General features: G+C 43.5%; 6 protein-coding genes and 1 pseudogene across 17 annotated transcripts in view; 2 read left to right on the plus strand and 5 right to left on the minus strand.

Annotated features, from left to right (window-relative positions):
* Positions 1-3,361: 3,361 nt before the first annotated feature.
* DIXDC1 (DIX domain containing 1) lies at positions 3,362-82,693 on the minus strand. 9 transcript variants are annotated; one of them, XM_044929756.2, is made up of 21 exons: positions 82,443-82,693; positions 80,766-80,857; positions 50,049-50,178; positions 44,755-44,880; positions 42,059-42,290; positions 41,201-41,308; positions 35,304-35,416; positions 33,804-33,952; positions 30,905-30,994; positions 28,779-28,832; positions 27,360-27,410; positions 24,912-25,016; positions 24,497-24,550; positions 23,800-23,892; positions 23,645-23,716; positions 22,862-22,951; positions 22,347-22,508; positions 21,773-21,839; positions 8,490-8,595; positions 7,272-7,380; positions 3,362-5,612 (listed from the first exon to the last, which is right to left on the minus strand). In XM_044929756.2, exons 2-21 carry the CDS (start codon positions 80,820-80,822, stop codon positions 5,532-5,534), a joined length of 2,049 nt encoding a protein of 682 aa, XP_044785691.1. In that variant the 5' UTR covers positions 80,823-80,857; positions 82,443-82,693; the 3' UTR covers positions 3,362-5,531. The 9 variants fall into 9 exon arrangements, with proteins under 9 accessions (XP_044785691.1, XP_044785689.1, XP_044785687.1 ...); XM_044929754.2 differs by lacking the exon at positions 82,443-82,693 and adding an exon at positions 74,230-74,295 and having other exon boundaries at positions 50,053-50,178; XM_044929752.2 differs by lacking the exon at positions 82,443-82,693 and adding an exon at positions 74,230-74,295.
* On the minus strand, positions 59,638-60,450 carry LOC102409877 (annotated as a pseudogene).
* Positions 82,694-83,023: 330 nt separating the features above from the next.
* C16H11orf52 (chromosome 16 C11orf52 homolog) lies at positions 83,024-90,403 on the minus strand. 3 transcript variants are annotated; one of them, XM_025266899.3, is made up of 4 exons: positions 90,245-90,403; positions 85,338-85,375; positions 84,091-84,170; positions 83,024-83,953 (listed from the first exon to the last, which is right to left on the minus strand). In XM_025266899.3, the coding sequence occupies exons 1-4, from the start codon at positions 90,274-90,276 to the stop codon at positions 83,702-83,704; spliced, it is 402 nt and encodes a 133-aa protein (XP_025122684.2). In that variant the 5' UTR covers positions 90,277-90,403; the 3' UTR covers positions 83,024-83,701. The 3 variants fall into 3 exon arrangements, with proteins under 3 accessions (XP_025122684.2, XP_045018934.1, XP_025122683.2); XM_045162999.1 differs by lacking the exon at positions 90,245-90,403 and adding an exon at positions 90,022-90,214; XM_025266898.3 differs by lacking the exon at positions 85,338-85,375 and having other exon boundaries at positions 90,245-90,390.
* A 3,310-nt stretch (positions 90,404-93,713) lies between these two features.
* HSPB2 (heat shock protein family B (small) member 2) lies at positions 93,714-95,310 on the minus strand. The gene is made up of 2 exons (XM_025266901.3): positions 94,880-95,310; positions 93,714-94,385 (listed from the first exon to the last, which is right to left on the minus strand). Exons 1-2 carry the CDS (start codon positions 94,971-94,973, stop codon positions 93,931-93,933), a joined length of 549 nt encoding a protein of 182 aa, XP_025122686.1. The 5' UTR covers positions 94,974-95,310; the 3' UTR covers positions 93,714-93,930.
* A 544-nt stretch (positions 95,311-95,854) lies between these two features.
* On the plus strand, positions 95,855-99,351 carry CRYAB (crystallin alpha B). The gene is made up of 3 exons (XM_006065260.4): positions 95,855-96,266; positions 97,394-97,516; positions 99,008-99,351. Exons 1-3 carry the CDS (start codon positions 96,066-96,068, stop codon positions 99,209-99,211), a joined length of 528 nt encoding a protein of 175 aa, XP_006065322.1. The 5' UTR covers positions 95,855-96,065; the 3' UTR covers positions 99,212-99,351.
* An 8,066-nt stretch (positions 99,352-107,417) lies between these two features.
* C16H11orf1 (chromosome 16 C11orf1 homolog) lies at positions 107,418-113,372 on the minus strand. Of its 2 annotated transcripts, none has more exons than XM_044929758.2 (4): positions 113,185-113,372; positions 110,214-110,438; positions 109,404-109,470; positions 107,418-109,236 (listed from the first exon to the last, which is right to left on the minus strand). In XM_044929758.2, the coding sequence occupies exons 1-4, from the start codon at positions 113,224-113,226 to the stop codon at positions 109,067-109,069; spliced, it is 504 nt and encodes a 167-aa protein (XP_044785693.1). In that variant the 5' UTR covers positions 113,227-113,372; the 3' UTR covers positions 107,418-109,066. The 2 variants fall into 2 exon arrangements, with proteins under 2 accessions (XP_044785693.1, XP_006065323.2); XM_006065261.4 differs by having other exon boundaries at positions 110,214-110,444; positions 113,185-113,371.
* Positions 113,373-113,636: 264 nt separating this feature from the next.
* The window catches only part of FDXACB1 (ferredoxin-fold anticodon binding domain containing 1), a 5,028-nt gene continuing 2,619 nt past the window's right edge, over positions 113,637-116,045 (plus strand). Inside the window, exons 1-4 of the mRNA XM_006065263.4 lie at positions 113,637-113,871; positions 114,345-114,501; positions 115,359-115,562; positions 115,713-115,871. Coding sequence (XP_006065325.2) covers positions 113,700-113,871; positions 114,345-114,501; positions 115,359-115,562; positions 115,713-115,871 — 692 coding nt within the window. The 5' untranslated portion in view covers positions 113,637-113,699. The remainder of the gene's footprint in view (positions 113,872-114,344; positions 114,502-115,358; positions 115,563-115,712; positions 115,872-116,045) is intronic.

Raw genomic sequence — 116,045 nt, forward strand, 5'->3', positions numbered from 1 at the left:
GTGGTGGGACCGGATGCCATGATCTTCGTTTTCTGAATGTTGAGCTTTAAGCCAACTTTTTCACTCTCCACTTTCACTTTCATCAAGAGGCTTTTGAGTTCCTCTTCACTTTCTGCCATAAGGGTGGTGTCATCTGCATATCTGAGGTTATTGATATTTCTTCCGGCAATCTTGATTCCAGTTTGTGTTTCTTCCAGTCCAGCGTTTCTCATGATGTACTCTGCATATAAGTTAAATAAACAGGGTGACAATATACAGCCTTGACGAACTCCTTTTTCTATTTGGAACCAGTCTGTTGTTCCATGTCCAGTTCTAACTGTTGCTTCCTGACCTGCATACAGATTTCTCAAGAGGCAGGTCAGGTGGTCTGGTATTCCCATCTCTTTCAGAATTTTCCACAGTTCATTGTGATCCATACAGTCAAAGGCTTTGGCATAGTCAATAAAGCAGAAATAGATGTTTTTCTGAAACTCTTGCTTTTTCTGTGATCCAGCGGATGTTGGCAATTTGATCTCTGGTTCCTCTGCCTTTTCTAAAACCAGCTTGAACATCAGGAAGTTCATGGTTCACATATTGCTGAAGCCTGGCTTGGAGAATTTTGAGCATTACTTTACTAGCGTGTGAGATGACTGCAATTGTGCGGGCTGTACTGGGTGACAAAGATTCAAGTTCAGGTTTGTAGCCCAACAGGAAACGGGATGAATAGGTTTTCCAGCCAAATGGTGTGAAGGGCAGCTGAATGGAAGCTATATCCCCACATTCAAGAGTGCTGTAGCGGGATTAAACATCTTCTCTGAAGAAAAAAAGTTTACAAAACGAATTTCCGATTCTAATTTGCCGTAGAATCCTTTCCAGTTACATCTATTACACTTCTACTGCCAGCTTATCATCCTGTAATTGGAAAATAATCTCATTTCTGAGCTGAGGGTGGCATTAGACTAGAGGGAAACGCATGCTGTATTTATATCTGGTTAAGTCCCCAGTATACAGATGGTCATTGAACATCAAGAACATAAGGAAACCAACATTTGAAAACATGTTAAACTTTGCAGGTAATTAAACGTTTGGAAAAATAAGGTAGCCAGAAGGCACTATTTCATACCTACTTAAATTGGAAACTTTAAGTTAAAAAAAAATTTTTTTTACTATCTTTATAACAGAAAAAGAATTGGAAAAAATCTATCCAAAAATGAGGAAAAGATTAAACAAGTACAGCTGTCTAACAGAATGATATGCAGGGAGTACAACTGAGAAACAGAATTCCCAGATTAAATGGAAAGGCATACTTGAAATAATATTAAAAGTAGAGCAATTATATTGTTAACAATTATGTAAAACTACTTATGAATAGCAATTGGAAGAAATAATGGAAGAAGAGTTGTGATTAGTGAAAGGGTTTATACTGTATAAATTATTTAAATATTTTAACAATTTTGAATTGGCTAAGATACCTTACTACAGTCTTTCCACTCCGTTTGAATTTAATAACTGCATCTAAATTACTTTAAGTTAGCCTTTGTACTAGATGATCTTCAGTTTGTTGTTCAGTTACTTAGGTAGCCTTACTTATGCCTTGTTTTTTCATTTTTCTGTGCATAGCAAGTTCGCATTTTGAATATACTTTTGATAGATGTAGCTAAATCATGGGAGAGCATAGGTGAAACAGTCCAGGAGTGGTTAGTTTACTTCAGAGGTAAGCTGGGAATAATTAGGTTTTTCAAATAAGCCCTCTGAGACTTGTAGAATATTACTGATATCGAATGGGTGAGATGTAAAAACGAATTAGTTGGTAGTGAAAGTCCATTACATATTTAACATAACAGTGGAGTAACCCAATTAAAATGGCTTGTGATTAATAGTTGAAAATAATGTAATTGGAAGGCAAATGAAAGCACCCAGGGCTAAAACTTTAGATATATAAAACCTTTAAAGTAATAAATAAAGGCTAAGTTTTAGGAAAGCAGCTTTCAAATTAATTTGGAAGTTCTGGTTCTTTTATACATTTCTGAAAGCCTCAGTGCTTTTTGCTTTTGCATTGGAGATTGTTTTGTCATAGTTTAGAGTCTTGGGTTCTTACTTGTTTTCATATTTACATAAAATGTCAAAAGAAGTGCTAAATAAATGAATCTTCTTTGATTGTATAACCTATTTTGCACTTATACTAGAAATACCAGTAGTGATATCTGCAGCAATAAAGTAATCCTATCTCCACTCCCCAAGTAATGAGTAAACATGCTACCAGGGAGATCACTTGAGGAAATTTACTTTCACTAAATGTGAATGGCTTTCTTGATTAATTTCAGTTGATAATAAACACAAGTGAAAATTATGAATGGTATTTAGTTTGCAAACTCCATTTTATTCATAGTTTGTTTCTGAGTTGTTTTTTTTTTTAAACTAGTTCACAAATCTGGTACATACAGGCAGTTAAAACTGGTTATCACTTTGATAATCAGAAGCCTCTGGTATAACACAATCTTTATGAAAACGTAAAACAATACATGATAGTAATCTCTTTTAAAGCAATGGTTGCAAACATCCATGTTTCTAAGAAAATATAACTTTACATATATATTTGAAGCAAGCTATACCCTCTTACATAAATCCAGACAATAGAAGAAGTGTGCAATCATAATGCTTATTTTATGGGGAAAATGAAAATTATTATAATTATGACCTAAATGTTTTAAGTAATTAGAGTCCTGATGGATTGAATATAGGGCATAAAGATATCTTCCTTAATGTACAACCATCCTGGTCAAAAAGAGCTGAGAAGTTGGTCAGTTGGTAGGATTGCCATTTCAGTACCAAGTAAATTTAACCTAAATTCTTCTGGTAGAAATTGTAAAATTTTCCAATTCTAGCTACTTTAGTTAACTGAGTGAGAATACTCTTCAGTTTTTAAATGAAGACTGTTTAAGGAATTGAACTTTTTATTAACTTAGTTTTTATGACAGGGTCATTTTTTAAATTGGGTTTAGAGATTATTTCATGAGCTCTAAACATTTCTAGTTCTTTAGTCAGTAGCAGGATGGACTGTCCCACACAAATGCCAGCAGGGGGCAATACTCTTAAGTCAAAGGATCTCCTACATATCAAATAGGAGACAGTTCAAACCAGAATGAATCAATGCACACTCCTCCTAGAATAGGCTCCTGTTCAGAAACTGGAATGAGGATTACCAACACATTTTACAAAAACATACTGGCGTGCCATCCTGTAATGGGGGTGCTTCGTTATTACCCATGGCCTCTGAGGTTAATGAGCTATGAAATCAACTTAAGCTTTCTATGGAGGCACCAAGGCCACGGAGCTTCTTTTCCAAAGGACACAGAGATTAAAGACAAAGAAGGTAAAGGACTCTGAAAATTTTCTCTGATTTAATTTCCTCTGAAAATTTAAATTTACATAATGGAAAGAATGTTTGCTGAAAGAATACTGACAAGTAAAACTGATTTAACAGTCAAGATAAATTGTACTGAAAATACAATAACAAATTTTAGTCTGATAACCCTCATGCTGTCTTACAGCAAAACACAAATTCATGCAGCAGAGAAACTGGTGACGAGAGGACTTTTTCTCCAGACTTCCTGGGGGGCAGAAAAGAAAAAAAAAAAAAAAAGGCAAATATACTGTTTTCTTCTGTCTGCTTTTGTAATGAATTATTCTTCCTTTTAACTGACTTTCCCAAATTGTCCCAGTCATTTCTGATGAGAAATCATTCTTCAGTAGGAGGAAACCAGGTAAACTTATATGAAAGACATCAGGTGTCTTTTGAGTTCCTTCTGTCAGCTAAAGGAGCCATCAAGGAGGTTCTATAAAACTAACCCCACAACTGAAATGGCTGGTAGAACTGGAACAGGGGTTGTCATCAGTATACCTGTAATAAAATAAAGCTTGTTCTGAAACCACAAGGGCTGCTAAGAAGAAAAGAGCCTGTATAAAAGCTACTGGGTTCCCTAGAAAATGGATACAGTATACAGAATGTGAGAATATATAGAACTCACACTCAAGTTATAAAAATAGACATGGTTCTTGGACGAAAAGCCAATGAGTACAAAAGAATTCTCCAAACATGAACTATTTTTAAAAGACGCATCTATATAAAACAACAAAATGTCATGTCAGAGCTCCAACAAGTTGTCTGTTGAAATGGCTGAAAAGGGGAGATGAACTTGAGACAGGTCAAGAACCCAGATCTGTCTGGCTCTTCTGCTTGGCAGTGTACATTGGTGATCACAGGCAGACTGCTTTGGAGACTGATATGTAGATATACATATATATTTATAGTATATATTTATACTGACTATATATATATATATATATCTGATTGGTTGAATGAATGAGAAAACTCAAGATACTAAGTAATCTCTGAAAGTTTATCTCTTAGCTTCTACACTTGACAGTGTTGCACATGAGAAAGGATTCTAGGGTTTTTTCACCCAGAATCAACCCTGCCATTCACAACTCTTGCTCCCATGGTTTCTATTGTGCCCTAAAGGATCAGCCTAGACTAAATATATAATAGAAAATAACTCTGGCCTTGACATCGAAGAGGGGCAGACCAGTAACTCATGCTCAGTACTTATAATCACAAACACTGAAAGTAATGGTTTGTTTCCTTTCGACTGCAAAGGAGATGCCATGGGCTAAAGAAAAGTCATGAGAGAAAGAAAGTCAAGAAGATAAGGGTAGCAGCACCTTTCCATACCCGCCTGGATTTGAAAGGAGATTTTCACTCCTTATTCCTTTCAAACACAAAGTTCATCAGTTAGAAGAGGGGGGGGGAAATGGCTCTAAAGTTAGAGAGTCCACAGAGAAAAACAAGCAGTACATGAAATACGCCTTCTGTGGGCTAAAGGACAATTTGCAGAATCAGTTAAGACGCAAGAGGCAGCCCAAGGTCTTAATTATGGTTTTAGCATAGTACAGCACAATATGGACAGCCCTTTTTCAATCCAATTAGCAATTCAGCACCATCCATGTCCAGTCCAAAAAAATTCCTGAAGAGTGGGCTTTCATCTTTGGTACCACCTTTTGAGTTATTCTTGGTTTGCAATAGCTGCAAAGAAGCAAAAAAGCTGGTACCTCCACCTTGTCTGTGAGTACAAATGCTGGGACCCTGATTGCTGCAACCACTGAGGCCAATTAAAATGAAAATAATACTGTAACACATAGGAGTGATGCATCCAGTTCCCGGGTTCCAGATAATAGCAGCCATGCCCATATAGGAGCGGGATCATCCATCCCCGTTGGTTAAGGCCTTCGGTTTGTTGTCCGCAGAGTAGAGTAAAACAGTGTGTTCCCACGGACAAGGAACTCCAGAAGAACCTGTGGTCTACTTTTGGACAGAGATTTTAGGTGCCACACATGCCAGGCACACAAGCAGGACTGGCCTATGGCTGTCACACTTGGACAAGCTTCTGTTTTGGCAGCACAAACCTTCTGTGTATTCTGGTTTTAGTCCTCTTTCCTGAGTGAAGCAGCCAGGGTGTGCCAACTTCTGCAAGTCCCCAGTCTAATACTCAGCATTAATTTTCTCCATGGTCTTCTTCTACCCAGGCTACAATTTTCCCTTCCCATCCAGGAATGGCATCATCATCGTGGAAAACCTAGAAAAAGAAAAAAAGCCACCATGAAAAAAAATTAGAAGATAGGGAGGCCTGCTATACATCTGTGGTTGATTAAAAAAAGATCCCAAACATAAAGGATAAGAAAGTATAGAGGAAAGTCTTGAGTTAGAGCCTGTGTCCCTTTAGTTTTGTCCCTAAAGTTACAACTGGTTAAAAAAAAAATATGTGTGTGTGTGTGTGTAGTGACCCTTGAACAACACAGAGACAACACCCGCCCCCTTCCCTGCCCCAGCCCTGTGCAGTCAAAAATCCACATATAACTTCACAGTCAGCCCTCCATATCTACAGTTCTGCATCCTCAGATTCAACCAACTGCTGATCATATAATACTGTAGTATGTATTCATTGAAAATTATCTGCATATAAGTGGATCCATGCAGTTCAAACCCATACTGTTCAAGGGCCAACTGTATGGTGTATATATGTATGATTTATATATCCTTAGTTCCACATCTACGAAATGGTAAAAGCACCCCTCTAGTACTGCTTTGCTCCGAGAGATTTATAAGATTTAATAAATTACTAAGCATAGAGCACTTTAGGCTTCTCAGGAGAAAGCAATACTATAAGCATTTAAAAGAGAAGGGGGAGAATAATAAAAAAATAAAAGAGAAGGGGGGAAATTTTGGTCCCAGGCAATGTAAAGAAAGGGTCAGAAAAAAGGCTAATCTTAATATGTGTGTGTGCAGTCCTTTTCATTCATTTATTCATTTCCTAAGTCGCTAATAGAACAAGGTTATTAAAACAGTCCAGTGAAGAAATTTGGTTGTTTTTTGTTTTTTGTTTTTGTATGTGTGTGTGTGGCATGCAGGATCTTAGTTCCCCAACCAGGGATTGAACCTGTGCCCTTGAAGTAGAAGCAGGGAGTCTTAATGACTGGACTGCCAGGGAAGTCCAGGAAATCTTTACAAAATGAAAGATTGGCTTTGCCAATCTTTTTCATTCTGTAACCACTGATGAGAGCACAGAACTCTTTTCAAAAAAAAAATCTGTTTCTGACAGATGTACTATAAAGTGTAGGCTAAGAAAATAGTCAAGGACTGAGAATAAGCATAGATGACTTTGCAGTTTCCTCATTTTCATTTTCTGAGAAACACACAATATACCATTTCATATATTCATGCCAGTTTGTTTATTTTGCTTTACACAGGAAGCCGAAAGTTTTCTAAGGTTTGGCTATGGAAAGAAAAAAGACCCCAAAGCCAAGCTTTTCTTCAATGTGGGTTCTTTATTTTCCCTAACAAAACTTTTTCCTTTTTTTTAAATTTTCTGGCCACACCCCGGGGCATGTGGGATCTTAGTTTCCCAACCAGGACTCAAACCTGCACTCTCTGCACTGGAATCACGGAGTCTTAACCACTGGGCTGCCAGGGAAGTCCCCAAAACTTTTTCCTTTTTAAAATAAAAATTCTAAGTTTGATCAGAGTGATTAAGTCCATGAACTAATGAAGCTATCAACTTCTTGGGCCATTCCCTGAAACTTCTTGGTCTAAAGTAGTCAACTGGCTTCAGGCACTGGGAAACCCCACTGCCCTGGTTAGGGAATACCGGTATTTCTGGGTACTAGATCTTAAGTAGGAATCTGTAGAGTTCAAGAACAACCAGCAATACCACCCAGACTCCCCGTGGGTCCTGTACCTCTTCCTTGACAGTGCCAAACTCAGGATCCAGTGCTTTGAAGTGATACCGATGATTTCCTTCCCGGTCAATAGCCGCTTTAAAATCCTTCAGTGTCACCTCCCCCAGCCTGCAACAAAAGGAGAGAACACTAAAATAGACTGTTTATCAGTGGGCTGAAAAGATAAGATGCTAGTTTTAAACCCAGGCCCCTGTCAAAGTCTCTGCTGGGAGAAACAGCATGGCCTTGTTAGGTCACTGCCCTTGGTAACTCAAATGATTCTATTAGCAGAAGTTAGGGAGTTAGTCACGGTTAGGGAATGTAAAGTGTGTTAGTCGCTCAGTTGTGTCCAACTCTGCAGAATTCTGCAGGCAAGAATACTGGAATGGGTAGCCATTCCCTTCTAAAGGGGATCTTCCCGACCCAGGGATAAAAGCTGGGTCTCCTGCAATGCAGGTGAATTCTTTACCATCTGAGCCACCAGGGAAGCCCCATTGGGGAATGTAAATAGCATTACAAATGGGACAATCTGAGAATTTAAAATAGATTTACTGCTTTGACGGAAGCCAAATCACTTTTTTCTGTTTCACTCTGGAAATAGGACACAAAAAGTGTCTGCAATCTAATTTGTTAAACTATCAATATGTCTAAGTTCTCTTGATTTCCTTCTTTGCAGCAATTCCATTTCTCCAGGCTGGGAGAATTCAAACTATACCACTTTACTTCAGAAAGCTGCCCTCTAACCCAGACCCTTTAGGAACAGTAAATCTTAACACCTCTCCTCAGCAGTTGGTTCCAAAGATTAAAAATCTTTATTACAAAGCCATCTACCTTAGAAAGGAGTATATTAACTGAAAAGTTTGAAGGTTTTTAACATGAATTCTCTTTAGATTAGTCGTAGTCATCCAATAGCAACAAAGGTCAATAAGCAATAAATAGCCCTGGAATGCTAGGCTGTAATCCATAGCTATCAGCAGAAGCTATTTTGAGCACTTTAAAAACTGTTATTCCTGACTTGGAGCATCTTTGTATATCAGGACTGGAAGCATTATTGTGTCTATAGCAGATCCTGACATGTCCCTTGTAATGCTGAAGGTTAGTGGTGAAGCTGGAACTCGAATCTCTATTTCCTGTGCCCTTCTCACTACACTGCTACACCTTGCAGCTGGTTAGGTGGGCAGTAACTAATGATTCTGCCTTCCTGTCCTTTTTAAAGAAATAATGATTCAGAATCTCACCTCTTTGGTATATTAACCATGAAGGGTGTAAGTGACCGGTCAGTAAAATAGAGCACTTTCGTACAGGCGCTGCTGACAGTTGGAGAACTCTGTGAGTGAGGCAGCTCTGCAATCAGAGAGACACCTTGTGGTCAGAACATTCAGTTTGCTTCCAGTAACCCATGATTTCCAGTTACTCAAAATGTCCCAGGAGAATGAAGCTGCCTGAGATCATAGCACAATTTTGAAACCCTTGCCAAACACCTTGTCCATATGGTGTGACCCATAGGAAGTCACCGCTGGGGCCACTAAGACAGGAGGTGCTTCGGGCATGGATGCTATCACAAAGACCATCCCTTTTCACCTGTTCCAGGTGATTCTAGCAGGGGAACAGCAACTGTTCTGACAGGCACTGCTGCCAAGAGTCAAAAGAGGTCAGAGAAGGCAGGCAAGATTTCAGGTAGGGGACTTCCCTGGTAGCACAGTGGATAAGAATCCACCTGTGAATGCAGAGGACACAGGTTCAATCCCTAGTCTGGGAAGATTCCACATGCCATGGGGCAACTAAGCCTGTGCACCATAACTGCTTAGTTGCCGTGAGGCCTGTGGAACCTTCCAGGGCCAGAGAGCGAACCAGTGTCTTCTGCATTGGCAGGTGGATTCTTAACCACAGGACCACCAGCATAGTCTCAGTCCCCACAGTTTTTAACTCAGATTTCTTGATCCATACTTTGTCTCTCTTCTTTGTATAGGTACTGACGGAAAAAGCAATAAATAGCCCTGGAATGCTAGGCTGTAATCCATAGCTCTCAGCAGAAGCTATTTTGAGCACTTTAAAAACTGTTATTCCTGACTTGGTTCACTGATGCTCAGTGAATTACTTATGAGTATGAATTTAAGAGAATAGGAGAAGAGACCAGTTAAAAAGTTTTATCATCAGGACCAAAAACTTTTATTAAAACATCTCCTGCAATTCCAGATACACAGGTTTTCTTAACTTATTCTAGGCCATTGATCCCAATCAAACTGGCAGCAACCAGAGAATAGTTCTAGGAAGAGTTTTTATTTTTTTAAATATTTGTTTATGTTGCCCTGGGGAATATGGAATCTTAGTTCTCCAACCAGGGATGGAACCCCAGTTCCGTGCACTGGAAGGCAGATTCTTAACCACTGGACCACCATGGAAGTCCCCAGGAAGGGTTTTTTTGTTTGGGGTTTTTAAGGCTTTTTTTTTTTTTTTTTTTTTTGGCTGCACCTCACATTTTGTGGGAATCTTAATTCCCTAACTAGGGATCAAAACCAGACCCTTGGTGTTGAAAGTGTGGAGTCTTAACCACACTTTGTGGTTATTAACCACCAGGGAATTCCTAGGAAGAGGTTTAAAATAAGAAGTAGGAGAGATGAATAACACAGAGAAGAAAAACAAGGGAACATTCTCTCTCTGCACAGTAATCAGTTAGTTTTCAGAATTTTTTTCAAAGAATGCCATTTACTGAAACCTACATGCCACGATGCTCCTTTGACTCCAGCACCAAGGGCCTGGCACACAGTTTTTTTAATCAAACATTCACTTTTATCATTAAATTTTATGATTGATCTTTTCATTCATTCATTCAACAAACAATTATTGAGTACTTACCACGTACTAGATTTTGAGAATATAAAATTAATTATATGTGACCTCCGATCTCAAAGAGTTTATAGTCCAGTACAGATGACAGGTGTGATAACAAATAATTGTTGTTGTTATTTAGTTGCTAAGTCGTGTCCAACTCTGCAGCCCCATGGACTATAGCCCACCAGGCTCCTCTGTCCATAGGATTTCCCAGGCAAGAATACTGGAGTGGGTTGCTATTTCCTTCTCCAAGGGATCTTTCAGACCCAGCGACTGAACGTGTGTCTCTGGGTTGGCAGGTAGATTCTTTACCACTGAGCCACCTGGGAATCACCTAACAAATACTTAATACATTAAAATCAGATTTGTACAAACTGCAAAGGAAGACCAAAGATGGAGTAGTTAATTCTACCTGGAAGAGGTCAGAAACTTCCCTTAGTTAAATTGTTTAAACAATTTGAGAATTGTTAAACAAAGCACCTAAAAAAATGATCATATGTAGAATTTGGAAAAGGCATTCCAAGAATGAAGGATACTTATAAAGGCATGAAAAAGGATCACGTATCTATAAAACTGGAAGTTGACTAGTAAGGCTCGAGCATAATACTTTGGGAAGTAATGGAAAGTGAGGATAATAAGGTAGGCACGGCCCCAATCACAAAGGACTCTGCCAGGCTAAGACATTTAGATATTAGTCTTAAGCTCTAGGGAGATATTAAAAGGAATTGATAAGATCAGACTGGCATTTTAGAAAGGTCAATCTAGCAGCAAAATAAAGGGTTGGATGGGAGAAATTCTGGAAATGGTGATCCCATTAAGAGGCAATTAAAATAATCTGAAAGGTGAGGAAGGGTAAGATATAGCCCTGGAGCTAGAGAAGGGATGAATTTGAGAGAACTTTAGAAGGTAAAAGTCTTAGTACTTTGGATATAGTTGAATGTCAAGGATAAAAGAGAAAGTGAAAAATAACCAAAATTTATGATCTAGGAAATAGATTCATGGTAGTTACCTAAGACAGGGGAACACAAGTGTCATCCATTTAAAATGTTTACTGGGTGTTTACTGGGTGCCTATTATGTATCAAGAACTAGAGATGCAAAAATAGTGAAAAGTGAAAGTGTTAGTCGCTCAGTTGTGTCCGACCCTTTGCAGCCCCATGGACTGTAGCCCACCAGGCTCCTCTGTCCATGGGATTCTCCAGGCAAGAATATACTGCAGATAGGCCTTAAAGGAGGGTTTAAAGTTAAATGAGGTTATAAGAGTGCACCACTTCTCATCCCAAAGAACTGGCGCCCCCATACAAAGAAGAAGAAACACCAGAGCTCTCTCTCTACCATATGAAGACACAGCAGGAAGGTGAGTGTCTGCAAGCCAGGAAGAACACCCTCCCTCAGCAAACCTGACCACACTGGCATCCTCATCTTGGCACTTCCAGCCTCCAGAACTGTGAGAAAACAAACTGCTGTTAAGTCACTCAGTCTGTGGTGTCTGTTATGGCAGTCCAAGCTGACCAATAAAATGTTATACACACACTTTGGTGGACTGGAGGGTAAGAGTACGTCAGATGTCACACAGAAGTCTGGTAGATAGAGACAAGTGTGGTAAATAGGTCACTGATGACATTAATGAGAGGACTTTCGGGTGACTAGTGAAGGCTGAGTTGGATTACACAGACTCTCTGAGTAAAAAAGAAAAAGCATAATGAGAGAGAAATAGTCTTACTGCACTTTAAATCATATTGATAAAATGATCACTGTTGTTTCAGGCTGACATTACTATAGAAGTTATATACAAAAACCACAGAGGGAGTTCTCTGGTGGCCTGGTGGTTAGGATTTGGTGCTTTCACCGCGGAGGCCCGGGTGTGATCCCTGTTTGGGGAACCATCTTCTATGCTGTGCGGTGCAGCCAAACTATACATAAATACATAAAAGTAATTTTTAAAAATCTTAAAAACCTCAGAGAACAAATGACCCAGAAACACAGCGTTGTGTATATGTATGTGTAAATAACATACATGATTTTAAAAGGCATCACAAATCAATTTTAGCTTTTATACTGACATGTATGGTTCATTTGGAGTCAACTTTTTATATGTGGCATGAAGTGTGGGTCAATGATCTTTTTTTGATATGGGTCTTTAATTGTTCCAGGACGATTTGTTGAAAAGCCTACCCTTGAGCCATCAAATAGATATTGCACTGTTATTAATAATCAACTGGTCCAATTCAGTGAGTCTGCTTCTGGACTTTCTATTCTGTCCCAGTGATCTCCATGTCTGTCTATGCACTTATAATGCACTGTGTTGATTACTCCAACTTCATAGCTAGTTTTGAAATCAGGTGGTGTGGCCCGCCAACTCCTTTGTTTATTTTTCTCAAATTTTTTTTTAAACTATTCTAATCTCATCCATGTAAATTTTAGTATCAGCTTCTTTATATCTACAAAAAGTCTGACAGGACTTTAAAAAATATTTATTGGGCTGCTCTGGGTCTCAGTTGTGACACTTGAGATTTTTTGCTCAGTTCAGTTCAGTCACTCGGTCGTGTCCAACTCTCTGCGACCCCATGGACTGCAGTACACCAGGCTTCTGTGTCCATCACCAACTCCCAGAGCTTACTCAAACTCACGTCCATCGAGTCAGTGAGGCCATCCAACCAGCTCATCCTCTGTCATCCCCTTCTCCTCCTCCTCCTTTTGCGGCATGCAAATTCTTAGTTGCATCAGGTGAGATCCACCCTGACCAAGATCAAAACTCAGGCCCCTGGCACAGAGTCCTCGCTACTGGACCGCCAGGGAAGTCCCCTGTTAGGATATTTTTTAAATTTATTTATTTATTGGACGATAACCCTGTTAGGATTTTTATTGGAATAACATGACGCTACAGATCATTTGGGGAGAATGAACCATTTTCACAAGGTTGAGCTATATTTATCCCATCAAACAAGGCTGTTTCCCAATTACTATGATACTGATAAACAATAATTTTGTAAGTGGTAAAAAAAAAAAACCATGTCATAAAAACCAGATTATTTTTTTTAATGTACCATCTCCCTTGTTTCTATTTGTTCCATATATTTTTTGTTCCTTTTCTCTTTTGTCTTTTTCTCCCCACCTTTGGAATGTGTGTATATATGTATATGCATATCTGTATATACATACAGGGACTTCTCCTGTGGCTCAGATGGTAAAGAATCTGCTTGCAGTGCAGGAGACGTGGCTTGATCCCTGAATTAAGAAGATTCCTTGGAGAAGGGAATGCTACCCACTCCAGTATTTTTGCCTGGAGAATTCCACGGACAGAGGAGCCTGGCAGACTACAGTCTATGGCATCACAAAGAGTTGGACACAACTTAGCGACTAAGCACTCATGCAGATATGTGTCTTCAAAACCCAGAATGTTTAGGTCCTCAATTTGGATACATCATTTCAACATGTAAATGATATTTTAAACAGTGAGATATTTTACTTTTTTTTTGGGTTTTGGATTATTTTTACAATTTCTTACCTCTGCTATTAATTTGTTATTTATTCTTTAAAAATTTAGTGGTTGTTCTTAGATTTATATATATATATATCTTTAGTTAGTCAGCTTTCAAATGATATTATACCACTTCACATGTAAGAACTACAGAAGTTACAACAGTAGAGTCCTAATTCCTCTATCCTGATCTTTGTATTACTGCCATACATTTCACTTTCAAATATGAAATAAACCAGTAACACATCAATACTATTTTTGCTTTAAACAGCCTATTATCTTTCAGAGTAATTAAAAATAAGGGGTAAAAAGTCTTTCATATTTTCCTTCATTCTAACCACTTCTTTTTGTATATCCCAGTTTCTCCTGTCTCATATTCCTCCTGTCTGAAGAAATTCCTTTAACATTTCCTGCAGTGAAAGTCTGTTTGTAATGAATTCTCTTGGGTTTTGTGTATAAAAACAAATACTCTCTAGCTACAGAATTATAGGTTGTTTTTTTTTTTTCCTTTCAGTACTTTAAAGATGTCCCCCCACTATCTTATGACCTGCAGGTTCTGATAAGAATTCTGTAATTCTCATCTTTGTTCTTCTGTTTGTAATATTTTCCCCCATCTCTGGTTACCTTCAAGATTTTCTCTTTTCTTTGATTTTCAGTAATTTGACTCCTTTATTGTCATTGTTATTCATCAGATCAGATCAGATCAGATCAGTTGCTCAGTCGTGTCCGACTCTTTGCGATCCCATGAATCGCAGCACGCCAGGCCTCCCTGTCCATCACCAACTCCCAGAGTTCACTCAGACTCACGTCCATGGAGTCAGTGATGCCATCCAACCATCTCATCCTCTGTCGTCCCCTTCTCCTCTTGCCCCCAATCCCTCCCAGCATCAGAGTCTTTTCCAATGAGTCCACTCTTTGCATGAGGTGGCCAAAGTACTGGAGTTTCAGCTTTAGCATCATTCCTTCCAAAGAAATCCCAGGGCTGATCTCCTTCAGAATGGACTGGTTGGATCTCCTTGCAGTCCAAGGGACTCTCAAGAGTCTTCTCCAACACCACACTTCAAAAGCATCAATTCTTCGGTGCTCAGCCTTCTTCACAGTCCAACTCTCACATCCATACATGACCACAGGAAAAACCATAGCCTTGACTAGACGGACCTTTGTTGGCAAAGTAATGTCTCTGCTTTTGAATATGCTATCTAGGTTGGTCATAACTTTCCTTCCAAGGAGTAAGCGTCTTTTAATTTCATGGCTGCAGTCACCATCTGCAGTGATTTTGGAGCCCAAAAAAATAAAGTCAGCCACTGTTTCCACTGTTTCCCCATCTATTTCCCATGAAGTGATGGGACCAGATGCCATGATCTTAGTTTTCTGAATGTTGAGGTTTTTTTTTGTTGTTTTTTTTTTTAATTTTATTTTATTTTTAAACTTTACGTAACTGTATTAGATTTGCCAAATATCAAAATGAATCCACCACAGGTATACATGTGTTCCCCATCCTGAACCCTCCTCCCTCCTCCCTCCCCATTCCATCCCTCTGGGTCGTCCCAGTGCACCAGCCCCAAGCATCCAGTATCATGCATCGAACCTGGACTGGCAACTCATTTCATACATGATATTTTACATGTTTCAATGCCATTCTCCCAAATCTTCCCACCCTCTCCCTCTCCCACAGAGTCCATAAGACTGTTCTATACATCAGTGTCTCTTTTGCTGTCTCGTATGTTGAGTTTTAAGCCAACTTTTTCACTCTCTACTTTCACTTTCGTCAAGAGGCTTTTGAGTTCCTCTTCACTTTCTGCCATAAGGGTGGTGTCATCTGCATATCTGAGGTTATTGATATTTCTCCCGGCAATCTTGATTCCAGTTTGTGTTTCTTCCAGTCCAGCGTTTCTCATGATGTACTCTGCATATAAGTTAAATAAACAGGGTGACAATACACAGCCTTGACGTACTCTTTTTCCTATTTGGAACCAGTCTGTTGTTCCATGTCCAGTTCTAACTGTTGCTTCCTGACCTGCATACAAATTTCTCAAGAGGCAGATCAGGTGGTCTGGTATTCCCATCTCTTTCAGAATTTTCCACAGTTGATTGTGATCCACACAGTCAAAGGCTTTGGCATAGTCAATAAAGCAGAAATACAAGTTTTTCTGGAACTCTCTTGCTTTTTCCATGATCCAGCGGATGTTGGCAATTTGATCTCTGGTTCCTCTGCCTTTTCTAAAACCAGCTTGAACATCAGGAAGTTGCAATTCTCAGAACTTCTTGGATCTGTGGTGTGATGTCTTTATATATTTTTGGAAAATAACTGGCCTTTATGTCTTCAAATGCTTCTTCTGCCCAGTTCTGTCTCTTTTGGATCAGAGATTCTAGTTACTTGTATCTTCATCCATATGGATATTATCCTATCACTACCGGTTGTTTTTCCTCTCGCCTGCTCTTTTTCTTTTTGTACTGCAGTTTGGGTAATTCCTATTGACCTATCTTCAAATTCACTGATTCTTTCCTTAGCTGTGTTTGTTGAGTCTTCTGATGTCCCTGCTCAAGACACTCTTCATCTTTGTAATATTTATTTTTATTTCTAGCATTCCATTTGACTCCTTTTCATAATTTCCATCTCTCTGCTAAAATTCCTCACCTGTACATGCATTATATAAACATTTTTACTTCAGCCGTTAACATAGTTCTAAAAACTCCTTTTCTGATGGTTTCAATATCTTAGTCATGTCCAAGTGAACTCTTGAGTAGACCCTTATTGACTCCTGACAGTGGTGTGCATTTTTCTTGTTCCTGTGGATGTCGCATGATTTTTTTATTGACTGTCAGACTTCCTGTGTAAGTCTTCCTGTGTAAGACGGTAGAGACTAAGGTAAAAAATGTTTATGTCTAGAAATGGGCACATTGCTTGTTCTTCCCGGCCACTGGTGGGAACAGCGGAATCAGTCACGTCAGGAGTTGAGCTGAGACTGGGATTTTTGTTAAGGTTACTTTCAGCGCACCATCACCTTCACATTTCTCTAGGGTTATGTGGAGGAGCTGCACCCCGCAGGGTTTTCCCTTAATGTTCCTGCTCTACCCTCAACTTTATCATTATTAGTTTGGTCACACCATGCAGCATGTGAGATCTTAGTTCCCTGACCGGGGATTGAACCTGCACCCCCTGCACTGGGAGCACAGAGTCTTAACCACTGTACCAGGAGGGAAGCCCCCACCCTCAGCTGCAGACTTGACTTGTGTGCCCCTCCCTCAGAGGCAGACTGCTGGCCCTTCTTACACAGCACTTGCTCACCCTGCGGGGAGGGCTGAGGGAGGCTTCTCTGTGACCCAACCTCAGTCTTGAGGTGGGGCTTTCTCAGTGATCCTACCCTTTCCCCAGTGGAAGGCTACCTCTAATGATCTGAGCCCAAGGCAGTTAGCTGCCACTTCCGGGGGTGGGGGGGTTGAGAGTTCTTTTATCCTTTCTTTTTCCCCCCTAGCTGAAGTAGGTCTTCACCTTTGCCTGAGATGGGGACGACGAAGGGGAAACAGGATTTGCTGCCCTTCCTCAGCGGCTTAAAACTTTTGTTTTTTAAGGGACCAAGGCCCAGATGGTGCTTCATGCTTTTCTGGCAGTGGCAGCCAGTCCCTCCTCTGAGCCCCCACCCCCAAAACAGGATTTCCCTACGCTCTGTTCCCACAACTAGTCTTTGCCATAAGCACCCAAATGGAGGTCAACAGAAGCGTCAGCAAGCAGGTGCAAACTCTTCTTGCGTTCGTGGCCCCCAGGGTTCCTAGTCTCTGCCCAGCCTTTTACAATTTATTAAAATCTCAGCTGAGTTCCTGTTTGTACAGTGGCCCCGTCTTCCCCCTGCGCTCTGCCACAGGTGAGCCAGTGTTGGTATCCCATCTGTGCTTGGAGGCACTGTTGACCTTTCAGGCTGGCTGGCTGCCCTCTGATTTCATCTCTCTGATGGATTTAAGACAGTTATAATATTTTAGACTATTCAACCTTTTCTCTCTGTTAGCACAGCTACCTTGCAGGCTTATTGTAATTCACTTTTTAAAAAACTGAGGTATAATTCATGTAACACAAAACTCACCATTTTAACAACTTAAAGTGTACAATTCAGTGGCACTTAATACATTCACAGCTATGTGTAACCGTCACCACTATCTAGTTCCAGAACATTCTCATTATCTGAAAAAGAAACCTCATACTCATTGAACTGCCTTCCTAATCCTGACATCTGTCTAATCTACTTTCTGTCTCGATGGATTTGCCTATTCTGGATATTTCATAGAAAAGGATCCTTCCAATTTCTGCCCTTTTCTGTTTGGCATCTTTCACTTAACATTCTCAAGATTCATTTATGTTGTAGCAGGCATCAGTAATTCATTCCTCTTTGTGGCTGAATAACATTCCATTATATGCATATATGCAGAAATTGTTTGCCCTTTTATCGACTGATGGACATTTGGCTGTTTGCACCTTTTAGCTACTGTGAATAATTCTGCTATGAACATGCGTGTACATGTTTTTTTTTTGAACACTTGCTTTTCATTCTTTTGGGTATACACCTGGGAATGGAATTGCGAAGTCATATAGTAATTCTATGTGTAACTTTTTGAAGAGCCAGCAAACTGGTTTCTGCCATTTTACATCCCTATCAGCAATGTACAAGAGTTTCAACTTCTCTACATCCTCACCAACACTTTTACTTATTTTTTCAGAATCATCAGTAGGCATGAAGTGGTATCTCACTGTGGTTTTGGTTTGCATTTTCCTAATAACTAACAACATTAAGCATATTTGCATGTGCATATTGGCCATTTGGGGCTTCCATGGTGACTCAGCAGTAAAGAATCTACCTGCAATGCAAGAGACGCAAGAGACACGGGTTCAATCCCTGGGTGGGGAAGATCCCCTAGAGGACAGCATGGCAACCCACTCCAGTATTCTTGCCTGGAGAATCCCATGGACACAGGAGCCTGGCAGACTACAGTCCATGGGGTCACAAAGAGTCAAACGCCACTGAAGAGACTGAGCACACACACATAAACCTTGGCCATTTATTCATCTTCTTCGGGGAAATATCTATTCAAATCCTTTGCCCATCTGTTATTAATATCAGATTTTTTTTTTTAGTCTTCTGTTGCTAAGTTAGAAGAGTTCTTTATCCTAGGCCCTTAATAGATAAATGATTTTGAAATATTTTCTCTTATTCTGGTTGTCTTCACTTTCTTGATAATGTTCTTTGATCCAAATAGCTTTTAATTTTGATGAAGTCCATTTTCCTATTTTTTTCTATTATTGCTCATGCTTTTAATGTCTAAGAATTCAAGGTCATGAATATTTTCCCCTGTGTTTTCTTCTGAGAGTTTTAGTTTTAATACTTATATTTAGGTCAATGATGCATTTTAAATTAATTCTGTACATAATGTGAAGTACAGGTCCTTCTTTTGCATATGTTCTTTTGCATATGGATATCCAGTTGTCCTGACACCATTTGTGGGAGATACTATTTGCTTGTCAAATTATCATAGATGCGTGGGTTTTATCTGAAATCTCAATTTATTCCACTAATCTAATGTGCATGCCTGCTAAGTTGCTTCAGTCATGTCCCTATGGACTGTAGCCCGCCAGGCTCCTCTGTCCATGGGATTCTCCAGGCAAGAATACTGGAGTGGGTTGACATGCCCTCCTCCAGGGGATCTTCCTGAACCAGGGATTGAACCTGGTCTCCTGCAGCTCCTGCAATGCAGGCAGATTCTTTACCACTGAGCCACCAGGGAAGCCCTCACTAATCTACTGTATTAGTTTTAAAATAATTATTGTTGTTGTTGTTTTCCCTTAAGAGTAAATTGCAAGACAGGAAGTAGGTTCAAAGAGAAGATTTCAGGAGATTTGGCTGTCATGAAAAGGAGAAAGAAAGGGCACAGCCTTGCATCTCTCATATGGCACACTACACCAGATTATCCACATATAATATTTCACTTAATGTTCACAATCCTTCAAGATTATCTCCATTTCAAAAACACGAAAACTAAAATGCAAGGACGGTCATTAACATTCTTGCTCATGGTATACTCTGCTAAGAGCTACAGCTGCATCCCAGATCTGTTTGATTCTACACTCTTTTGTTTTCCCCCTCTATTGTTTTGTTTCCAGTTTTGGACATGAGTTTTGAAGTGTCTTCTGACCTGCAGAGAAGATATCCAGCTGGCATTCAAAAATATAGCCCTGCAGCTCAGAAAACACTTGCAGTTAGAGATGAAAGTTTAAAAATAATTGGCATACCAGAGTGGTTGAAGCCATGGAAGTAGAAAGGATCATGGATAGAGAATATCAGAAGGCCTAGGTCTAGACCTCCAGTGGAATCCCAGGGCACAGTTAAGGGTTAGGCAGAGGAGGAGAAGAGGAGGACGTTGTACCTCGAGACTACAGTCTAGTGAGGCCAAGCACCAAGTCCATCTTGTTCATCTCGAGATCTCTTGTGCCTAACAACAACTCTACATAGTGAATGCTCAATAAATATTTGTTGAACGAATTAACTGGTTGGTACTAAAGTTAAAGGAGAGGAATGTTTCCAGAAGGAGACTATTCAAAGGCAGTAAATGCTTTTGAAAAGTCAATGGAAGATAAGGTATGAAACATGACCACTTTGATTAGGCAACAAGACAGTCAACATGGACCCAAAAAAAACATTAAGTGGAGTAATGAGTAAAAGACCAATTAGTGGATTAAGAAGTGAAGGGGAGGTAACAATGAAGAAAGAGCACTTGTAGATCATTCTTTCAAGAAGTCTGATGCGGGGGAATAAGATAAATAACTCAGTAGCTAGAGGGTTATCAAATTGCATGAATGTTTGTATTTTTAGATGAGAAGCATTTCAGCTTGTCAATATACGTATTGAATTAACACTCCATTTTATAAGAAACTGTGAATTTATTTGCAGCCTTTTAAATAAGTAAGTCATATACAGAAAAGAATTATTCCAGGGAGGGAGAAACTTACTAGACTTATGAAAAAGAATCTCTAAATATTTAGACCTAGGTACATTGGCAGTTTAAACTAACCTAAAGAAAGTACTAAAGAGGACAAGGATAAAATAAAAAGCCTATCAAGAAAACAGAAATGACTGGTTCAAAACAATGCTAGAAAAAAACAGTGAAACTAATTTGGGTACTAATAGTCTATTTCAGTCTCAGGGTAAATATCTCATTCAAGAGAAAAAAATATATGGAGGTTTGAGAACGCTACCTTATCTACTCTACAAAAAATATTTTACCTTTCACATTTGGGCAAATACTTTCTAAGGGTTTTACTTTAGACTTATTAATGTGGTTTTAAAAACTATCTTTAACATATAAAACTGGTTGTGGTCAGCCTTTTACTATTTGATTTTTATAAATTATTATTTAGATACTTTCAGATCAGGCCTGGGTAAACTATAAAAGATAAGAAAACATGAATGCTATTAAACCAAAAGGTAAAATATGAAGTAAAATAGAAATTACCAGGCAGGGTAGATTTCCCAACATGTTAGAATTAACAAGGAAGAAAAAATATAACACAGTTAAGTTCAAACAAACTGAATGACCTATGCACTCAAAGTTTCGGAAATCCCCAAAGAAATGAAACTTCTTGCCTCTAAGAAGAACTGCAAATTTTCTCTATTTGAGACTTTCAAGTGATCTGTATATGTGTTTGTTGTTTTATATTTTGCTTCGTTTGGTGTAACTGTTTGGAGCTTGTTTATTTGCAAAGATATTTTGTTTAAGATATTTTAGCCTTTCTGAATCAGCAGCAACCTGCATGTGGCTAAATGGTACTCGGGGCAATGGTGGTGGTGATAATGATGGTATGATCTTCACAGTCCTAGAAGCAACTCGATTCTAGTATTGCTATAGAACAGTGCATTATAAAGGTGAAGTACTGGGACTTCCCTGGTTGTCCAGTGGTTAAGAATCCACCCTGCAATGCAGGCAATACAGGTTCAGTCCCTGGTTGGGGAACTAAGATCCCACATGCCTTGCCACAACTAAGACACGATGCAGCCAAATAAACAGAATAAATGAGTGTGAAGAATGTGGTACTTCTTTTTTTTTTTAAAAAAAAGAGTGAAGTACCACAATAAAAAGTCTATCTCCAAAATATTAGTAGCATATAAATACTACATTTCTGATCTAATATGCTAGGAGTCCTTACTGAGCAATACGGAGTACTTACTTGAATTAGGGGGCCAGGACTCCCGGTACTCACTACCTGTTTGAGTTCTGGGTGACTTGCCCCGAACCTGGGGAGTGACACAAAAATCACAAGAGTTATGATGAATGGGAGAATTTAACCAAGAAATTTAAATCATAAAAGTATACTTAAAATATATACTTTTCTACCACATCTTTTCCCACAGAATATAAAATTGGATGTGTTTATCCTAGCAATAACAACGTACACATATAAAAAGCATTCTAGTTTTCAATGCATTTTCTCATATATTTCCTCAACCAATGCCAAGCTCATTCGGGGGGAAGAGGACGGAGAGTAAGCAGTAAAGGGAGACCTGTGGGTCAAGAGCCACAATCCCTTAGACAGCTACCCAGCTGCTTAGAGTTATCTGTGAACTCCCTCCTTGACTGTCATACCATGATGAACGGTCAGCTCCCCCGAGAGGAAAGCCAAAGAGAAAAGCAACTGTAACCTTCAGCAGGGCCTTCTATCTTAGCACTGCCTTCATCTACATCAAATTGACAAGAGCAGGCTTCTTCGGGGGATGAGAGAAACATCACAGAAAGAGGGTTACCCTTCTTTCTTGCTTCCTCTGGGTCTCCATGGCATGCAGGCGCTCCATGAGGCTGGAGATGCCCTGCTCCAGGCTGTCGATGGTGTGGTGCTGAGGGTCGTGGCCACTGAAGCTGGTGCGTAGGCTGCGGAGGGCGTCTCGCACAAGCTGCAGGTCACTGCTCTGTGGGCAAAACCGCGGGGCCGCGGGCATGGCCACGTGGCAGTGCCACCTGATTAACCACATCCTGACCGCAGGGCTCAAGAGCATACAGGGGAGGGGTTTCCAACAGATCTCTTATTTTTGATGGAGGAGGTGGAAATTGTAGGAAAACTTTTTCCTCCATAGACGCGAGCCCACCGACGGCTCACTACTTCTTAACTTTGGATAGTAAGTGCCTCACAGCTGTACACACCCAACAGATGCAAGAATTGGGGAACAGGGATATAAAAGGCCGACTCCACTGGCGATGACTAGGGTACCCTTTTGGTTTTGGCTGGAAGTGGCAAGTCTGTAGTCAAATCCTAAAGACATACCCCTCTGTGAACGACTGAAGCAGCTCCTTTTCCTGCCGCTGGAAGGAGAAAACCATTGCTTTGAGAGCTGTGATTGTTGTAGTTGGTCACCTAGAGCAGCAAGAAGAAAGGATGCTTGTACGAGGGAAAATTCCAAAGCAATTCCTCTTATGTTTCTTCTTTACACGAATCACTTCCTGATGTAGTGCAAAGAGCTTTTTCCCTTTAGCTCACTGCTGTATCTCCAATCACTGACACTCAGAAGGCACTGCTGAATGCAGAGTGAACAAAATGAAAACCTCCGTTTGGAGTCCCTCGCCTAGCCTCTGCCTGGCCCCAGGAAGGCCTGAGAATGCTGCTCCAGCATCTTCTGCCTTTGCTTCAGTAATAAAAAGAAAAAAAAAGAACAGTGACTAAAACGTTTCGAGCCTAACTCTGTGCCAGGCAGATCTACCAGGACTGTGTTGTTATTTAGATGGACTATCTTATGTATTCTTCATCATGGCAGAGAAGGGCACTGCTATTTCCATTTTCCAGATGAGCCTTATTTCTAAGGTTCAGAAGCTAAGCAACTTAAGGTCACACAGTGGGAAAGTGTGTAAAAAAATGTTTTGTTTTTTTTTTAAAAAAAGAGGTAAAGCTGGGATTTGAAACCAGATTTTCTTATCCCAGAACCTGCACTTTTATTCTCCCCACCAAACAGAAACCAACCTGTGGTGCTGGTTCAGCCCTGAGTTAATAACTGAATCTCCCTCTTTGCCCCTGTCAACGTGTGACAGAGACCCCGAGCGGGAGGCAGGTTACCTCGTCTGACTCTCTTTTCATACAGTGAGCCAAAAGGACATCCTTATGTTCCAGTTCTCGCTCCAGGTCCACCTGCAAATCGTATACACTCAATCAGACAGGGAGTCCTTCAGGTCGGAGGGGCAGGAAAGTCAGTGGTGAAACCCAGTTCCCACCTGCTGGTAACTGGCCTCGGACAGTTTCCGAAGTGCTTCTTCCAACTTGGCCTGGTTCTGCAGCAGGAGGCGATCTTTCTGCCCCAGCTCCTTCTGCAACAGAGACACAGCTTTCAGATGAGTGGCAAAGCCAAGGACATCCAACAGTTCACCTTTCATGATGCCATTTCCATCTAAGGAAAGTAGAGCCCCACACAGTCAAAGGCTTTAGCATGGTCAGTGAAGGCAGACGTACATGTTTTTCTGGAATTCTCTGGCTTTTTTTAATGATCCAACAAATTGGGAATTTGATCTCTGGTTCCTCTGTGTTTTCTAAACCTAGCTTGTACATCTAGAAGTTCTCAGTTCACGTACCGTTGAAGCCTATCTTGAAGGATTTTGAACATTACCTTGCTAGCATGTGAAATGAACACAATTGTACGGTAGTTCAAACATTCTTTGGCATTGCCCTTCTTTGGGATTGGATAAAGATAAAGCCTGGCTGAAATGAAGCTTCCAGACTCCTAGCTCTGAGTTCCTTCTCCTAGCCATGCTATCGACTGTCAGGGTTAGTGAATCAAAGGAACTCAGAAAAGGATTTCCTTGCAGAAAGCAAGAAGGAAAACAGAGTACTGAAGTGTTCTTTGAACAACAGCAACAATAGGCTGTTCATCAAAGGTCAGGTGGAAATAATTTCCAAACTGATACACATTCTTACTTTATATTCTCCCAAGAGCCGATTCCTCTCCTCTAGCTTCCTCTGCAGATCCACCTGCGAGAAGAATAAGACAGAATTCAACGGTGTGGGGGCATTATCTGCCAAACCAGCTAGGAAACCAGAAGGTAACTAGAGCTGATGTTGGCAGTTTACAGGATACAGCACAGAGAGGGCACGTCTATGGTAAAAACACACAGCCACTCTCCACATCTTCAGCGAGATGATCAGACTGTAGAACCACAAGGAAGCCCCAGGGTCTCAGTGTCCTCAACATCGCAGGGCTCAAGGCCAGTGTGGCACAGGCTTTCATCTAGGAACAAGGAGGAGTCCTCTGAGGGGGAACATATCTAACAGGACTTCATACTATATCCTATTTGGGGCTCAGTGGACTCCAAGTTCACTCTCTTCAACTCACGTTCTGGTTGTGCAGCTCATCTTTGTCCATATTTGCCCTCAGTAGTTCCTGTTTGAGCTGAAGGACAGACGCGTCCTGCTGAGTCAGCCTCTGCTGCAGGGCATCCTGGGGAGAAAGCACACTCACTACATGGTCCCAGCTCATCCATCAGGAAGCTGTTACTAAACCAGGAGACAAACAGAGCACAGGGTCCTGCCACAAGGAGATGAGCAGCAATTTTTCCGTTCCCTTCCAGGACACTAGAATCTAAAGGAAAATCCTATCCGTTGTCCTAACAGACTGATGGAAACCCGATTTTTCCCTCTGTGCTTTACTTGCCCCCACATTCCCCTGTGTTGCCAACAGCATGATGGTCTAGGGGGAGAAGATAAGTGGCCTCTGGGATCAGACAGACCTAGTCTTAAATTACACTCCTACCACTTGCTTTCATCACAGTGCATGCATGCTAAGTCACTTCAGTCGTGTCTGACTCTTTGTGACCCTATGGACTGTAGCCCTTAAGCCTCCTCTGTCCATGGGATTTTCCAGGCAAGATTACTGGAGTGGGTTGCCACGCCCTCTTTCAGGGGATCTTCCCGACCCAGGGATTGAACCTTCGTCTCTTATGTCTCCTGCACTGGGAGGAGGGTTCTTTACCACTAGCGCCATGACAGTGATCTTGGACAATGCACTCTCCTTCCTCCCTCCTTGGCTTTCTTCTCTAAATCCTTGGCTTGCAAATACTCAATCTAGATGAGCTCTTTTGTCCAAGAAGGCTGGGGCCTATCACTGCTTGACACCCTGGTCACAAAGGAGCCCTGGAATCACTCCGATCCTGCCTTTCAGAGCCCAGCCCCTGCCCGGCTTCCACTGCCTTTCACCGCCTTGTCTGAACCAGGACTGGGATCCTATTTCCCTGCTCAGAAATGTTCTTAGACAGAAGGTTCCTCCTCCCAGTGTAATAGGATCCTACTAATTTTAGGATATCTTCCTCTTAGCTTGGACCATCTTGGTTCCCACCAGGCATAGGACAAGGTCAGTTGTACACACTTACTTAAAAGGATCGGCTATGACACAATCCTCCAACCATAGTGACTTCAGATGGAACTAATGGACTACAGCTGCATCCCAGGAGATGTGCCCTGACTCTTCTCTCTTTACAGACTGCAAACAAACCATGCAGGCTCTGGAGGATGTGAGAGTCATTCTTAAATATGCTGTCTGCCATGACAGTACATGGCAAGGTGGCCTCAGATGCCCTCGGCACCAGTGGCTCAGACGAATATTTCCCGAAGTGTGCTTCATGGGATGTTAACAAGTGTTACATGAGAGGAAAAGCACTTCTGTGGTTAACAGTCCAATCGTTTTTTAGGCCAACCTCTTTATGGCAGACCTTCTCTGGTCCTTTAATATGCTATTATTCACTGTGACTCATCGAGCCTGTATGGCACTTCCCAGACTTATTTGAGCATGGAACATGCTGTTTTTTTGGCATCTCAAAGGACTAAGACTACAGAACATACTCTGGAAGATGCTGCTGAGTTACACCCTAGTCTGGCTCATGAATGGCAGTGTAGGAAAGCAGCAGTTTAAGAGCATCCTTTTCCACTTCTGAGGTATTATTCATTTAGCACATCTACTCCTACTGGGGTGAAATAACATGTTAAGCAAGAGGGGGTCGCACAGAGTAGGACACGACTGAAGCGACTCAGCAGCAGCAGCAGCAAGATTATTAGCTAGATCACTGTTTGTATTAGCAAAAGACTAGACATAACCCAGAAGACTTATCAATAGGAACTGATTAAATGAATTATCATATATTTACATACTAGAATACTACGGTCTTTATGTACTAAAATAGAATGATCTCTAAGATATATTGTTAAGTGAAAGCAGCAATGTGTCAAGCTGGGTTTATAGTATTCTATTTTTTGGGGGGAAATTACATACATACGTATGTGGGGATAAGTGGTAAGTTGCCTCCAGGAAAGACAGCTAGGTGACTGAAGGGGCAGGGCTGGAAAGCTGACTTCTCGAGGATTATCCTTTCGTACTTTTTAAACTTCAAACCATTTGAATGTTATTAACTATTCAAACCCAAGTAAATTACAATTTTTAAGAGTATGTTCTTCTTCAGAACTGAAGAAAACTGACAAAATACTGAAACTGAAGAAAACCGTAGTAACTGATTGTTTTCACACATAGAAAAAATCAAGGTGGCAGAGGGAAGTGGCAGCACCATGAGTCATAACCACCAGAAGTACAACTCAGCAAAGCAAAGGTATGTTCCTCCAGCTGTCTCACTTCCCATCCACAAAGCCCTGTCTCTGCTGGGAGCACAGAGCCTGTGAAAGGGCCCATCAGATGTACATAAGAAAAGGCTACAGGACCCAACTAGTACCCCAGTTCCCTCAGAATGCTTTACCTTGTAGAGAATTTATTTACAGTGTTATATATCTTTCTTTTTACCTTTATCCCCTGTAAGTTTCTGGCTTCTTGTTTATATTTCAGCAGCTCCTTCTGCAAACCAAATATAGTTAGATCAGATGGTAGCATCTGGGTTGCTTCAGAAGCATTACCTCATTCTGTCAGTAAGAATACGAAACTCAGATAACCATTCCAAGGAAAATCAACCCTCCACTGAGGCCACAGGCAGGTCTGGTCCAGGAAAAATGAAAAGCTGACCCATAGAAATGAACAGGACCCATCTCATTCTCTCCTGTGGCACCCACGCTCAGCTGCCCAGTTGCCCAGTTTCAACTGTTCATAATCTTTCTGGCCAAGAAAGAAAATGCCAAACATTCCCATAGGTTCATCATTCCTATATTTAGTAATCCTCACCAACAGGGAAACTTAATCATCAATCATAATAATCTAAATCCCTCTCCCTAAAATACATGATATCTCAATATACCTACCCCCAACCTCATGAAGTAATTATCTCATTTTTAATGTTCAGAAAGGGTTACAGAGTTCCTGTTCTCCAAGAGGGTATTGTTCTTTATGGATCAAATAAAAACACATTTGGCCCAATAATAAAATACTTTGTTAACTGTCCCTTACAACAGATTAAATATATGCACACGATTGTCACTAGGACAAAGATTTTAGGAGAGGAACACCCACAACTCAGACTCTACTCTCTCTTTTCCTATTGCAATCCCTTCAAGAGTTTGGAATTAACATATCTAAAATGGGGATTCTTCACCAGGACTCCACAGATGGGCTCCAAAGTTAGTCCACTCAAAACTCAGATCAGTGAGTGCTCCCATGCAAACTGCTAGGGAGAGGGTTAATGGCTTCAGTCATATATACTTATAACTTCAAAAAAGCTAAGACCCACTGATCTAAAAAAATTCTGGAAAGTATTCATTAATAAAAAAAGACCATACTGAACTGTTGTTAATAATACTGTACTGTATATCAGAAAACTTTAAGAGAGGTAGATCTTAAAAGTTTTCTTTATAATAAAAAATTTGTAAATATGTTAACTAAGCTTACTGTGATTATTTCACAATACATACACATATTGAATCAACATGTTGTATACCCTGAAACTAATTATGTTATGTCAATTATTTTAAAAATAATCATATTGATAGTAGATCCATTATTTATTTTAATTAAAAAGATAAATATGAAACATTTCAAACATAAAGAAAGGTATAAATAATAATGACACAGATATCTATTATTCCCACTGAGATTATAAAGGTGTTACTCTTTTACCATATTTATGACATCTCTCTCTCTGGCAGTTAAAGACATAATACAGATACAGCTAGTCTGGAGTCTGCATCTTTCCCTTTTCCCCACTACTATACTAAAGTTGGTGTGTAATAGTCCCATAATTTTTTTAAAGAGTAAAATGTGCATTTCCTGACATACCTTTAGGTCTTGATTCTCCTCTATACTCTGATCCAGACGACTTTGGATTATAATCTGAATACAAGGCAAAAAGAGATGGTTATGTATCTATGCTGTAAAATTCGGAGGTCATTCATCAACAGATATTTACTGAGCAGCTACTTGATGCTAGCCAGGGTAGAGCAGCTACAAAGAACTGCCTTCCAGTGGACGCGTATGCCCTGGGGGTGCGAGGAGATGACTACAGATAAAGTTTAGAATGAGTATGTGTGTGTTGTGTGCAGAGGGTTTGGCAAAGGGAAAGAGAAATGATAAGAGATGAAGCTCAAGAGGAAAATGGAACAGGATCATGAAAGCCAGGAAGGAAAATGGAGGAACTGATGAAAAAGTTTTAGGCAAAGGAATGACAAAACAAGTTTGCTTTGAAGTGAAGTTATTCTTGCTGTTTTAGGGAAAATGAATTAGAGGACAGGAGAGGAATCAGGGAAACCAGTTCAGAGGCCACCAGAATGCTGGATGAAGGCCTGAATTAAGGTAGTACCTGTGAAAATGGAGAAAAGCTGGATGAAGACATTTTAAAAGTATACTGATAAAACTTGGTGACTAAATACTGGAATTGGTTGCCATTTCCTTCTCCAGGGGATCTTTCCAACCCAGGGATCGAATCCGTGTCTCCTGCATTGACAGGAGGATTCTTTCCTACTGTACCACCTGGGAAGCCCTTCAAATATGGGTGTCAGATTTGTTTTGGGTATTTGGTTACATGGATAGTGATAAAAAACAGAAACTTAAAGACAAATAGTTTTGAGGGTGGGGAGAGAAAGCTGTTGAATTTAGGACTCATTGAAATTGAGATGCTTATGGGACATACAGAAGAGATAACAGGCAGATGCATGTTGCCTTTACAAATGTAGAACTCCATGGAGAGAGCTAAAAATAAACATAAACTTAAATAATTATATGAATTTATTTAAATAAAAAAAATAAAGTTATTTCATGCAGAGCTAGAAATAAATATTTGAGAGGCAACATATGAGACAGGTGGGAAGTGAATGAAGCCATGGCAGCAGGTATTGCCCAGGTGAATGTACAAGACAGAAGAGAGCCCAGAGTAGAGCCCTGAGGAGCAGCAACACTTAAGGTGTAGTTGTTTTAGTGCCCAACTCATCTGCGACCCCATGGACTGTAGCCCACCAAGGTCCTCCATCCATGGGGTTTCCCAGGCAAGAGTACTGGAGTGGGTAGCCATTTCCTTCTCCAGGGGATCTTCCCAACCAGGGGTTGATTCTGCGTCTCCTGCTTGGGCAGATTCTTTACCACTGAGCCACTGGGGAAGCCCAAACCTTTAAAGACAGGGAGAAAGAGAAAAGCTTCAAAGGGGATGTGAACTAAGAATGCTGCCTGCCGTTCATTAAAGAAACGCAGCCATCAAGCCACCACATAACAGCTGCCCAAGCAGTGAGCCTTGAGGGGACTCAGGGAGGAAACAAAGAATACCGGGATCTAGCAGGCAGCTGCCGCAACAGGAGGACACTCAGGGTGAGAAAGCACGGGATACTGGCCCCAGGTAGCTGAGCTGCACATCAGAGGATCGACTTCAGGGAGCCCTGACTCTTGCATCTTCTCCTACATAGAAAAGCGCTAAATTCCTTGAGATAGCAGGTTTTCTTTTACTAACAGTGATTTCTGAAGTTCTGACTACCTGGTTTTGTTGCAAAAATTCCTATAATGTCCTGGCTTCCCCTATTCCTCTTTGGAACAGTCTCTCAGAATTATGAGATGCTGTTTCCCAGGCTTAAGTCCTTGGTTTTGTCCACCAAATAAAACATAACCTTCAACCTTTAGACTGTGCTTTTTTTTTTTCAGTCAACAGGGACCTAAGTGTAAACTCCATGAGGAGAGGGTCTGAGGTTTCATCTGTGGTTCCCGTGTCTCCAGTTCTTCAAACCGTGTCTGCACATGGTCAGCATGCAACAAATATTTGTGGAAGAAAGGAAAAAACAGTCGAAAACATATGAGGAAAACCAGCAGAGCTGAAGTCAGGGAAGGGAGCATTTTACAAAGGCACAGATGAGTGTCCAATGCTAAACATAAATCACACACACAAGCCAGATTATTCCGTGTCCAGTCACAAAAGAGGAGCTCACCAACTGTTCCTCGGGATTGACTCCTGGTTCACAGAGGGCCAAGGGCCTCTCCTGTTCATCTTCAGGTAAGGATCCATTGAGCAGTAAGGCCTGGACAACCACAAAGGCAGAAAGAAATTTAACTCCTGTCAGATGACAGAGTCTAGAGCTGGGCGGAGTAAGCTTGTCCCAAAATAAAACCACAACTGGGCTTCCTCTGGAAATCTGCCTGATAACTGTGGATCTTTAGATTCTGCCAATTGCTCATCATAGATCTGTCTGGATTGCCTTGTGTCTGGCCCATGCTTGACGCCTCTTTCATCTCTCTGGATGTACCTGAATCCTCTGCTCCAAGGCTCCTTAGCCCCAGAAAAAATTCTAAAAATAAACTTAATTTTAAGAAGTGACATTGTTGAACCAGAGCTGGCTGTTCAAACTGAATTTTACCAGCTGGAAAGTGAACTAAATGCAGTGCAGAATTATCCTGGCTTAGAAAAGTTTATTATAAGGAATTATTTGGAATACATTTATGTATGTATGTATATATGTATGTAGGCATTGGCTGCATTAGAGCAGCTTGCAGGATGTTAGATCCCCAAACAGGGGTCAAATCCAAGCCCACAGCAGTGAAAGTGCTGAGTCTTAACCACTGGACTGCCAGAAATGTGGGGGTATTTGATTCTTGTTTGACTTAGCAATTCTGCATTTTTGCTCCCTAAGGCAACCTGGATAGAACAAGAAGAAAAACATATTTGCAGAGAGGTGTCCTTATTCATTTCAAGTCTTCACACTTGGCTTTGTTTTTATTAGAATATGGTTGGGGGGGGGGCGGGCAGATTTATTCTGAGGCTAATGAAGCTCAAATCTCAGGGCCCCTCCCAGGCCTGCTCCTCCTAGGGTTCTATATCTAACATCGTAGTCATAATCTGTAATCTTATTCTTAAAGAAGGCCCCCCAAGTGGTACACTTTAGAACCCAGAAAACTTGGATCTACCCCTGCAGGTAGGTATTAGGAGACCTATGGGCTCAATGAAAGATTTAAAAATCTATAGCCACTTTGTATACAATTTTTTTCTCAATCCAGTCCAAAGAGAAGAGATACAGAGATTCTTATTTCAGTAAATATAACATAAATTGTATCACAAATGTTGGTATATAAAAACATTTTACAATCCAGACACTATCAAGTCTACCAAGTACTAATTAATAAAACAATTTTAGTCAGTCTACTGGATGTGGTTCTCCCGTGGAGTTGTGGCAAGAGGTGTAGACAAGTATAAGAAAGCACAAGGAGCTGAGGCGAGTGACGCTGCAGAAGTCCTGACTCTAAGGGCAAAGCGTTCACAGACTCTAATGAGGTACGCTAACCAGTCAGCAACCCCGGACGTGGCTCAGCATGCAACGGGTTCATCACCGAAAGAGTTAAGGAGCCCAGTGGATGCTGTGAGCCCCATTGTATTCTGTAATGGGACTGAATTCTCATTGTGATCATGTGGCTGTGAATTAAAACTCCTCTGTTTGTGGGGAATATTAGGATGCTGACTTTCTGCCTGTTGATTCTCTTTTTTTTCTGTCTAATCTGCCATGGGATTTCTCCCAGACTGAAAAATGCAAACCAAACTGAAAACCAAACTGATGGATATCTATGTTTGTACAATGAAATGATCCTGAGAAAAACCTGGTTGAATGTAATCCCAAAATTCTTCATGCTTTAATCCTTCCTATTAAAAGCACACACACACAAATCCATTGCATTAATTAAACCATTCCTTATTGGACTAACAGAGAAGAGAACTAAAAGGCAGTCATTTAAAAATACAGAGCAAATGGGAAAAGCGCAACAACTCTCCCTGGGAATGTTTGGGCAGTAAACATTCCTCCAACGCCTCTCTGGGCTCCTGGGGCAGACAGTGTGTAAATTGTTTTACCACTGCACCAATCCCCCGTTTTCTTTAGGACCCCTTTGTGTCCCCACCCTGTTGCTGGCCGGTTGGGAGCACGCCCTCCACCGCCTGCCGCCTGCCAGAGCCACTCACATAATGTGGGCTTTGTTTATGTGTCCATAAATATTTGACAATTCAGAAGCAGTGCAGTTCCCAGCACAAACAGAAAGGAATATTCCTGGGCAATTTCAGGGTCATCAGAACACTATAAGGCCTCCCCCAAACAGGGCCACATACACAAAGGTGGAGGACTAAGGGGGTCATTCAGGCTAGGAGCTGAGTCAAGTGGGTCCAGTCGGCCTCTGGGGGAGGCTTGCTGGCACAGAAGGTGTAGGAAAAACTGAAGGGCTCAGTTGCCCTTCTACCTGATCGCTGTACCTTGGCGTCCACTTACGAACGCACCGAGGGTGAGCTAAATCCCTTAGCTAGACTCAGGTGGAGACCTGAGGCATTACTGGCACTTACAGCCCTCCTCATGGTGAATTCCTCGCAGAAAATCTTGATTCTTCACAATTCCATTCTTTGGGGGAAGCTCCCATTGCAGGTCTGTGGCTGCAAATAGGGGAGAAACCCACCCGCAAAGCAGAGAGCCAGGGTGGAGGTTTGGTAGGGGAGGGTGGATACGGCTCCCAGGCAGAACTCCTAACAGCTGTGCTGTCAACAAGCGTCCAGGAGGCCCGTTTAAGCGAACTCACATGTAAGGGATTTTTCTGCTCTTCGCGTTCTACCCTCTCCATCTAAACTCAGCTCTGACCTCACAGAAAACCGAATCACTTTATTTTCAACTGATTCTACTGAGTTAATAAACAACTGGTGTGGGAATTCCCTGGCAGTCCGGGGGTTAAGTGATCCAGGTTCAATCCCTGGTCTGGAAACTAAGATCCCACAAGCCTCACAGCATGGTCAAAAACAAACCAAAAAAAAAGAACAAAACAGCAACTGGTGCACCAAAGACAAACGACAAGAGAAAGAGCTACCTGTAATCCTGATATCATTTTCTTGGCTTCCTCCATTTCTTTTTCCAAATGTTCTTGTTGTTCCAACAGCTGCTCTTCCCATGAAGTCTCCAGGTAGGTCCGGGGGCTGCCTGGTCTCCAGTCCCGGGGTAATGGAGAGTCTGTCTCCTCTAGGAGAGGGGAGGAGGGAGTACAGCTCATAGTGAAGAAAACTGAGTTCGGGAGCAAGCCCTCGCCGACCTCGGCGTTCACAGGGCTGGGTCACCTGCCTTCCGCACCTGCCTCACTGCGCGGGCTGGACTCTCCACCAGGTGGGGGTGTGGGACAGGAGGAACTGGCCACTGGCTCCACTAACCCCAGGCTCCGGGGAGCAAAGCTGAACTTGGTTGAGGCGGTCCACCCTCTTCAGAACCTTAAGGATTCCCTCCCGGGGAACCCTGGTAGGGGGCAAGTTTTACTCTTTACTCTAGAACTGGCTCTCCCAGGGCTCGGTCCCTCAAGCGACAAAGAGAGGAGCTGTCAGAGGCAATGAAAAGGAGCTTCAGAGGGGAGACCTCAACTCATATTCCTTTGACCATTTTGGGAGGACGGAACCCCTTTCACATATAACATTGTGTGAGTCACAGAAACAGGAAGCAGACCGGTATAAGCAAACTCTGTACCTCCCTCTCTCCGGTTTTATTTCCCTGTCTTTACAGTCTCTTTTTCTGATTTCATTGGTAAGAATGAATATTATAATAAGCCTAATCCCTCTGGGTTGTTGTCTGATTTCACGAGGCAACTGTGTGTGGGACCCGTGGTGCCCGGCCCAGAGCAAGCACTCTGTAAAGACCTCCCTCTCCCTCCCCAGGGTCCCCGGACTTTCTGACTCAGTAACATAACTAACTTTCTGGGTACTGATGCTAGGGCTAGATGGGGTGTGAAATAAGGAAGAATTTAATTCCAGTTTTCCTTCAGAGGACTTCGGTTTCATTATCTCTCTTCCAGGCAAATAAAACTCTTAAGTCACGCACTTTGCTTCTTCCTTGCTTTCCTCTGTGTTTATCTAAGAAAAAGGAGACTGAGACAGAGGAAGGAGAAGTCTAAACAATGTAGCCTTTACACAAAACATGATGCAGACCTGCTCTCTGCTGTATATTCTCAGACACCTCCGCTCCGTATATTCCTGGCCCCAATTTAAGTTACAGAAGTACTGAAATTACTTGCACAACACAGAAATGATAAAAACTTTTTACTTGAGCAGGCTTCTGACAGTTCCAAAGTCATCTCCTAATTTCACAGGTGGTCAGCTGTCTACACTGCCACAGGACATCTGACAGTTTGCACAGCGAAAGTGACAATTTGTGAGAGGATACTACATTCTCTGGCTCCAAAGCATTAGAGCTCTCTAGAATGGACCCTGCATGCACAGACTATGTGTGGAGAAGGCCAGGGAGCTGATAGTAGACAGTCAGGACCCCCAAACTCTTCATGCTGAGGGCTGTTCCTTGAGCCACCCCAGGCAGGCCGAGAAGATAGTACCTGTTCTGTTCTCTACTCCTTCAGAGGGAATAATCACGAAATCTGCCTTCTCCTCCAACTGGGTTATAACGGATTCGCTCTTTGCACTGTGGATAGGACTGGGGGAAGTCAGGCTGTGACCGAAGGAAAACGAAGAGAAACGATTATTGCAAACAGTTGTTTAGAAGCCAACTTGCCTAATTTATTCCAGAGATGGGTTCTTATTCATCTAACTCCTACTGCCTAAAACGGTGCCTGGCCCACAGTAAGAAGAAAATACTTGTTGAATGAATGATGAACTTGTTAAATGAATGAAATGAATGCTGAATGACCCATCCTCAGAAGCTTCCACAACAAAGTTGCCTTTAAGCCTAATTCACTAAGAGATTTATCAAACTGGTGGATAATGTAGCATTTTAAAGAACTCCACTCCTGTTTGGTTTGGCTTTTTGTTTTTGTCTTTCACTTACCACCACCACCACCTCCTCCATCATGATCCCTGGGCCCAAGTTCAGAGACTGATGGACTATATGCATTTTAGTAGCTTTGGGAGCTGGAAGGAAAATATATTTCTAATAACATTGATCTATCACAGACACATGCAATACCAGCAGAGTAATCATGGCGGATCAGCTCTGGGCTGCTCCAAAAGGCAGAGACAAGGTGAAGGGTGCCTCAGCGGGGAAAAACTGCGGAGTGTGGACAGTGCCAGGCTGAGCAAAGGGTAGTGATATATCAACAACACTAGGATGTGATACAGAAAAGGGTGTACTATCTCAAAAGGGGACAAGACCTGCTAGGGGACAATAAAGGTTTACTTGATTTACTGCCAAGAGTTATTCATATCTCTGCCACACTAATTTTTAAATTGTCAGAGGGCTTCCCTGGTGGTCTAGTGGTTGGGAGTCCACCTGCCAACGCAGGGGACAGGGTTTGATCCCCATTTGCGGAAGATTCCACATGACCTGGAGCAACTAAGCCTGCGCGCCACACCTACTGAGCCTGTCCTCTAGGTTCCAGGAGCCGCAACTGCTGAGTCCATGTGCTGCAACTGCTGAAGCCCAAGCACCCTAGAGACAGTGCTCCGCAACAAGAGAAGCCACCACAATGAGAAACCCGAGCACCGCAACTAAAGAGGAGCTCCCACCCGCCGCAACCAGAGAAAGCCTGAGCGGCATCGCAGACCCAGCACGACAAAACAACAAATAAATCAATCTTTTTTTTTTTTAACTGTCATCAGAAATCTTGCAAAAATTCTTAAATTCTAGTATAACTACTAGCTTTGGAAGGAACGGTTTGCATTTGGGAAGAAGGAGAATTTTAAATCTCCAGAAACAAATCTAGAGGATATGATGGAATGTGAGGCTGACACTGCCATCTGAAGAGCCCTCTTTCTTTGCACCCACCTTGAGAACATCAGCACCAAAACAATCTCAGGGGTTGTGGGGTCTGCAGGCCCAGCCCCCTCTCAGGAATTCTTTCCAAATCCATCACCCAGACAACAGTGAAAGTGTCTTGGATTCACTGACCCACTTAATGTGCCCCTGAAGTCTCCCAGGCTAATCCTCACAGCCACGATCAGGAGTTAACATTTCATCTTCCTAGAAACCACAAAAAACAAGAGCCAAGCACAGTGGAGGCAGCCAGTGATTTCAAAAAGCTCTGAAGCAGCCTGACGACTAGTGTCTCAACCTCCTCAGTGTCCCGGGTTTTGGGCTTTGGTGGGAATGACCTCAACCAGTAATACACTCTCATCCTTATCAGAACCATATGGGAAAAAAGTTGTCTTTTGCTCCTGCAAATTAAAAAAAGTGTCACTTAACAGTATCTATAAATTTACAACCCAAACAGGCAGACAGGTGGAGAAAGGCAAGAAGTGCTATTTAGAAAAGGAAATTGCTTCAGGGAACTCTCTTATCCATCTCTCACCACTTAGGCAATCTGACTTCCAGGTCAACATGAATTAGCTGCTGGAAAGCACCAGTCTAGGGGTACCATTCACAAGAAGAATAGATTTATGCTCTTCAGGCCTCAGCATTCACCTTCTTATAGAAATGGGGATCCGAGTGCAGAAAGAGGCCTGCACCCCAGCTGCTCCTCTTTGAGAAATGGTAAGACCACACTTTCCCAGCTGACAAGGCGCTGTGGCTGACGGGTGCCCCTGCCTGCATCCGGCTGGACCACAGTGGATATGTGTGAGACGAAGGGGGTGGGGGGTGGGAGGAGTGGTGTGAACCAAGGATGCGGGGAAAACTGCTTTCCTGAGAGCAGAGACGCATGCTCAGCTAGATCAGCTCAGCGGCTCCCTCCTAAGTGAGCCATCTCCCATATAAGGGCAGAAGGAGGCGGATGTCTGCATACCCAGCCCCACTGGGGGAGTGGCAGAGCAGCCAAAGAAAACAACATTTCTCTTTCTTGAATTGGGGCTGCCAGTATGTGAGCCACAGAGAAATAAAACCCTGAAGCTAAATGCCTGGGTCTAAAAGATAAAAGAAATCTGAGGAAGAAAAATCCTGAGGCACATGTGAGAGCATGATGCAGGAGGATGGTACACTAACGTTATTTTAATGCTAATTAATTACATGGCTTGGGATCTCCCTGATGAGCTTAAAAAACTGTTTTATAAACAAGTAACCCCCCCACTTGCCATTATAATCCTGTCAAGACAGGGAACAACTGATTACAAACCAGGTCTCACTGATAGATTCCTAATTCCCACAGGTCTAACATCTCTCCAATCTTAACTTGTCAGACAAGCAGTCTCCCAGAAAAGATATCTCCAATTAAAAGTCCAATCAATTTTTTAAATGGGTACGAGGCAATAAGAGTTTTGTTATGTCCTGAAGTGCTGGCTTCAGCAGAGACCTGCTGCTGCTGCTGCTAAGTCGCTTCAGTCGTGTCCGACTGTGCAATCCATAGACGGCAGCCCACCAGGCTCCCCCGTCCCTGGAATTCTCCAGGCAGAGACCAGACGTGGGGTCAAAAGCCACTCCTTCTCCCATGCTCGTTGCAGCTTCTTAAATAAACCCACTGTATTTTACAGTGCTCATCTCAGGCCCGCAAGCAGGCTGTTCTCCCCAGTACAGCGCCCCCACCGATCCCCCGCCTGTCTCTGGCCAACAGCATCCTCCAGTCCTGGCCCTGCTCCCACCCAAGGCCCCCCACACACACCTCCAAAGCCGAAGTGGCTTCAGCTCACCATTTGACCTGCGTCCCGCCCATGGTCCCCCTCGTGGCTCAGGCTTCAGCAAGTCGGCTTCCCTGGGTGTAGCGGGAGGCTGAGAGTCACAGCGCTCCCCGATTCGGGCATGTCTCCCCGCGCTGGGGGCCCCCGAAGAACGACTCCCCCTGGCAGGCCAACTACGAGAGCCGCTCGCTCCGGTCCCGGCAGAGAGCAAGGAGGGCAGAGAGGCAGGCGTCTCGGCCCCAGGCACGGCGATGCTCCGGGTTCCGGGGCGCGCCGTCCCGGCAGCTTAGACACTGCAGCGGCCCGGCCTCGGCGGAAACCGCCTCCCCTCGCAGGCTGCCGACCCCCGGCAGCCGCATCCGTGGTCCCCGCGGCCGTGCGGCTCCGGGAGTGCCCCCGGGCGCAGGCATTTCAACCCATCTCCGCGCCCCGGGAGAAAAGCCCTGCCCGCGGCTCCGGCCGAGCGGTCGAGTGCCCGGGCGGGCGGCGATCCCCGCTCCGCGCCGCCTCCCGGTCCCGCCCTCCCGCGCCCTCCTCCCCCAGCTCTCCGAGCTGTCACACGCGGCCGGGCAGCGCCGGGATCCGTCCGACCCCGGCGGGCCCTCCGCGGGCCGGCCGAGCCCCCGGGGCAGAGCGGGGCGGGGCTGCGGGGCTCGGAGGCGGACCCGCGCAAGGCGGTGGAGGCGCCGCGGGGTCGCCAGAAGCCCGGGAGGGCTGCGTGGTCCCCTCCTTCGGAGGAGCCCGGGACTGGCGGTCGTGCCTTCTCTCCTCTGACCCCTGCCTTCCCGGGCACCGAGGTCGGGGTGGGTCTAACTCGGCTTCTCGCGGGAGGGGGTTCCCCCGGAAACCCGCTGAACGCTGGTCTCCACACCACCCCCACCCCGCAACCTTCCCCTCGGGCGTTTCATATGTTCTTTTTTTTTTTTTTTCCCAACTAAGGAGCCTTTTGCTTGGATCCTGAGAGGCTGGCCCGAGGTTTATGGGTCTGAGAAGCAACAGGCGAGCAGTCCGGCAGGGCTTTGCCAGGATGTCTGTCAAGGAGCAGGGGGAGAGGACCAGACTTAAGGGGCTATCTCCTGAACCACTCTTCTTTCCCGAGTCACATCCCGGGTGTCTCCTGGCCTTCACAGATCACTGAGACATTAGGTGGGCTTCCCCCTGCGCGCGGGTTGCAGGGAGGAGCAGGGCAGAATGTCCCGGAGCCTTCTGGGTGCCAACTGAGCATCCCAAAGAGGTGAGTGAGAGGGTGGCCGAGAAGAAAATGACCCAATCAGGAAGAGAAAGAGGAAAGCCAACTGTTCTCTGAACGCTCTCCTAGAAAACGGTCACTGCCAGCCCGATTTCCAGCAGCCCCGAATTCACACTGTCTCATACCCTGCCCCCAGTCTTGAGTTCTGCCAGACAGGAAGGGAGCAGGTGCTCTCAGGAAAAAAATCCGGACTTTTTTTTTTTTCTCTAACTCTGCCAAGCGCTATCAGTCACAGCAAAGTTAAAGGCCTGTAGCCATACAGGAAGCAATAGATCTCACTGTACAACAGAATATCTTTTGATTCTGTACCAAGTGATAGTCCAAGCAGAAGCAAGGAAAAACTGGTTTAGATTCTCAATAATGGCACATCTACTGCTTAATGGACACAAGGTTCCCTTCTGGGGTGATGCAAATCTCTCTGAACTGGATAGAGGTGATGGTTGCACAATATTAATGAAGGTGCTACATACCACTGAATCATACACTTTAAAATGATTAATGGTTAATTTAATGTTGTGTGAATTTTGAAAATAAAAAATCTATTAAATGTGAAAATTAAAAATCAAGCAAGGTTACCGGTATATTAAAATGATGGAAAGAATTCTATTTAATTTCCAAGCAAATTAGAAAATGGCCCATCAAATTAAGATGCAATTTTATGAAGAAAAGAAATAGGAGGAAGAAAACAAAGACATGGAAAATACATACATGTCAGACAAAGAACAATTAGGCTTAACTGGAACAGACTAATCTGTGTTGATGAGAGAAAAGGTCATAAAAGCATAAATTAAATATGATTCTGCAATGAAATTAGTAAATAAGATGACAACATCTGGGGATGTGTTTACAGGAGCATGATTTACGTAAGCCAGGAAAAGAGTCTTTCTCTGCCACCATACTTGGCATTGATCAGGCTTTTATTAGCGCATTGTGTCCTGTTTTGGTCTCTGCAATTGGCTCTAAGGGATATAGACAGCCTTTCAGCTACAGTCACTCACATCGCTAGCCCATTCAAATGTGTACTAATCTGCCACAATTCCTAGCCCTACAAATGAAAACTGGAAACATTCTTAAAGCACTAAGGCAACTCTGCGCATTTCCTCTTGCTCTGAGCTTTATACAACCTTCTCAGGCACAAAGGCAGTGCAATGGAACTGGCTCTCATAAACAATGGCAGCTGATAAATAAATATCAAAAAGATCCAGCTAGGCGCTGACAGGTCTCAGTCATGCCCCCACGTGGACACAGCTAAGCCCTAGCACTGGTATGTGGGAAACTCATAAGCATCTCACCCTGCCCTCTTGCCAGCACAAAACCACAAGGCCGTGCTGAGGGTTATCCCTTGTGAGCCACACATAAACTGAGAGAAGAAGAGAGACTTTGGTGCCTTATTGCCTGTTGCGTGAGTACCTGAAGCTGCCAACCCTGAGACCCTCCATGAATTAAGGACTGTAGCGATGAAGAATCCGAGGCCACGGTTACCTGGAGCAGCTGGACTCAGAAGGGGACCTTTGCTGTCCTTCATACTGCTGCACCAGGGCTCGCACGCTCCAGCATGGATTCTCAATCTCCTCATCCATGCTGCTGTTCCTAAAGTCGGAGGGCACCAATAAAGGAGAGGGTGTCAGTCCTTCGGGCCCACCCACTAACTACTGACAGATGCCACTCTGGGACTGCTGAGGGTAAAAAGATGGACGAGGCAAAGCCCCTGCCTTAAAGACATTTGAAACCTGGCAAGGAAGGTAGAGAAACCAATAATTTCACCAACACCTCAAAGTCATGCTCCCTCTCTGACACACAACCCATGAAGCATCTCCAGCCATGACTCTCTGGGACACCCGATCTTCTGGATACACACCAGGGAGAAACTCAGGGGTGAATCAGGATGGTGGTCCCACATACCTCCCAGTGCAGAAAACACACTGTGCCAAAGGAATATGTTTAAAACTCTGGGCACCAGAGAAAAGAATTACATATATGATTCCTTTACATTCTGCTAAAGTCAAAATGTGCACGTGTGTGCTGAGTCACTTAAGTCATGCCCAATTTCTTCCTGATCCCAAGAACTGCAGTCCGCCAGGCTCCTTTGTCCATGGGATCCTCCAGGTAAGAATACTGGAGTGGGTTGCCATGCCCTTCTCCAAAAGCCAAAATAAACATGCCTAAAAGAAAGGTTGTTTTTTTTTTTTCTCTTTTGGGGCACCCTCTCCAACCTCCACTCCATCCTCTTTTCTGCAATGTGGGCTGTTTAGGTGATATTTCCATCTACCGCACCATTATCATTTAAGGGAAGAAATATCAGCGCAGGTCGAATTCCCATCCCTAGATTTCCATCCTTACCTCTGTCGGTATCGAAAGACATCCCGCCCAGACCGAGACATGTCATGACACACATCGGCCAGAGCAGCGGCTGCTCCCTGGGCCACAGCAGTGGCACAGTGAGGCTGGTGAGTCTGCAGCGGGGCTCCGGCATCCTGTCCTTGGCTCACTGTCCTGCCGGAGCCAGGTTTGAAATGAGCTGCCAAGGCCAGGACCAGCCTCATGATAGACTTCAGGTTGCCTTCCACGATATCTGAGGATCAGAACAGAGCAAGAGCTCCTAAGAGGGAAGCAGAGTGCTGAGGACAAACTCGGTTCCTATGCATCTGCTAGGGAACAGGAAAGCAAGGCAGTCAAGCTCTCTGTCCTCACAAAGCCGAGTTCAATAGGGAGACTGAAGATTTAAAGCAATGACAATAAAGTGTAATAACATAAAGTGAAGTCGCTCAGTTGTGTCCGACTAGTTGTGACCCCATGAGAGGCTCCTCTGTCCATGGGATTTTCCAGGCAAGAATACTGGAGTGGGTTGCCATTTCCTTCATACAATAAGAAAAGTACAAGATTCTTTGGGAGCTCAGAGGAGAAGCATCTGTCTAGTTTAGAGGGCTCAGGGAAGGATTCCCAGACAAGGTGAGTTCTAAACTGAGGCTTGACCGACCAATAGAGGTTCATCAGATGAGGAAAGAGAAGGAAAAAAGTATTCCAAGAAGAGGGAACAGCAGGCATGAAGGTCTAGATGCCGTCCAGTACGGGAGCCCCTAGCCACATGTAGCTGTTGAGCACCTAAAAGGCAGCAGCGTGGTCTTAACTGAAATGTGCTCTGAGTGTACTTAGCACACACACACAAGCTGAATGAAAAATCTCGTGAGATTTAGTATAAAAAAACAGAATGCAAAATATCTCACTGATAGTTTTTTACATTGATTATATGTTGAGCTGATAATATTCTGGATATGCATGCATGCGTGCTAAGTCACTTCAGTCGTATCCAACTCTTTGAGATCCCATGGGCTGTAGCCCACCAGGTTCCTCTGTCCATGGGGCTTCTCCAGGTAAGAATACTGGAGTGGGACTGCCATTTCCTTCTCCAGGGGATCTTCCCAACCAAGGGATCAAACCTGGGTCTCCTGCATTGCAGGTGGATTCTTTACCGATTGAGCCACCATTTTGGATACATGGGTTAAATAAATGAGGGAAGCCCTCATTTTTGATACATGGGTTAAATAAAATGTATTATTAAAATTAATTCCACTGATTTCTTTTTTGTAATGTGGCTATTTAGACACATCCAAATCACGAATGTGACTTACTTTATATTTCTATGGCACACCCTGGAAGAGGAACAGAAAGCAGTTTAGCATAGCCAGAGTTCAGAGTTCAGGGGGAGAGGGGAAAAGACGAGGGGGATGAAGTGGAGGTCAGGTCAGAAAGGGCATAGTAAGCCAGAGAAAGGACCCTGGATTTTATCCTAAGGGCCCTCATATGCAGAGGAATGGCATGAGCATATCGTACTCTTAGAAAGATCATTCTGGCTGCAGTGTGGAGAGCAGACAGGAGGGGGACAGAAATGGATGTGGTGGGACTAATTAGGAAATGGTTGCACTTCTCCAGGTAAAAGACAATGATGTCCTGAACGACTGTTCCCTCAAAATAGCTGACTTTAATGGGCCAGATCCCCAAGCCCACTCCTCACGGGGCCTGGATCAGAGAAATATCTGACATTCTAATTTTGTCCTAGAAAAAAAAAAGAGAGAGAAAGGCAGACAGAAAATAACATGACGGGTCTGGTTAATGTCAGAAAACAGACAAAACTGTATTTTTTTCAGCTTTACAGCCTTGTAAATATGCAAGGTTTCCAAAAGAATTGATTGATCCCTGCTATAGGACATTCTCAATGGTCAGTAACTGCCCTGCCTGAATGAGCCCAACACAGAGAACACTAACAACACGGAAAGGAGGGCTCCCCCCTACCTCCATTCTCATCAGAGCCACAGGCAATCAGGCCCAGAAACTGAGGCTGAAACAAACCAGACTATAATCAGTTCCAGAATCAGAGTGAGAGGACCAGAAAGCCTGTGCCTTCTGAGGACAGCTACATCATTTCTCCCCTGCAGCCTGGGCTCAAACTGCAGTGAGAGCTGTCCTTCATCTGGCCATGTGGCTCCAGGAAAGGGCATGTGTAGAGGTGAAAGAGCCTTTTGATCCTGCCTGGAGATGTCCTGTGATGTTCAAAAAAAACTGCTATCAAATATTTTCCTTCTGGAAAACTGGATAGAAAAAAAGTAGACTATTATGATCTGAGATAATAACTGGCATGAAACACTAGGAACACACAAAAATATCATCTATCTTCATGTTTGATATCTTAAACAAGATGTTCTAAAATTAATATCCAAACGTTGTCATTTCTTTTCTGTTAATTTTCCCACACACACTCAAGCAAAACTTTATTCAGTTAAAATGAAGAGCTTCTACCTTCACCCCGGTCTCCAAAGCACCTGGATTTTGATAATCATTCCACCCCAAGAGGATGACTTTCCTTATGCGGAAAAAGACGTGAGGTCATCAGCCACTCCAATCTACTCCAGTCTACTGGAGTAATCCCACTCCAGTCTACTCCGAGCCCTCAGCTACACTGCGGATGGTTCTTCTGAAGGTGGTAATCCCCAGGTAAAGATGAGTGTACTCAGCCACCACGGACAGAAGGAAGCACTGACCTTTAGCTGAAGTCTGGTGCATACGAATCTTTTTGGAGGCTACAAACTGTAACACTTTTTCCACATTATTCTTCATCTCTTGTTGGTTACTGGGACTCAGCTGTACCCCACTCAGCTTTTCTCCTGCTGTTAGAAGAGAGAAAATACATGAAGTTATGGGGAGGAGTACTATCACAGGTTCATAGTAGCCAGACACAGAGAGAATATTTGATGTAAACACAAAGATTATCTATAAATACATAAGGGAGTTAGGCCTTCGTGTTTGTAATCTGGATGGGAAATAGGAAAATGAAAGCATTCTGGAGGGGCTTAGAATTTTCACAATCCCTGGAGCCTGTGAAGTTACTATGTGTACATTTATTCATTCAACACCCACTGTGTGCCAGGCAATGTTTGAGGCACCAGAGAAACAGCAGTGACCAAGACATTGTCTGTCTGTCCTTCCATCATAGAGTTTATATCTGCAGGGATGAGAGATGACCAAGATAACAGATAAATGTTTGACATAATTTCAGGTAGTGGTAAGTGCTGTGCTGTGCTAATCACGTCTGACTCTTGGCGACCCCAAGGACTGGGGTCCACCAGGCTCCTCTGTCCATGGGATTTCCCAGGTAAGAATACCGGAGGAGGGGGTATCATTTCCTACTCCAGTGGATCTTCCCCACCCAGGGATTGAACCCGGGTTTCTTGCATCTCCTGTGCTGGCCTGGGGATTCTTTACAACCAGCACCACCTGGGAAGCCCAGTGATGAGTACTATGAGGAAAAACAAAGACGAGTAATCATGGTCTTTCTGATAATACATTTGGGCAGAGACTTGAATAAAATCAGAGAGGAGAAGATTTGCAGAGGTAGCATTCCAGGCTGAGGAACCATAAATACCAACACCAAGGCGGGAATGAGATCAGCTTATCTGAGAAACAGCAACAAGACCCTATGGCTGGAGTGGAGAGAGCAAGGGGTCGAGTTCTAGGACAGGTAGAGAGGCAAGCAAGGCCAGGTCATGTGGGGCTTTGGGAACTAGAGCAAAGGCCTTGAATTTTATTCTATATGTAACGGGCAGAAAATGCAGGCTTGGAGGTAAGGGAGTTCAGTTCAGTTCAGTTCAGCCGCTCAGTTATGTCCGACTCTTTGTGACCCCATGGACTGCAGCACGCCAGGCCTCCCTGTCCATCACCAACTCCTAGAGCTTGCCCAAACTCATGTCCATCGAGCCAGTGATGCCATCCAACCATCTCATCCTCTGTCATCCCCTTCTCCTCCCACCTTCAATCTTTCCCAGCATCAGGGTCTTTTCCAATGAGTCAGTTCTTCACATCACGTGGCCAAAGTACTGGAGTTTCAGCTTCCACATCAGTCCTTCCAATATATATTCAGGACTGATTTCCTTTATGACTGACTGGTTTGATCTCCTTGTAGTCCAAGGGACTCTCAAGAGTCTTCTCCAACACCTCAGTTCAAAGGCATCAATTCTTCAGCGTTCAGCTTTCTTTATAGTCCAAATCTCACATCCATACATGACTACTGGAAAAACCATAGCCTTGAACTAGACAGACCTTTGTTGGCAGAGTAATGTCTCTGCTGTCTAGGTTGGTCATAGCTTTTAATATGCTGTCTAGGTTGGTCATAGCTTTTCTTCCAAGGAGCAAGCATCTTTTAATTTCATGGCTGCAATCACCATCTGCAGTGATTTTGGAGTCCAAGAAAATAAAGTCTGTCACTGTTTCCATTGTTTCTCCATTTATTTGCCATGGAGTGATGGGACCAGATGCCATGATCTTAGTTTTTTGAATGTTGAGTTTTAAGCCAGCCTTTTCACTCTTCTCTTTCACTTTCATCAAGTCTCTTTAGTTCCTCTTCACTTTCTGCCATAAGGGTGGTGTCATTTGCGTATCTGAGGTTATTGATATTTTTCCCAGCAATCTTGATTCCAGCTTGTGCTTCATCCAGCCCAGTATGTCACATGATGTACTCTGCATATAAGTTAAATGAGCCAGGCAATGATATACAGCCTTGACGTACTGCTTTCCCGATTTGGAACCAGTCTGTTGTTCCATGTCTGGTTCAAACTGTTGCTTCTTGACCTACAGATTTCCCAGGAGGCAGGTAAGGTGGTCTGGTATTCCCATCTCTTGAAGAATTTTCCACAGTTTGTTGTGATCTACACAGTCAAAGGCTTTGGCGTACTCAATAAAGCAGAAGTAGATGTTTTTCTGGAATTCTCTTGCTTTTTATATGATCCAACGTATGTTGGCAATTTTATCTCTGGTTCCTCTGTCTTTTCTAAATCCAGCTTGAACACCTGGAAGTTCACAGTTCACATACTATTGACGCCTGGCTTGAATAATTTTGAGCATTACTTTGCTAGCATGTGAGATGAGTTACCTGACCTGCTTAATGCTTTTAAAAGTTGACTTCATGTGGACATAGAATCTCTGAAGGGGAAACAGGGAAATCTGTTAGAAAGGAAATGAAAATAGTCAAGTGAGAGATAATGATGGTTTGGGAAGAAGCTGAGAGGTGAAAAGTGAGATACCAGGTATATTTTTAATATAAAGCAAACAGCACATGTGAAGGACTGAATATGATAGATGAGAAAAAGAGAATAATTAAAGACAACTTCTAAGTGTTCTGCTTCAACAGCTGAGGGGATGGTACTGTGATGTGTTAGTCAGATGAAGGATCTCAGAGGACAGAGGGATCAGTGGCGTGAAGGAAAAGTTCTGATTAGGACACGTGAAGTGAGAGTTGCATTTTAGACATCCAAGCAGAGAAGTTGAATAGGAAGCTGATATTCACACCTAGAACTCAAGGAAAAGCTTAGGGCTAAAGAGTCAAATTTGGGAAGAGACCACTTACGGATAGAGAATATACAAAAGAACTAAGGTTTGAACCTCTAAGGAGAACTTCCAACATTTAGAGGTCAGGAGGGCTTCCCAGGTGGTGCAGTTGGTAAAGAATCCGCCTGCCACTGCAGAAGACTCAAGAGACATGGGTTCGATCCCTGGGTTGGGAAGATCCTCTAGAGTAGGAAGTGGCTACCCATTTCAATATTCTTGCCTGGAAAATTCCATGGACAGAGGAGACTGGCGGGCTACAGTCGATGGGATCACAAAGAGACACGACTAAGCATGCACGCGCGTGCGCGCGCGCACACACACACACACACACACACACACACAAGGAGGAGAAAGCCAGTACAGCAAACAGGAAAGGCCAGTGAGGAAGGAGGAAAACTTCAAGCCCACAGGATCCTGGAGACCGAGGGAAGATGTTTGGAGGAGGGAGTGATCCACTGTGTCAAGTTCTGCTAAGTTGAATAAAATGAGGACTGAGTCCTGGCCACGGGATTTGACAGAGCAGAGTTGTGACCTCAAGGAGAACAGTTTCAGGGGCATAGTAGTAGGGTCAAAAGCTCAGTGAGGGCCAGCTCAAGAAAGAACACAATCTAAAGTAGTGGATTCAGAGAGATTTTCTCTATAGCCAAGTTGCAACAGAATGCAGCATTTAAGAACCTGGGTTTTGAAAAACAAGAATACACATTCATATTGCCTGTATATGCACCATTAAATATCTCTGGAAAGAATAGCCAGAAACTGCTAACACTGGCTGCCTCCAGAAAGAACAAGTAACTGGCAAGGGGACAGACGGGGGAAATGGCTTTTGATTTTCTATCTTCTTGGGCTGTCTGGATTTTCTAACTGATTGTATTTCCAGGATAATCTGTTCAAATGAGTGAAAAATTAAAAGTTGAAAATTAGCTTTGGAATTAAAGTAAATCCAGGTTTGTACCTCTGCTTTACCACTATTCTTATGTGACCCTGCAAAGTTGCTTAAGGGCTTCCCTGGTGGCTCAGACAGTAAAGAATCTGCCTGCAATGCAGGAGACCTGGGTTCTGGGTAGGGAAGATTCCCTAGAGAAGGGAAAGGCTACCCAGTCCAGTATTCTTGCCTGGAAAATTCCACGGACAGAACTTTCTCAATCTCAAAAAATAAGTAAAATACTTAAATGCTATTCATTATCATAAATCAATCAAAGTAGCATGTTTAGCAATGCTTGATATATATGTACACACACATATATGTGTGATTATATATATATATATAAAGTGCTCCTGGAAATGGAGGCAATATTATGTTTCTCAAACGTTGATGATAAAGTGAAGTTAAATGAGACAGTGTTCAATACACAGTAGCTGCTATTACTATTATCATGGTTATTATCACTATAAGTGAATAATGAATATATGAGCTGTCTGAATGAGGTATTTCTGGACAGGCTGCCTGATGCAAGCCTGCCTTCTTACATATCACTCAAACCCTCATCCCTCAAATATGTCAATGAATGTTTGAGTACCTGTTATGTGTCTGGCACTTGGTTAAGGATTGTGGAAACAGGGGGGAAAAAAATTACACTGTACCTACTCTTAAACAGCTCAATCTATCCTGGAGAGGTAGATAATAAACAACCATTATTTGGTGAGATAAATAATAAGAGGTGTGGACAAATGCTATGGAAATAAGGTTATGATACCATCTAATAAGAATGAAAATGCTGTGGAAATAAGGTTATGATACCATCTAATAAGAATGACAGGCATCAACTCTGGGGCTTCACGGAAACAAGGTCTTCTTATCTTAGTCGGGTCCTTTTGTTGGTAACACACCTTCTTTTTGCCTGGCTGCCACTTCCCTTTCGAGCCTCAGTGTAGACATCAGATCTTGTGGCAAGCCATCCTAGAATCCCTAACAGTGGGTTGCGTGCCCGCCCTCTCTCTTATCTGTGCTTGCCCCATCACAGTACTAAGTACATTACTGGAAGTAACTTCGCTCTCCAGTCTTTCCAACTAGATTGGGAGACTCTTGAGAGCTGCGACTGTGCTCCTCATCACACGCCCAAAGTTTAATGTAGCAGCTGGAACACAGTGTTTACTGACTAATAAATAAATTAATTAACCTTGGGCAAGTATCTTAAGTCTTCCCTACTTTCATTTCCATGAGACTTTAAAGAAGTAGCTCAGTTGGTAAAGAACCCGCCTGCCAATGCAGGAGACAAGGGTTCGATCCCTAGGTGGGGAAGAAGGCCTGGAGCAGAAAATGGCAACCCACTCCAGTATTCTTGCCTGGGAAATCTCATGGACAGAGGAGCCTGGCAGGCTACAGTCCATGGGGTCACAAGAGTTGGACACGACTTAGTGACTAAACCACCACCAACAATCTGCTCCGAAGGGCACATGGAGGGTAAAAAGGCCATGTTCTGTTTTAAGCTAGCATCAGAGTCCAGGGCCAACCGACCTACAATCTCAATGAGATACGCCAGGATCACCCCATCCCGCAGATCTTGTCGCAGGTCCTGCACTGGCTTCACCGCTGGCCTCTTCTTCAGCTGTGCGTTCACCCAGGCCACGTACGCCTGCAGCTGTTGCTGGAAAATGAAAGTGGGAGATAAGGAAAGGTTGCATGTTACTTATATCCTCTTCCCTGCACCCTCTAAGGCAGCACTGGAGACTGGGCTATCTATACCTGACTTCCCAGGTGGCCCAGTGATAAAGAATTCGCCTGCCAATACAGGAGATGCAAGAGACACGGGTTCAATCCCTGGGTGGGGAAGATCCCCTGGAGTAGGAAATGGCAACCCGTTCCAGAATTCTTGCCTGAACATTTCCATGCACAGAGGAGCCTGGCGGCTACAGTTCATGAGGTCGCAAAGACTTGCACACAGCTGAGCAACTGAGCAGTCTATACCCAGAGAGAGGAGGAGAAGGTTTTAAGGAGAATGCTCTAAAATTCTCTGGTTTTATGCTAATCTCTGGGATGAGCTACCTTCTGACTCGGGTGGTGGTGTGGACAAGGTATGCAGATGAGCGTTTCGGCAACAATGACTCCTGCTTTCCTTGACTTTAGCTCTGTCGACCAGGAATAAAGCCGGGCCAGAAGCACAGCCCATTTTCTAGTGTGATGAGAGCTGCCAGTGCCCCACTGCGCTTCCCAGGAACGATCTCTCGTGTCCCGTGTGCACAATGGCCTGTGACATTCCTAAGAACTGATCCTGGGGAGCTAGGAATCCACAGTTAAACCGATCTCAGAACTGCCTCTCATAGCTGCCTTCTTCACAAAGAGATTTAACTGAAACCAACCCAGGATTTATCCTCCTGAGCCCATAATCCTGGGATTGCTACAGAGTTAGCTTTAATCCAGGCTTTATGTTGTCAAAGAGGATCTGGTTACCTGAAACCTGCACAAAGAAAGAAAAGAAAGGCTAGGATGAGCAGAGTTCCTGAAGACTGGGGTCGAGGTCAGGGGAGCCTTCATTTTTTTTTTTTTTTTTTTTGCAGACAACGCTTATGGTCCAGTACCATCAGAAACCTGTCAGATTCAGATAGGACACATAACTCATGGCAACCCTTAGATAACCTTTCATATTCCATTTTAAACAGGGCTTGTATATTCAGGTGTTCATTCTGATTATTTGGGCACTAAATATCAAAAGAGCACAAGAGCAAGGTCATAGTACAGGCTGCAGTTCTGGCTGATGTCTGTAGAAACCCAAGACTCTGAACCTGAAAATTAAATTCAAGGGCTAACAGTATCAAATTATAATTTGGTTAAAGTATAGTTGATTTCTAAAGCTCCAAGTACTTCCTTGATGAAATAATATCAGAAATTACTCACTGGCTGCTTCCTGAGCTTAAATTAAATCTTCACTATTTTCTCTACGTCAATTTGTGGGAATAAATAAAGTCTTTTGGAAGGTAGTACTAAGGCAATGTTCTATCAGCTACTGACAAACTGTAGGAAGTGCAATGATTAGCAGGAGGTAGGGGGAAGAATCTGGTATTTATTGAGTACCTATCATGATGCCAACAAAGGTCCATCTAGTCAAGGCTATGGTTTTTCCTGTGGTCATGTATGGATGTGAGAGTTGGACTGTGAAGAAAGCTCAGTGCCAAAGAATTGATGCTTTTGAACTGCGGTGTTGGAGAAGACTCTTGAGAGCCCCTTGGACTGCAAGGAGGTCCAACCAGTCCATTCTAAAGGAGATCAGTCCTGGGTGTTCTTTGGAAGGAATGATGCTAAAGCTGAAACTCCAATACTTTGGCCACCTCACGCGAAGAGTTGACTCATTGGAAAAGACTCTGATGCTGGGAGGGATTGGGGGCAGGAGGAGAAGGGGACGACAGAGGATGAGATGGCTGGATAGCATCACCGACTCAATGGACGTGAGGTTGAGTGAACTCCAGGAGTTGGTGATGGACAGGGAGGCCTGGTGTGCTGCGATTCATGGGGTCGCAAAGAGTCGGACACGATTGAGCGACTGAACTGAACTGAACCATGAATTAAACACTACTTTTGATGTTTTATATGTCTTTTAATGACTCACTAATGTATCTGGAGGACTTCCATGATGGCTCAGTGGTAAAGAATCTGCCTGCCAATGCAGGTCTGGGTTCAATTCCTGGGTCAGGAAGATTCCCTGGAGTAGGAAATGGCAAACCATACCAGTATTCTTGCCTGGGAAATCCCACGGACAGAGGAGGGCTGGCAGGCTACACCCCGTGGGGTAACAAAAGAGTTGGACACAACTTAGCAACTAAACAACACAACAACAATATACCTAGAACGCAGCCACTCAGTTGATGTTTACTAAATGGTCATCATTATTTTCATTATCATCATCTAATTCAGTTCTCACAGAAGCACTGAAGGGTTTGTATCATCTCCGTTCTGTGGATGAGGTTCACAGAAATCATGTAACTTCTCCAAAGTCTCCATCCCTATGCCTTGGCAGACCTGGTTAGCAAACCCAGTAAAGGTGGTCCAAGGGCCTCCTGCTATCCACTCACTCTGCAGGCAGCTGTGCCTTCTGCTTTCACATGGGCCAGATTCCTGTCCAGGTGAGCTCCTACTGTTCAGCCAAAACGTCAGGACAGGCAAAGGGTGCCTCCAGAGCAAACCACTCTGCTCAGGGCCACAAAGGCATCAGGGTAACAGCTGGGTCTGATTACCTGGCTTACATCAAAATCCCTACCCTCTATCGAGTATCACCCTCAACCCTCCCCCGACACATTCCTGCTTAAAATCCTTCACTGGCCTCTCATTACCCGCAGGATAAAACCCAGCCTCCTCAGCTGCACTTAAGTCTGTCCTAGCTAAGTCCTTACCTCTCCTCCAGCTTCGCTTACCCATTCACATTTGCCCCCCACAACCCCGCGTTTAAGGTTGGTCCGAACTATGTTTGTACGGAGAAGGCAATGGCACTCCACTCCAGTACTCTTGCCTGGAAAATCCTATGGACGGGGGAGCCTGGTAGGCTGCAGTCCATGGGGTCACTAAGAGTTGGACACGACTGAGCAACTTCACTTTCACTTTTCACTTTCATGCATTGGAGAAGGAAATGGCAACCCACTCCAGTGTTCTTGCCTGGAGAATCCCAGGGACGGGGGAGCCTGGTGGGCTGCCGTCTATGGGGTCGCACACAGTCAGACACGACTGAAGCGACTTAGCAGCAGCAAACCTTGTGCAGTGCCCCAAACGCACCATGTCTTCCGACCACTCTACCTCCCTCCTGTCTTGCATCTCTTCTTAAACCTCAGCTCAAGCATCACCACCTCTTCCAGGCAGCCTTCCTTGACCCTCCCACACACCTCAGACACTGATCTCCGTGAGGACATCCTGTACCAGGCAATCAGTTCAACTACAAGGAGGGTGCAGCCAATGTTCTGTGACATGGGTACAAAGAGCTTTATGCCTTCAAGAAGTTTGCAGGAAAAAAAAAAAAAAAAAAAACGAGAAGAGAGGAGGAGGAGGAGCAGCTTGCAGGTTGGTGAGATAAGCGCTAGGACAGGGGTGTGCGAGGTGCTAGGAGTGTTAGCTCAGTCTGAAGCCCATGCTCAGGGGGCTTTCCTGAGGGAAGGAGGCAAAGAGGACAGTGAGCTCAAAGGGGCTCAGGTCTCAACTAGATGCTCCATGCAGGACGTTACAGGAGTTCAGGATTGTTGGACTCAGAGTAACAGGCACTCAAGAAATCTCTGTTTGAATTGGTGAATAATGTGTCAAATTTCATCAGGCCAAGATTTATGATGATTCTAAAAGTTAATTATGCAGCTGAAGACAAGAACAAGTATTTTTCATCAGGCCAAGATAATTTTACTTAAGTAATCATAGCCTTCTTTTGGCCAATGAATAGAAGTAAGTTGTCTCTGGTGCAAAACTGCTTTGAGGTTCCTCACAGAACTTTTCATGCCCATTAATCACAGTTCTCGGCTTCCAGTAAAGAGGATTCTATTGCATGCTGCTGCTGCTAAGTCGCTTCAGTCATGTCCGACTTTGTGCGACCCCATAGACGGCAGCCCACCAGGCTCCCCCGTCCCTGGGATTCTCCAGGCAAGAACACTGGAGTGGGTTGCCATTTCCTTCTCCAATGCATGAAAGTGAAAAGTGAAAGTGAAGTCGCTCAGTCGTATCCGACTCTTAGCGACCCCATGGACTACAGCCCACCAGGCTCCTCCGTCCATAGGATTTTTCAGGCAAGAGTACTGGAGTGGGGTGCCATTGCCTTCTCCAATTCTATTGCATAAGTGATAATAATTGTCACCACTTTTCTGAACACCTACTCCGTGTCTAGAGCTATGCTAGGTCCTTTAGACACAATTTCTCTAACGCTAATCTGCCAGGGAAATTTTTACTGTATCTATTTTGCTAACTGCAAACCCGAGACTCCAAAATGGTGAAATAATGCTCAAGTTCACCCAGACTGTAAACTACGAATATGAAATTCACTCTGACTCCAAAACCAGTGCTCTTTCCACTCTACCACACTGTCACCTAAATAAATGCATCCCTGAGGTTTAAACAACCTCACCAAAACTCTCGGAATGGAGGTTACCTTAGCCTAAACCACTTCTCCCTGCACAGCCAGTGCGTTGAGTCTCTTGTGTAATAACCTACACTAGGGAGCTGTCTGCTAATCAAAGAGAGCTCAGCAGACGAGCAGCACCATCACCAGGGGCCTCTCAGAAAAGCAGACGCTCACGCATCACTGTGAATCCACACACTTCAAATGCAGTAGAATAGAATATGCAGAATAGAATGGAAATGCAGAATCTCCAACTCTGTTCCAGTTCTAATGAATTAGAACCTGTATTTTTACAAGATCCCCTCATCTTGTATTTTCTCTGCTCCAGCTTTTGTCATCAGCCAAAATAAATCACTTTTGGCTCCTCTTGTTGGAGAGTAGTTTTCAGAAATCAAAATTTGGGCATGAGATATACTCATCCTACTGGGGTAACATTCTGGGCCCTCTCAGGAGTACAGTAGGAAACACAGGTGTGTATCACACCTAGACACATACTTCCATCTACTTATCTTGACAGACAGATGGAGAAATAGACCACGAATTATCCAGATCCTGCCTCTAGCCCAGCACCACAGGGTTCATCTCTTTTTTTCCTTTTCCTTATTTGTAACTCCTTTTTCCCCACAGTGAGAAACCTGACTCTATCCACAATATATTTACTAATATTTCCTCAGTCCTAGAAAACACATCAAAATTTGACTTGCTAACCCGTTCCTTGTATGGAATAGTATCAGATCAGTCGCTCAGTCGTGTCCGACTCTTTGCGACCCCATGAATCGCAGCACGCCAGGCCTCCCTGTCCATCACCAACTCCCGGAGTTCACCGAGACTCATGTTCATCGAGTCAGTGATGCCATCCAGCCATCTCATCCTCTGTCGTCCCCTTCTCCTCCTGCCCCCAATCCCTCCCAGCATCAGAGTCTTTGCCAATGAGTCAACTCTTCGCATGAGGTGGCCAAAGTACTGGAGTTTCAGCTTTAGCATCATTCCTTCCAAAGAAATCCCAGGGCTGATCTCCTTCAGAATGGACTGGTTGGATCTGCTTGCAGTCCAAGGGACTCTCAAGAGTCTTCTCCAACACCACAGTTCAAAAGCACCAATTCTTCGGTGCTCAGCTTTCTTCACAGTCCAACTCTCACGTCCATACATGACCACAGGAAAAACCATAACCTTGACTAAATGGACCTTTGTTGGCAAAGTAATGGCTCTGCTTTTGAATATGCCATCTAGGTTGGTCATAACTTTCCTTCCAAGGAGTAAGCGTCTCTTAATTTCATGGCTGCAGTCACCATCTGCAGTGATTCTGGAGCCCAGAAAAATAAAGTCTGACACTGTTTCCACTGTTTCCCCATCTATTTCCCATGAAGTGATGGGACCAGATTAGTATCTGCTGCGTCACTTCAGTCGTGTCCGACTCTGTGCAACCCCATAGACGGTAGCCCACCAGGCTCCCCCATCCCTGGGATTCTCTAGGCAAGAACACTGGAGTGGGTTGCCATTTCCTTCTCCAATGCATGAAAGTGAAAAGTGAAAGTGAAGTCGCTCAGTCGTGTCCAACTCTTAGTGACCCCATGGACTGCAGCCTACCAGGCTCCTCCGTCCATGGGATTTTCCAGGCAAGAGTACTGGAGTGGGGTGCCATTGCCTTCTCCGCATTTTTAAAAATATTTGTTTATCTATTGGGCTATGCCAGGTCATAGAAAAATAAATTTACTAGCCAGAAATTGATATACAAGTATATAGTCTTTTTGTCTTTAGCCTTACAGTGTACACTCAAAATACTGATTCCAAAGTGACTTAGGTTAATTCTTTTCTTCCCTCTGCCTTCAGTGTGGTTATGTTATTAATTTGTAATACAGTTATGTACATTTATTACAATTGGTAGACCATTTTGGGTTGTCCTAACATTTTGGTTGATTTTAATTAATTTGGGGGCAGGAGAAAGATTAACATGATTCTAAAAGTCAGAGCTATAGAAAAACATACATTCAGAAGTGTCATACTTCCATCTTTCTCTCTACTCCATTCCCTTTTCTCTAGTCTTTCCACCCTATTCCTATCCATTCCTGTAGATAACCAATCTGATTCGTTCTAGGTTATCTGGAAAAAAAGATATATGTATATTTTATTTCCCTTTTCTTATGTGACAAATAGCATAGTAATTTTTTTTTAATTTTATTTATTTACTGGGCCCTGCCTGGTGGGCTGTGGTCCATGGGGTCGCTAAGAGTCGGAAACGACTGAGCAACTTCACTTTCACTTTTCACTTTCATGCACTGGAGAAGGAAATGGCAACCCACTCCAGTGTTCTTGCCTGGAGAATCCCAGGGACGGCGGTGCCTGGTGGACTGCTGTCTATGGGGTCGCACAGAGTCGGACACGACTGAAGCGACTTAGCAGCAGCAGCAGCAGCTGGGTCTTGGTTGCAGCATGGGGGATCTATTTCCCTGACCAGGGATCAAACCCAGGTCCCCTGCATTGGGAGCCTGCAGTCTTAGCCACTGCGTACCAGGGAAGTCCCCAAAATAGCATTAAGCACTTATATTCCCTGGTGGCTCAGATAGTAAAGTATCTGCCTGCAGTGCAGAGACCCAGGTTCAAGATTGGGTTGGGAAGATCCCCTGGAGGAGGGCATGGCAACCCTCTCCAGTATTCTTGCCTGGAGAATTCCATGGACAGAGGAGCCTGGTGAGCTACAGTCCATGGGGCTGCAAAGAGTCAGATGTAACTAACACACACACATTCTTTTTACACCTGCATTTTTCACTTCACTTCAATTAACATTTGCTTAATATATTCTGGAAATCACTCCATAGTGGTCTAGAAATCTTCCTTATTTTACAGCTACATGGTACTCCATTATGTAGATATATCATAATTTAGTCAATCAGTCTTCTATATATGGGAATTCAGTTTTTCAATATTTTGCAGTTACAAACAGTGCAGCAATGAATAACGTTATGCATATGTATTTTCATGTTGATCGAGGTCTATCTTCAGGGTAGATTCAAAGAAGATGGCTAGGTGAATATATATACATTAAGTAGATAACTTCATTAGATATTGCCAAATTCCCCACCAACAGCATTGTATCTATTTGCATTCCCATCAGCAACGCATGAGAGTGCATTTTCCCACAGTCTTGCCAATAGAATATGTTGTCACACTTTTAAATTTTTGCTAATATGATAGGTGACAAATTGTATCTTAGTGCTGTTTAAATTTCTTTAGATATGAATTTGAGCCTCTTTTGGTAGGTTAAGAATTCAATTTAAATCCATCCTTATCTTTATATATTTTGTATATGTACATGAATTACCTGTTCACATCTCTCCCATTTTTCTATCTTCTGTACCTTCATTTTAAGAGCTCTTTATGTATTAGAGATGTTACCCTTTTGTCTTTGATATATGTTGCAGAGATTTCCCAGTTTGTCAGTGATCTCTCTTTTGGGATATTTATATTTATGTATTTGGCTGCCTCCCAGGTGGTGCAGCAGTAAAGAATCCACCTGCCAATGCAGGAGACTCAGGTTTGATCCCTGGGTCAGGGGGAAAGGCAACCCACTCTAATATTCTTGCCTGGAGAATCCCATGGATAGAGGAGCCTGGTGGGCTACAGTCCACAGGTTGCAGCGTCGGACACAATTGAGTTACTGAGCACACACACACATTTCTTGGGCTGTGCTGGGTCTCAGTTGCAGCACATGGGGTCTTTAGTTGAGGCACGCAGGAACTTTAAGTTGCAGTATGTGGGATCTAGATCCTGATCAGACATCGAACCCAGGCCTCCTGCATTAGGAGTGTGCAGTCTTAGCCCTGGAGCACCAGGGAAGTCCCTATCAGTCATCTTTTGACTTAGTTTATGGTGGTTTTCTGGCTATGAAAAGGATTTTATTTTTATATAATCAAATTACTGATATTTCATGCCTCTGAACTTCGGGTGATGGCTTGAAAGGCTTTCCCTACACTAACGTGAAAGAATTCGCTTCTGCTTTTTCTCTAGTTCTCATATGGTTTCAAAATTGCTTACATTTATATCCCTGTTCCATCTAGAATTTATTCTTCTGTATAATGTGAGATATAGATCCAACTTAACTTTTTTAAAAATGGCTACCCAGTTGTTCCAGCACCATTTACTAAAGTCAATCTTTACCCCAGGGATTTGAGATGCTGCCTTTCAGTTCAGTTCAGTGCTTCAGTCGTGTCCGACTCTTTGCGACCCCATGAACCGCAGCACACCAGGCCTCCCTGTCCATCACCAACTCCTGGAGTCCACCCAAACCCATGTCCATCGAGTTGGTGATGCCATCCATCCACTCATCCTCTGTCGTCCCCTTCTCCTCCTGCTCTCAATGTTGCCTTTATCATACACTAAATCTCCATAGTTCCTGGGTCTCCTTCTGGACTGCATAGTCTGTATCACTTGTATATTTGCTCATTCATGGACCAGTACCAAAATGTTTTATTTGTAGAGGTTTTATAGAATAATTTAAGATCTGATATAGCTGGTCCCCCCGCATCCTGAAATTTTTCTCTTTTTAATATTTTCTTGACTATTCTTACAAATTTATTTCTCCATACAAACTTCAGTATATATTTATCTAACTTTCAAAAAAAACCTGTTGGAACTTTTATTGGGATTATATTAAATTTATAAATTGATACAGAGAGAACTGTCATTTATATGTTGTTGAACCATCCTACTTAAGAATAAGGGATGTCTTTCATTTGTTCAAATGAGTCTTTCCAGAGAGTTTTAAAGTTTTCCTCCTGTAAGTTATATACATTTCCTGTTAAGTTCATTTCTAACTATTGAATTCTTCTTACTACTGCTAAGTCACTTCAGTCGTGTCCGACTCTGTGTGACCCCACAGACGGCAGCCCACCGGGCTCCCCCGTCCCTGGGATTCTCCAGGCAAGAACACTGGAGTGGGTTGCCATTTCCTTCTCCAATGCATGCAAGTGAAAAATGAAAGTGAAGTCGCTGGGTCGTGTCCGACACTCAGCGACCCGATGGACTGCAGCCTACCAGGCTCCTCCATCCATGGGATTTTCCAGGCAGGAGTACTGGAGTGGGGTCCCATTGCCTTCTCCGATTGAATTCTTCTTAATTGAGATTAAATGAGGTTTTCTCTACCATCACTTTCTCTAATTGGCTACTCTGTGTATGTGAAAGCTGTTAATTTCAGTAGGTTCATTTTATATTCTGTTATCTTATCTTTTATTGAGTTTCATTGAGTTTTATCAATAATTCTCAATAATTTCTGGGATTATTACCACATCATCTACAAAAAGAAATATTCTTTACTAAGCTTTATGCCTCTAATCAATTTCTATATACCTCTGGTACAATGTTGACTAGTAGTGGAGATATTGGGCATTCTTCCCTTGTTTCTGGACTCAGAAAATACCTGAAGTGTTTCCCGGTTTAGAAAGTGAATGGTTTCTGGAATAAGGTATATAAATTTTTATCATGTTAAGAAAGAATCCATCAAGTATTATTTTCTTTTTTTTCTTCTACTTTTTTCTTTTATTTTTATCACACACTACAAAATATACTGCATGCTACACAATACACTGCATAACCTTCTAACAGGGGTAGACGAGTATAACTTAGTTATTTCTCATCAATCAGGAAAATGCTTTCTTAATGTTCTCCAAACCCTTCAACACATAATGATGATTAACTCCAGAGATGCACCTATCTCTTTCCATCAGATTTCCCCAATGCAACCCTTTTCCCCTTGTTCCCATTAGTGAATCCATGGATGTGTACAGTGGCCATTTCTGGAATGAAGAAGTATGTAGCCATGAGGACAATCCCAGGAAGAATCTCGAATTACACAATCACTGTTCTGTTCCCAAGCAAGTCTTATTTCCTTCGGTGGTTTTATAATGAACAGATGTTGAATTTTGATGAAAGTTTTGTCATAATTTATGGAGACAATTCTGATTATTTTTCCTGATAATATTCCATTATTATAGAATACATGGATTTCTTAATAATGAACCTACCTTGCATTCCTGTGGTTAACCCTACTTGATCATAATGAAGTACACTTTAATGTGATGTTGAACTTTGTTCACTAATACAATATATATTACAGCTATATTCGTACTACATTTGTTGTACTTTTTCATGGTTGCTCAGTTGTTTAGTCATGTCCAACTCTTTAAGAGCACCATGAACTGTAGTTCCTCTGTCCATGGGATTTTCCAGGCAAGAATACTGGAGTGGGTAGCCATTCCCTCCTCCAAGGACTCTTCCCCACCCAGGAATCAAATCCATGTCTCCTCTGTCTCCTGCATTGAAAGTAGATTCTTTACCCACTGAGCCACTGGGGTCTTCTTTTCACAGGTTTTCATAAGTAATATTTGTCTGTAGTTTCCTCTTTTGCACTATCAGGCAGATATATTTTTAAAAAGAAGGAGCAAGTTTCTCCTTAGTTTCATTCTCTGTCATCATCTATAGAGCACTGGGGCTATCTGATAAGTAGAGGTTTGGTAGAATCCCCCTGTGAAATAATCTAGGCTGGTACTTTTTTTGAGGAATAGTTCCTTATTAAAGTTCTCTATTTCTTTCACAGAAATTGGTCTGTTTAAATATCCTGTCTCTATCAATTTTAGTAATCAGAATTTCCCTTAGAAAGTATTAATCTCATCAAGGTTTTAAAGTTTATTTGCACAGACATGCAAAGACTCTTAACAGTTTTGTTTGTTTCAACGGTTATTTCTCCACTGTCATTTTTTTATTTTGTATATTTGTGCTTCCTCCTTTTTCATCATGTTAGCTACCTGTTTGTCTATTTTTATAATTTTTTCCCCCAAATCTTAAAAGCAAAATGGTTTCAAGAATTATTGCTATTCTGGCCTAAATCCCTCTAAAACCATAATACTTAGAACCAAACACAATACCCTGGCTATAAAATCAGACAGTCAACTTTCTCATCCAAGACATTTCACACTCTTTTTCCCTCTCTTCCCATTCTTCCTATTCTTCTTCTTTTTTTGTTACCACCTCACACTGTTGACTCACACAATATTATCAACCAACTCCCCTCCCCAAATTTTTAACATATTCTGCGGTGAGGCCAATCTCTTCCATTTTCATTCTTGTATAACTGGCCTTCTTGATGCATATTTAACAAATTTCAACTTATTCGATCCCATCTCACAAGATACTTCCAGACCCTGTCATTTCATGTATTCATTTATTCAAATTCAACCAACATTGCCAGGCATTGTGCCAGGCCCACTGTTTACAGGCATATAAATAACTCTGATACAAAGTGATCACTGCAACAATGGAGCAATGTTTTTTAAAATCCTATCTATGCACAAAAGGAGTAACAGGGTGAAAGGATGAGGGCATCACGGGAGGGTCAAGAGGGAAGAAGACATCTGTCTATTCTTTAAGGACATTTGCCAGGTGGGGAATAGAAGGACATCCTAGGGAGAGGTGATTTTAGAAAAAAGAAAGGAAGAGCCTGAAGGTATATGGTATCTTGGAGGAATGGCCAGTTAACAAATTTGTGTATGGGCCGAGCTGTGAGTGGCAGGTGGCGATGATTAAGAAATAGGTCAGCACAAGACCTACCAGAACTTAGATTTAAGTCTTAAAGAGTTTTAACAGGAAAGCATGGAGCCCTGCAACAGGAAAGTGAAACTGTGAGACTTGTATCTTAGAAAGGTCACTCTGGACGCACTAGAATATGACAGCCTAAACTGAAGCAGTACAGTGAGAAAAGGATAAACTGCAGAAATAAGTCAGAGAGATGACTGCCAAGAGGCAGGCAGTAACAACGAGAGAGACAGTCCAAAAAAGTCGCACCTGAATGGATGGTGACGCTTTAACCGAGATGAGAGCATGTGAAGAGCAAGTATTGGGGGGCGGGGCACGGGAAGAGGGGCGAAGCAAACAGTTCGGTTTTGAACAAGAGCCTGAGCCATCTGCAAAACATCAGAGTAGAGATGTTCTGCCGCCAGTTGGCAAAATCCAGGTCCAGGGCACAAGAGATGGGTGTGGGGTGGGAGTGAGATGCTTGAGAGTATCTGTGTGTGAGAGAGCAGGGACCGCTCTGGGATAACAACACCATCTGCTGAGAGCTTACTGTGTGCCAGGTGCTGCGCTGGGCACTGAACCACGTCTTTTCATATATATATAGTGCGTGTGTGTGTGTACAGTTGACCCTTGAACAACACAGGTTTGAACTGCATGGATCCACTTCCACCGATTTTTTCAGTAGTAAATGCTGTAGTACTATATGATCCACGGTCAGCTGATGCACTTGTGAAGGAACCGTGGGTGCAAAAGCCTGACTCTAGGTTACACAGTTTTCCACGATGCATGGGGTGGCACCCCTAACCCCCATGTTGTTCAAGGGTCAAATATACAAATATTTACTCCCCCCTCCAACACTGATCAGAGATGTGGAACTATTATCACCGTATTACAGATGTGCAAACCAAGGTTCAGAGCAGCAATGAGCCCAGAGTCACAGGACAGGTAAGAACAAGGATCTCAACCCCATGCTGACTTCACATCCTGGGCTTTACAGCACTCCCCAAAATAAGTCGAACTACAAGAAGTTATTCAGCAGCAAAGAGAGTAGGGAGTTGGGGGAGGATACCAAAGGGAGAGAAGACGATGAAAATGCACTGAGTGCTTGTCCCTGTCGGCTGCTGAATGAGGCCCTCAATGTGCACCACCTCCTTTAATCCTCATATCCAGTCAATAAAGTTGATATTATCGGCCCCATATAGGAAAACTTGCTCCACATAACAGCGCTGGTAAGAGGTGAACATGGAATCTGAACCCGCTCCATCTTACTCTAAAGAATGTATTATTTCTATCATAGCAAAGCAAGCATACAGGGACTTCCCCGGTGGTCCACTGACTCTGCACTCCCAACGCAGAGGGCCTGGGTTTCATCTGTGGTCAGAGAGGGAAGTACATCCCACACACCGCAACTATGAGTTCACACGCCACAACTAAAGATTCCACATGCCGCAACAAGGATCAAAGATCTTGAGTGCCACAACTAAGGCCTGGTGCGGCCCAATAAATAAATAAATATTAAAAAGAAAAGAAAAGCACACAATGAGAGAAAAGGAAGGAATACTCAGTGCAGAGGCTGGGGTACATCAACATCAAAGGGACAAGTGAAGTGAGCAGCAAAAAAATTATTTGGGGGAGTTCCCTTGTGGCCTGGTGGTTAGAATTCCAGGCTTTCACTGCTGTGATGCAGGTTCTATCCCTGGTGGAGGAACTGAGATTCAGCAAAAAAAAAAAATTATTTTCAAACACGCAGTCAGAGGGAGAGGAGAAGAATCAGGAGAAAGTGTCATATGGGAATCCAAGACCAGAGAATGTCAGGACATTGACAAGAAGGTCAAATGCGGTAGAAAGTCAGACTGAGGACTGGAAAGCCCACTTCATTTAACATTTAAGAGGCTTTGGTGACCTTTCTGAGAACTGACATCAGAGCCGGGGCGGTGTGGGGTGAAAAGTCAGATGGCAGGGAGAAAAACATTAGGGAGCAGGAAAACAGAGACAGCAAGCGGGGGAGAGAGGGTATTCACTGGAGAGGATGGTGGGAAGGAATGAGGGGATTTCAGGATGAGAGGACACTTGCAGGCTGAGATGGGGGATTGGTGAAGGAGAAACAGATACAGAGGGACAGCAGGAATGATGCGGCGAGGTTTCAGAGGAGGGGAAGAGGCCTCTTCCTGCTCTGATGACGAGAGGCAGGAGTAGGGACCTCTGTGGGGAAGCAAAGAGGTGAAGAAGAGGGCTGTTGAAGGAGCTCAGATCCCACTGCCCCTCTACCCATGATGAAGTGGGCAGGTCTGTCTGTTGAGAGTGAAAGAGACAGGGAGAGCGAAGGCGGCTTCAGGAAAGGGACCCTGTGCAAAGCTGGAAAGAGCTAAAGGTTTGCTGGCCACACCAAGGACTCAGCTGGTGCTGGAAATCATAATTCTGTAATTGAGTCAATCCACTAGGTTATGTGATTTCCTCTGGAAGTGCTTAGCAGGCCTAGACCCTGAGTAGAAGCAGCCAGAAATAGGCTAATGCAGGACCAGAAATGGGGCTTCCCTGGTAGCTCAGCAGGTAAAAATCCGCCTGCAATTCAGGAGACTCCGGTTCAATTCCTGGTTCAGGAAGATCCCCTGGAGAAGGGATAGGCTACTCACTCCAGTATTCTTGCAGTTCCCTGGTGGTTCGGATGGTAAAGAATCCACCTGCAATGTGGGAGAGCTGGGTTCGATCCCTGGATTGGGAAGATCCTCTGGAGGAGGGCATGCAACCCACTCCAGTTTTCTTGCCTGGAGAATCCCCATGGACAGAGAAGCCTACAGTCCGTGGGGTCACAAAGAGCTAGACACGACTGAGCGACTAAGCATAGCACAGCACAGGACCAGAAATAGCCAGAGGAGAGGCAGCTCAACCAGGGCAAAGGCAGTGAGGACGGTGGTGGTGAGAGTGTGCGTGAATGGACTGATCATGGAATCTGCACCAGGGAGAAGAAACCAAAGGAAAGTTAGACACTGAGAAAGTGGAAAGGAGTAAGGAGAAGAGAAGTTGATGTGACCGAAAATAAGTTGAATGGGAATGTAAGAATGTGGAAATTGGGGCTTTGAGCGGACTGGAGTTTCAGAGTTTGAGACTTCAGGTTTAGGACAATTCTGTGGAATGAGTTTCCAGCATGTGGCTTCAGTATACGGCCTAAGTGAGGTGGCGCTGGATGGGGGACAATCATGGCAGTGGGGAATGTCAAGGGACCAGGAGGCTGGACCATCTTCATCGTGGACCCTGAAGTCAATCCAGGAGAACTGTAGATGGTAAGATGTTGAGGCTATCTACTATTCTGCCCAAATTCATATGATTTTAAAAATTGGTAAGCATGCCTTCAGTGAAATTATTGATTAAAAAAATTTCAGCTGAAGAAAAACCCTTGTCAGGTCATTACTATGACTCCTTGTTGATCTATTAAGTGGCATCTAACATAGAAATCAGAGATTCACAACGGAGTGGAGCGGTGCTTGTCCACAGGTTAAGGGTCACATTGACTTCAGGCCTCCACCCCTCCCTTTAAATCTAAGTTGGGAGCCAACCACTAAACTAAGCCTCGGTTTGTCTCTTCTTTAACTTGAAGATGCCTGGGTCACAAACAGCTGGACACAACTTAGCCGCTGAGCACCTTCGCACACACGCACGCACGCACCTGTACTTCTCACCCAGGGGCCAGGCAAGACTTCACTCTTGCTATGAGCACCTAGTGCTGGCTCTGGAACAAGCTGATTTGAAGGACAAAGTAGCAACTTGTGAGGACCAACGACGCTGCCCACTTTCCTTCCCCCACAACGATATCTGTCTTAAAAGAGGCCTGTGGTGCAAGCCCAGGCCCTGACTATTCCTGCTGCTTGCTTTACAACTGACTAGCGCTGTCCCTGCGGCAGAAGAAATAGCAGGTGCTTTCTGTAAGAGGCTGTTGCCCTTTGGGAGGTAGACTAGGAGTTTGAGTTTGAGTTTTCTCCTTTTTGCTTCATCACATTTTTCCAAAGTATAACTTCTTTGAAAATCAGATATGCAAAATAAGGAAAAGCAGGGCTTCTCTATTAGGGCTTGGGCAGGGGAGAAGGAATCCATAGGCCAGTTCATTCACTTTCCTTTTCCTCTACCTTCACCCACCCCTACTCAGACCCCCAGCTATCGGAAGTAACTCCTTAGGGATTCTTTCAGCAGGTAGGGGGTGGGGGAAACACTGGATTTTGTTTCCTTCTGGCATGGTCATTTTATGTCTATTATTCAGTGAAGACAAGATGCAACAGGTTCCAAAATATGAAAATATCTTGGTTATTAAGAAATACATCTTGAGCATGCCCCAAGGTCTTGATCTGTTTCCAACAACAGCTGGAGAAACACAGAAGGACCACAGTCAGGTTCAAATCAGGCCCCTGGGTATTGTAGCTCACAGTTCTTGGGGGTATCTGCCCAGCTCACAATGATACCTTCTCTAGAAACATCCCCCCTCTGCAAACACAGGGGTAGGCCCCAGGACCAGCTGGTCTCATGCAACCCCATTCACTGGCCACAGGTGATTGTCTGGATGAGTTGATTGGTTGAATCCAGTTAATTCCTGGAATTTTTTGATTTGGCATTTAGGAATAGAATCAGTCTTCTCTCTGACAAAGTTGTAAGATATAAAAGTTAGATGTTCCCATAAGCCATGGTGCCCACCTGAGAAAGGAAAGTCATTTGGAGTGAGAAGGAACAGGGCTACCCACAGAAAGAAGCAGAGATAAAGAGACAGAGAGCAGAGGGAGAGATCCTGCCAGTGTTTGAGTTCTTGATTTTCACTGTTTCTGAGAACCTGCCCCATTCTTGCCCTTTCTATGGTTTAGTTTTTCAGCCTTCCCTTGGACTCCACGAGTCAGTAAATTCCACTTTCTGTCTCTGCCAGTTCAAGATGGGTTCTTGACACTTAACAACCAAACTAATAAAGAAACCAACACAATCAAACAAAGTCAGTGACAGCAAAGATCTAATCTCAGTCCAGAATTAACACCTCTAACTTGTTCTGAGGGAGCTAGAAGGATGTCTGTATAATCCAGAAGTCTACAAAGACTGGGAGTTTTTATGACAACCTGAGTCAGGCCTCAGAAGGAGGAAAAGTAGACATAGCCAGACACAAAGAGGTGTGAGCAGGATTTTACCTTGATGACATTGGACTGCTCTAAAAGTTTTGAAAGCAGTGGTCACACCAAGGAATGGCTGGAGGTATCTCCGTTAGTTTCCTCCTGGTCACTCCAAGTAACAATGTGTTAAAACTCTTCCAGGATAGACAATCCTGTCCACATTCTTCCTTTGCACAAGAAGGCTTGACCTTGAAAGCTTTCTTGTCACCAAATGTAACTTTCCTTCTGTTTTCCTTTGGGAGCTGCACTTGCTTCCAAACAACTGTGTACATTCAGCCTCTGCTCTCTATCTCCTCTGAGCCTCTAGGTCAAAGAGAATTCCTACGGGGGGTTAGGCAGTTAGACTTGCAAAAGCACCGCCTGGGCTTCACTGGGAAGTCTGTGAGACCTAGTGTTCGCAGTGTAGAAACATCCAAGGTTTTGGCTCCCTGGCTCCCTGCTGGCAAGCAAGAAAGGCAAACACGAAAAGCAGAGGACTCTTGTGATGCACTGGAGACGGAGCTCAGGAGGAGACCTGAATGGCTCAGGAAGGAAATCAGCTCTGCCATGAAACCAGATACCTGTTCAGAACTCTGAGATCCTCCAGCTGCAGCAGAATGAGATGGGGGTGGAAAGGCTGCTGCAAAACTGAGAGGAAAGCAGGAGTTTGGAAATCTTGAGTTATTACTGGCCTAAATTCTGCCAGTAAAATAATGCAATATTATATTTCTTTCCTATTAACTCTTTCAGGCCTTTACTGAACCAGGAAAAGCTGTTCATTGAGCCTGGTGGGTAATTAGGTAAAAATAAAGTTCGTAAGTAAAAATATCACTAACCATCTTCTTCCCTGTACGGGCAGAGCTCTTGTTCAGAGCTTTGGTCAGCCCAGTGATCAAAGAATAATGTATCAGAAAGCAAAGAGCTGAAAACTTTCTGAAAGCGATCATCTGCTAACCTTATTTTAAGCCTCCCTGGTGGCTCAGTGGTAAAGAATCCACCTGCAATGCAGGAGATGAGGGTTCCATCCCTGGGTCCGGAAGATCCCCTGGAGGAGGGCATGGCAACCCACTCCAACATTCTTGCCTGGAGAATCCCATGGACAGAGGAGCCTGGCGGGCTACAGTCCATAGGGTCGAAAAAGGGGCACACAACTGAAGTGACTTAGCACGCACACATACAGTCTTATTTTAAAATTTCCAGGGGTCTTTCCTGGTGGTCCAGTGGCTAAGACTCCATACTCCCAATGCAGGGCGCCTAGGTTCAATCCCCAATCAGAGAACGAGATCCCACATGCCGCAACTAAAAGACTGTGCATGCCACAACTAAAATATCCAATGTGCCACAACAGAACAAATAAATACTTTTTTTAACAAAAATTAAAAAATAAAATTTCCATTTGTTATGGGTTCCACAAATACTTTGTTCCTTCACGAGTACACATTCCCAAGTAAGTGCTCAATAAATGCATGTGAATGGATGAATGATCACTGTATGATCTACGAGTGTTCCTTACCCTGGAAACAGGGCCTGGAGCCCACCATTAGGGCCTTTGGGATTGGTTCCCTACCCCCTTACCATATCTGATCACCAAAGGTTATGTCCATGACCACTCACATGGGGCCTGGTATGGAGATAACAAATAAGGAAATACACTCAGGAAAGCGTGTGAGTTGGAACCTTTAATAGATAACAAGAAAATACACTCAGGAGAGCGTGTGAGTTGGAACCTTTAGTTCTCACAGCCTAGGCAGCGAGGCCAGTCATGGCGGCTGACAACCATCCAGGGCTCCCCCGCCTCTCGGAACCGCCTGGGGGGGTGGCACCTGGCAAACAGCGCCCTGTCGCTGGCTCCACACGCCTGGCCAGGCCATCACTCACAGGGAGGAACATAAAACTGCCTGATAGCCTGCCGCCAGGGAGCATCTGTTTAGCTGGCACTGACTCCTGTGGGAACACAGCCAAGGAGCCTGGGCGAGGAGAGCAGAAATCAGTCAGGATAGAAGAAAGAAGGTTAGGGGGCATGGGGCTTGGTTACCCTGAAGACTTAACAGGCCTTTAATTTCTACAGCAAAGCACAGAGGAATTCATTGTGGAAATGACTGAGCGCCTCTGGCTGGCCCACACTGCAAATCCCGCTCCATGGAAGAAGGCACAGGGTGCTCAGGAGAGACAGCCCCGCAGTTGCTCCCCCTGCCGATTCCCTTCCTCACTGCTTCTGTGTCCCCATGAAGGCACTGCACCGCATAAAGGCTCTTCCTGTATGTCTCAGGGTCTGCTGGGCAGATGACTCTCCATGTGGGATGTAAATTTCTATTTTTCCAGTTGGAGGGAAACGTGTGGGAAACGTGTAGGAAAAGTCTTCCAAGTTGTCTGTTGAAAAGGTTAGGGCTCAGACAACTGACTTCCTGTCGACCAACATTGTAATAAATCATTCCCACAACTTCTAGTCTCTCAGGCCATGATGCTGCAGCCAGGCACAGGCTGGCTCTGCCTGACAAGCAAGATCTCTGTATCGTCACAATTTTCCCAAGGTTCCACTCTGGACACTTGCTCTATGTTCCCTGGCCTGTGAGCTCCGCTTAGTCATGGATTCTGTGTTATTTGCCATCCATTTCCAGAGCCTGGCACGGTGCCTGGCAAACACAGTAATTCATTGGATGTCTGTGGAATGAGTGCCTGTGTGCATGTTTACTAAACGAGCAGGAAAAGGAAAAAGTCTGGCCTCAGTGATCAGGTCAGTTGGTAAGTATTTGGTGCTTTTGATGATATCATTAAATAAAAGATATCTCTATGATCTCCCACAAGCACCACCTCTTTTATGATGCTTACCACATTAAACATCCCACGTGGTTCTTTTAGCACACCTATAAATCTCTCCCTATAAATTTCTTGGAAGCAGAGACGAGGTGTTTTGTCAATTATTTTATCCATCCTCTCAATAATGAACCCAATAATGAACAAAGCAGCTAAATGAATGAATGCCTACTGCCAAAACATACTATAGTCTCAGGTCTGTCAAAACCTTTCAACACAAACACCAAAGTCTTTTTTTTTTTTTTTAAAAAAGAAAGTTCAGCCCCTAGAAAAAACACTGTCAGAAATTCATGTTGGCACATGAATCAAAGACAACATTCATATGACAACATCAATACCAAGAGGCAGAGAAAACAAATAAATAGCTTTGAGGCAGAGGCAGAATGGGGAAATTGTGACCCACAGAAAGCCTGGCCAGGAGACACAGGAGACAGGGAATGACAGCCAGGGTGAGCCGCAGAGTGAGGCAGGAGCCAAAGCTTGTGGATAATTCACAATGCAGATCCGCCATGTCAGTCTAAGGCACTGTACGGACAGCTGTGACAGGGATCGATCCTGTGCAGAATTTGTTAGGTGTGTGGAGGCAAGGGCTTTCTTCACGGAAGGTGGTAGAAGAAAATTCTGTTGTGCATATTCAGGCAGGATGGCAATCAGACTGAGACCAGAGGCCAACCCTGTAGAAAGGGAAGCCTTGATTCAGAGGGCAGGGTTTTGCTGCTGCAGGGTTCCCTTATAATTAACCAATTAGGGCCACAGCTTCATTTCCTGTGGCAGTTTTCTCTGCCATAGAGAATGAGGTCACAGCCCTAACCACATAGACCTATAAAGCATCTGGGTGATAAAGAACAGCTTCAGATATGCTTGGCTCATTCCCAGGAGACGACTGGATACATACGTGGTATTCTTAGCTCCAGGGCGAAGACTTTCTCAGAGAAATTGAAATGTATTTTGACAACAGCTTTTAAGTCCCTCTTTACACCCTGATCATATGACTCTAACAGAAGGGACTGAACATTACTGGATTTATTAAGCAACCCAAGAGGCTGGAAAAGGTCAAACAGGGCCCATCAACTCTGAAATGACCAACTGTATCATTATTCAGTAGCACTACGTGTGCTACCATATGTGAAAAGCATTATTTAATGTATTACGTATATCAAAGAATTATTTAAACTATAAGGGATCAATGAGATTAAATGTATTACTATTAGTATTATTTACATAATGTCAATTTCTCAGAGAAAACTAAAGTACCTATTGGCTATCAGAGTTCAAATCTACTAAGGGAAGGGAATGGACTATACATTAGCCTGTGGCGGGGGTGGAGGGAAGCCTACAAGATGAGTAGAAAAATCCGTGTCAGAGGGAAAAGAGGTTATTACTGTATTCTTCTCAAGATGAATTAATTATAAAGTGGTCTGTTGTTCGCATGAAGACTCTTATTATCACCACAAAAAGAAAACTCTCCCACTCTGCTGTGCCCTTATATTTTCCAAGAATTGAATGCCATGGGACATTTATGGAAACACCAAAGCATGAAAAAGAAAAAAAAAAAAAAAAGACAGTCCAGCCTCTTGGTGTACCTGGCTCTTCAGCTGAAAGGTTTGGAGGTGAAATGAGCAGACGGCAAAGACTAGGACTCACTCTGTGCTGGTTTCCTCCCCCAATAAGACAGTGGAACCTGATCCCTGGGGGCTGACTTACAAAAATGGAAGGTCAGAAGAGGGCCTAAAGAGCTTCTGTGATCAAGACCAAGGCAGGCTCAGAGGCAGAGTGAAAAAAAGAGGAGCCAGGAATCCTGGAAGCACTCAAAGAGCTGGCTTCCTGGCTTGTCTGTGTTTCAGCTCAGACTGTACTTCATGGTTAATAACCCCCTTCCGTGTGTTCAGAGCATCTGATGCAAAGATGAGGACCTCTGCTGTGCAGGCGGGACACAAGCTCTGCCCTTCCGTGAAGGCTGCGACACCCCCCAGCCAAAGGAAAACTCTGACTCGGTTGGTTGGTTAGGTAGGGACAGCATCTGTGCAGTTTTCAAAACACTCTGCATCAGGAACAAGGCACAGGGGCCAGGACAGGGGGAAGGTTCTCAGACAGGTCAGGCTGCAGAGCTTCTTAATGAAAAACAGGAATTAAGGCAAGAGCCTGTAGTGCAGATGTAGAAAGAAAATGCTATGCACAAATTCATGACAATGGTTACTTCTGGGGAAAGCCAGGATGGCAGCGGTGGACCAGGCTCTCAGTCTTGCTTGTAATGTTCATATTTAAGAAGCAAATGTATTATTCATACGTTAACTGTTTAACAAAAAAAAAACTGGTTTTAAAAAAAACAACAACTGAAACTTAAAGAGTGGCATAAAGGGACGAGAAGGAGAGGCAGAAAGAAAAGGAGGGGAGGCGGAAAGGAAGAAAGACCGGACTAAGGGTCCAGCTCTGCTTGCAGGGGTCTCCCTGGATGCTGAGCTAAGGCAACCCAAGGGTGGGGTGCAGAAGCAACGGGGAGAGGCTCGCAGCAAATCCCAAGGGGCAACGGTCCTGAACCAGAAAGTCCTGGGTCACGAAAGAGAAGAAAAAGGAAACCTAACAAAATTCTGAGAGAAAACAAGTAAAGAGAGAGAGACTCCCCCTGCCAGCCCCAGCCCATACTGCCAGTCCGGCTGAGACCCAGTTTCCAACTCTCCACAGAAAGGAGCAAACACCACTCCCCCCACAGGAAATCTCTCCTCTCAGTCCTCTCTGCCAATCATGCCCGAGGGTGAGGAGAAATGCACTGTCCTAGGTTTAGAAAGAGATGCGAACATGAAGAGAGCACTTCCTGTGGACCACCCACTCGCCCTGCCCTCTCAAACTTTCTACCAAGGCAACTGCCACCCCGCCCCTCCCTCAGCTCACCCACTGAACCAGAAGGAGCACCTTTTCCTTATATTCACGGGCCTCCCTGGAGGTTTCCTTAAGGTGGACCCCGGGGAGCACGGAGACCACTTCTTCTGGAAGGAGAGGACCTCTGAAATCTGTGGTCCTGTCTTCTGGGCTCTGGCAAGCATTCGTGGAAGGTCACGGCCCAGCATAGCAGGGAGAAGTCGGCCCTTTTGATTTCACCAGGCTCGACAGGACCGTACCCACCACCTTGGCCTCCTTAGGGCTCTGTGGGGGGATTGTCTTTGGGTCCCGATGAAGATGGGGGCACAGGAGGACCCGTCCCGGAGATGAGGCGGGCGGCGCCAGGGCGAGGGGGCCGAGAGAGTGGGAGGAGCAGACGGTTACCTCGTTGAAGCCCTCCTGCAGGACGTCCAGTAAGCTCCCCCGGGTCAGGCAGGCTAGCATTGTTCCTGCCGGCCCCCGGGCGGGGTTTCCGGGCCGGCGGCCGCTGCCTCCTCCTCCCAGTGCACACAAAGCCTCTGGGCTCAGCTCATTGGGATGTCTGCGGAGTCCCGCATGCCACTTACTGGAAACCTAGACCCGGGCCAAACTAGCGGCCTCCACTGGGCATGCTCGCGCGGGGCTCGGCAGGAGGGGCCCGGGCGCTGCCGCGGTTCCTATAGAAACTGCTGGGCGCGCACCCGGCGGAGAGGCGCCGGCGGGGGTGGCCCCAGCCTGGTGTGCGTTAGGGAGAGCCCCGCGGCGCGCACACATGCACGCTCACACACCGGGCCGGGAGTGTGTGCGTACGCCGCAGACACACACACATACAGAGCAGGCCTGCAGCTGGGCGTGCCGGTGTGTGTGTGCGCGCCCCGAGACTACACAGGCACGAGCGCACACAAACATAAATACGCACTAACACACCGGCGGGCATGGCGGCGTGTGCATGCGCTCGCTAGTGGTCACACAGACGCACACGGCAGGTCTGCAGCCGGGAGTCCTGGAATCTGTGCGCGCCGCAAGTATACACGCGCGTGCGCGCGAACACACCCGCATTGACACACAAGCGGGCATGCCGGCGTGTGCATGCGCTACACACACACACACACACACACACACACACACATATGCCACCGTGTGAATGTGCCACACACAGATACACACATGCACGCGCGCCAGCGCGCGCTCTGGTAACTTGAGGCCTCAAATGCCCCACCACAAGGTGGGTAGGAAGGCGAGTGAATTATAAGATTCCGCCTCCACCCACCTCAGACTAGCCGAAAACTGCAACCTTTTTCCACCTGGGGCCTGAACAGTGAGGTCAGAAGGGGACCTAAAGAAGGGGAAACAGAAGGAAGAGACAAAAAGAAGATAGAGAGGCTTTAGTTATTGACGGTATTAAGATACATTTAATAAAATAATGGTAAATCAATCACAGGATAACAACAGATGCATCAAGGGTAAGCCAAGGGTGAACAAAGCTTTACCAAAAAAAAAAAACTTTCTTTCTTCTTCCTTTCTTTTTAAAATAAAGGATACAATGTAAAACCTGTATTTTAAATGGGTTTAAAATTAATTAAATGGGGTTTTAATGAAAATCACTGCAAAATCTCCTGGTGCTTTGGAAAGAGCTAGGTAAAAGCTTCCTCAAGTGAAACAGAACTCTTCCCTCTGTTTCTCATTACTCCAGTCAACCGTCTTATTTATTTTTAAAAATACGAGTCATCTGTACTCTCAGTGCACTGCTCTTGTCTCTATAGGAAAATTGGAAGCTTGAAAGAACACCCATATTATGTTACACCTCGTGATCCCAGATGAGGGGAAGGGTTTCCAGACTGTTAGGGCTCACAGAAGGTCAGACCTTGCCCCCGGGGACACAGCGGGGCAGTGACAGAGGCTGTGTGAGGAGCTAGAACTCTATCCTGGTGATTTTGCAAAAGGCCAGATTCCCTCCCCAAACCCTCATTAGTACCTTAGCAAGAAGTCAGTAATGGTTCTTATTGAATAATGGCCTCCTCCTCAGGTCACTAGAGAAGAAAATCCTTTTCGGAGCGGAACTAGCCTTATCTTGCCTGAAAGTCTAAAGCTGCTAAACACAAAGATGCTTCTGAGAAAAGACACCTCCTTCTGACCACAGCAAACAGGAAGTAGGAGTCAACGGAGGTGTTAAGTGACTGCTGCCGGCGAATGCTGTGGGTTCAATTCTGGCTAAGGCTGGGGGAAAAGCCATGACACCACATCAGACTGAACCTGAGCAGCCCACAAGTCAGCAGACCCATCCTTCGAGCTGGCGAATTTGGTTGCCAAGAACTCCCCTTGCCACCTTCACAGTTTATGGTGTAACACCCTCGGTTAAGTCACTGATGCAAATTAATGCAACAAGCCCCCTTTTTAAAGAGAAGTGTGAAATTTCCAAGAGCATAAAATTGTATGCAGCACATCTACATACATAGTGATGCGCAACCAAAACACCCAGCTGGTGGATCCCTGGCTGGAGGATACTGATTGGCTGACAGCCCATCGTGCTCTGGACGCCGCAAAAAATACTGAGACACTAGAGGCAGGTCCTGTGACAGTCATCTATGCCAAGAGGTCACTGTTTCTCCGAGGACAAGCTATTTATCAAAGTAGGACCTGTGAGCTCAGTGTTCCTGGGAAGAGATTTTTTAAATCGCTGAATTTTAAAGCTCCAAAAAAAGATCTCATCTGGCCCAACTCTCTCATCTCACAGATAAAGGAACCAAGGCTAGCACAGGTGCTCACGGTCATTTACCAAGTCAATGTGTGCTCAGTCGCTTCCAACTCTTTGGGACCCCATGGACTTTAGCCTGCCAGGTTCCTCTGTCCATGGGATTTTCCCGACAAGAATACTGGAGTGGGTTGCCATACCCTCCTCCAGGGAATCTTCCTGACTCAAGGATCAAAACCACATCTCCTGCATTGCAGGTGGATTCTTTACCTGCTGAGCCAACGGGTAGCAAGTCAATACAGGAACTAAAACCTGAAAAGTCCTCTGAGGCCCAGTCCTATGCTATTCACTGTCTGCTGGAGGAATTAGAGAAAATTGTGGTAAATAGACACACAATCTATTATAGAGCATGTGGTCCAAGATTACACTATTCCTTGGAAGCCTATAATAACACCAACCACATATCCCACAGCAATAGTGTCCAACAGATCTTTCTGTGATGGTGGCAATATTCCATGTCTGTGCCGTCCAATCCAGTGGCCGCTAACCACATGTGGCTAATGAGAACTTGAAAATGTGGCAAATGCAAGGGTGGAACCAAAATTTAAACAGCATTTAATATCAATTCATTTCTATTTAGGCAGTACAATTTCAAAATATTCTGTTCTACTGTCCCCACACAACTATTAGCATGTTCCCCAAATTATAATATGTTCACATATAGTCTGTCTCTCAGACTTGGAAAAAGCACAAAATTCTTGTTGGACCAGATAATCTCAATTTTTTTTTCTTTTTTCACTCAAGAGATATGTTCATCATACTTATTATCATGGTCTGACTTAGAAAGTGACCCAGGTAAAGAGTCAAGCTTTAGCTCTAAGCAACACTAACATTTCCTCTTCCTTCTGTCCTCTCCATCTCATCCCATTGTGATATCAACACAAGAGCTAGGAGGAAAGATGGGCTAATTCAACGACCTAGGAATAACTAGGACAATGAACTACATCCCGTGATGTCCGAACAAGGGAAAACTGCAAGCCAGTCCCAGTAGCTGGAACCACTCCCACCACTGCAGGCCTGTTATTCACTCTGCCTGGAGGAGAGGCAAAGAGTACAAGCAAGCTGCTTTCTGCATAGCTCTGCCATGCTGTCTCGTTTTTGAAATTATACCAAGCTTCCTCAGTCCTGCCTTACATCAACATTGAAGGCAATGGATAAACAACAAGCTCCCACTGTATAGTACAGGGAACTATAATCAGTAGCCTCTGATGCACCATATGGAAAAGAATAGGAAAAAGAATGTAGATATATGTATAACTGAATCACTTGCTGTACAGTAGAAATTAGCACATTATAAATCAACAATACTTGAATTAAATACAATTTTTCAAAAACCAATAAAGGCAGATACTTTCCTCACTAACGAAAACTTACCTGAGAATCTACCTACAACAGTATTAATAATAGCAAAACTGAGCTTTTACTATGTGCCAAGCCCTGTACTAAAACATTTACATACATTAGTTCAGCTGATGGTCACAGTTACCACTTTACACATACAGAAAGAGAGATCTGAAGGATAATTTGCCCCAATTCAACTACGAAGCAGTGAAACCAAAGTCCAGATTCTTAATCATTATGCAAAACTTTTATATGATGTTACAGCATAGAAGGAACTCACTATATGTTTTTAGTTGTATAAAAGAATGAGCCAATGGAGGAAACCCTAACAAACTCATTCATGACTTCTATTAATACAAACAATAACATGTTAGCCTAAGTAAGCTTTGAACCTTAAACAAAACTGTCATTTGCTAAAAATATTGACTGTGACTTCTCCCTGCGGAGAACTAAGAAGGGTGAAATTCACACGTATGTAAAATTTAACACATCTATTATGGGCAATCATTAATGACCATAAAGAAGCAGAAAGATAAGTCTGAATAAACAAACGGAGAACTAAGAAGTGTGAAATTCACACCTATGTAAAATTTAACAAATCTGTTATGGGCAATCATTAATGACTATAAAGAAGCAGAAAGATAAGTCTGAATAAACAGTTAAAATTGTCAATGGAAATATTCAAAATGACTCTGAAATAATTTCCTAATCTTTTTCTGTTTTCTCACATTAGCAAGTTCCTTGGCAGTAACATATGTTTACAATTTCTATTGCATATATCTTCAGAGACATCACCATAAATACATATACACAAAAGGGCTCATGTCTACCAGCAAAGTCCCAAACGTGTCCTGGCTCCTAAACTGCACCTCTTTATCCCCAGGCTTTTCTGCCAGTCTGCATCCCTTAATCTTCCTTAGACAACACATTCATCTTGCTGTTCAACTGCTTTAACATCTTCAAACACTGACTTCTGCTAGTGTGTCAGATATAAATCCCTCACGTCCAGCTTAAGGCCTCCCCCTCCTCACTGCCTATACTCACTTTGTCAGCTCCCCACGGTCTCATAGATTCACAAGGCTCATTTTCACCTCTATACCTTCATGACTATCACTTTGCCTAGAAGTTTCCACACTTCTGCCACTCAAATCTTCACGATGCGCAGTTCAAGTTCCACTTCTTCCTGGAAAACTCCTCTGACCACTCTTGATTTTGTTCAAATCAAGACAGAGCTGATCGTAATCTGTCCGGAACACTCACGTCCCAGATAACTCACGGTGCCTCCCTGCTCTTGTTTCAGGTCTCGGTCTAAATGTGTTGATCCTTTTGGCCTTTCCTGACCACTCTACATAAAATGATACCACCTTCTCATGTCAGCATTCCCAGACCTCTTTGCCTGTTTTGTTTTCCTAACATCCGTCACCAGCTTTGATACTCAGTTCAGTTTGATAATCAGTTCAGTTCAGTTCAGTCACTCAGTCGTGTCCGACTCTGCGACCCCATGAATTGCAGCACGCCAGGCCTCCCTGTCCATCAACAACTCCTGGAGTTCACTCAAACTCACGTCCATCAAGTCGGTGATGCCATCCAGCCATCTCATCCTCTGTCGTCCCCTTCTCCTCCTGCTCCCAATCCCTCCCAGCATCAGAGTCTTTTCCAATGAGTCAACTCTTTGCATGAGGTGGTCAAAGTACTGGAGTTTCATAGTTACTTGTTTATTGTCAGCCTCCCTTCTGCCCAGAACGTAAGCTCCGTGGGGGCAGGGAGTTTTGTATGTTTCGCTACTGATTTATGCCTAGAACCAAGAATATTTCATGGCGTATAGTATATGCTCAGTAAATACTGGCTTCTTCTCTTTAAAATCTAAAGTGATAGCATGCTCTTATACTATATCAGTTAGTATTTTATAGTTCATTTAGGAATGTGAATTTTTTGTCTCTTTCACTATATTTTGAAGATAAATATAAATAATTTCTAGTATCCTCCTATATTTTCCTCTCCTTCACTAATGCAGTCTTTCATTAAACATTCATTAAATGCATATGGAGCACCAGGTCCTATTCTTTGGCAAAAACTTCAAGAAGTTACAGTTACACATAAACACACGCACAGAGGCAAGAAACAAGACTGAAAGGAAGAATAGTAAAAGGAAGAATAGTAAAACAGAGAATCCAGTATTAATATATGGGGACAGAGTGTACAGAGCGATTGTGACAGACTTAGTGGGGAGAAAAAAGAAAAAAGAGACAGAACGGTGTGAGACTAGAGTAGGATGTTGCCAAAGTAATCACCAGATGCTAGTGCTTAATATAAACTGTACCGAAGAAGATATGCAAATATATCCTACACGCATTTAAAAAATTCACATTTTTAAAAGTTATTTGCCAGCTATCCTACGGGAAAAAAATTAGATTAAGACTAGCGCCATCTAGTGGATGTTTTGGATGTGACCCTAAGTTTTTCTCTTATTACACAAAAGACTTGTAAATGCCCACGTATCTCTGGTCTGCCACTCATAAAGCGTTAGGGTTGCTCATGACTAATTCCACTATTATGAAATAATCTTCCTCCAGGACCCTGGGTCTCACTGTAAGAAGTCGCCCCATTTCTAACAAGGACGTTCCTATCTCCCAACTGATGTCCCTCTGCTTCTGAAGAATGTATACAAAATCAAACACTGCAATTCCTCTTTTAAAAAGTAAGTTATTATTTAAAATGTCCACATCTTTTGACCTAGCATTCTACTTCTGGAACTCTATCCTAAGGGAAAAAAGTCTTAAATGAGAAAATCAGTTAGTTATTTACAATGTGGGGCTTCCCTGGTGGCTCAGTTTGTAAGGAATCCACCTCCAATGCAGGAGACCGGGGTTCGATCCCTGGGTTGGGAAGATCACCTGGAGAAGAGAATGGCAACCCACTCCAGTATTCTTGCCTGGAGAATCCCATGGACAGAGGAGCCAGGCGGGCTACAGTCCACGAGGTTGCAGAGTCAGACACGACTGAGCGACTAAGCACTGACACATTTACAACGCAGGGAGAGGAACCAACAAATCCAGCAACAAAGAGATGGTCAAGAAAATTACAGCTGTTATGATGAATACCAAACATTTGTATTCATATTCAAACAAACATTTTAGCAATTTCATGTTAATAAACATTAAGTCAAAAAAGCAAAAGGTGAAAACTATGAGCATATGATCTCAAATACGTAAATAATATATGTAGAAAAAAAGAACAGAGGAAAATATTCTAAAATAATAACAGGATTGCTTCTATATGGAAGGATTATGTTTTTTAAAGAAATGCACTATTTCCTAAATTCTCTATGATTCATGTACATTGTTTATATAATAAATGTTATTGAAATCTTTTAAACAACCCATATGTTCTGACTGCTGCAGCTATTAGTCACTAAGTTGCGTCCAACACTTTTGTGACCATGGACTGTAGCCCGCCAGGCTCCTCTGTCCATGGGACTTTTTGATTAATTGCTTGAAATTTTCAATCTCTGCCTGATTTTATTAATTCCAGAAAAAGATAATAATCAAGTGAGCCAGTCTTTCCACAAGAAGGGGAAGCTAGAAAAGAAAGCAAACATATTACAGTTTTGTTCCAGGATCTGAATCCTGATGGAGAAATCCCCCAGTTGTTGAGTTGTACTGAAATTCCATTAACGTCATCACACTTCTCTCAATAGAATGCCAGAAACTTACGGAGGGCTCTGCTGGCAGCAGGGAGTTACAGAGTCTCATAACCACTTGGGTACCCATCTTCAGAATCCCCAGAAGAACCAGATCAGAGCCACCTTAAGATAGAAAGGGAAAGATACGGGCAAAAATACAGGTCAGGAAAAAAAATTCCAAAAGTTAAACCTATGTAGAGGGGTCAGGTTCCTACTGCAGACTAACCCTCATTTAAGTCATCTGGAAGTATAAAAAAATAGGACCCCTGTTAGCAGGAAATCCAGCCCAAGATACCATAATTACAACAGAGCTATCCCAATGGCATTTTAAATACTAAACATTTAGGTTTTAATAGTAAAAAAGCAAAAACAAATGCTTCCCTATCATTAGTCAAGCAAGAATGCATTTTCCCTCTACCCTAAATGTATCACTCTGTTGACAGAAATAATCAATAAACAATCTATAATAAGAGTAGAAAGGAATTTTATTTGAGCCAACCTGAGGACTATAACCCAGAGATAGCCTCTCAAATAAATCTAAGCAACTGCTCTGGAGAAGCATGATTTTCAGCACAGTTTTAAATCTTGTTGGAACAAAGAACATCAAAGAAGTCAGAGATTCGTTCCTTCAAGTTTTCAAAAAAACAGATCAGCATGTACACAGGAAGTCGGTTTGGCCTTGGCACTTGGGAAGAGGATCTTATCATAGAAGAAGTAACAGCACTGGTGTCCCAGGAAGAGAGGCATTTAATCTTTATTTTTAACGTGCATGTTCTGTATTTCTAGTCAGTGCACCCTTTTCTATAACGATTAAAACAGATGTAAAATATATGTTTGATAAGCTGCAAGCAGGCTGTTTTAGTTAGCACAAAATTCAAGTTAAATCATCTATAAGTTGGAATGACTTTCTCAAACCTCAATATGTGAACATTTCCTCCATTAAGTCAAAAACCATAGGAAGGATTCTGAAGACAAAGAGGAGAAATAACCAGGAGCTCTGCTTCTGACTCACTTTTCCCTGCATCCTCAAGAATTCAGTTTTAACCTAGAATGGGAGCACTTATATTTCAAGGCAGACATTTTTATAAAGCACTTGAAGTTTAGAAAGGGCTATTACCTATATCAACTTTATTTGAAATAACCCTTGGAAATAGAGTTCATTTTATTATCCACAACTCATAACAGGTGAGTGGGTTGTTCTGCCGATCAGTAGCACAGGCGGGGTTCTAGCCACGTCTTCTGAATCCTCTCTGGAGGACACAGAAAATAATAGCGGTGATAATGATGATGACAGGAGCCAACGTTTGTCCACATACTATGAACTCTTCCGAGTGCTTTAAATTCCCACAAACACTCTAAGAAATTGACCCTATTATTTCTGACTTTTTTTTTTTTTTTCCGCTGCCATTCCATTTTTCAATACTCTATCCATTTTAAGAAAGCTTTCCTCCCAGGAACAAAGCCAGGGCCCGCGGTATTTGGGGAGAATGGTGTACAGCTTGAGAAAGGGAAGTCTTCAAGCTCTGAAAGTATGACTCAAGGACAGCACTCTTAAGAACCTGCAAAAGCTCTGAGAGGGTTTGGAATCTGAAACTTCCACCTCCTTCCCACCACACCCTCACCCCTCCGTTTGCCCCCAGTTCTGATCTGGGAAGTTTAACCGGTGATGATAATACTTTCCAGCTACACACCACCTTTCAGCACCTACCTTTTAAATCGTCGATGTGTCTGGTTCCGCATCTCCGTCCCCAGCCTTTCTGAGAACCACCTCCTCCTGCTGTAGTGTCGCCTCTGCGTGCCCGTTGCCATGGCGACGGCAGAGCCCGGCCTGGACCGATCCGCCTCCAGCGGGCGGGAGCCAGCCTTCGTCCTCCCGGGCTCCGCCCCCTACGGACCTGACCCCGCCCCCTGCTTGTCCAGACCCGCCTCCTAATGGCCCAGAGCGCATTGCCTGCCAGCCTTCACCACGCCTCCTGCCGGCCAGGCCCCGCCTCCTGAGGGCCAGAACTCCGCCCCTTGCCCGTCTAGACCAGCCTCTTGCTGGCTCGGACCCCGCCTCCTGATTCCCAGAACCCTGCCCCTGCCTACTCGACCCACCTCTTACCGGCCCAGACCCCGCCCCGGAGCTCCGCCTTCGCAGCTGGGAAGCAGCCTTCAGTGCTTGCCAACCGCACCCGGGGGGCTCTGCTTCTGTAGCAGCCGGTAGGGTGTTGGAAAGTGGTTGGTCTTCCTTACCGCCCTGAGGCTGAATGAGAGCTCGCAGACTTCCACCCAAGAAAACGCACCAACCAGGTTCCTTATGCGATTTATTGATCCTAACGGCTCCGCATCCCTGAGAGAAAACAGTCCAGCTTAAGGGGAAGTTTCTGGGCCTCGCAGTGCTGTCGACATCAGTGACTTGACGTCCTTGCAATCGATGGTCCGAAAACGCTTGCTCCATACTTCAGTCCCTGCCCTCACTTGTTTGTGTAGGGTCTGGACCCTTTTGACCCAGCCTCTGAGGAATTTGCCCAACCCAGATCTAGGAGCTGTGTACAAAAGCTCTGAATGCTTCCCAGAGCATCTCTTCTTCAGCTTTGGAGCTGAAGGTGTATAGAAGGGACACCATCAAATGAACTCCAATAAAGTCAGCTCAAGTGCAAGTGCTTCAAGGGTAACCTGTTCTTTCTGCACTTTCCCAGAGGCCAGGAGCAAAGATAGGGGTCAAAACCCCACCTTCTTGCACACTCAACCTAGTGCCCTCATTCTGTACAACTCCATCCACTCCCAAGTAACTCAAATATGACCCTAAGCTAATGGTGGCAAATAAGAGATAGTCCGAGGCAGAGCACAGGACTGGGAGTTTGCAATTCCAGGGTCTCTGGAGTTCTTTAACCCTAAAAGGTGTCCACTGTTCCTAGGCCGCCAGCCAGTCCCCCGAAGCCGTAGTGATCAAATGATGCCAACAGGTACCTCCCCCATCAGGGCTCACACAAGGGTCCCGTTCTTGCTGTCATAGCGAGGTGTGACCTGGGGGAAGCGAAGGGTCGCATACTCTGTAGCATTTTTTAACTGCAGGTGCTTCACCTCCTGGACAGAGCGTGGCTGGGGAAGTCTGTACAGTTGAATGTCTGCATAATACAAGCTGCCCTCCTCCGACCTGAGGCTTTGACGACTCCTCTCCTGAGACACAGGCTGCCTTAACACCTGCTCGTACGTGTGTCCCATTGTGTCGTGGTCCTGAGAGGAACGAACAGCATTAAGGGAGGTTCTTGGCTTGGTTGCTCCCTTTCCCCCTCTGTCTCAGGCTGGACAAGCTGAGTCCTGGGGTGCCAGGTCTGAACGGTCTCCTAGGAGGGACCAAGGCTTGTCATTACCTTCGTGTCATTCAGTTGCCGCCACCACTCATGCTGCGGCTGCTGCCGCTGCCGCCTCACTGTTCGTCTTGCTTGGCTCCCTGAGAGGAAGAAATCCGACTTTAATCCGCTTTCTCTTCTGTCTCTATTGAAATTGCCCTCTTCAAATCTCTGTTAAACTATGACGGTGGGCTTCTGACTAATCTCCGTGACTCTCCTCTCATCTCTCACTTCCACCATTCCCACATCCAAACTCCTTAGCAGAGTATACAACCTGGCCCTTTTACGATCTGCCAATAATACCTTCCATCCTTATGTTTCAGCGGCCCCTAACATAATTTTACAATTTTATGTTGGGACTTCCCTAATGGTCCAGTGGTTAAGAATCCGCCTTCCAATGAAGGGAATACAGGTTCAATCTCTAGTCAGGGAACTAAGATCCCCACATGCCAGAGGAGCAGCTAAACCCATGTGCCATAACACAGTCCTCGCACCGCAACAAAGACCCAGCACAGCCAAAATAAAGTAAAAACAAAAAACCCCAAAACAATTATATATTGAGAGCCCACGGTATGCCAGGCTCTGTGTCCGCATTCTGGGGATAGAAGGATGAGTTGGCTGTTTTCTCCACTGCAGGGAGCTTGCAGTCGACTAGGGGAGACCAAAGTATACAGACTATTACAGTGCAATGTGGTAAGAGCTCAGCTTCAGCAAACATTTGATCACTTTTCATAAAGTCATTCTCTTCTCTCTCTTCCTGTTTCTGCACGCTTCCTGCTTCTCTTCCACCTTATAAACTTGCTATTATTCCTTCAATATGGGTGTTTTCCCGCCTTCTGTAACAGCCTGAGTGTGGTGCTGTTGGGAGCACTGGTGCATGGCAATATGATTCTTTGTTTATGTGTATCTCTCTCTCAAACTTGATTTTCAGCTCTTCTAGGGCCAGACCTCGGTGTACCCTTCCCCTCATGCTTGTCTGCCTCCTCCACATCCTGCAGAGTGCTCCACATACACTATAAGTGTTCTGTAAATTTTTGCTGGATGAATGAAAGAATGAACAACCAACCTCGCCATTCTGAGATAATGGAAAGGATGACGTTCAGAGTTTCAGAGGTGGTCTGGAACACAGTAACCTAAAGATCTCTTTGGTGGACTATCTCCTTTTAGCCTTGCTCCACCTTACACCCTTTCTTAAGACACTGGTTCTATTATTCTGTTTTCTCTAATTTGCACTCCCCCCAGCACTCCCCACCCCCAACTCCCATTACCTATTTTCTTCTTCCTCTGTAAAGTTGATGTACAGCTCCTGTGAAAGGAAAAACAGATCGCCAATGTGTAAGAACCTGGCCTCTGTCTTCCCTCCTGCATCCTTTGCTCTGTGGTCTCCTTAACATTCTGGTGGGATGACTTTCCCTCACCTCCCTCTAACAAAGATTCACCCTGAGCCAGCCCCAAAGCATTTCTCAAGGGTAGCACACCTCTCCCAAGGGGATGGTTCTGGAAGGTGGAGTGGTACAACTGACACAACCAAACCCAAAATATAGCCCCAGGCAAGCAGGCGCTACATGCCGGGGATGTAGTTGGGTTGAGGGCTATTCTGGGATTGTCTAACAGGCTAATCCCAGCAGAGGGTAAGGGAATCCTGCCAAATAAGGGGATATTCCTGGATTCAGAGACCCTCTTGCTTTTCCTTTCGCTTCTTTTTTTCAGGGTCTGTCAACCCAGGATTCTTATCCTGGGAGTCACAGAAGCTGCCACAACCAGGGTTGACTAATTAAGCCTCCACAAAGCCCTTTCCTGACAGGTGACCTCCATCCCTGCTTCTTTGTCCTTGTTTCTTATTAACAGAGAGAGAAGTTTAACCTTTGACGTCCACAGCCCAGGAAGCTCTGAATTTGGTGAGTGACTCAGCTACACTGCCTTCCCTGCAGGACAGCTCTCTTATACTTATTTCTGAGCCCCTAGGGTCCCTGCTGGAGCCAGCATGTCTACATGATTGTCAACTGTTTGATGGCCAGAGAACAACACTTGTCTGAGGAAATAGGCTGAATACTTCGTAGCTTACTCCGGATGCTTTTTCTTGCTAGTACATTTCCAGCTCTCACCAGAGCCAACTCTATTTGTCTGACTTCTGTCTCCCCAAGGAAGTTTCCTTCTTTAGCTAATTAAAAAGAAAGGGGGAAGAGGACTCCTAAATCATGTTCATTTTACGACTGTAGAAAACTTAGGATTTTTCCACACATATCTGACAGAGGTTCGTGTTTTGGTTTGATTTTTGGTTTTAATGCAGCTTGCTGAGTTGAGAGCAGTTAGTCTCCATCCAAACTCTACAGGTGGTTCAGAAAAAAAAGCTTTGAAACTATTTCTGGGTCTGTCTACTTCCTCTTCTGCCACTTCAGCTCTTCCTTTCTCTTACCATTGCATAAGCATAGCCTAATCCTAGCCTCTAAGTCCTTGCCCCTGGTCACTACTCTCTTCCTACTTACTTCTACTTAAACGGATAAAGAAAATAATAATTCTAAAATAAGATCCACTTGGGTGACTCAGATTTAGTGAGCAGAGCCTGTTCCCAAGTTGGATGTTGCACAATGCCGGGACATGAACCCAGATGGAATATTCAGTTAGACTCGTGGGTGATAGGATTTTATTTTTAGCTCAGAATTAAGGAAACCAAATGAGTACTCTCCTATATTGGTAGTAAGAATAAAAATTGGTGCAATTTTTCTAGAATGCACTTGGCAATAAGTATGAGAGGCCTTAAACATAAATGTATGTAACCACTGATGTAGCAGTTCTAACCTATAATCAGGTGCATATATGGATATTTATTATAGCATTATTTATAATTTCAAAAAATAGGAAATATTCAACATTGGGAACTAACTAAATAAATGGCATCTGCAATCAATGGAATATCATACATCAATTTAAGAAAGATGTTGGAAGAACACCTAATAGCATGGAAATTTTTCCTCTTTATGAAGATAATAAAAAGCTAATACGTGTTGGAATAAAAACTATGCATATAAAAATTTTAAAAGGATTACATGGAAATACACTGAAATATTCCTGTCATCTCTGGGTGCTTATATTTATGGTTGTTTCTTTTTTTTTTTTCTTTAGCCATGGACTTTATTGTTTGAATATTTGCAATTATTATTCTATACACAAATGTTAATTTCTTACAAAACTCTGTATTCCATATTGCTAGGTCACTTCACTCTTCATTTTATGTCACATTTCCATCAAGAACTATTTCCCCAAATCACCATCTGCCTGATTGTGTGTTGTTGTTGTTCAGTTGCTAAGTTGTGTACGACTCTGCGATGCCAGACACTAGTTCACCAGGCTCATCTGTCCATGAGATTTTCCAGGCAAGAATACTGGAGTGGGTTGTGGTTGTTTCTTACTTTCTGCTCTTTGGTATTTTCCAAATGTTCTACAATGAATATGTATTACTTTTGTAATCAGAAAAAAAATTTCTATAAAAGTCTTTTCAATTGTCATAGTGCCTTTAAGTTTCTGGAAGTTTGAAAAATAGAGAAGTTTGAGAAATAGAGAAGAACAATATTTATCCAATCCTACTAATATTCAAGAGGAAAAAATATATATCTTGGTTAGTTATCTGGTGTAGTGTTTCTAGCCAGGCTCTAGATTTAGATTGACAGTATCAGACTAGGTCTATGGTCTTTAGCAAGTTTTCTACTTCATGAGGCTTCCATTTTCATTTTATTTATTTAAAAAAAATTTTTGACTGTGCCACATGGCATGCAGGATCTTAGTTCCCTGACCAAAGAACAATCCCATATCCCCTGCAATACAAGCAAGGAGTTGTAACCACTGGACTGCCACAGAAGTCCCTCCATTTTCTTATTAATTAAATGAAGATAATAATAGAAATTAAACCTCATGAAAGTGAAGTTGCTCAGTCATGTCCAACTCTTTGCAACCCCGTGGACTGTAGCCCACCAAGCTCCTCCGTCCATGGGATTCTCCAGGCAAGAATACTGGAGTGTGTTGCCATTTCCTTCTCCAGGGGATCTTTCTGACCCAGGGATTTAACCCAGGTCTCCGCATTGCAGACAGATGCTTTAACCTCTGAGCCACCAGGGAAGCCCTTAAACCTCATGGCATTACTGTAAAAATTAAATTAAAAAATAGATGTAAAATACTCAGCTAAGTGGCTGGTATATAATGAGCAATGGTCAAAGCTGACTACTCTGACTACCATCATCAGAGGAAGAAATAACCAAACATGAAGGATATGAAAACTTGGGAAAAAAGGGAGTGAAAGACACTTTACACCCCCTCCTCTGGGATTTTTTATGTTTCTAGATGTCTTATGTCTATAGGATATTTCAGAGTTGTAAAGTGCTTCACTTGTTTTTTCAATCCTGACAATATTCTGGAAAATTATTTGTTCTTGTTTTATAAATGAGCCAACTAGGGACCTAAAACTTTGGTATCTTACTCAAGAAGGCAGGGACCAAATTTCTTATTTTTACTTTGCCTTCTGACTCTATCATTATGGCTGGTACACATAGGTGTTCAAAAAATATCTGTTTAACAAGTGAATGGATACATGAATGAATAGTAGCAACAGAACATGAATCCAATGTGCTTTTCAATGTACCTCACCTATCTCTCTAAACATGATACTTTATTCAGAAACAGGATACCCTCAAGACAGATGCAGGCCTGGAATAGTATAGAAGAAAGAGGTGGACAGGATAAAACCAGGTCCAGTGGGTTATAGTGTTAAAAAGAAATAACAGGCCTTGAAGGGTGTGGCTTGTGCTGAGCTCACATCATCAAACCATGGCTTGATACCTAGCCTAACTGGAGTTTCAACCTTCCCCGGGAACATAGTCTTATATGCTCAGTTTGGAATTATCTGGTCAGCACCAGTGGGGTAGTCTGTCACATAGACTTTTTCCATTGCCCAGAGGAAAATGAGGTCATCTGCTCTTCTCTGACCCCTCCCTCTTCTGCCTATGAAAGCCTTCCATTTTGTACAGATTCTCAGAGCTCCTTTCTACTCGCTAGATAAGATGCTACCTCTTCATGAGCCCTTCAATAAAGTCAATTAAATTTTGAAAATTTACTTCGCTAAACTTTTGCTGTTTAACAACAGTGATGATAATACTAGAAAAGAACAATAAAGACAAATCATTTATTTTGAGGTTTTGCCATATTATCTGCTCTTCAAGTCTGTGATCTAAACAACATAAGTAGTGTTATCTAGTGTTACCTACATTATATATGAGGAAGAAGAGAAGTCACAGGATTTGCCTAAGGTCACACAGCAAACAAATGTTAAAGTTATATTCCAATATTCCTTAGATATTCTCCTTCTCACTTCTACCCTTTAAAATAAATATTTCTCACAGAGCAAACAAATGTGAAAGTTATATTCAAACCATTCCATGGATATTCTCCTTCTCCTCACTTCTTACCCTTTTAAATAAACATTTCTCCAGTTGATTTACTTGATTGTGGAGATGGTATTATGTAGTGGTTAAAAGTATGGGCTTTGAGGGACTTCCCTGGCGGTCCAGTGGTTGACTCCATGCTTCCGATGCAGGGGGCGAGAATGCCATCCCTGGTTGGGAGACTAAGATCACACATGCTGTATGGTATAGACCAAAAAAAAAAAAAAAAAAAGTAGGGGCTTTGAAGTCAGACAGGTCTGGGTTGGAATCTTGGTTTATTTGCTTACTAGCCATGTGACCGCAGACAAATTAGTTAACTTCTCTGAGCCTTAGCTTCTTAGCTGTAAAACAGAAGGGGTAAGGGGACCTCCCTCCAAATTGTTGGGAAAATTAAAGGAGATTATTAAGTGCCTGGAACATAATAAGTTCTCAAGTTATTACCATTATCTGGGGGAGAAAGGAAGAGAATAAAGGGAACGAGGAGGAAGAGGAAGACAAACAGAAGAAAACATCGATTCACCATTCCATTTCTGTCCTCGTCATTTGGCAGGCAGCTGCCTTGGCTGTGGTTTTGAGGTTTCCTGAAAGGAGGGGGCAGAGAATGGGGTGCTGCTCCTGGGGGTGCCAGGTGAAGAAGGTGACAGTGGGAGTTGGCAGAGCACTACCCGCAGGCTTTCTCTTATCCTTGGGGCCTCTGGGTCCACCAGCAGAGACCTTGCCCTCTGACCTTTCCCCCTACTCACCAGCTTCTCCCACAGCAGAGCTGGTTTCCCATGGTGCTCTGTCTCCCGGGGAGCCCGGCTCTTTTTCCACCGAAAGAGGCTTGTGCATTTCCTGGTTCCCGGTTCAGCTTTCAGCAGCAGCTCCCGGGGACTCTCTGCCAGTGTCAGATTTCAACCTAACAGGTTGGACTTTGGAAGCCACCTGCTGGAAAGATTCCCAGGTGACTGCTTCCAGCCAGAGGGTAAAGGAACACACACGAGGTCCAGGTGAGAGCGATCTCACCTTCGGGATTTGGAGCTGCTTTGAGAAGTGTCAACTCTGAGTCTCAAGCTTCAGTAAAAAGAAACCTGAGATAGAAAAGGGTTCTGGGTTTCCTTAGGAAATGTCTCTCTACTACATCACACTGTCATTGAAATATATCCTCTATAATAAAAGTCTTACCTATGTGTCCCCAGCACTACTCAGGTTTAATTGTGTTTCACTTTGATGGTTACTGGTATCAGTCTCTTATCATCCTTGTCCAGAATCTGGGTTTGAAGACTGGACTCTTTTGGAAACTAAAATTTAGGGAAATGTATTCCTTTTGTGTTCTCTCTTGCTAGTGGAATGAATGTGGGCAAATCACTTTTTTTCTAGGACCTGTGAAAATGGAGGACTGAACTCATTACTTAATGCCCTTTCTGATTTTATGATTGGAGTGATCTCAGCACTTCTTAACCATTCACTTCTCCCTTGTCAGTACAGAACTATGGAATCTCCATTTAATCTCAACTCAGCTTCTCCAATGACCAAAGTTAGACTCATTCCACACTCATTGGCAAGTAGGATGTAGTTGAGCAAATTCCTTAGTAGAAAATAGGGACTCTTGGAGAATTTGTGGAACCTATACGGCTTGACTGCAGTGTTCCCACTCCATCTTTAGTGTATTGTTTAAACGCCCAATTATTTGTGTGTCCCTTAAGGATGTTCAGAATCTAGCACTCAGCCCTGTACTCCACAGAGAGTACCCTGGACTCTTCATTCTTCCTCCATCTTCTTTCTTTATGAAAAACAGGGATAAAAAGAGTGACAGCCTTACAGGATTGTGGTGAAAATTAAGTGAGATAATGTATATAAAACTCTAATACAGGACCTGACACATGGGACCCTTTCAGTAAGTCCTAGCTATGGTTATTATTATTACTTTTTGTTCTCAGCTAATTGTTAGATGGTATAGCATGTTACCTTATTATCTGGTGCTAAACCATTGCACTAGCCTCTTATTTCATGGCCATGCTTCTCCCTGGCAAACCACTCTGTACTCTACTATTAACTGTATTCTTTTCATCCTGTTACCCAAACTTCTTAGCCTGGTACTCAAAGCCCTTCATAATCTGGTCCCTTTTCAGCTACTTTCTCTAATTTAAAGGAAAACGCACTCCAAAGGAACCAGCACTGTGTTGTGGCAGTCAGAAAACCTGATACACTTTAAGCAGCATTAATAGAAGTCTAGAGTGATAAACTGGAGAAGGCAATGGCACCCCACTCCAGTACTCTTGCCTGGAAAATTCCATGGACAGAGGAGCCTGGTAGGCTGCAGTCCATGGGGTCACTAAGAGTTGGACACGACTGAGCGACTTCACTTTCACTTTTCACTTTCATGCATTGGAGAAGGAAATGGCAACCCACTCCAGTGTTCTTGCCTGGAGAATGCCAGGGATGGGGGAGCCTGGTGGGCTGCCGTCAATGAGATTGCACAGAGTCGGACACGACTGAAGCAACTTAGCAGCAGCAGCAGCAGAGTGATAAACAAGGGTATTGATTATTCCACTGAAATATGTACCAGTCAGTGCATGATTGGAATAACAGTTTTAGGTTTACATGTTGAATTTCAAGTTACACTTCAAGAGGCAGTGTATTCAAGAGAAAGTTGTCTGAGTTGTATGTGGTATGGAAAGTCCTATAAAATATGGTTAAAAGAATTAGGCATGTTTTACTGGGAAAGAAAACCAGTGGGAAAAAGTTACTGAAATGCAGATTTTGGTTCAATAGAAGGAAGAATTTATAACAGATGTGTCCAAAAAGAAAATGAAGTGAGCTACTATGAAGTTCTAAGCTCTCTGTCACTGAAAATGTCCCAGAAGTTGACTAAGAATCTTCAAAGTGTTTGAATGGATTGGGGATTTGGACAAAATCAGAGGTTGCAATTTTTTTCTAGCTAAGGAAACTTTTCTTTTAAATGAAGCTCAAGTAAAATTATAAAACAGATCAAAGCAAAGCTGTTTTAATAGAAGTCTAAAGAGGATCCTTTTAAAATTATTTTTCTTCTCAACTAGATGTTAAGATTCTTGAGAGTAGACAGCAAAGGAGCATAGTTTTAAATTTATATTTACAGTGTATAACCTCCCTGCCATATTACTTGGGGGTTAAATAAATATTTGTTGAATGAGTGAACAAAAGAATGTATCAATCGTTATTTCTCTAAGGCATGCTTTAGTTTTTAATAGATAGCAATCTTTTAACCAAGAATTGAATTATTTAAGTGAGGGTTCTTTTCCTGGGAGTCCACAGATCCTTAAGAGGGCATATAAATGGATCTCAAGAGCTGTGTGAACCTGTTCAAATTGTGTACCACATTTCAGAGCATGTGTATTTTTCTGGTAAGAGGATTTATTGCTTTTGTAAGATTTTTTCAAAAGGGTCTATTAAAAAGTTAAGAATCAACCAACCACTTTAATGGGATAATTTCAGATGTCCATTACAACCTAGTAAAAGATGTATTTGGGGTCAAGGAGGTCTTCTGTGCATTCCTCCAATCATACACATTCATGCTCTCTTGATTACAGAAAGAAATTAAGAGGTCAACCCTCCAGGCTTTTTTGAATACACCATACTCCTAGTACTGAGACTCTACTGCTAAAGGAAGTTTCCCTGGCTGTCATCACCAAACCAGTACCCTTGGACTGGGTGGAGGGATGCAGGGATTCCTCTCTTTGGGATGTATCACGACTAGAAACAAATGCTTTCTCTCCCAGGCAGAGGCTGGGGAAACTTTGTGGTTCAGCAACAACGGCAGAGGCTTCTGTGTCTATGTTGCTGGCTCTGCATTCTCGATCCCTCAGAATCAGAGGCCAATTTCCGTGGGCAGACCAGGGCTTTAGGCATCTCTGCATCCAAAAGCCGTTTTCCCAACCCCTACCCAAAACAGGCCAGACAGTCTGGAGACCCTTGTTTTTGTGTCTCTAATCACCAGCTCAGACAATGCCCTCCGGGCTGTTTGGATGACATATCCCTTTCCCCTCCCAGGATCACACTCTCTTTTGTTGCACTGTGAGAAAATCCTGGCCAGGAATTTGATGTGGAGCCAGTGTCAGCTTCCCGGTGTGATCTCAGCATCCACGTTTGAGTTCAGAGTGCTGTGGAGTTGGGTCCACCTAACTGAGGACGTTTTTGTCTCTTTCCATGCCCATGCCCTCCTCCAGGCCACAGAATAGGGAGCAGCACAACAAGGCCCTGAGATTTGGGTTTATTCAGCTCCACCCAAAACTAAACGAAACAAACAAACAAAAAAAATGCTATGACACGTCCCAAGGGACCAAACCATACATTGTGACCATGCACGTTTCCCTTCCCCCAAGGATGCGGCTACCTCCGGGGTGCTGGGCAGCTGCTTCTATCAGGGGCCGGGAACTAGAAAGGGGTTCAGTGGGTGCTGGGTCTGTGGCGCTCAGGGCTCAACACCGACGGCCTCCTCCTCTTCCTCTGGATCAGGGGGCGCTGGGAGCAAGGAGATATAGACCTCGTTGACCTCTGTGTCCAAATGTCGGCCGCCTCGAGGCGCCTCCAGGTTGAGGATGCCGTCGTGGGAGAGCGCGGCGCGGACCCGCCAGGGGTCAACGTCGGCGGGCAGGACGTAGGTGCGGCAGAACTCGCGCGACACGAAGCCGTGGCGGTCCAGGCGCTGCGGGTGCCGGGCGGACACCTCCAGGAGGTTGTCCACAGTCCTCACGGTCACCTCATCTGGGGTAAAGTGGCTCACGTCCAGAAACGCCTGGAACTTGCCCTCGCTGAGCCTAAGCTCGGAGGCCCCTGCCCGGCTGCCCTCCCCAGCTGGCGCGGCCCGGGGCCGGACATAGTAGCCGTGGTAGAGGGTAGGGGTCAGGATCTCTTCTGGCAGGAGGCCTGAGGGACAGAGAGAGAGAGAAAGCGAGAGGGCGGGATGAAGGAGGATGAAGTGAGAGAGCAGGAGGCCTGCTGAGGGCGGCAGCCGAGGAAGGAGAAGCAGGGGAGGGTCCCGCAGGCTACAGGGAGGCGGCTGGGGAGAAGGGATGGAGAAAGGGGATACACTGGGGTAGAGGAGAGCAAGGCAAACGGGGTCCGGGTGGGCCGAAGAGTGGGGAAAGGCCCTGGGGGGCGGGGTAGGGTGGGGTGGGGGGGGCGCTTAGGGGCAGATTCCGAGTCCTGTGGGCAGCATCTGCACCGAGGCCAATAGGAAGGGGAGCGCGCCCGGCTTGGAGGGGGCGGCGAGGGGGGAGTCTGGGGTGGGAGATGACTCGCCCCAGGAGTTCAGTTAAGCCCGGAGTGGGGTGGAGGCCAGTTACCATTGGGAGGTCAGCCCAGAATCTCCGGAGGTGGGGGTGGGAGGCAAGGGGGGTGGGGTGGCATCCGTGCCATACCTTCCCCGAAGCGCTGCTCGCCCAGGCGGCTCGGGTTGGCAAACTCGTACTCGGCGGTGGCCGGGTGGGCATGTGGCACCGAGCGGCCCGACATGGCTGCAGACGCGCCGGCGGCCCCTGTCCGAGGTGCGGCCCCAACAGGCGCGGCGGGACCCCTCCAGCTGCCGTGGAGCCGGGGCGCGGCGGGGGTGGGGGCGGGGTCTACACCACCCAAAATAGTGCGGAGCCCGGGGGGAGGGGCGGCGAGCGCCCGCGACCAGCGTGTGACCCGCGCCGCCTGGACCCCCGTCCCCTCCCCTGCACACCCTTCAGCTGTCACAAGCCTCTCCCGCCCTGCACCTCCACCCCACCCCCCACCCCGCACCAGGACAGCTGGGGTTCGGGGCTGGGGAGGGAGCCGGCGTGTAGAGGCTGCTGCCCACGGCCGGGAGAGGCCTCGCTGAGACCCTCACCAACAGTTTGCACGTTTTTCTCCACCTCCTCTTCTCCCTAGTGGCAGACAACCGGCACCCCACTTCATACAGCTCTCCCCTCGGTTTGAGGTTCTGCCAGCCGCGGAAAGTGAAAGATGCAAACAACTTTCTATCCTTTATTTGGGGGTGGGGTGAGGAGCCTTCCCCGCGAATGTCAGGGTCCTCTCTGAACCCAGCGCAACCCAGGGCACCACGTGGAAACCTGCCACGGCCATGCTGGTGGTCACTGCTTTCCCCTAGGGACCCACAAAGAGTTAATGTCCCTGGGGCCCAGCCTAGGAAGATTCCAGTTCCTGCCCAGGCCCAAGATAGCTGCTGGCCCCATTCCCTTGGCATGCAGGGCGGCAGGGGAGGAGGAGGGGCCCACTGCCCGCCGCTTGGGATTCCTGACTCAGTCCCAACTCCAGAGGAGGGGGTGGGGGTGGGTGCCATTGGGTGTGGACAGAAAGCTAGTGAAACAAGACCAGGACAGGTCACTGGCCAGCTCAGGCGCGTTTGTATTTCTCTTTTCTTAGCTCAGTGAGTACTGGGTATGTGTCATTGTGCCAAATCCCCAATCACAAGTCCTCATGAACGGGCGGTGAGCTGGGATAATAAAACTCCTGACATCACCATTCCAGAAGCTTCACAAGACTGCGTATATAAGGGGCTGGCCGCAGCTGCGGCTGAAGGAGCTGACCAGCCAGCTGACGCCCCACACTCACCTAACCACCATGGATATCGCCATCCACCACCCCTGGATCCGCCGCCCCTTCTTCCCTTTCCACTCTCCCAGCCGCCTCTTTGACCAGTTTTTTGGCGAGCACCTGTTAGAGTCTGATCTATTCCCAGCTTCTACTTCCCTGAGCCCCTTCTACCTTCGGCCGCCCTCATTTCTGCGGGCACCCAGCTGGATTGACACTGGCCTCTCAGAGGTAAGTCTCCCCTTTTCCCGGACAGGAGAGTTCATTCTGGAACCTTCTGGAAGCATCTCCATCCACTGTCCTTTTCCTCCTGGCTTAAATCTATGCCTAAGGGTCCTACATGTCTTAGGCACTTGTGTGTCCTGCAGTGAAGACAGATGAGGCCCCTAGTTCCTGTCTTCCCCAGTCACCTATTTGTATTTGGTGTGCTCCTCTGTATCCTATTTGCTACATTTTCCATGCACTATGAAGGCCATTCTTTATTCCTTATCTTCTGGGTAGGATGTCCCTTTCTGGTTTGATTCATAACAATCTACAGGGAAAGAGTTACCTTCAGACTCCTTTGCTCACCCCTTCTAACACCTCACACTCCTGACAAATACTGTCATCTCACGTTTCAGAGCCAGGAAGACAGTCTTGCCTCATCCTGAGCTTTCCACCCCTGCTGCATGGAGCTGGAGACAGCAACCACTATTTTCTTCCTTCTTATTCCCTCAGCTATGATTTTCCGGGTTTCTAAGGGTTGTGATAGGGCACTGGCCTGGGTCCAAGCCTAATGAGGATAGAATGTAGGTCCACTTTAGGGACCCCCCCCTCAGTTGTCCTAAGACGGTGGGAGAATGGGGTGAACAGATAAGAGTGACAGAAGCTGTCACAGATAACACTCTGGTTTAAAAATATTCAAGTGTGAGTAAACAGGAGCTGAGTGGGCAAGGGCTTTGGAAGGACAATGGGAGCTAGCAGAACATTCCAGATTGAGTGGGTGGGAAACTTGGCAGAGACCTGAGTGAGAAGAAGGGGCCTTTGTCTTACAGACAAACGACAAGGCCAGGCATTGGCTTGGAGAAGCAGCACAAGGCACGCCGCGACCCATCCTTGTACTTTGTCCCCTGGGTGGCCTGTCTCCTTCCCTGTCCCTGTAAATAAAGTTTGAGCCTGACGACCAAGTGGTGTGCCTGGGGTACCACTATGGTGATGCCCCTGAGCCAGAGGGCATGTTTATTTAAAAATGAATTTTTAGCTAAAAAGAGGAGGATGAACCACCTGGACAGAGAGCAAATCTGCAGTGATGAGATTGTACTAGTATCATTTACATTCCTACCCTTTCTCTTACCCCGTCCCCACCTTGCTATTTCCAGATGCGTCTGGAGAAGGACAGATTCTCTGTCAACCTGGATGTGAAGCACTTCTCCCCAGAGGAACTCAAGGTCAAGGTGCTGGGAGATGTGATTGAGGTGCATGGCAAACATGAAGAGCGCCAGGTATGTAGCTGACTTTCTCTTCTGCTCTTTTTCCAGGGCATGCTATATGCCAGATACTGCCCTCAGCCCCTGAGGCCGGCAACGTTCCAGTCCTAAGCCACTGGCGTCAGGAACAGGGATAAACCTGTTGTTGTTTTGGCCAGATCTTTGTTGCTTATTTTGATTTGATTGCCTCAGGGATAGATGGGATGTTAACTTCCTGTTTAAGCCAGTGGTTCTCAACTTTGCCAAAGTTAAAATTACTAGAGGGATTAAAAAAAAATGCTCATGCATATCTCAAATCATTTAAATCAAGATTTTTAAAAAGCTCCCTAGGGAATTCTAATGCATAGTCAAGGCTAAAGACCACTGACTTAAATAGTGGTTTCAGACATCTGACTGTTTTACATAATTGTATTAATTGCATGCACTTGGAAGGCCCTTGAATTTGAGACTTTTAGGTATTCCAGAAGTCATTTCTCTTTCAGTTCAGTCAGTTCAGTTCAGTCGCTCAGTCGTGTCCGACTCTTTGCGACCCCATGAACCACAGCACGCCAGGCCTCCCTGTCCATCACCAACTCCCGGAGTTCATTCAGACTCTCGTCCATTGAGTCAGTGATGCCATCCAGCCATCTCATCCTCTGTCGTCCCCTTCTCCTCCTGCCCCCAATCCCTCCCGGCATCAAAGTCTTTTCCAATGAGTCAACTCTTCGCATGAGGTGGCCAAAAGTACTGGAGTTTCAGCTTTAGCATAATTCTCTTTAGCCCATCTTAATGCTGAACTACTTCGTTTGCCTAAATTTCAGAGCTGTACTCAGCTCCTAATATGCTAGATCCATGTGTAAATCAGTTGACAGCCTGTCTAAATAAATGTTTGAGATGCATGAGTTATAAAGGTTAGGGATGGAATTTTTCAGGAGAATTCTAAAGAATGAGATAACTTCTCATTACTTTCTGGGAGAGTTTTTCAGTGAGTTTGCTTCTTACTGATTAGTTGTAACACAGTAACTTGTGCATCCAATAGTATAGTGTGAGGTCCTCAGGCTGTTTCAGTTTTGCTATGATTTGATTTAGATCAGAGTCTCCTGGGTGTAGTCTTTATTATTGTTTCTGTTATTATCATTATTATACCTATTGGTCTGGAGCATTCCTGAAGCATCAGGACAATTTCTGGGCTTCCTTAAGAGATTCAAGTTTTAAATCGAGATGATACTCCAAATCCTGTGGGCCCAACAAACATTGATCTAAAACCTTTGGGAAATACTGCTGAACATATCCACAGCTCAGGGCTTGGAAAGCTAAGAAGTTTGGCTGTTCAAACCTCTCAGATTCTCATTGGTAGGAGTGACCACTTAGGCAATTCCATCATAGAGCCAACAGAACAACCATTTCACTTTCTCTCATGTTGCCATGCATTTGGCCACAGCTAAGGGAAAGGAGGATGTCTGAGTTTTAGACAAGTGATGCTATTTCCTGTTCTTATCTACCTCTTTCCTTCTTCTCTTGGTTTAGGATGAACATGGTTTTATCTCCCGGGAGTTCCACAGGAAATACCGGATCCCAGCTGACGTGGACCCTCTCGCCATTACTTCATCCCTGTCGTCTGATGGGGTCCTCACTGTGAATGGACCAAGGAAACAGGTCTCCGGCCCTGAGCGCACCATTCCCATCACCCGTGAAGAGAAGCCAGCTGTCACTGCAGCCCCCAAGAAGTAGATGCCCTTTCTCTAACTGCATTTTTTAAAACAAGAAAAGTTCCCCACCAGTGAATGAAAACCTTGTGACTAGTGCTGAAGCTTATTAATGCTAAGGGCAGGCCCAAATTATTAAGCTAATAAATATCATTCAGCAACAGATACCTGTCTTGCGTTTGAATATTTTGTGTTAATCATCACATTATGTTTTAGGGGGCTCCAGGGACATTAGAGTCTGAATGACTGTTTCCAACACTTACTAATGGGATAAATTTAGCAAACCACTTAAAACTTTATGGTCTTTAAGTCTTCCACTTATAACATGGGGTGCTTATTCCTACACTCATTGTAAAGAGTAAATTAAGGAGAAAAAGTAGGTAAAGCTCTTGGCAGAGTTCAAAGATCAGTTCCTTTCCTTTCCTTCCTCTTTGATTTTGGCCCTGGGTTCCAACAACACATCCCAGTGATGTCTCTATGACAATGCAGAAAATGCCTTAGTGCATCTCTGAAATGAATCATGTCACCAGGGAAGAGATGGTATCCTCAACTTTGACATTTTCCCACTGATAAGCATTGCCTTCAGCAGACTTACAAAGGCAATAAATACGACAGGTGATTATCACCAAACAAGCCTCTCAGGTGTAGTCTTTAAATTAGCTAGTGAACACTTACTAAGACTGGGAAAAACACAATTCATTGATCCATCATTTAAAAAGTTAAAGTTTTTTTTTTATTTTTTAAAATACTGAAATACAGTTGATGTACAGGCTTCCCAGGTGGCACTAGTGGTAAAGAACCTGCCTGCCAATGCAGGAGACATAAGAGATGTGGGTTCCATCCCTGGATTGGGAAGATCCCCTGGAGGAGGGCATGTCAACCCACTCCAGTATTCTTGCCTGGAGAATCCCATGGACAGAGGAGCCTGGCAGGCTGCAGTCCCTAGGGTTACAAAGAGTCGGAGATGACTGAAGCAACTTAGCATGTGCATGCACAGTTGATTTACAGTGTTGTGCTTATTTCTGCTCTACAGCAAAGTGACTCAGTTATCCATATGTATAGACATTTTTTTTCATATTCTTTTCCGTTATCGTTCATCACAGCATATTGAATATAGTTCCTTGTGCTGTACAGGAGGCTCTTGTTTATTCATCCTACATATAATAATTTGCATCTTCTAATCCCATGCTCCCAATCCTTCCCTCCCCATATGCCTGCCACGTCAGCAACCACAAGTCTGATTTCTATGTTTGTAAGCCTGTTTCTGTTTCATAGGTATGTTCAACTGTGTCATATTTTAGATTCCACATATAGGTAACATCATATGATATTTGTCTTAAGTTTTAAGAATTACAGTAAATAACTGATCAATAAATGATTATTTAGGTTAGAGATGTGTGTGTGTGTGTGAGTTGCTCAGTCACGTCCGACTCTTTGCGACCCCATGGACTGTAGTTTGCAGGCTCCTCTGTCCATGGAATTCTCTAGGCAAGAATACTGGAGTGGGTTGCCATTCCCTTCTCCAGGAGATCTTTTCCACCTAGGAATCAAACCCGGATCTCCCTCACTGCAGGCAGATTCTTTACTGCGTGAGCCACCATGGAAGCACAAAGAAAGAAAGACATACTACTTTACAATAACACCTCTGCTTCACTTCTGTGAGTCTAGACAAACTTCTGATTCAATTAATGAAAATAGCCCTGGTATAAATGCTTATAAACAACTCATTTTTTTCTGTAGCCGCTTGCAGTTGATTTCTGATTTCTCACAAGGATTCTTTTCTTCACAGAGCCTACTGTTTGGGGACTGGCCATGCTACTAAAATAAGATACGTGGAACAATTGCCAAAAGTTTTCAAGATGCAGGAGTGTGGAGCTAGGACAATATACATCGCGAATTTATGCAGGTTCAAAATGTTTCCTCTTAAAAATGCTGCTCCCTGATAGGTCTGAAATGCTATGATCTAGCCAGAAGTCAGATTTTTCTACACTTAGAGCCAATTTTTATGGCTGTGTAGTAGACACTGTTGGTACCTAAGTAGCCTATTTACCACCTTCAGTCTTGCCAGCAGAACCCCAGATTGGTTTAGGTATCCACTATATTCTTCCTAGCTATGTGCTTCAGAAGAATGAAAGGTTCACCCAAGCTCCACCCAGATCAACCATGGAAACTCCCTTCCTTCTGTCGAGATTAGTCTTGAAAGGGCTATGACCCAATTATGGCCAATGAGACGGGGGTGGGGGTGGGGGGTGAGGGGAGAATTTGCAGGAGATACTTATAGCAAAACTTTTTACCTTTTAAAAAGAGAGAGTGAGGGAGGGAAGGGGGCGTGAGAGAGACGGGACAGAGAGAAAGAGATTGATTTTTCTTCCTCTCCATGTTGGAGCATAAGAATGTGATAGATTGCTGTAGCCATCTTGAAACTATGAGGGAGCATCCATGGTAACTGATGATGGCTGAGCAGGAGGATGGTAAAGCTCTGAGACCTTGATGGGTCACTGAATTGCTAAACTGGTGAACTCTAGAGCTTCCTTACTTCAGAATGTATTATGTCTCATTTTTGTCTAGTTTATTTGGGGGGGGGGGTTATGTTACTGGTATGCAAAAACACCTTAACTGATGGAGGCTGAATTAAACAGTGTGAAAAATGGAAAAATGCTCTGGAAACCAATGGAAACCAAGTGTCAGCTTTAATCATTTTAGTGTGTATTACCAGACTTCTCAAGCAGAAATAATGATTTGATCTTAAATGAATCATACTTTGTCTATTAGAGTATAATATTTATGTTTCTGACAAATTTGTACAGGGTTGCCTTTTTTATTATTACCATCCCCAAGTTACTCTACCCTTTTTATTGTTATTCTTTTCCAGACCACATGTTTTGCTATAGCTGTTTGTTCACTGTTATTAGTATAGGACTTTTCTAGGTCAGCATATTTGAGGGATTTTTCTTTAGTTTTATAGTTAGCTCACCCATAATTCTACTTCATTCTCTATGTCTGAATTATGCCAGAAGTTTGTTGAGGCAATTTTAGTTAGCATTTATTTTGTTTGTTAATGTTAGCTAAAATTTATTCAGCACTTACTATTAGGTGTGCACTGTGTTAAGTACTTTAGCTTTTTTTTTAAACTATCATTTTTAAAGAATAAATTTGGGAAATGGGTATATAGTAGATATATATAATTTCAATAAGATATATAAATTTGGTTTGGTTTCCACTTAGAAACCAAATGGAAGTTTTGCCTAACGGTTTGGGAATGATACACGTTTGTTCTTAGAAAAATCCTTTTCTATTTGAAACTTCACGTTTTATTTGAATATTACCCTGGATTTGATCTTTGATCTGAAGATTTACAATCACCATTCAACAACTATTTGAATGCATACTATGTTCTAGCTACAAAAATAACACATATTTTTTGCCCTAATACAAGAGTGGAAGAGGGGGCACACAAAAAGACACAACTTTTAAGATTCTATGATGTCCACTCAAAATGTCTGCTCTGGGGACCCTTAAGAGGATTGATTACCTACCTTGGACACAGAAGGAATCCTGCAACAACGGGGACGCAGACATCTAGAACAGACTTGTGGGCACAGTTGGGGAAGGAGAGGGAGGGACAAATTCAAAGAGTAACACAGAAACATATACATTACCATATGTCAAACAGATAGCTAGTGGGAATTTGCTGTATGATGCAGGGAGCTCTGTGACAACCTAGAGGGGTGGGATGGGGTGGGAGGAGAGAGGGAGGTTCAAGAGCAAGGGGACATATACCCACGACTGATTCATGTTGCTGTATAGTAGAAACTAATATATTGTAAAGCAATTATCCTCCAATTGAAAATAAATAAATAAAAATTTTAAAAAAGGAATCTTGGAGACAATTATCCCTGACCAAAATTATATAACAGCTTTATTGAGATACTAGTCACTTACTATACTATTCACCCATTGCAAGTGCATAATTTAATGATTTATTTGTATTCATAGTTGTATATCCATCACCACAATCAATTTTAGGATATTTCATTAGCCAAGATGGTGACTTATCACCCTCCAATGCCCATCTCTCAAGCCCTAAGCAACCTTTAATCTACTTTCTGTCTCTATATATTTGGACAATTAATGTAGTGGAATAATACAATATCTAGCACTTTGTGACTAGCTTCTTTCACTTAGCAGATGTTCTGAAATTCCCTCCAGATGGTTGCATGTATCAACACTTCACTCTTTTTTATTGATAAACAATATTTCTTTACATGGATCTACTGCATTTTATTTACCTATTCATCAGTTCATAGACATTTGAGTTACTTCCACTTTTTTTCTGTAATGAATAATGCTGTTATGAACAGTCATGTACTAGTTTTTGTGTGGACATATGTCTTCATTTTTCTTGAGTATCTATCTAGGAGTGGAATTGCTGGATTATATATAACTTTCCATCTAGCCTTTTGACACTACATTCCAAGGCAGCTGCCCACTTAAAATTCCCACCAGCAGTGTATGTGGGTTCTGATTTCTCAATATCCACACCAACAATTATCGTTATCTATCTGTTTGGTTATAGCCATTTCTCAATATCCACACCAACAATTATCGTTATCTATCTGTTTGGTTATAGCCATTTCTCAATATCCACACCAATAATTATTGTTATCTATCTTTTTGGTTATAGCCATCTCAGTGGGTGTCTCACTGATTTCTTTATAGGTTTATAGGGCTTAGCAAGATTAAGAGGGAAGAAAATGCATCTAGAAGGAAGAACAGCATGAAGTGCCTAAGCAGGAGCACTGGAGAGGGAACGTGGCAGATGAAGAAGAAAGAGTCAGACAGTAGAGAAAACACAGCTAAGGAGTTTGAAATTTATTTTAAAGGCTATAAAAGCTGGTGAAAGATTTTAACCAAGTGAGTAGCATGATCAACCCTGCATTTTTAGGCTCAATCTGGGAGTGGTATAGTAATTGAAAAATAGGGACTGAAATAGAAAATAGAGACATCAACCAAAAGGGCAAGAGTAAGAAATGATGGGACACTGGAATATGGTAAAGGTGACAGAGATGTAAAAAAGAGGGACATGATAGCACAGGGCACTCTGCTCAACGTTATGTGGCAGCTCCCCTCCTGGATGGGAGGGGAGCTTGAGGAAGAATGGTATGGCTGAGTCGCTTTGCTGTCCACCTGAAACTATCACAACATTGTTAGTTGGCTATAGTCCAACATAAAATAAAAGTTAAACAAGAGGGACATAATCAAGACATAATGTGTGGACAGAATTTACAGGGCTTGGTGTCTCTTTGAATGGGAAGGATGAGAAAGAGGGATATAAAATAATTCCTTGCTTTCTGTTTTTAACTACTGTGTGAACTAATTATGTAATATATTAATATAATACTAAAAATAAGAAAGAGTAGTTAAGACACATGAAATAAAACTATGGAATTCACCCAAGATATGAAATATATAAGAAGGAAAAGCTTGAGACTGAAGATTATGAATTCAGCCACAGGTTTCAGGAAATTACCTCAACCTGATATGAAAAACCCATAACCAACATCATACTCAATAGTGAAGATTTAAAGTCTTTCTTTTAAGACTAGGATCAAGACAGGGATATCTACTTTCACCAATTCTATTCAATATATTTTTGCAAGCTCTAGCCAGAGCAATTAGACAATAAAAAGAAAAGCATCTAAATTGGAAAGAAAAAAGCAGAACTGTCTCTTTTTACAAAAGACAAGATCATACATGCATAAAACCCTAAAGATTTCACCAAAAAAATCATTAGAACTAATAAACAAGTTTAGCAATATTGCAGGATATACAACCAACACATACAAATCAGTTGCATTTCTATACACTAACAATGAATAATAAAAAAGGAAATTAAGAAAACAATTTCATGTACAGTAGCATCAAAAGGAATAAAATACATAGAATAGCTTCAACTAAGGAGGCAAAAAACTTGTACATTAAAAAGTAAAAGATATTGCTAAAGTAAAGAAGGCAGAAATGGAAAGTCATCTGTGTTCATGGATTAGAAGGCTTATACTGTTAAGAAATTAATACTAGCTGAAGTGACCTACAGAGTCAAAGCAATTCTTATCAAAATTCCAATATATTTTTTGCAAAGGTAGAAAATTCCACCCTAAAATTCACATGAGATCTCAAAGGACCCTGAAATAGACAAAATCATCTTGAAAAAGAGGAACAAACTTGGAAGATTCACACTTTCTGATTTCAAAGCTTATTACAAAACTACAATAATTAAAAAAAATGTGGTATTAGCATAAAGGCAGACACAGACCAAGGAAAAGAATAGAGAGCCCAGAAATAATCCCTCACATATATAGTCAAATGATCACTGACAAACACATCAAGACCATTTAACAGGAAAAGGACAGTCTTTTCAACACATGGTGCTGGGAAAACTATATATCCACCTGCAAAAGAATGAAATTAGACCCTTACCTTACATAATACACAAAAATTAACTCAAAGAGAATCAAACACCTAATCATAAGAGCTTAGAAGAAAACACAGACAAAGTTTCATGACATTGACTTTAGCAATGATTTATTGGATATGACACCAAAAGTTTAGGCAATTAAAAAAAAAAAAACAGATAAACTCAACTTCATCAAAATTGAAAACTTTTGTATATCACTAACAAGGGAATGAAAGAACCCACAGAGTGATATTTACAAATCATATAGTAGTTGATTAGAGATTAATATCCAAAATATATAAAGATATATATATATATAAAGAACATCTACAATTCAACAACAAAAAAGCAAACAACCCAGTTCAAAAATGAGCAAAGCAGTGGTAAAGAATCTGCCTGCCAATGCAGGAGATACAGGTTCAATCTCTTGTCTGGGAAGACCCCTACATGCTGTGGAACAGCTAAGCCTGCGCACCACAAATATTGAACCAGTACTCTAGAGCCTGGGAATCGCGCTACTGAGCCCTTGCACTGCGACTGCTGAAGCCCCTGTGTCGTGGAGCCTGTGCTCAGCAAAAAGAGAAGCCGCTGCAATGAGAAGACTGCGCACTGCTACTAAAGAGTAGCCCCTCCCCCAAAAAAAGAGTAGCCCCCGCTCGTTGCAACTAGAGAAAAGCCTGTGCAGCAACAAAGACCCAAGACCCAGCACAGCCCCAAAATAAATAAATGAAATTATTTAAAAATTGAACAAAGGACTTGAATAAACATTTCTCCACAGACAATATACAAATAACTGAAAAGCACATGAAAAGATCCTCAAGACCACTAGCCCTTAGGAAAACACAAATCAAAACCATGAGAGACCATTTTACACTCACTAGGATGGCTATTATAAAATGAAAACAAACAAACAAAACAACAGAAAACATGTGTTGGTAACGGTGTGGGGAAATTGGAACCCTTGTGTGTTCATTACGGGTGGGAATGTAAAAAAGTGCAGCCACTATGGGAAACTGGCATTTCCAAACTGTAGAATTATCACATGATCCGGCAATTCCACTTATGGGTATATGCCCAAAATAATCAAAAGCAGGGATTCAAACAAGTATCTGTGCACCAATGTTCATAGCTCTCCTGGTGGCTCAGGGATTCTTCTGGTAAAGAATCCAATCTGCCTGCAATGCGGGACACACCTGGGTTCGATCCCTGGGTTGAGAAGATCTCCTGGAGGAGGGCATGGCAACCCACTCCAGTATTCTTGTCTGGAGAACCACCATGGGCAGACGAGCCTGGCAGGCTGCAGTCCATGGAGTCGCAAAGAGTCAGACAATACGAAGCGACTAAGCGCGCACACAGCACAGCAGTGTTCACAGCAGGAGCATCCACAAAAAAGATCCAGCATTATCCAAAAGACGAAAACAACCCAAGTGTCTACTAACAAGAGAACAGAGAAGTAAAATGTGGCATAATCCAACGGAAGTCTTAGAAAGGACACATGCTGTAACATGGATGAAACCTGAAAACAAACCAAGTGAAATAAACCAGAGACAAAAAGAAAAATATTGCATGATTCCACTCATATGAGGTACCTAGAACAGGCAAATTCATAGAGACAGAAAATAGAATAGAGGTTACCAGGGACAGGAGAGGGGAACGAGGAATTGTTGCTTAATTGGTATAGCGTTTCAATTTGTAATGATGAAAAAGTTCTGGAAATGGTGGTGATGGTTGTACAACGCTGTGCATGTATTTAATGCCACTGAATTGTACACTTAAAAAAAGTTAAAATGGTACATTTTATGTTATATTTTATCACAATAAAAAATGCACTGGATACCTAGGGAGTAGGACAGACACATAACATATAAACTTAAAACATGTGTCTATAAAATATTCATACTGGAAAATGTACACCAATGAATTATTAATATTAGCAAGAGATAATAATTCAAATTCTATAGCTGATCAAACAATACAATGCAATTTCCATCAACATCCTATCTTTTTTGTGGAACTTGGCAAATTGATTCTAAAATTTACATGGAAATGCAAAGCGTCAAAAATCGCTAAGACGCTCTTGCAGAAACACAAAGTAAAATGATTTGATCTACTGGATGTTAAGACTTATACAATTATCATAATTAAGATAGTGAGGTAATTAAGGCATTATAGCTAAGATGGGATTAAATAAAAAACAACGGTTAGGCTAATGGAATATAATAGAGAGCCCAGAAACATACCCAAGTATACACAGATAGGTGATTTATATTAAAAATGGCTCTGAAGAGCAGTGAAGAAAGGATGGTCTTTTTCATAACTAATATTGGGACAACTGGATAGCCATACAGAAATAAACAAAACTTAGTCACTACCCAACATCATGTATAACATAAATTCCATATTCATACCTGTTTCAAAAAATAATGAAGATTTGGGAGGTAATATATGGGAGACAGTTCCCATATATTACATTGTCATCTTAAATAGATTTAAAAAAAAAAAAAAAAAAGGAAAGTACTGATGTTAAGACCATTGCCTCTGAGTGTTCACCAACCCTAAACTATTCACAATCTTTTTCTCAATTGTAGCCAGTTCCTCACAACGAAAGACCCATCTTAAACCAGCTGAGTCATCCCAAATTCCTAAAAGTATCCTACCCTAACATCACCTTTCTGAATCATTACCAAGATTGTGTCAAGATGAGGTTCTTCCTTGTCACAGGTTTAATAAACAACTCAGCTTTGTCTGATCAGCAGTTTTCTTTGGCGATCTTTGTCAGGGAGTCAAAATTTGACAGTCTTTTATCTTTTTGAGATATAAACTGAAATATTTAGATTAAATTATATAATTTCAGAGAAAAATTTAAAAATAGAGAAAGTAAATAGGGATAGATAAGATTAGTCATTGATTGTTGAAGCTGGGTAATGGTACATGCTAGTTCATTATACTATTCTGTCTAGTTTTTTATGTTTCAAATTTTCCATATTAATAAAAATAGTTATATTTCTTCTTCTAGTCCTTAAGAGGGGATATGCATTAGAAGACAGTAAATATAACTTATCTGACCATGACTACCAGGCTCACATCCAGAAAGCATCTAGCCAAATGTAGCCTAAGTCAGGATGGATTTTGCAGCTCTGCCCCTCACACAAGGCAGGGAAGAGCAGAGTGGTTGTAGATTTGAAAGAAATAACTCTTTTCAATGCTGTCCTACAACACTCGTAATGTAGAGTAAGAGTAAATATACTTAACTTAAATTTGACATTTAAATCTTGGTTTAAAAGAGTGGGGGTAGAGAAAATTTGTTGGGCTTTATTTATTCAGACAGTAAAACTGTGCTACAGTCAGCTAAATTCTTAGTTGTGCTTAAAATGGGCTCCCTCCTACATTCTACGCTGGAAAAACGAAACTTATTCTTTCTTAGAATCATGGACTCTGAAACTGGCAGTTACTAGGATTACACACACACACAGAGTGATGATCAGTTTGAGGCTTTGAATAACTAGTCATGTAAGTTGACTTTTCTGTGCATTTGTATGGAGGAGGAACCAGCTCAGGTTGATGTCCTGGGAACCAGTGAGGCTCTCGCTTAAACCCTGAGGAGGAGAAAAGAGGAGTCTTAGTAAGTAGTCTCTTTGTTATTTCTGAGCGAATATACAGTGAAACCTGTCAGAGCTGAGAAAAGAGATAAATCATTCACTCATCTAAGTTTTCTTTGTGTTCCTCCTGAGGCAATAAGAATTAAAAAGAATAGGTCACCTACTATGGGTTGAAAGTGGCCTTCTGTTGTTGTAGCTTGTATCATATGTTGTTTCAAAGTAGTGTCCAAACTGGAAAGAAAAGGTAGTAGTTTAAAAATACAGGAGTCTATAGCCAAAGCTGGGAAATAAAGGACACAATGGCATAAATTCCAGCAGGCTCTGTACTATTTTAGCTTGACTAGAGATCTATACATGGCATTAACCTATATCCTACAAATTTTTATATCCTGTGTGTGTTTGTTTAGGAGATTTCAGGGCAAGATGAAGATAAATGACAAATCTAGCTGGCAGGGACCAGAGGAGAAACTAACCTGAATCAGAAGACATTAGATAAATATTTCTGTAGACTAATGAAATCCAAAGAAAAGCAAGAGAAAAAGCATGATACTCATCCTTTTATTACCTTGTGGTTGTTTAGTAGCTAAGTCGTGTCCATCTCTTTGTAACCTGATGGACTATAGCCCGCCAGGCTCCCCTGTCCATGGGATTTCCCAGGCAAGAATACTGGAGTGGGTTGCCATTTCCTTCTCCAGGGGATCTTCCAGACACAGGGACTGAACCCGTGTCTCCTACCTGGCAGGCGGATTCTTTACCACCGAGCCACCTGGGAAGCCTTACAATAACATAATATTCAGCTTGATTGTAAAGTGGGATAAGTGTTCCACCTGAGGACTGCTGCCCTCTTCCAACCATTCACTGAACAGAAGCCTGAAAGATCTCAGCATTGGAAGTTATCCGATTCCTGTTTCTCAAATGGCCATTGGTGTTTCTTTTGCTAACAGAAGAAAACAAAGAAGAGAAAGTTCAGTTACCTGGGAAGGCAAGGGTTTTGGCTGCACGATATTCTTTAGGTCATATCTTTCCTGGTTCCAGTTGCCCATCAGGGTACGGTTTGAATAGGCATCTTCATTAGTGTTGCATCTCCATCCATACTGGAAAAACTTGGACATATCATTCCAATCCGTCCACACTTCAGCATGGCCATCTGCATTAATGAGGCTGCCATAGTGTGGGTTTGTAAGGAAACAGGCGAGGACCTGTCTCTGGGAAAAGGTGGCAATAGAAAAGTTTGTTGCACAAACCAAAGAGGAGAAAACACATCCCTTTCTCGTCCTTGGCCAAGCATAAGTACACCTTCTAAAGATCTAGGCTTTCCTCTCAGTTTAATAATTGTCATCCTGTTTCCTTCCAAGTTCATAAATCCTTTGACCTACCCTCTCAATCAGCAGTAGTAGATGACTAAATAGATTAAATGCAACCCCCCCCACCCCGCCAAAAGGCAAGAGAACTTCAGTACCCTAATACTATTGGAGAACTAGAAAATAATTCTGGTGATTTTGAGGTGTAAGAATTTAAGGACTAATTACTGCTATCTTCAAAGAGAAGACAGAGAAGTGAGAGCTGGATAACTAGATAATACGATAGATCAATGATCAACAAATGGTGGCTTCCTTCCTTTGGGCCCAGCTCAAACGCCACATCTTAGGATACAGCGTTCCCTTTTCATGATGCCTTACCTCAAGTTAACTTCTCTCAATTGTCTCACACAGAACTTTATCTTCACACTTTTATATATCCATAACTTTATACCTGGAGAAGGCACTGGCACTCCACTCCAGTACTCTTGCCTGGAAAATCCCATGGACAGAGGAGCCTGGTAGGCTGCAGTCTATGAGGTCGCTAAGAGTTGGACACGACTGAGCGACTTCACTTTGACTTTTCACTTTCATGCATTGGAGAAGGGAATGGCAACCCACTCCAGTATTCTTGCCTGGAGAATCCCGGGGACGGGGGAACCTAGTGGGCTGCCATCTCTGGGGTCGCACAGAGTCGGACACGACTGAAGCGACTTAGCAGCAGCAGCAGCAACTTTATACCACATGTTAGAGTTCTTCAAGGAAGTATGGAATCTTTTACACTGAAATATGCATCCCTTGAGGACAAGATCTGTCACTTTTTCATTACTGCACCCTCTCCCTCTGTATACCCTCCCAATCAATAGTAATTTGCACACAGCAGATGACCAATGTCTGAATTTCAATTTTTTTGGTAAGGAATCAAAAGCCTAACCATTTCTAATTTTGGTTAAAAGTTCAGTCTGGTCCCTTGGCTTAGGAGCAAGACAATACCTTCTGTGAAGATGAATACTTTGAAGTTGAGGAGCTTGTGTCTGAAGATTTTATAGCAGAGTAACAGCAAACCTTACTCTGACGTTCCATATTCTTTAAAACAAGAGATGACACTAAACCTGGCCTTCCCAGTTCTCCAGGCAAAGAAAGAATTTAGATCGCCCAGATCACCAGGTGGCCATGATTTGGTAGTCATCACCCACCCACCTTTCCACAGCTAGAGACAAAGCCAACACTGTAAGTTTAAAGGTAACTGCCCGCACATCATGGGCCTTTGTGAAGATAGATGCATGCACTTATGTCAACAAACAGCATGACAACTAAGAGCAGTTGGTCCCACAAAGTCCTCAGGCCATGTACTCAGATGACACTGTCCCTGGGGCTGTTAAGGATAGACATCCCCACCCACTTAGTTGTTCAAACCTGAAAACTGGGGCTTATCTTTGACTCTTGGTTTCTCTTTCAATTCCCTTACATCTATTCAATCACTAGGTCTTGTTGATTTTTTAATCAGTGCACTACCCTCCATCTCCACTGAAAGTGAAAGTGAAGTCACTCAGTAGTGTCTTGACTCTTTGTGACCCCATGGACTGTAGCCTACCAGGCTCCTCTGTCCATGGGATTTTCCAGGCAATAGTACTGGAGTGGATTGCCATTTCCTTCTCCAAGGGATCTTCCCGACCCAGGGATCAAACCCAGGTCTCCCACATTGTAGACAGATGCTTTACCTTCTGAGCCACCAGGGAAGTCCATCTCCACTACCAAGTTTCAATTCAGATCAATTTCAGCCCTAGTCTCCATTACTGCAATAACCTTCTATCTGAACTCCTTGCCACCAACCTTGTTCTTCTTCTATCCCTTCTTCATAGGAAAGCAGAATTTTTGAAAATGAAAATCTAATTGTGTCATCTTCCTACTTAAAAATCTTTCAGTGGCTGGCCACTGTTTTCAGAGTAAGGTTAAGGCTATAAAAAATGCCTATATGAACTGGTCCCTGCTTTTCAGTCTCATTTGTTATCCACTCTCCCTCAAACTACATTTCAGTCAAACTCAGCTACTGTGTTTTTCCATCATGCTTTTGCATTTATTGTTACTTCTGCCTTTTCAGTCCTCCTGACTCAGGAAAGGTGTAGTCCCCCCCAGTCCCTTTAGCTTTCAACTCAGGTGCACTTCATCCACAAAATCTTTCCACTTCATCCCCAAACTTGGTCCCCTTCAGTGTGCTCCTCAGCGACCTGAATTACTCCATTCATAGTACTGCTGCTGCTGCTAAGTCACTTCAGTAGTGTCCGACTCTGTGCGACCCCAGAGACGGCAGCCTACCAGGCTCCCCTGTCCCTGGGATTCTCCAGACAAGAACACCGGAGTGGGTTGCCATTTCCTTCTCCAATGCATGAAAGTGAAAAGTGAAAGTGAAGTCGCTCAGTCGTGTCCGACTCCGACATCAAGGCTCCGTCCATGGGATTTTCCAGGCAAGAGTACTGCATCTCACTAAACCAGAATTGTCTCTTTTGCCGTGCATCCTCCACCACACTACAAGCTCAGAGAAGTCATAGGCCACATCCTGTTCCTCCATATATCGAACAGCCTCCATAGGCCTGGGGCATAACACTCAACACTTCTTGAATGCATAAAAGGTAGGGGAAAGAAGCACCTGGAAAAACTCCGAATAACAATGATAATCGGTTGCAGTCATTTCGGATGAGATGAAGGCTGTTAAAAATCCTCTGAGTCAGGATGCAGAACGCAGCACCATCTCTCCCTGGCCTCAGCCCGGACCTGCTTCGTTCACTTAGAACTCACTTCACCTTCGACCTGTCTGCCCCACCCCCGCCCCCGCCCCCGCCCCCAACCCCCCGAAGCTAGTGACTGCTCAAGACCTCAGGCAGGTGTGACGAAGTCGCTCAGGGCCGCCCTTGGGCCCAAAAGAATTTAACACTTCTGATGGGGTGAAGGAGTGAGGGGATTGGGTGGCCGGTGTCTCGTTCTTGCTCTCATGGCTATTTTCCTACTAGGGACGTCTCGGCCCCAGTTTGTCAAGACAACCAGACGCTGTGAAACGTCATCAACCAGCTACGCGTGAAGAGGTGGGGCCACAAGAGACTCGCGAAGGAAGTGACGTAAAAAAAGAGCGCCTCGGAGAACTTGAGACGGGAGCACGTGGGGGCCATGGCCCCGCGGCGCCTCCTGTTGGTTGGAGAGGGGAATTTCTCTTTTGCCGTCGCTCTGAGTGAGACCCTGGATCCAAACACGAGTCTAACCGCCACCTGTCCCCAGCGCTCAGCGGACCTGGCCCGGGATCTGGTGGTCCGAGAGAACCTACAGCGCCTGCGCGAGCGAGGTAGCGAAGCCCAGCCCTCCACGAAGCCCCGCCCAGCTGTGGCGCCCCCAACTAAGTGGAAAGGGTGGGAATAGTGGGGATTCAGGGAGCTTGGCCGTTGCTCTTGGTCTTCCCCGGGGCTTCCCAGGTGGCTCTAGTGGTAAAGAACCCGCCTGCCAATGTGAGTCTTAAGAGATGCGTGTTCGATCCCTGAGTGGGGAAAATACCCTGGAGAAGGGCATGGCACCCCACTCACAGTATCCTTGCCTGGAGAATCACATGGACAGAGGACCCTGGCCGGCTCCAGTCCATAGGGTCTCAAAGAGTCTGACTGGACCAAAGCGACTTAGCACACACGCACTTCATCTTCCCATGGACATTTACAGACAGCCTGCTTTGTGCCTGGACTTGGGCTGTTTTGCACCTCGTGTTAGGGAGGGTTTTTCTCTTGTTCCATGGCTTTATCACATCCTCCTGTCTGTATTTCATGCCAGGTAACGAGGTACGCTTCGGTGTGGACTGCACCCACCTGGCAGATGCCTTTGAACCGCAAGACAGAGAATTTGATCGAATTTATTTTAACTTTCCGCACTGTGGGCGCAAAGCTGGGGTAGCTAAGAACAGGGAACTGCTTGCCAAGTTTTTCCGGAGGTGAGGAGAGCTGAGCACTCACAAGTGAAATGTTTAAGATGTACATTGCATAGTTCCTGCACTCAGACATGTTAGTTTGGGAAATAGGACATACAAGAGAACGTGTTGCTCCGAAGGAACCCACAGTCTAGTTGGAGAGGCAGACATTTAACCCTAAATGCTAAGTACAAGTGCAAACATGTACTGTTGGGCCAGAAAAGAGAGGATCACTTATTTTTGATAATGCAAAATGATAGTAGCCAGTATAAACTAATTTAGAAGCCAAACTATCTGCATTCAAATCCCCACCCACCACTTAATAGCTTTGTTGTTTTTGTGATTGTTTACTTGATCCTTATTTGCTTTTGCTTCCTCATCCATAAACTGAAGATATTAACATAACTACCTCATAAAATTATTGTGAACTTAAAACAGTGCTTTATACTATTATACCAAAACATGAAACATAGTTATGAAACTTTGCACAGAGGCAATATTTTAAGTTAGTATTTGAAGTACAAGTAAAATTTTAACAAGCAGGAGGGGAGTGAAAAGAACAGCTTTCTAAATGGGAAAGAACAGCCTGATCACTGAATCACATATAGGAATTTTATAGACATTGACTTTTCAATGAAATATACGTGAACAATAGAAATGTGAAGCTGGATAACTTTCTGGTCAGCCACTAATATTAGTTACGAGTTGAGCGTTGAATTTAAATTCTTACTTCCAGCTCCTTTTTTTGCATGTTTGAAGTCTTGATAGATCTTTGCAAATAGATATGATTGGGTTTTAATTAACTCACAGATGAACCATGTATATACAGCTAATTCCTACTTGTTTCTGGTAAATGATTGGTGTTTCCTTATCCCCGTTAGCTGTGCAGATGTTCTTGCAGAAGACGGAGAAGTCCACGTGGCATTGTGTAGAGGACAAGGTGGGACTCCTGCTGATAAGCCAATGAGAGAATGGCACAACAGTTGGCAAGTGGTTGCTATGGCCGCTCTGGGGGGATTCATTTTAAGCGATGTACATCCCTTCAACTGTGAGGCTGTGCCAGGCTACAAGTGCACTGGATATAGGTAGGTAATAACAGATCTAAGCTTTTTCCATCTCTCTCACTAATGATAAAAAATCCCATTGACACTTTTTCTTGCTAATTTCTTGATTCAGCCTTTAGGAATAATTGCTTTCTTTAATAGTGACAGACTTAATATCTGCTATTTTGCCAGGAGTCAAGATAAGTCCTTTCATATAGAAGGTGCCTTGAACCATATCTTCACCCGGAGCTTACCTTTTGAAAGTTTGCAACCAAGAATCTCCAGGATCAAATTGGGTGACCAGTGGTTTTCTTTTCTGGAACCAGAAGTACTTGTAGGAAAACTGAACAGGTAACCTGATTTTACCAGAAACTTCTTCTGTCTCTAGTTGTATCCTGATTGACTTAATAATCAGGCAGTCATACATTGAATGGATGCTACATTAATTGTTAATGATGTTGTGCTGTGAATACTTATAAGTCTGGCCCACACAGTCTCTTTATAATTAAAAATTTTCATATTATC

This window comes from Bubalus bubalis, chromosome 16, assembly GCF_019923935.1.
Source record: "Bubalus bubalis isolate 160015118507 breed Murrah chromosome 16, NDDB_SH_1, whole genome shotgun sequence".
Classification (NCBI taxonomy): Eukaryota; Metazoa; Chordata; class Mammalia; order Artiodactyla; family Bovidae; genus Bubalus; species Bubalus bubalis.

What these genes read in the sequence shown, in the direction of transcription:
- DIXDC1 (XM_006065251.4), bottom strand. Translation starts at nt 73,424, where the DNA reads ATGCTAGCCTGCCTGACCCGGGGGAGCTTACTGGACGTCCTGCAGGAG. An exon ending in TGAAAAGAGAGTCAGACGAG is followed by an intron (nt 22,952 to 23,644) that starts GTAACCTGCCTC and finishes TTGCTGCTCTAG; the next exon opens with GTGACCAACTACAACAATCA. An exon ending in ATGGTTAATATACCAAAGAG is followed by an intron (nt 7,381 to 8,489) that starts GTGAGATTCTGA and finishes CTTTTGTTGCAG; the next exon opens with GCTGGGGGAGGTGACACTGA.
- C16H11orf52 (XM_025266898.3), bottom strand. Translation starts at nt 90,332, where the DNA reads ATGCACAAGCCTCTTTCGGTGGAAAAAGAGCCGGGCTCCCCGGGAGAC. An exon ending in CTCTGCTGTGGGAGAAGCTG is followed by an intron (nt 84,171 to 90,244) that starts GTGAGTAGGGGG and finishes TCTTCCTCTCAG; the next exon opens with GGAGCCAAGCAAGACGAACA. An exon ending in GGCAACTGAATGACACGAAG is followed by an intron (nt 83,954 to 84,090) that starts GTAATGACAAGC and finishes CGTTCCTCTCAG; the next exon opens with GACCACGACACAATGGGACA.
- C16H11orf1 (XM_006065261.4), bottom strand. Translation starts at nt 113,226, where the DNA reads ATGACTGCAACCGATTATCATTGTTATTCGGAGTTTTTCCAG. An exon ending in GTTATTCGGAGTTTTTCCAG is followed by an intron (nt 110,445 to 113,184) that starts GTGCTTCTTTCC and finishes ACCTTTTCCCAG; the next exon opens with AGACAGGTCCTCGCCTGTTT. An exon ending in CAAAACCCTTGCCTTCCCAG is followed by an intron (nt 109,471 to 110,213) that starts GTAACTGAACTT and finishes TTTTCTTTCCAG; the next exon opens with TTTGGACACTACTTTGAAAC.
- CRYAB (XM_006065260.4), top strand. Translation starts at nt 96,066, where the DNA reads ATGGATATCGCCATCCACCACCCCTGGATCCGCCGCCCCTTCTTCCCT. An exon ending in TTGACACTGGCCTCTCAGAG is followed by an intron (nt 96,267 to 97,393) that starts GTAAGTCTCCCC and finishes TGCTATTTCCAG; the next exon opens with ATGCGTCTGGAGAAGGACAG. An exon ending in GCAAACATGAAGAGCGCCAG is followed by an intron (nt 97,517 to 99,007) that starts GTATGTAGCTGA and finishes CTCTTGGTTTAG; the next exon opens with GATGAACATGGTTTTATCTC.
- HSPB2 (XM_025266901.3), bottom strand. Translation starts at nt 94,973, where the DNA reads ATGTCGGGCCGCTCGGTGCCACATGCCCACCCGGCCACCGCCGAGTAC. An exon ending in CGAGCAGCGCTTCGGGGAAG is followed by an intron (nt 94,386 to 94,879) that starts GTATGGCACGGA and finishes TCTGTCCCTCAG; the next exon opens with GCCTCCTGCCAGAAGAGATC.